At 39.1% G+C, this 142887-nt stretch overlaps 9 protein-coding genes and 2 pseudogenes across 21 annotated transcripts; 8 read left to right on the top strand and 3 right to left on the bottom strand.

Annotated features, from left to right (window-relative positions):
* The first annotated feature begins 19938 nt into the window (after nucleotides 1-19938).
* Nucleotides 19939-23469, top strand: LOC121998644 (disease resistance protein RPS2-like). The gene is made up of 3 exons (XM_042553639.1): nucleotides 19939-22010; nucleotides 22802-22880; nucleotides 23124-23469. The coding sequence occupies exons 1-3, from the start codon at nucleotides 19950-19952 to the stop codon at nucleotides 23264-23266; spliced, it is 2283 nt and encodes a 760-aa protein (XP_042409573.1). The 5' UTR covers nucleotides 19939-19949; the 3' UTR covers nucleotides 23267-23469.
* A 41603-nt stretch (nucleotides 23470-65072) lies between these two features.
* LOC121998643 lies at nucleotides 65073-68733 on the top strand. Of its 2 annotated transcripts, none has more exons than XM_042553638.1 (7): nucleotides 65073-65563; nucleotides 66204-66362; nucleotides 66485-66583; nucleotides 66862-66981; nucleotides 67493-67630; nucleotides 67711-68058; nucleotides 68206-68733. In XM_042553638.1, exons 1-7 carry the CDS (start codon nucleotides 65120-65122, stop codon nucleotides 68494-68496), a joined length of 1599 nt encoding a protein of 532 aa, XP_042409572.1. In that variant the 5' UTR covers nucleotides 65073-65119; the 3' UTR covers nucleotides 68497-68733. The 2 variants fall into 2 exon arrangements, with proteins under 2 accessions (XP_042409572.1, XP_042409571.1); XM_042553637.1 differs by having other exon boundaries at nucleotides 66482-66583.
* A 1172-nt stretch (nucleotides 68734-69905) lies between these two features.
* Nucleotides 69906-73255, top strand: LOC121998642 (putative 4-hydroxy-4-methyl-2-oxoglutarate aldolase 3). 5 transcript variants are annotated; one of them, XR_006116548.1, is made up of 4 exons: nucleotides 69906-70078; nucleotides 71330-71858; nucleotides 72446-72710; nucleotides 72858-73226. XR_006116548.1 is itself a non-coding variant. In XM_042553636.1 (3 exons), the coding sequence occupies exons 2-3, from the start codon at nucleotides 72699-72701 to the stop codon at nucleotides 73146-73148; spliced, it is 303 nt and encodes a 100-aa protein (XP_042409570.1). In that variant the 5' UTR covers nucleotides 72356-72373; nucleotides 72446-72698; the 3' UTR covers nucleotides 73149-73255. The 5 variants fall into 5 exon arrangements, 4 of the variants coding, with proteins under 4 accessions (XP_042409568.1, XP_042409567.1, XP_042409566.1 ...); XM_042553636.1 differs by lacking the exons at nucleotides 69906-70078; nucleotides 71330-71858 and adding an exon at nucleotides 72356-72373 and having other exon boundaries at nucleotides 72858-73255; XM_042553634.1 differs by lacking the exons at nucleotides 72446-72710; nucleotides 72858-73226 and having other exon boundaries at nucleotides 71335-71996.
* Nucleotides 73256-73410: 155 nt separating this feature from the next.
* Nucleotides 73411-77243, top strand: LOC121995473 (annotated as a pseudogene).
* A 1864-nt stretch (nucleotides 77244-79107) lies between these two features.
* Nucleotides 79108-81677, top strand: LOC121995472 (trafficking protein particle complex subunit 6b-like). The gene is made up of 3 exons (XM_042549204.1): nucleotides 79108-79349; nucleotides 81225-81336; nucleotides 81426-81677. The coding sequence occupies exons 1-3, from the start codon at nucleotides 79108-79110 to the stop codon at nucleotides 81675-81677; spliced, it is 606 nt and encodes a 201-aa protein (XP_042405138.1).
* Nucleotides 79165-87413, top strand: LOC121998640 (transcription factor bHLH49-like). Of its 4 annotated transcripts, XM_042553629.1 has the most exons (12): nucleotides 79165-79349; nucleotides 81225-81336; nucleotides 81426-81633; nucleotides 82364-82538; nucleotides 84139-84377; nucleotides 85247-85527; nucleotides 85645-85851; nucleotides 85929-85994; nucleotides 86100-86168; nucleotides 86238-86309; nucleotides 86478-86589; nucleotides 87028-87398. In XM_042553629.1, the coding sequence occupies exons 5-12, from the start codon at nucleotides 84278-84280 to the stop codon at nucleotides 87084-87086; spliced, it is 966 nt and encodes a 321-aa protein (XP_042409563.1). In that variant the 5' UTR covers nucleotides 79165-79349; nucleotides 81225-81336; nucleotides 81426-81633; nucleotides 82364-82538; nucleotides 84139-84277; the 3' UTR covers nucleotides 87087-87398. The 4 variants fall into 4 exon arrangements, with proteins under 4 accessions (XP_042409563.1, XP_042409565.1, XP_042409562.1 ...); XM_042553631.1 differs by lacking the exons at nucleotides 79165-79349; nucleotides 81225-81336; nucleotides 81426-81633 and having other exon boundaries at nucleotides 82127-82538; nucleotides 85250-85527; nucleotides 87028-87413; XM_042553628.1 differs by lacking the exons at nucleotides 79165-79349; nucleotides 81225-81336; nucleotides 81426-81633 and having other exon boundaries at nucleotides 82132-82538.
* A 688-nt stretch (nucleotides 87414-88101) lies between these two features.
* On the top strand, nucleotides 88102-92867 carry LOC121998639 (calcineurin B-like protein 2). Its single transcript, XM_042553627.1, has 9 exons — nucleotides 88102-88335; nucleotides 89355-89510; nucleotides 89904-89986; nucleotides 90300-90356; nucleotides 90711-90819; nucleotides 91111-91185; nucleotides 91377-91435; nucleotides 92054-92166; nucleotides 92587-92867. Exons 2-9 carry the CDS (start codon nucleotides 89387-89389, stop codon nucleotides 92642-92644), a joined length of 678 nt encoding a protein of 225 aa, XP_042409561.1. The 5' UTR covers nucleotides 88102-88335; nucleotides 89355-89386; the 3' UTR covers nucleotides 92645-92867.
* Nucleotides 92868-97752: 4885 nt separating this feature from the next.
* Nucleotides 97753-101403, top strand: LOC121998638 (annotated as a pseudogene).
* A 378-nt stretch (nucleotides 101404-101781) lies between these two features.
* On the bottom strand, nucleotides 101782-113426 carry LOC121998637 (brefeldin A-inhibited guanine nucleotide-exchange protein 1-like). Of its 3 annotated transcripts, XM_042553625.1 has the most exons (12): nucleotides 112110-113426; nucleotides 109931-110248; nucleotides 109436-109766; nucleotides 108906-109328; nucleotides 108541-108833; nucleotides 108181-108454; nucleotides 105984-106489; nucleotides 105546-105867; nucleotides 105025-105370; nucleotides 104289-104944; nucleotides 102008-102630; nucleotides 101782-101920 (listed from the first exon to the last, which is right to left on the bottom strand). In XM_042553625.1, exons 1-11 carry the CDS (start codon nucleotides 113117-113119, stop codon nucleotides 102022-102024), a joined length of 5088 nt encoding a protein of 1695 aa, XP_042409559.1. In that variant the 5' UTR covers nucleotides 113120-113426; the 3' UTR covers nucleotides 101782-101920; nucleotides 102008-102021. The 3 variants fall into 3 exon arrangements, with proteins under 3 accessions (XP_042409559.1, XP_042409558.1, XP_042409560.1); XM_042553624.1 differs by having other exon boundaries at nucleotides 101782-102630; XM_042553626.1 differs by lacking the exon at nucleotides 112110-113426 and having other exon boundaries at nucleotides 101782-102630; nucleotides 109436-109776; nucleotides 109931-110098.
* A 1135-nt stretch (nucleotides 113427-114561) lies between these two features.
* LOC121994552 (transmembrane protein 53-like) lies at nucleotides 114562-117577 on the bottom strand. 2 transcript variants are annotated; one of them, XM_042548548.1, is made up of 6 exons: nucleotides 117364-117577; nucleotides 116887-117047; nucleotides 115925-116694; nucleotides 115733-115838; nucleotides 115089-115300; nucleotides 114562-115003 (listed from the first exon to the last, which is right to left on the bottom strand). In XM_042548548.1, exons 3-6 carry the CDS (start codon nucleotides 116593-116595, stop codon nucleotides 114733-114735), a joined length of 1260 nt encoding a protein of 419 aa, XP_042404482.1. In that variant the 5' UTR covers nucleotides 116596-116694; nucleotides 116887-117047; nucleotides 117364-117577; the 3' UTR covers nucleotides 114562-114732. The 2 variants fall into 2 exon arrangements, with proteins under 2 accessions (XP_042404482.1, XP_042404483.1); XM_042548549.1 differs by having other exon boundaries at nucleotides 115925-117047.
* Nucleotides 117578-119275: 1698 nt separating this feature from the next.
* LOC121998636 lies at nucleotides 119276-120837 on the bottom strand. 2 transcript variants are annotated; one of them, XR_006116546.1, is made up of 3 exons: nucleotides 120759-120837; nucleotides 119731-120644; nucleotides 119276-119558 (listed from the first exon to the last, which is right to left on the bottom strand). XR_006116546.1 is itself a non-coding variant. In XM_042553622.1 (2 exons), exons 1-2 carry the CDS (start codon nucleotides 120775-120777, stop codon nucleotides 119863-119865), a joined length of 801 nt encoding a protein of 266 aa, XP_042409556.1. In that variant the 5' UTR covers nucleotides 120778-120837; the 3' UTR covers nucleotides 119276-119862. The 2 variants fall into 2 exon arrangements, 1 of the variants encoding a protein (XP_042409556.1); XM_042553622.1 differs by having other exon boundaries at nucleotides 119276-120644.
* Nucleotides 120838-142887: the final 22050 nt, after the last annotated feature.

The following is a 142887-nucleotide window of genomic DNA, read 5'->3' as shown; positions in this document are numbered from 1 at the left end:
TGACTTAGAAGGTACTATGTTCACTTCCGTTTCTAGAGTATATCCTCAAAATGAATTTGGTAATTCTGAATAACTCATCATTGATCTAACTATTTCTATAAGAATCCTATTTCTTCGTTCTACTACACCATTTTGTTGGGGTGTACCAGGTGTAGTTAGTTGGGATTAAATCCCGACTTCTGATAAGTGACTCCTAAACTCTCCTAAGAGGTACTCGCCACTACGATCGTACCGTAGTGTCTTGATACTTTTACCTTGACGTTTCTCCACATTAGCCTTGTACTCTTTGAACTTATCAAAGCACTTAGACTTGCGGTGCATCAAATAAATGTACCTGTATCTCGAATAGTCATCTATAAAAGAGACAAAATATTCGAAACCACCTCTTGCCTGGATAGTCATAGGTTCACACAAATCAGAATGAACCAATTCTAACACATATTTGGCTCTATACCCCTTAGACTTAAAATGCCTCTTGGTTATTTTTCCTTCCAAGTAAGACTCGTAGGTTGGAAAGTTTTCCACCACCAATGAACCCAAAAGGTCAATCGCTATTATCCTTTGAATCCTACTTAAGTTAATATGACCTAGCCTTAGATGCCAAAGATATGATTAGTTCATTTTTGAGGGTTGTTTTCTCTTATTAGAGTTAGAAGATGTATTATTAATTACCGTTTGTTGCATCGTGGGAGTTATTGGATTATAAATTGCCAACCAACGTACCAGAACAGATAACTTCCCTATTTATCTTGATAACAACTTTGTTATCAAAATAGACAGAATATCAAGTTCTTTGAATAGTTTAGAAACTGAAATCTAGTTCTTTCTAAACTTGGTACGTAAAGATAATTTCTCAAAATCCATGTTTTATTCCTATCAGATGATAAACATCTCCCACTGCAACAACTGCTATATTTGCAGCAGTGCCCATGTAGATGGTGATTTCTCCTTCATATAGTTGTCGGGTTTCCTGAAACCTCTGCAATGAATTATAGACATGATCAGTGGCTCTCGTATCTACACACCAGGTACAGGTAGATAATACCACTAAATATGTTTCAATAACTAATGAATAAAATACACCTTTACTGTTCTCAGTTCTGAGAGGACAGTCCATCTTAGTGTTCAAGTTTTGTTTCCAATCATTATAATTGGGACTACTAAGTCTATTCTATAGTATAATAGCTAGGATATTGGCAAACATTTGAAATCTTAAGAATCACAAAAATATTTGGTCAAGACCAACACCTTAAAATTCCCGTGAATTTTGTATGCCATATTAGTGTGGACGTATACAAATTTAAACTTTAATAGGAGATTTTATCCTCTAATTTTATTGTCTCGTCAATCTATCTTTATGATAAATAAAATTAATAGTTGGTTTGTCTTTGATCAAATATTTGGTCAAAACTTTGAATTTAAAATAATATTGATTTCTCAAAACAATATCATTTAAATTCACTAACACCTCAAACACCGTGAATTTTGTATGCCACGATAGTGTGGACGTATACAAATTCAAACATTTGTAAGAGGAGGGTTTTACCCATTAATTATCTTGTCAACTTCTCTTTATAACAAATAAAATTACCTCAAACACCGTGAATTTTGTATGCCATGATAGTGTGGACGTATATAAAATCATACATTTGTAAGAGGGGGTTTTAATTTTATTATCTTGTTAACTTTTCTTTATGACAAATTAATAGTTGGTTTTCCTTCGGTCACACAAATAATAGCAGTAACTCTGATGGGGAGGATACAATTAAATGTGCCTAAGTGTATACCATTACTTAATACTTAGTCCATTAAATAAGATTGTGCCCCTTCCGATGGGGAAGATCACACGCTCCTAATTAATTTCCTATAATCATCCAAAATGGAAGTTTGATCTAGTGATCCGCAAACAAACTCATCCGATATGGAGGAAGGCACTCAGAGCCAACGCGCAAGTTTGTTTGCATCACTTACAAACCAGTAATGGAGACCGTGAAATTTATTTAAAAATCCCTCTCCCACTTAGTTATTTAAGGTGAGGAATTTTATCCTAGCAAGCACACATCACACTCATCACAATACATAAAAGAAATAAATATGGAAATTAATTTTCCAATTATTATGGCCTTTTCCATCACTGTCCTTCGTGTGCTACCAGCCCTCAGGTTCATGTCGATGGGTCCACCGAGCTTCCTTTTCCGCTGCGCCTCTAGTCCTCCAATAGCACCACGCCTCGCAAGGATACGATCCGTGACAGAAATAAAATTTTACATATATCGATTATATATTCCACAAGGGAATGCACATCAAGTCTAGATCGAACATAAATATAAAAATCCTAGGGCTAATACAACTCCTACTATATTAGTTAAATACAATCATGCACACACAATAAAATGCCCTTGACATGTCCAAGGGTCCAATCACACACAATAATCATAAGTCATAATAGTTGGAGCCTGCAACCATAGAGTTAGTATATCCTACTATTATCCTGCCTAAATCATGTATGACATGTGCATAATTAAACTGAAAGCCAAACATACAGAGGCAAACCCTAGCTCTGATATCAATTGTTGGTTGATCCTAGGAATATTGTACAGGTTCCCCTGTACAAAATTTTGTACAAGTCCTGAACCTTTCCTAACAACCTATTGTATTCTTTAGAAATTAAATTCAGAATCATAAATGGAACTTAATATTATTGATTCCAAATTTAACTTATCTATTCTTAGAGGTTTAGACTTGGATTGCAAACGATACTTAAATTCAATTAAATATTTATTTCAGAAATTGGCTCCCAGGTCAAACATGGCGAGACACTTAGCCTTCTTGGGTATGAGAACATCTACCACTGCCTCGACAAAATCTCTTAACGAAATTCAATATTTAATTTCCTTATAGTAACCTTAGGTTTAACCAAAAAGAACAATCGAATCACAAGATCGAAAATAAAATAAAAGAAACACAACTTCGAATCACAAATATGAAAATTTAGAATCACTAGCCTCTTGTGTTTGATATTTCAAGATCTAAATAAAAAGTATGAACTAGTTATGATGCGAAAATTAATTACTAGTTATACCTTTTGTTGCTTATAGACCTCACAATCTTCTATCGTATTCCTCTTCTTATCTCGGACGTCGTGTAGGCGATGATCTACCGAGATGAGAATCCACCCAAGCTTCCTTCTTCTCCAAGCAAGTTTCGGCCATCACAAAGTCTCCAAGAGAAGATGAGGTTCAGCCACCACCACCAAGCTCCAAGGGATGCTAAAAACAAAGCCTCCTTTCTCTACTTCTTCTCCAAGCAAAATCTAGCCACCAACAAGCTCCTTGAGAGTTGATGCCGCTGGCCACCAATGAAGAATAAAAGGAGAGGAAGAAGATGAAGGTCGGGCACCACAAGGAAGAGAGGAATAATAGATGATAGGTTATGAGGTGAGACACCTCTACTCTCTCTTTTATATTCATTGGTCTTGACAAATAAGGAAAGTTTTAATAAAAACTTCCTTATCCTCTTTGCCAATGAAAGGAAAATTTAATTATAATTTCCTTTCTTATTTTTATTTGGCCGGCCACCTCAACATCCTCCATACAAGGAAAGTTTTAAACAAAAATTAAAACTTCCTAATTTTTTTCAGAAATCTTTAAAATAAAAATTTCTCTTTAAAAATTCCCTTCATGGTTGGTTATAAAAGGAAACTTTTATAAATTAAAATCTCTCTATTAAAACATGTAGATGATTTACAAAAAGGAAAGTTTTTTCTAAAATTAAAATCTTCTTTTTAACTACAAATAAGGAAGGATATCTTTCTCTTAATCTTTTGTACAAAGCTATAAAAGGAAAGATTTAATTTTAAAACTCTCTTTTAAAATCATGAGGATGGTTTCATAAAAGGAAAGTTTTATCAAAAATTAAAATCTTCTTTTTAACTATAAATAAGGAAAGATATCAAACCTTTCTCTTAATCTTTTGTAGAAAGCTATAAAAGGAAAGATTTAAATTTTAAACTATCTTTTAAAACCATGGCTTCCACATAAGAAAGATTTTAAAAATAAAATTCTTTTAATTTATTGTGGTCGGCCACACCAAGCTTGGGTTTAAGCTAGGGTCGGCCACCCTTGGATCCAACTCACCTTGGTTTAGCCGGCCCTAGCTTGGGCTCTAAGCTAGGCTTGGTCGGCCACCTTAAGATGGGTAAGAAGGTGGGTATAATACTTTATAAATAAGAGGTTACGATAGGGACCGAGAGGAGAAATTGATTTTGATCTCCCGATGAACTTGAGCTTCCCGTGTTCGCCCCGAACACCCAACTCGAGTTCATCAATAATAACTCATACCACTAAAGAGTTATTATTGAATTACCGTACCAATCACATATTATTATATGGGCTCCTTCTTATCATGAGTGTATTAATCTCCCTGTGTTTAAGATGTCGAATGTCCACTAATTAAATGAGTTATTGACAACTCATTTAATTAATATCTAATTTCAAGAGTAGTACCACTCAACCTTATTGTCATGTCGGACTAAGTCCACCTGCAGGGTTTAACATGACAATCCTTATGAGCTCCTCTTGGGGACATTATCAACCTACATTACTAGGACACAATTTCATTCTATAATCAACAACACACCATATAAATAATACAATTTCCCAACTTATCGGGCCTATTGATTTATCGAACTAAATTGCACCCTTTGATAAATCAAAGAAATGAATATTATGTATATGTGCTTGTTATTATATCATGATTAAGAGCACACACTTCCATAATAACAAAGGTCTTGTTCTTTTATTCAGTCAGTATAAAAAGAACTTACTTTAAATGATCCAACTCAATACACTCTGAGTATACTAGTGTAATTTTATAGTCAAGATAAATTAATACCAAATTATACTACGACTATTCCAATGGTTTGTTCCTATCCATCTTAGTCGTGAGCAACTGTTTATAATTTATAAAGAACTGATAACATGATCTTCTGTGTGTGACACCACACACCATGTTATCTATAATATAAATTAATTGAACAACTATACTTAACTTATAAATGTAGATATTTGACCAATATGATTCTAATTTCTAACTAAATGTTTATACACAAAACTAGGCTTTTAGTATACATTCCAACAGAACCGACATAGGATGTTCTACCAGATGAATTTGATAATCATCTGTTCACTTATTTTTGCTAGTGGCTCGACCTCTATCGACTTTGAGAAGTAGTCCACCGCGACGAGTAGGAACCTCCGCTGAACAGTTGCCACGGGAAACGGTCCCACGATGTCCATGCCCCATTGGTCGAACGGGAAAGATACCGTGGATGCTTTCATCTCCTTGGTCAGTCGGTGCGGGATGTTGTGATACCATTGTCAGAACATGCATGTGGCTATTGTCCGAGCGGCATTCTCTTGAAGAGTTGACCAAAAATATTCGGGCATAAGGATCTTTTGAGCCAACGAACGGTCTCCCAGATGGCTTTCGCAAGAGCCAAGATGTACTTCTTGGAGTATATACTTCATGTCCTCTCGGTCCACACATCTTGTTGGACCGCTGGGTCGGCTAGAAGGAAGGGTTGAATAACATGCACAAATAAAACGCAACCCTTCTCGATCTTTCAACAGAACACTTGCATAAATTAAAACTTAAACAGAAAAATAGAAAAGACTAGGCATACCGGGATTTACTTGGTTACAACCGGGGAGGTTGTTAATCCAAGAAAAATGTAGCACTAAATACTCCTTCAGGAGAAGAAGCCTCGTACAATGTTGAAGCGTAAAACAAAGAAGTTAATCTAGAAATTGAGCGTACAAGTGTTGGAAGTGAATTGCTTGTAATCGATCAAAAGCTTCTGGACTAAGACTATATTTATAGCCTTTGTCGGGGTGCCTCGAAGGGGTTCCGGGCGCCCTGGGGGGGATAAAACTTTATCCTCCAACGTTCATATCGCGATTGACATGATCCTGGTCAAAGTACAAGTCCAGGCGCCCGGAAGCATTCCGAGCGCCCCGGACTGGTCCGGGGGCCTCGGATAGTTCTGGGCGCCCCAGTTGGGACCAGTCCGGGGCGCCCCGGATAGTTCTGGGCGCCCCAGTTGGGAAAGTCAACATGGTTGACTTTTTTCTGCCCGGGTCTTCTGCTCCGGCTCCGTTCGCTTCAGACTGAGTCTTCAACTTGCTTTGGTGATCTCTGCCATCCGGAAAAGGGCTCACCCGAACCCAACTTCTGGCCTTCTCGAGCAGGCTTCCGCTCCGGCTTCTCGTCCTTTGAAATCACCGCGTGCTTCCTTCTCGTCCGCCAGCGTACTCATCCGCAGTCTTCGTCCCTCGGTCGTACTTCGTGTCGACCTTCTCGCTAGCTGCGTCTCTTGCTCCTCGAGCAGTCTTCCGCTTCGGCTTCTCGTCCCTCAGAACCACTGCATGCTTCCTTCTCATCCGTTGGTGTACTCTTCCGTAGCGCCTCGTCCCTCTGACACACTGCGTGCTGTCCTTCTCGCTAGCTGCGTCTTCTGCTCGACTATCTGTGCTCCTAAGCTCCTACACACCTAAACACAAAGTTAAAACACACAGGACCTAACTTAACTTGTTGATCACACCAAAACAACCTTGGAGTTCCAACAATCTCCCCCTTTTTGATGTGAGCAACCCAAGTTAAGGTAAGGTAAAAATAGACATAAAAATAAACTAACTAAATTTGTAATTAAGTGCAAAAAAGATAGAAAATTTAAATTTTAGTCTACCTTCCCCTAGACTTATACTTTTCCTTCTCCCCCTTTGATCACATAAAAAAAATGGGGTTCCGAAAAAAATCTAAGGGTTAAAAAAATTTCTAACTTTCTTAACAAAAATTCTAAGTTCAATAAATTCTAAGTTAGAGAATTTGCAATAATTTTCAGCAAAAAATATTCTAAGTTAAACAATTTCTAAGTAAAACTTTAGGTAAGAAAATTTTCTAAGGAAAAACTCTAAGTATAAAAAAAATTTCTAAGTAAAACTTTAAGTAAGAGAATTTTAAAAGAATTCTAACTTAAGAAATTTTGTAACAATATTTTTGAAACATTTTTCTAAGTGAAGATTTAAGCATAAATTTCTAATTTCAGATGAACTTATTTTTCTAAGTAAAAACTCTAAGTATGAAAAATTTTCTAAGAAAAAGAAAATGTTTAAAAGACTTTTTAAAGCATTATTAAATTTCAACCTTAATGCTTTATCAGAAAGTTAATTAAACATTTTATTTCAATATTTTGGCTTCCAAGTCGTGGCGAGGCATTAGGCCTTCTTGGTTATTGGAGCAACAACCACTTCCTTAGACAAAGCCTCATAAAAAAATTTTAATGTCTAATTTTCTCGCTGAAAGCCTTAAATTTAATTAGTTCAAGTTCAAGTCAGACAAGACTTTGGAACCCAATATAGGTTCCAGCCAACTGGATTAACTAAAAATTTCTTAGGGGTATACCTTTTTGAAATATTCCTAATTTGTCCCTGGTGATATCTAAAATACCAATTTAAATTATTATATTTTCTAAAATATGTTTTATTTGAACATGCATGAATTTTTAGACTATCTATTTGCATTTTCAAATTATTATTTTCTAATTTCAATTTCTCAATTTCTAATTCTAATTTTTTAAAATCTTCTACCAGACAAGATTTATCTAGAATTAATTTCAATTCTTTATTTTCTTTTTCTAGCATGTAACAGTCTTTATTTAATAACTTTACAAATTTGAACATTTGGTCAGGTGGTAGGGAGCGTACCTGGCTTTTCTTGTCTCCTACTGATGCTCCCCCTGTTGAGATGCTTTCTTCCGAAGACTCTTCCCCTTCATCAATGCTCTCGATGTTCATTGAGGATGAGCTTGCTTCATCTTCTGGTAGATACTCGACTATTAAGGTTGTTTCGGTAATTTCGTTGATTTCAGATTCTTCCGATGATGACTGGGTGTCCATTGAGGAGTTGGATGCGGTTTCTTTTGGTTCTTCATGGAGCTTTAAGAACTTTTCCCAAAGTTCTTTTGCACTCTAATAGTCACCGATTTTGTCGAGATCTTCAACTGGTAGTACGCTTAAAAGATGAAATTCAGCCTTACCATTTGATGTAAAATCATCACGCTGCTTTTTGGTCTAGAGGCGTTTTTCAATTTATTCTCCATTAGCATTCTTCGGTACTTCATAACCATATTTCATAATTAATAAAATACTAAAATTTGTTTTAATAAATACCTCCATTCGTCATTTCCAAAACGTGAACTCCCCCTCGAATGTTGGTGGGTAGATGTTAGCTCCGGCCATCAATTCAATGCTTCGTTCGACTGTTAGTCCTCCTAAAGCGCCTTGGCTCTGATACCACTTGTTGGATCGCTGGGCCAGCTTGAAGGGGGGTTGAATAGCCTGCAAAAATAAAATACAACCCTTCTCGATCTTTCAACATAACACTTGCATAAATTTAAACTTAAACAGAAAAATAGAAAAGACGAGGCACACCAGGATTTACTTGGTTACAACCGGGGAGGTTGTTAATCCAAGGAAAATGTAGCACTAAATACTCCTTCAGGCAAAGAAGCCTCGTACAACGTTGAAGCACAAAACAGAGAAGCTAATCTAGAAATTGAGCGTACAAGTGTTGGAAGTGAATTGCTTGTAATCGATCAAAAGCTTTTAGACCAAGACTATATTTAGTCTTGGTCAGGGCGCCCCGATGGGGTTCCGGGGGCCCTTGGAGGATAAAACTTTATCCCCCAGCATTCAGATCGTGATTGACACGATCTTGGTCAAAGTTCAGTTCCGGGCGCCTCGGTTGGGAAAGTCAACCCTGTTGACTTTTTCCTGCCCGGGTCTTCTGCTCCGGCTTCGTTCGCCTCAGACTGAGTCTTCAGCTTGCTTGGGTGATCTCTGCCATCCAGAAAAGGGCTCACCCAAACCCAACTCCCAGCCTTCTCGAGCAGGCTTCTGCTCCGACTTCTCGTTCCTCGGAATCGCCACATGCTTCCTTCTCATCCGCCAGCGTACTCATCCGCAGTCTTCGTCCCTCGGTCTCACCTCGTGCCGACCTTCTCGCTAGTTGCATCTCTTGCTCCTCGAGCGGTCTTTCGCTTCGGCTTCTCGTCCCTTGGAACCATCGCACTCTTCCTTCTCGTCCGCCGGTGTACTCTTCCACAGCGCCTCGTCCCTCTGACACACCGCGTGCCGTCCTTCTCGCTAGCTGCGTCTTTCACTTGACTACCTGTGCTCCTAAGCTCCTGCACACTTAAACACAAGGTTAAAAACACACAGAACCTAACTTAACTTGTTGATCACACCAAAATAACCTTGGGGTTCCAACACATCTGAGCAGCGACCTTGAGAAAGATCTCTTATAAAGCTGGTCTTCGATCAGGGTGAGGCGCCCCCACCTCTTCTTTAACAGTCGTGCTGTCTCCGATCGGTCGACGTGCTACCTGATCGGAGAAATTCAATCCGAGGTGATCTCTAGCCACTCGAAAAGGCCACACCCTCCATCCAGTCGATGTGCGCCACCAATGAAACCTGTTCGGTTGGTTGGCTGATCCCGTCCGGTGATAAGGAACTAGCTAATTTAGTCAGTTCATCTGCTATCTAATTGTCTGATCGGGGGATCTTCTGTACAGTGACTTCTTAAAAATTTGCCTTTAGCTTTTCTAAGGCCTCTGCATATAACTTGAGTCGAGGGCTGATAATCTTGAACGTCCCTAATAGTTGCTAGGCAGCCAACTGACAATCCGAGTGGATAAGGACTTTCATAGCCCCAACATGTCGTGCTGCCTGTAAGCCGGCTGTTAAGGCTTCATATTCGGCTTTGTTATTGGTGGCATGATAGTCCAGCAGAACGGAAAGTTACATCCAGTCTTCCCATGGTGAGATGAGCAGAATACCGATCCCTCTACCTTGTCAAGTGGATGAACCATCCACATATATTCTCCAAGTTGCTTCTAGCTCGGCGTTCTGGACTTCTGTGATGAAATCAGCCAAGGCTTGAGCTTTGATCGTCGTTTAGGGTTGATATTGAATATCAAACTCGCTAAGTTCAGTTGTCCATTTGATTAGCTGTCCAGATTCCTCTGGATTTAGGAAGACTCTTCCCAGAGCACTGTTGGTCATCACAATGATTTGATGGGCAAGGAAGGAAGGGTGGAGTCTTCGGGTGGCAAGTACTAAAGCGTAAGCCAACTTTTCAAGACAGGTGTAGCGAAACTCGACATCTTTCAATATGTTGCCTAAAAAATATATAGGTTGTTGCTCAAGGCTGTTCTGCTTAACTAATGCTAAGCCGACCGCATACTCGGTGGATGACAGATAGATCTAGAGTGGCTGCCCGACAGTCGGCTTAGCTAAGATGGGCAAGGAATTTAGATAATCCTTGAGTTCTTCGAATCTCCGGTTACACTCCACATCCCAATGAAATTTTATTGCTCGGCGTAGTATCTTGAAGAATGGCAAACTTTGATCAGATGACTTGGATATGAATCTAGATAATGATGTGATTCGTTCGGACAGTCGTTGAGCCTCCTTCAAACTGTGTAGTGGTGGCATGTCTTGCAGGGCCTTTACCATGCTCAGATTTGCCTTGATTCCCCGTTCGGTGATGATATATCCGAGAAAACGTCCATTCTTAGCCCTGAAAAGACACTTGCTCGAGTTAAGCTTCATCCCATATGTCCTCAAGGTTTGGCACATTTCTTAGATATCTACACATAAAACAGCAGCTCGGACTGACTTTATTAATATGTCATCAATGTATACCTCTAGGTTGCGACTGATCTACTTCTAAAACACCTTATTTATGAGCCTCTGGTAGGTGGCATCCGCGCTCTTCAGTCTGAATGACATGACATTATAGCAGAACGTTCCATCGGCCATAATAAAGCTGACTTTTTCTATCTGGTCGTAGCCTTGATACGTGTCGAGCATGCAGATCAGCTCGCAACCCACCATAGAGTCCACCATCTGGTCTATCCGAGACAGTGGATAGTAATCCTTCGGGCATGCCCTATTCAAGTCGTGGAAGTCAATGCAGACCTGTCATTTGTTCCTCGGCTTGGAGACTAACACCATATTAACAAGTTAGTTCAAAAATTAGACTTCCTGTATATGACCGGCCTTCAACAGTTTCTCTATCTCCACTGTGATGATTAAATTTTGCTCCGCGTTGAAGTCCTTTTTCTTCTGTTTTACCGATTGAGCGTCCAATCGGACATGTAGCTCGTGCTGGGCCACACTCAACGAGATTCTAGAAAGCTCATGGGTTGACCAGGCGAACACATCATGATTCCGCCTAAGGCAGACAGATAGTTTTGCCTTTTTGTCATTTTCTAGATCGGTGACAATGAAGGTGGTCACTTCCGATTGGCTTGAGTGGATCTGGACCTCCTCATTTTCTTCATAAACTAGTGTAGGGGGCTTCTCAATGATGGTGTTCACCTCCAGGCGCGGGTTTTTCCGAGCGGTCCTTGCTTCTGATCTGACCATCTCGATGTAGCATCGTTGAGCAGCCAATTGGTCACCTTTGACTTCTCCCACCTTGTCGTCCACCCAAAATTTAATCTTCTGCCAGTAAGTGGATACTACCACTCAAAACTTGTTGAGCGTCGGTCGACCTAATATAATGTCATAGGCCGACGACGCGTCTACCATAATAAAGTTTGTGGTCCTTGTCCTCTTCAGGGGCTCCTCACTGAGTGAGATGGCCAACTTGGTCTAGCCAATCGACAACACTTCATTGCCCGTGAAACAATAGAGCAGGGTTGTCATCGGTGGAAATTCACTTCGATCGATTTGCAGCTGATCGAACGCCTTCTTGTATATGATATTCACCGAGCTCCCTGTATCAATAAAAGTTCTATGGATTGTATAGTTGGCGATTACCGCTCGGATGATCAGTGCATCATCGTGAGGAATTTTTGCTCCCTCCAAATCGCTAGGGCCGAAACTGATCTCTGGCCCTTCAGCTCTTTCCTTGCTGTAGCCAACAGTGTAGATCTCGAGTCACTGGGCATGCGAATTCCTTGCACGGTTAGAATCTCCATCAGTTGGGCCGCCGGCGATTATCCATATCTCTCCCCAAGCAGTGTTACTCCAGTTCTCTTCCTCCCGAGCCAAATGTCGGTTCTGTTCGGAGGAGACTCGGGCGAGACTTATGCTCCTATGTTGAAGCTGATGATGGTGTGGCTCGGCTATTTTCCTTTCTTCTTCCCTTTGGTCAGCCGATCGACGCCTTTGTCGCCGATCAAGTGATGGGGATCGTTGATGGTATTCCCATGAGGCTGGCCTGCTAGCTGCCAGGTCGTAGCAGTCCCGGGTGTTGTGCATCGCCGACTGGTGGAAGGAGCAGTACATCGATGTCCATACCTTGCCCCTTGTAGCCTTTGGATGAACGACCACTACATGTTGCACTACCTGTGTCCAAGGCTCGTGGGGTAGTGGGGCTCCCATCCAAAGCCTCTTGGGTGGTTGATGATTGCTCGACTGACGCTGCTCGGATGCTCCTGCGGGCTCGGCGATCGTCTCCTTCTTCCTTGCCACCTGAGCTTCTTTCACATGAATGTACTTGTTGGCCTTCTTTTGGAGATGACCAAAGTCCTTCGACGGTCGTTGAATGAGCGATCGGAAGAACTCTCCTTCGATGAACTCTTGGGTGAAGACGTTCACTAATATGTCTGAGGAGACCGCTGGAATGTCCATCGCCACCTAATTGAAGCGCTGAATATAGGCCCTCAGTGCCTCTCGGGGTCCTTGCTTTAGCGAGAATAGATTCACACTCGTCTTCTGGTGGCAGCGACTACTAGCGAAGTGATGTAGAAATGTCGCTCAAAAGTCCTTGAAGCTATAGATCGAGATGGTCGACAATCATTTGAACCACTATTGCACCAATCCATATAGAATGTAAGGAAGACTCGGTATTTCACCCCGTTCGTGTATTGGTGAAGGGTGGTCGCGTTGTCAAATTTGGCCAAGTGGTCATCGGGATCGGTCGTTCCATTGTACTCCCCAATCGTCAATGGGGTGTAATGCTTTGGCAGAGGGTCATTTAGAATCCCCTTCAAAAATTATTGATTGACCCGCTCGGGTAAGTCGTCTTCCCTTGGCGCTTTTCCCTTTCATGCTTTCCGGGCGAGTGCATCATCCGAGGAAGATCTCTGGTCTTTATCTGCTCGGTACTTCTCTTCTGACGGAGCCCAGAATTGTGCTCAATGGAATGGAATTGGCGCATTAGGGGCTTCCCCATGCCGATCGGCTTTTTGTTCTATTCTTGAGCGAGAATTTGTTTCGTTCGGTCCCCTTGCTTAGCTTGGCGGCCCATCACTTAGGCTGCAGGCTCCTATGCTTGGCGATTGACTAACGCCTGTATTGCTATTGCTCCACCATCTTCGCGACTTGGGCCTACACCAGCATGTTAAATTCCTCCTGCGTCAGTGTCACCATCATGAGTCGTCTTGTGTCATCCATCCTCTCATTCGGATGCAGATTATGTTCCCACAGACGGCGCCAAAATGATCCTGTCCAAAGGCGTGAAGATGGACAGCTGGGGAGGTAGCGGATCCGCTGATTGGATGAAGACCTCGCTCCTTTTTGCAAAACAAAACCAAAACTAGGGAAGGGGTCCTAGGCATTGGCCCTCCGACGCTCAAGTCAAAAATAGGAGAAGAAAAAATGTAATAGAGACAAAGAGATTATTCTTGTCTTTTTTCATACCTGACATCCCCGTTTATACCTTTTTTGATGACCCTCCATCTTTCCCTATTTTAATGATATTAATTACCGATAGAAAATATCTTTGTCTTGGCTTCTTCTTATTTAATTATAGATGGAGTGTTTTTTTTGTTTTCTCTTCCCCTTATTAATTATCCGTCTTTTCCTCTTTTATGGTCTTATCGGTTCAGTATATGTATAATGCCAACGTTGTACCTAGAGCTGGATGGGTGGCTTGTTTGGCTCGGGCTCCGAGCCCGCTCAGCTTGCTTTCCTATCTACCGGGTTGACCACACTAGTTTACTCAGAAGGCCGACCGGACAATGATCCTATCGATTGGCCGATAAGCCGCTTCCCGGTCGAGTGCGGTTGAGCCTTGCTTAAGCCCTGGCATTGACCGCCTTGATTTTGACCTACACCATGACAATTGACTCGTGCCAGGTAGACATTTACTTGTGTCAGGTAGACTCCTCCTTATCACCGCATCAAGTTGTGTTGGAAGTTCTACCAACTCTAGCATTATCTTACACTTACTGTCTTTGGCTGGATTGCCTAAATTGAATTACATCTCACGGCAACTACTAAACCTTCCCCTACTTGGAGCGGCTATATGTAAGCTTATGTCAAAACTTAAGAAAGCTACCATTTGGGGCTGAAATTTATCAAAATAAATTAAAAGGTATATCTGGTGAGACATATTGGTGGGTACATATCGAGTGGGAGGATATCAATGACAAGAATGCTCTCTTCCCTTATTTCAAATCTACTAGGGTAAGTAATTTTTATGAACAAAAGCATGCAAATCTTTCTTTTTCCTTATATACTTAGTAAGAAACAACATTTGAGTATTTTGACGTACACATTATATTCTCCCCTCACTCCATGGATATTCGGGAGTCGAGGGATCGAGTCGGATCAACAGCCCATTAACAAGTTAGTTTTTCTTTTATTTCTCTCCCCGACTCTACGGCTGTTTGGAAGTCGAGGGACTGAGTCAGATACTCAGTTGATCGACAGGTTAGTTTTCTATTATACTTTTCCCCGACTCCACGGGTATTTGGAAATCGAGGAACCGAGACAGATCCTCAGTCGGTTGGCAGGACTCCTCGATCAGGTACACTACGGGCTCTGCTCCCTCTTTACTATAACATCTCGATAAGAGAGTAAGAGCATAGTTTTATGATCAAAGACTAGGACCCTAGATCCTTGATCGGACACTAGGGGCACAACTCCCCGATTAGAAACTAGGGGCACAACTCCTCGATTAGAGACTAGGGGCACAACTCCTCGATCAGAGACTAGTGGTACAATTCCCTAATTAGGATCTAGAGGTCTAGTTCTCTAATCACAGATTAGGGGCCTCACTCTCTGATCAAGGATTAGGTACTCAGTTCTCCGATTAGGTGTGCTACGGGCTTTGCTCCCTCATATTACTACGAGTTCTACTTCCATTGATATTAGGGTCCAATCTCCCTCGTTCGGGGTCGAGCTATCGTCATAGGTCTCGAATAGGAGTATCTCCACCGTTCTCGGACCAGAGTATCGCCATCAGTCTCAAACTAAAGTATCTCCACCGGTCTCGAACCAAAGTATCACCACTAGTCTTGAACCGAAGTATCTCCACCAATCTCGAACCAGAGTATCTCCACTGGTCTCGGACCAGAGTATCGTCACTGGCCTCAGACCAAAGTATCTCTATCTACATATCCTCTTCAGTGCTCAACCTCCCTCATTCGGGGTCGAATTATCTCCATTGGTCTTGGACTAGAGTATCACCATTGGTCTCAGACCAAAGTATCTTTACTAGTCTCAGACCAGAGTATCACCACCGGCCTTGGACAAGAGTATCACCACCGGCCTTGGACATGAGTATCTCCACCGGTCTCAGACCAAAGTATCGCCACCGGTCTCGGACCAGAGTATCTCCACCGGTCTTAGACCTGAGAATGAAAGAAATCTCCTTCAACATTTATATATTTTTCTACTCGTACCAGGGTTGCATCATAATCTGTTGGAGGCTTTTTTTGATAGAGAACGAAAGAAATCTCCCTCTTAGAGCCCTTGTACAAAAGTTCTTGTTAATATCTCTAGAACTGTGGATGGAATTTTACGAGCTGCCCTAGTATATCGTTGAACATATTGTTGGAGCAATCTTGCTCAAGACATTACTCATTGTTGATGTTTGGTTAAATAAGTTTAAGTTAGGCGTTAATTGTGATTTAACATAAATGTTGAGTGAGCAGATATTAAGACTTGGCAAGGGAAGTCCAGGAGGTGTGACCTTTTGGCAAAAATGTGACTTAGCATGACAAAGTCAAAGGTAGCCCTTGAAGGCAAGTGCAAGGATGAGGAGTCGTGGAGACGAAAGCATCCTAAGGGCGCAAGACTGATGGAAGGTGCTTGGAGGCCTTGAAGGTAAACGCAAGGATGAGGAGTCGTGGAGACGGAAGCATCCTAAGGGTGCAAGGCTGATGGAAGGTGCTTGGAGGCATGAAGTCTAAGCTGAGAAAGTAATTCAAATATGTAAAGTAATGTAAGTCTCAAAACTATAAAAATACTGTGATCTCAAAAGATATAAGGTATCAGTCGACTAGTACACACACCAGTCGACTGGTACCAAGACACAAAATAAACAGAATGTCGGCAGGCTGTTTGGAATCGGGTACCAGTCGACTGGTACCAGCACCAGTCGACTGGTAGATGATCGTTATGGGCTAGCAACTGAAAATCTCTCAAAATCTTAAGTGTCGTTGAAGTCCATCAGTCAACTGATATCAGGAGAAACTATAAAAGCAGTTCTTAAAGCTGAGAGCCAAAAACAACTGTTCAAAACTGAAAAAGTGATCATCAAGTGATCTTAAAGTCTACAGATTCTAATCCTCTTTCTCCCAATCCTAGATCTCATTTTGTAAAGAGGAAGAGAAAATCGTGTAAGGGTTTCTCCACCTTCGGTTGTGATTCGAGAAGGAGAAGTTTATAGTGGAGCTTCATTATGTGGGTGTGTGCCTTGGATTAGTCACCTCAAGGAGGTGGAGACCAAGGAGTTAACATTGTTTTCTTGTCTTTCCTTTATTTGTATTTGCTTCCGCTAACAAGTTGTAGGTGAAAAATCGAAGAAAGGTTATTCACCCCCCCTCTAGCCAAATGCAAAGGTCCTATCACTTATTGTCTCAGAGTTGCTTGTGATTAAATAAGCTGAGGGGGGGGGGGGGGGGGTTCGGAATGTACCGCTTAGAGTTGGAGAAATGCCGTAAAAATAAGGTAGTGAACTCATCAAAAGAAGAGATAGTTATTGATTTTAATGCACTAAACCATTGTTGTGTCGGTCCAACTAAAGTGGTTAGAAAGACATGACACTTAACTCCTCTAGAGTATTGATAAAGTACTGTTGTATTTTCGAAATGGCATAGGTAATCCTTCGTATATAAAGAATCTTTATATTCCGCAACATGAGATGTAAGAAATGACGTGGTAAATCTTCTCGTAAGATCTCCTTAGAAAAGGGGATCTACAATGCGATAATTCTTTTAGAATAGGAAATACGAATATGATCTTCCTCTAGCAAATTATTATTCGGATGAGGCACCATTGGTGATGGAACAACAGGTGTGTTGATGACTAGCCATTTATCATGTCGATATTTAGAAATAACCCCTCTAGAACTAGGTGAGACAAGAGTAATAATCGGGGGTCTTTCAGTAGGCAGTGTTTCTTTCCCTCTAGATGGGCGAGGGTTATCCTCAGGTCGTTAAATTTCTTATAAAAGTGTCGCCGCCAAACACAAGATTTTCTTAGATAATCTCGAATCCCAACTACCTACATTAAGATTAGGTAGTGAAGGTTGGGAAGACCCAACCAAATATCTCAACAAATCTTCCATTGTCGCTTTCCCAGATCGTGTCATAGTAGCTTTTTGTAAGAGTTTCCCACATACAATGCCAATTTGATGGCTCCTTTTCCCACTCTCTTTGGCTCCTTCTTAGCAAGTTCTTTTTTCTCATATTGCTTCGTGGCTTTGAGACGGTAACACAGATTAGAGTCGAGCCGACTCATTTAGCGCGACCCATTCGATGCTCAAGTTAGTAATTTACTGAGAAAGATGAAAAGCAAAGAAAGAAGAAAAAGAACTTGAAAAAGAAAAAGTGCCTTTGCTACTTGAAGAAAATCATCGTACCTCGAAGTTACTGTCCGAGGTGCTTATATAGTTGTCAGAAAAGAATCTCCATATCACCCGTCCTTACGCCTCTCCACTTCTTCCTGTCTATATTAGTGAGAACGCAGCTTCTAATGCTTCATTATCATGCTTCCAATCCTTGACCACCATATAAAGTGAGGAGGGTTCTAAGGAAACCACCTTTGACGATCATTATCCATTCACCACTCACTAATTGTCATATATTATGAAGAAGAAATTAAGGGAACTATCCTGACATTCATCACTTATTTTACCAATCATCAATCAGCACATAAGATGGAAAGGGATCAAAGAAAACACCTCAGACATTTTCTATTTGGTGATCACCACTTATTGATAATCAATAATTTGATAATGAAGGACTCACTTAATAACATTATTCTGGGCACCTCAATGTCATTGCCTTTATAAGATTATTTTGTGAAATACAAGACTATTTCTCAATGAAACTTCATAAGATTACTATGCAGAACGTAGATTTATTGCTCAACGATTCTTTATAAAATTATTCTGTGAAACGTAGCGTTATTGCTCGATGAAATCCTAAGATTGCTATGTAGAATGCAAAATCATTACTCGATGAAATCCCATAAAATTACTCTACGGAACACAGAGTCATTGCTTGACGAAATCCTCTAAGATTACTCTACGGAACGCAGACTTATTGCCCCCACAAATTTTATAAGATTACTCTACAAGATGCAGAGTTATTGCTAGGCGATTCTTCATAAAATTACTCTATGGGATGTAGAATTATTGCCCCGCAATTTCATAAGATTACTTTACGAGACGCAAAGTTATCACTAAATAGTTCTTCATAAGATTGCTTTGTAATATTCATCCAATCCCTAAAGAAGAAATTTCACTATATTATTTGAAGGAATCTATTATGTCTCTATTCCTATAATAATAATAATAATAATAATAATAATAATAATAATAATAATAATAATAACTGTTGTTGTGAAATTATAATAGACAATAATTTTAATTTTAATGACGTCAGAGTGATTTTTTTCACGTTTAAATAATTTTAATTAAATTTAAAAAATTAATATAAAAGTATTTTATGTATATTTATTTATTAAATCGAATTAATTTATTGATATTTTAGATTAAAAAATATACGAAATATGGTAGGGTGTTTTCAGTTTTTTTTTAAATGCATTTTTAATAATTGTGTCAATAAGAAATACTTTATTATTTTTTAAAAAAATTATTTTAAACAAATAAAATACTGAAAAATAACACATGACAACACACCACAGCTCAGCATGCCGGCCTGTCCGTTGACTTCAAGTCCACAACCTAATACCCTTTCCTAATGCGCTTCTCGATTGCTGAAGTTTCAGTAATATTCCTCTTCCCAATTCCGTCTCCACTGATTGCGATCCAAGCATTCTCTGTTTCGCCTCGATCGCCATGATTCCCTCCGTTGGCATCGGGCAAATCCTAAACAAGATATGGGATGCAGCTTCGATCTTCCTCGCCAGGCCTCGATCTCGTGTCGAAGACTTGGGCAGAGACGCGGAGCGATTGAAGGCCAAACTGGTAGACGTCGACCGGGCTATCGATGAGGCTGAGCGCGACGGGAAAACCGCCACCGCAGAAGCTCGACTGTGGAAGCGCGAGGCCGAGGCGTTTGTATATACGGAGGTCGCCGCCATCCAACAGGACTACGGGGCGATGCGGTGCCTCGGAGGCTGGTCGTGGAATTGCGTCGCCATCAATTGGAGGGTCACCAAGAAGCTGGAGGAGGCGAAGGAGTTGATTAGCCGAGTGGATGTTTCTAGGGTTGCCGCAAGGCTGCCGCCGCCGCCTGCAGTGGAGCTTCCCATTTCAAATAATATCGTCGGGATGCAGTCAGATGTGATCCAGATTGTGAACCAGATTAAGGATGAAAATGTCACGGTTATAGGCATCTACGGCATGGGGGGATAGGAAAGACGACGCTCATCAACAACCATGAAGAGACCTCCAAGCTCAATTTTGAGCATGTCGTCTGGATTGTGGCCTCAAAAGGATGCAAATTGCAAAAACTTCAGATGGATCTGGCTAAGAAGGTAGGACTGAATCTTGAAGATGATGAGAGTGAAGATGATCGTGCTTATAAGCTACACAACTTCTTAAAGGAAAAAAATTGCTTGTTGTTTCTTGATGACATTTGGCAATCCTATGAAGTTGTCATGTTGGGTATGCAACCTCCTAAGCGTGGCATGGAGAAGAAGCGCAAGGTGATAGTTTTCACGACACGCTACGAGCAAGTATGCACTGGAATGAGTGCTAACGTGATAAAAAAAGTGAAAGGTTTGTCATCTGATGAAGCATGGGAACTCTTTTTGAAGTATGCACGTGAAGATGTAATCAACTCAGAGCGACAAATTAATCAACTAGCAAAAGAAATTACTAAAGAGTGTGCTGGTGTGCCCCTTGCTCTCATCACCGTCGGCCGAGCCATGTCCGCAAAGAGGTCAAGAGAAGCTTGGAATGATGCTCTCGTGCAACTGAAGAAATCACAGATGCCAGAAGTCACAGGTATGAAAGAACGAGATCCTATGTTTGGTGCCTTTAAACTTAGCTATGATAGTCTGGAAGATGACAACATAAGAGCCCGCCTATTGTGCTGCTCTTTGTGGCCTGAAGATTTTGAAATCGACAAAGATGAACTAATACAATGTTGGATAGGTCTTGGCCTGATTGATGAGTTTGACTCGATCAATAAAGCATTCGACCGAGGGCACTCTCATATCGAGACTCTTACATTTGCATGTTTGTTAGAGCTCGTTAATAAGAATGGTGCGACAAGGATCAAGATGCATGATGTGATCCGAGACATGGCTCTTTGGATGGCTTCAGATTGTGGATCCAATCAACACAGGTGGATTGTTAAGGCACGTGCTAGATTGAATCAATTGGAACTAGAGAATGAGCAATGGCAAGTGGTAGAGCGAGCATCATTCATGCATAATAATTTGAGTTCTTTGCCAAGGCAGACTCTCACTTTTCCTAAACTTTCCATGCTCATGCTCCAACAGAACCCTAAGCTAGACTTAATTCCTGAGCCATTTTTCAAAGCTTTACCTGTTTTGGCCTTCTTGGATCTCTCAGGTACAAACATCACAGATCTTCCGAGGGAAATCAACATGTTATCTGAGCTCCAATATCTAAACTTGAACTTCACCCCAATCAAAGCATTGCCAGTAGAGTTGAGTAGCCTTGCCAAACTCAAGTACTTGCTTTTGGTAGGAACTAAGCGTCTTGCCAAAGTACCCAAGGGAACAATGTCCAACATAGCTTTGCTCAAATTGTTGGATTTATACGAGAGCAAGTATGCTAACTTGGATGAGCTAGAAGGATTTAAAGGGTGCCGGAAATACATTGGAATTACCTTGCACTCAATGATAGATCTTGAACGGTTGGGCTCTCTACCGCAATTATCTAGATGGAAACTCCAACTACAAAGCATGAGAGACTTGGCTTATCCAAGCCAACTATTCGAGAGCATCATGAGTAGCCACAACACAAGGCAGGGTCTTGAACGACTAGAGATTGTAGATGTCACGACAGGTGGTGAATTAACAGTTGCTCAGAGCAACAAGGATCATGAAGAAGGCCTTGAATGTTTGAGGTATATGACGCTCATAACTATCGATGATTTACAGGAAATCACTTGGAAAGTAGTTGAGCATCAAACGATATTTCCTAATCTTCACGAATTGAACATTTTTGATTGCAAAATGTTGAGAAACATCAACTGGGTTCTTCATCTACCAAACCTTAATGTCTTGAAAGTATCAAATTGTGGTGAGATGGAAGAATTGATAAATTGTGTTGGAAGTTCCGCCAACTCTAGCATCGGCTTACGCTTACTCTCTTTGACTCGATTGCCTTCATTGAATTGCATCGCACGGCAGCCGCTAACCTTCCCCTACTTGGAGCAGCTATATGTAAGCTCATGTCCAGAACTTAGAAAGCTGCCGTTTGGGGCTGAGATTTGTCAAAATAAATTAAAAGGTATATTTTGCCAAAAGGATTGGTGGGAAAATATCCAATGGGAGGATGTCAATGACAAGAATTCACTCTTCCCCTATATCAAGTTTGGTTTCGTAAGTATTTTTTATGAACAAAAGCATGCAAATCTTTCTTTTTTTTCATATATACTTTAGTAAGAAACAACACTTTTTGAAAATTACCATCTCTATGTCTGAAAATGCCTGAGTGAAGGTACTTAAACTTTGTTATAGTGTATTACAAAAGTACATGATTATTAATTTTGTGAACAAAAAGCCATGTAAGGAAATTTTGTAAATAAACAAGGAGACATAATCTATACCTATCCAAATCCATGCAAACATAGTTGATTTTGTTTCGCATTATGATGAAGAAAGTGGTTTAAGCAATCTTAAAGAACAGTTCATTTTCCTCTTTTAAGTTCTCTTTGTTCATATGTTAGCAAATGGAGTATTTGTTCCAAAATAAATAACTAGGGAACCTTTCAGTGTCATGTCTTTTCTTGATTACCTCATGATCAGGGTTCTTAGAATTAGATTGAACCGGCCAGTCTGGTCTGGTTCAACGGAACCAATTAAGCCAAATCCTTTGTGATAGGTGAGTATGTGTAAAATACCCATCAAGTAAAACAGATCATCGAATGGAAGACATGCTTGGCACCTTTATGATACATTTCACATCTTTACTAGTATATTACTCATTTGTTATTAACAACAACTTATCAAGTGCTATCTGATATCCTCATTTCTGAACATTCACAATCGTTTTCTTTGTTAAGATATATATATAGATAGATTGATAGAGAGACCAGATTTGATCCACAATTCTTAATTTCTTTAAATTAATTAGATGTTGATTTTAATTTGTTGTTGCTTCTGTTTTTCAGGACGTAATTGTGTTGAAATTGGGCGTGAAGTTACCTAAAGCTAAATCTAGAATTTTCAAGACTGTTATTGAAGTTCCTGGTAATCATCCATTTCATTCCTGATCTATATTCATTTGTTCCATTCTAAATATAACAATTATATTAACGATTGACTACTGAAATAGGTGGGTATGAATTTGCCTTTGTCCTTGTATCTTCCTTCCCGTGCTGTAAAATTATATTTCAAATTACTAATTAAATTATTTAATTAGTTTATTCTTTTTCATTTGGAGCTAGGATCATGCTTCTATTCCATAATTAGTTGTCGTCGTTATGGTCACAGGAGTAATACAAGTACGGCTGGACTCGAGTACGTGCCATTTGACCGTGGTGGGTGACGGAGTCGACGGGGCGACACTAATGAATAGACTTCAAAGAAATATAGGTCAGGTGGAACTCATCAGCGTTGGCACCACTGGCGGCTGAGGCATTGTGATTTCTTGTTCATGTTTAAATTTAAAATAAATTAATTTGATAGTATTTAATTTATATTTTATAATTTGTATATAATATAATTCAATAATATTAATAGTATATTTTAATTTATAATAAAATTTATTAGTACTAGCACATATATGATATAATTTTAAATTTGAAGTTATTTTATGTAAAACAAAACCTTGAAATATATATATATATATATATATATATATATATATATATATATATATATATATATATATAATTTATTTATTAAGCTGTTTTGCTTTTAATTTTTTATAGAAAAATAGAAAATCTAAATTTAGTTAATTAGAAGAAAAAAAACAGAAACATAAAACTTTAATAAAAAAAAAAGTTCATGTTGTTTTTGTACAAAGCAATACTGTACTATTTTTGATAAAATTTGGTATTTCTCCAACGCGTAATTAATTTGCTAAAATATAATTAATAAGATTAATTGGACATATTGTTTTTAAAGGAGAAAAACAATGTACGACAATACAAAACAAGAGCTAAAGATAAATCAATTGATTTATTAAAAGAGATCTATTTTTCTTAACAATATATCAATAGGAAATTAAACCATGAGAACCTGAATTTTGAGTTAGATAGAAACTTTAAAATATAATATAAAATATATTCACTAATGGAACTGGCAATAATCATCGACTAACAAAACAAAACACCCATCATTATAAAAAGAAAAATGATATGCTCAATAAAAAAAATTTAAGGAAAAATTTAAGAATAGACACATAAAGTTATGGGACCTATAAAAAATAAAATGGTGAGTTATGACTTTATATGTCTATCATGGGACCTATAAAAAATAAAATGATGGGTTATGACTTTATATGTCTATTCTTGAATTTTTTCTTGAATTTTTTTGTTTGAACATATCATTGCTCTTATGAAAAATAAGAATCACAGTGAAGATAATCCGTAAAATAACTAAGTGGACAGTCTGAGTCTGATGTTTAACTATTTCCTGTAACAAGTAAATGCATTTCAAAACCAAAACATCTGCAGCTGACACTAAGCAACCTCAAATTACACAATTGCATTTGCAATCCCTGGCTGTAGGTTCCACTTGGACAAATTTTATCTTGACCGGTCCGGAATTCATCCTTGCGTACTCATGCATAAAAGAGAGTCTCTCCCCATGTATTTGTTCACATCCTTAATGTATGTGAATCAATAGAAACCAACAAAAATACCTTGAAACTTCTAATGTGGGACTAAAGTCTCATTCACAATGGAGCCTCTTTCCTCTTCCATTTCCTCTCCATTCACTTATTCAACACAAGTTTCTTTCTGTTTTTCATTTCTGAACGTCATTTCCGTGTACGAGACTTCTCCACCTCCGACGTTTTATTCGAGAAGGAGATCTTCTTATAGAGTTGATTTTTCTTAGAATAGCAATCCTTTGATTGCCAACTAAGTAAAAATTTGTGGCTCTCTTACTTATTTTTATTCCATTATATTTTGATTATGTAATTGATAAAGCTCGATTGTTGGAGAAAGATGTTTGCTGTTTTATATTGTATAAGATAATTCATCCTCTTCTTACTGGCAATAAAGAACTTACATATGGGTCTCATGGCTCTTGAAGGCACTAGTTATTTGACTTCGAGTAAAGATAGGTTCGTATCAAGGCCTCCTGATCGACTGGCAGTGTCGCCGAAGGGCGTGTATGTAACACCCATGAAATGATAAGCTATACCTATGAGTATTTTTCCTTTAGAATAAAAGAAAAAGAGAAATGAAAATAGAAACCAAAATAAAATAAAAAGGAAGTGAGGTTAATGTTTGAACCTTGAACTTCTCACAAATAATAGAGTTAAATTGGTGTATGGCAACCACTAGGGTAATGAATAATAGATGAATAGAAAAGAATGAAAATTGTAGTTAAAAGTAAGAAGATAGCTAAATAAAGGAATAAGAGAAAATCAAGTAGCTTACCTCCTCTTCCTGTTGGTTAAGGAAAGAAGCAAGCAAAAGCCAAGTTGCTTTCCTTCCTTTCTTTTCCTCTAATTTCGTGGGAATTAAGAGAGGGTAGAGATAGAGGGGTTAAGGGGATGAATGAAGACATATTTCATTTACATGAGAAATAAATAGGATTGAGAGAAGAAAAGAAAGTTGTTAATTCTTCCTCCTTCTTCTTCCTCCTCCTTCTTTCTCCTTCTTCCTTCTCCACCGAGACATAGAGCCCTCTCTCCCTCATTTCTAAAAACCAAGCTAAGGTTTTCTCTCCAAGGAAACTAATTCCTAAGAAGGAGTCTCAAGGTTTACTCCTTACAAGAAAGAGAAAACAAAAGGGAGAACTAGGAAGAGAAGCTCCTTCTTCCTCCTCACAAGGGTACCACTTTCTTTAGGATCAACAAGCGAAAGGAGGTAAGTATCCCCTCACCTGTGGTACAAGTTGTTTATGTTTTCCATAAGATTAGAATGCTTAAAACCTAGGGTCACAAGGTTGAACTTTAGGCCAAGTGTAGATGAAAGAATTAGGAAAGCTTAAGACCTAAACTAACCATGCTCACTATATCCTTATGATATGTATGCTATGATAAGAGATTAGTTTGGTGTTCTTATGCTTGTATGTTGCTTGAAACTTAATTTCATGCTCCTATGGTGTTCGGCCAAGTCATGAATAAAAGGATTAGGGAAGTTCAAGACCTAAATAAGCATGTTCATTATGTCCTTATGATAAGTACCCTAGTATAAGAAGCTAGTTAATGTTCTTATGTTGTATGTTTACTTAAAACCTAGATCTATAATTGTGAACTTTCGGCCAAGTATAGGTGAAGGACCTAGGAAAGCTTAAGACCTAAACTAACCATGTTCACTATGTCCTTATGATATGTATGCTATAATAAGAGATTGGTTTGGTGTCCTTATGCCTGTATGTTGCTTAAAACTTAATGTCATACTCATAAAGTGTTCGGCCAAGACTTGAAATAATGGATTAAGAGAGGTTAAAAATTTAGGTTATCATGCTCATGATTTTCTTTATGAAATGGTATGAAAGATTCTAAGTGTTTGCATGCTTGTATGTGTTGGAACCTAGTGGTATTACACTATAGGGTTTCGGCCATGATGTGAATGAAAGGCCTAGGAGAGCTTGAAACTTAGTCTAACATGTTCATGACTCTCCTTAGGATATGATATAAAGCTAACTTAGGGTTATCATGTTTTGATGTTGCTTGAAATCTAGACACATGGTTCTTTATGGTTCGGCCATGGAGAATTTTAGTGTCTAAGAAAGCTTTAAACTAAATCTAGCATGCTCATGAATCTCCTTATGATATGATATGAATTTAGCTAGATATTTATGCTTGCATGTTGCTTAGAGCTTGGTTTCCTCTTCATGAAGGTTTCGGCCATTACCCAAATTTAGGGTTCAAGGAAGCTAAAATTTTAACCTAGCATGCTCATGAATCTCCTTATGATATGATATGAATTTAGCTAGATATTTATGCTTGCATGTTACTTAGAGCTTGGTTTCCTCTTCATGAAGGTTTCGGCTATTATCCAAATTTAGGGTTCAAGGAAGCTAAAATTTTAACCTAGCATGCTCATGAATCTCCTTATGATATGATATGAATTTAGCTAGATATTTATGCTTGCATGTTGCTTAGAGCTTGGTTTCCTCTTCATGAAGGTTTCGGCCATGAACAAATTTTAGGGTTCAAGGAAGCCAAAAATTTAACCTAGCATACTCATGAATCTCCTTATGATATAATATGAAGTTAGCTTGATATTCATGCTTGTAAGTTATTTGGAATTTATTTTCCTTCTTCATGAACCTTCGGCCATGATAAGGATAAAAACCTAGGAAAGCTTAGAAATTTGATTAACATGCTTATGACCTTCCTTGTGATATGATATGAAGTTAGCATGAGATTCTTATGCTTGTATGTTGTTTAGAGTTTAAGTTCATACTCTTGAACTTTCGTCCATTATGGGTTTAGGATCCTAGATGTGCCTCACATGCTACGTTATGAATTAAGAGATGTTATTTAATGATTCCATGCATGATCATGTCTTTTCTATGATAGGTGATGTGTTCATTTACGTATACCTATGAACCATGCATGATTATGTCTCTTATGATGTGCTATGTGCTCAAGTATACATGCTTATTGATATGACAAATAACATGCTCATTTATGTATGCTTATGATCCATGCATAATAATGTCTCTTAAGATGTGCTATGTGCCAAAATATGCATGCTTTATGATATGATAAGCAAAGGCCTAAGAGTTGCTTCCCTTCTTGTTGGGATTAAGAGCACTCTTTATGACATGATAAGTGAAGGCCCAAGAGTTGCTTCCCTTTGGGGGGTAAGAGCACTCTTCATGATATGATAAGATATGATATGCTATGTTATGACATGAACCATGATATGCTATTTTACTTTGTATGGCTTGTACCAAGGGTGGACTCCATAAGCGCCCCTAGGCCGACGGACTATGAACGAGTCTAGTAAAGGGATGAACTCTTTAGTACGCCCCTAGGCCGACGGTCGTAGTACGGACCTAGATCCCTAGTAGGTTCGGGGCTAGCTACCCTGTCCTAGGGATTGCGCATATTTATGTATGTATGTGGTACAAGCCGGACCCTCATGATGATATTATGTTCAAGTACTATATGATATGTTTTAAGACATCTTGCATATGACATGACACATGTTTTAAAAGACATCTTGCATGATATGATTTATGATATGACTTGCTATGCTCTTATGATTTATATGACATGATGATTTATGATATGATATAGCATGATGTTCTTTATGATTTATGATATGACATGCTATGCTCTTATGATTTATGTGACATGATGATTTATGATATGATATAGCATGATGTTCTTTATGATTTATGATATAACATATTATGCTCTTATGATTTATGTGACATGATGATTTATGATATGATAATAGCATGATGTTATGATTTATGATATGACATGCTATGCTCTTATGATTTATATGACATGATGATTTATGATAGGACATAGCATGATGTTCTTTATGAGATAATATGTTATGATGCTATGTATTCACCATATGATGTTAGATGATCATATTTCCATGATTATATGTTTATATGTTTATGCTTGATATATAGATTTTGTGAGTAGGAAAAGATCTTACTAAGCCTGTGTGTTTATAGCTTACTTTCCTTGTACCACAGATAAAGGCAAAGAATGGATGACCTAAGGGAGCTGCAGGAGAGGCAAGGAGATGTGTGTGGTGGTGGCTCGGCTAAGATAAATAAAAAACCTGCTTATGTTATTTTGTTATGTTGACATGAACTAAGTGTATTATGTTATTGTCCCGCATGACTTCAGGATATTTCTACTGTTTTACTTTCGAAAGAAATTTTAATATGCATGTATGTTTCCGCAATAGTAATGGTTAAGTAAAGTAACCCCGCCCTACTAGCAGGAGGGGCGGGCGTTATAGTGTACTAGAGCGTCTCCAGGCGGCGACAATCCCTCTCTGTTGTCCGGTACCAGTATAGCGACTCGAGGTACTTGTCTTTTGAAGTCAATGTTGACTAAATTTTCTCAAAAACGAGTATGAATTCTGCATAAGACAAAATCCGTCCCCACAGACGACTCCTACGAGTGTTCCACACATAAGAGGTGCCTGAAGGTCACTAATAGATTACGGTATCTAATCGGGGCCTACGATACAAATACTGAATCGTCTAGAATGAATTTTATCACACCTTTTGCTCAACAAGGAGTCTCACTACAAACATAGGTGCGCTTAAGGCGTTTGAGTGCTCGTTGGAGCGATTCTTCTGACCTCATCGATGACTTGCTTGTCGAAGCTAGGAACTCTCGGAGCCACGGTGGTTGGTGACCGTCACAAGCATCAAAAATAAAAGATCTTTGATCCTGTCGGGAATCTAGGAAGACGGGGATGCCGGAATTACATGTCTGGAAGGTTGACCGCATCTCCATGACCCGGATGGTGAGCTGTCCTCTATGTTGACCAAGTCGTCCGAAGTCTTCTGGTCAACAACACCTGCAACCAACGACCGGGTTGCCCCGATTCCTGGTACCTCGATACTCGAGGTGGGTCTCGCGAACATATGAGCAGCCAGATAATAATAGAGAAATAAATGCAAGAATAAGGAGTACGAGAACGTACCTTGGCCCCGGGAGGGCGCCATCGAATGGATGGGTGAGTTGGTCGCGATGCTGATCGAGTCGTCGTGACCCGGAAGGGTGGATGCCTCTGAACCGACCGAAGAGGAACTGGGTCCGGAGGTGACGATGCTGAGCCGAATATGGCCTGAATTTAAAGGTGGCACACAATCGAAATACGACGGCGACACGGCCGGCATATGACCTCGGCTCGCAGGCTGGAATGCGACAACGGCGCGCAGGCCGGATAATACTAATAACTCACAAACGTGATAACGATACGAAACGAAATAGAACGGCTCGATGACCGACATCCAACAATGGTTAGATCTGCGCAGCAAACAGTGGGCACCGGCTGTAGAGTCATCGGAGTCTCCTGTGGGTACTCCAGAGTCGCATGTAAGGCCACAAGAAGTGGTGGCAGCTGCTGGGAGAGACAGCGGCGACGGCTGTACTGCGCTAGACGCGGGAAGAGGCGGCGGTGGGCAGTTGCCATGGCCGCCGGAAGCGGCACTAACCGCTAGAGAGTAAGAGGCGGTGGCCACCGGAGGCTGTGCCAGCCGCTGGGGGTAGAGGCGGTGGCCGCCAGAGGTGGCGTGGGCCACGGGAGGCAGCAGCGGTGGCTGCCCGCCGGCCACTGGAGGCAGCGGCGATGGCCGCAGGAGGCGACACAGAACATTGGAGGTAGCAACGGTGGCTACTGGAGGCGACGCCGACCGCTGGAGGCATCAGCGGTGGCTGCCGGAGGCGACGGCTAAGCTCCTGGGCGACGCCGGCATAGAGAAAGGACTCCTTCCCCGCGTGTGAGCTCGGTGGCGGAGAAAAAACCCGCCCTCCTCTTCCCAATGAACAGTGCATCTTATAAACTCAAAGTCCTAATCTTGCAAATGACCGAACTGCCCTTCTCTTTCTCCCTAATCATTCCTATGCCCCAGCTGCATCCGCATCAATCTTAATTGGTTCTTAGCATGTGAAAGAGTTTGTATAGAATACATAGCGAATTAGCTTATGAAAGGTGAATTTGTTAATTATTGAAGTTTACTATTATGGAATTTAGTATTTTGAGAAAAGATATAATTTTTAACTTTTAAGATAAACGGTATAAAATTTATATCATATTAAAAGTTTAGTATATTAAAATATTAATAATATAAATTTTTTTATAATCTAATATTGAAAAATAACACATGCCAAAAAAAAAATACAGCTGTGGCTCCTCTAATCATTGCACACACAGTGTCGAAGTCCACTGGTCGATCCCCCTTCCTAATTCGCTTCTACATTGCTGCCCAATTACTTCTCCACTTATTGTGATCCAAGCATTCGTTGTTCCGCCTCGATCGCCATGAATCATTGCACACATAGTGTTAAAGATCATGGCTCTGATACCATGTTGAAATACATAAAATGCGGAAACACATAGATATAAGAAAGAACTAGAGAGACAAGGAAAGAAAAGACAATTGTTTCTTTATTATTGATTGATAATTGTCGTAGGCTAACTCATTTATTTATACATATTGTCAAGATAATATATGGAAAATATAATGATAAATATGAAAATATATTATTATAAATATAGAAATAATGAAAAATATGGTTTGGATTACAATTCAAATATGGTAAATCATCAATAATTAAAATCAATCTCTAAATCTTCTAAATTATTATCTTTGTCGTCATTACTCATCAATAACCATGAATAGATCTCCAAGCTCAAGTTTGAGCACGTCGTCTGGATTGTGGCCTCCAAAGAATGTAAATTGCAAAAGCTTCAGATGGACTTGGCTAAGAATGTAGGACTGAATCTAAAAGATGATAAGAGTGAAGATGACTGTTCTTATAAGCTCTGCAACTTCTTAATGGAAAAGCATTGTTTGTTGTTTCTTGATGACATTTGGCAATCCTATGAACTTTTCATGTTGGGGATTGAACAAGTAACTGCCGAGCATGACAAGGAGCAAAAGCGCAACGTGATAGTTTTTACGACACTCAGCGAGCTAGCTAGTATGCACTAGAATGAGTAGGGTTGTAAATGAAACAAGCGTTCGTGAGCAAGCTTGGTGTTCGGCTTGAACAGCTTGTTAAGCTAAACAAACAAGCTTGAATACATATGTGTTCAGTTCGTTAACGTTCGTGAACAATGTTCACGAACCATATTTATTAATAAAATTCTTTTCAATAAGCTAAATAAATAATAAAATAAATAAATAAATAAATTTAAATTATCAATCTTAATAACTAATCAAATAATTAAAAGTTTCAAATAATCAAACAAGCTTGAATTGAGAGCTTGATAACATCTAAACGAACCAAGCTCAAACCAAACTCGAGCCAAGCTCGAACTAAGCTCAAGCCAAGCTTGAATTGAGAGCTTGATAACATCTAAACGAACCAAGCTCAAGCTCATAAAAAATAAACCAAGCCAAGCTTGAACACTCATTTCAAAAGCTTGGTTCATTTTAAGCTCGGCTCAGCTCGGCTCGGTTATCTTATCAAACAAGCTTGAACACCCCAAAGCTCGGCTCGGCTCGGCTCAGCTTGTTTACAACCCTAAGAATGAGTGCTAATGAGAAGAAAAAATTGGCAAACTTGGCATCTGATCCAGCATGGGAACTATTTCTAAAGTATGCAGGTAAAGATGTAATCAACTCAGAGCCAGGAATTAATCAATTAGCAAGAGAAATTGTTAAAGAGTGTGCCGGCGTGCCCCTTGCTCTCTGTTGGTTGTTACTCGGAAAATCTATAGGTTTCACTGTACAAAAATTTTGTACAAAGGTCTGAACCTTTTCCTAGCTACCATGTGTTCTTTTAAATTAAATTTTGGATCGCCTGCGGAACTTAACACGTTTGATCCAAAACTTAATCTATTTGTTCTTTTAGGTTTTGACTTGGATCTCCTGCGGAACTTAACACGTTCGACCCAAGTCTCCTTAAGTTATTAATTCCATTAAATATTAATTTCCATAAAAGGTTCCCAGTACTGACGTGGCGAGGCACATGGCCTTCTTGGATATGGGAGCAACCACCACCGACTAGATAAAACCTTTAATAGAAAGCTAATATTTAATTTCCTAAAATAACTTTAGGTTAACCAAAGAGAACAATCAAATCACAAGGAAAAGAAAGAAACAAAAGAACACAACTTCGAAAAAACATATTCGAAATACTAGAACGTAAGCCTCTTGTATTTGGTATTATTTCCATAAATAACTAGCATGATGCGGAAATAGAAATTACTAGTTATACCTTGTAGAAAAAACCTCTTGATCTTCTACCGTATTCCTCTTCTAACCTCGGACGTTGTGTGGGCAACGATCTTCCAAGATGAGAAACCACCAACCACCTTCTTCTCCTCCAAGCAAGGTTCGGCCACAAAAGAAAAGCTTTACCAAGGAGAAAAACCAAAATACTAACCAAGCTCCAAGAGATGCTAGCTTTCTCTCCTTCTTCTTCTTCTTCTCCGAGTAGTATTCGGCCACCACAAGAACTCCAAGGGAGAGGGAGAGGTTCGGCCACCACAAGAGGAAGAGAGGGAGAGGGTAATGGCCGGCCACAACACCAAGGAAAAAGGGAGAGAAAACAATAGAGGTTGTTCCTTGTGAAGGCACCCTCACCCCTTCTTTTATATTCCTTGGCCTAGGTAAATTAGGAAATTTAATTACAATAAATTTTCCTTAATTTCCTTGACTTGATTTAATTGAGAGAAATAAAATAAAATTTCCCAAATCAATTTCAAGTGGCCGGCCACATCATTGGAAAACAAAAGAGGACAAGTTTTAATCAACAATTAAAACTTCCTAATTTGTTTCCGGAAATTTTAAAAAATAAAATTTCTCTTTAAAATCTCTTCATGGTTAATAAAAGGAAATATCTATAATTTTAATTTTATTAACATGTGAATAATTTTAAAGAGAAAATAAAACATCTCTCCAATCTACAAATAAGGAAAGAGATCTAATCTCTTTCTTTAATCTTTTGTAAATCTTTTACAAGAGAGATATTTAATTCTAATTCTCTTTAAACTATATCTTCCACATTATAATAAAAATTAAAATTAAATTTCTTTTTTAATTTATTTTGGCCGGCCCTACTAGCTTGGGTTCAAGCTTGGTTCCCAAGCTAGCTTGGCCGGCCCCTTATTGGAGGGTATAGAAGGTGGGTATAGGTGGGTATAGAACTCTATAAATAAGAGGCTACGATAGGGACCGAGAGGAGGAATTGGTTTTGGTCTCCCGATAAAATTAAGCATCCCATGTTCGCCCCGAACACACAACTTAATTTTATCAATGATAATTCATTCCACTAGAGAACTATCATTGAACTACGCACCAATCCCAAATTTTGGGCTCCTTCTTATTATGAGTGTGTTAGTCTCCCTGTGTTTAAGATATCGAATGTCCACTAATTAAGTGAGTTACTGACAACTCATTTAATTAATATCTAAGTCCAAGAGTAGTACCACTCAACCTTATCATCATGTCGGACTAAGTCCACCTGCAGGGTTTAACATGATAATCTTTATGAGCTCCTCTTGAGGACATTATCAACCTAGTATCACTAGGACACAGTTTCCTTCTATAATCAACAACACACACTATGAGTGATACCATTTCCCAATTTATCGGGTTTATTGATTCATCGAACTAAATCTCACCCATTGATAAATTAAAGAAATAAATATCAAACATATGTGCTTGTTATTATATTAGGATTAAGAGCACACACTTCCATAATAACTGAGGTCTTTGTTCCTTTATAAAGTCAGTATAAAAGGAACGACCTCAAATGGTCCTACTCAATACACTCTGAGTGTACTAGTGTAATTATATAGTCAAGATAAACTAATACCTAATTATACTACGACCTTCTAATGGTTTGTTCCTTTCCATTCTGGTCGTGAGCTACTGTTTATAATTTATAAGGTACTGATAACATCATCTTCTGTATGTGACACCACATACTATGTTATCTACAATATAAATTAAATGAACAAATGTAGATAATTAGACCAAATGTGATTCTTTATTCATAATGAATGTTTACAAAGCTTAGGCTTTCAGTATACACTCAACAATCTCCACTTATACTAATGACTAAGCTGCCATATCTTCTACCATACATCGATTCCCATTCCTCCACATGCCGATCGAAATTCGTGGGAAGGGCCTTAGTGAAAGGATCCGGGTTATCCGTGATGCAATCTTGGCGATGACAACTTCTCCTCGCTTCACGATATCTCGTATCGGTGGTACTTGCGCTCTATATGTTTACTCGCCTTATGAGCTCGTGGTTCCTTCGAGTTTGCAACTGCATGGCTATTATCACAATAAATTGTGATGATCTTGGGCAAACCAGGAATCACATCTAAGTCCATTAGAAAGTTCTGAGCCATCAGCTTCTTTGGCTGCCTCGAGGCTGCTACATACTCAGCTTCCATGGTTGAGTCCGAAACGCATTTCTTAACACTCCTCCATGAAATGGCTCCACCTCCTAAAGTAAACACATAGCCTGATGTAGACTTACTATTGTCCCTATCTGATTGAAAATCTGAATCCGTGTAACCCACAGGAAGCAAATCATCTGCTTGGTAAACTAGCATATAATCCCTAGTCCTTCTCAGGTACTTTAATATATGCTTTACCGCAGTCCAATGTCCTTGTCCAGGGTTACTCTGATATCTGCTGACCATGCCTACGGCAAAACAGATATCAGGTCTCGTACATAGCATTGCATATATTAGGCTTCCTACAGCCGAAGCATAAGGAACTGCTTTCATGTCCTCTATCTCTTTTGATGTCTTTGGAGACATCTCTTTAGATAGAGCTACTCCATGTCTAAAAGGTAAGAAACCTTTCTTGGAGTCTTGCATGCTAAAACGAGCAAGGATTGTATCTATATATGAAGCTTGAAATAGACACAATATTCTTTTCTTGCGATCCCTTATAACTTTGATCCCAAGAATGTGTGCACATTCTCCTAAGTCCTTCATATCAAATTGTTTGGACAACCATACCCTTACGTCTGATAATACCTTGACATTGTTGCCAATTAACAAAATATCATCTACGTATAGTACAAGAAATACCACCACGTTTCCGTTACACTTCTTATATACACAAGACTCATCCGGACTTTGAATAAATCCATATGACTGGATTACTTCATTAAACCGGATGTTCCAAGACCTTGAAGCTTGCTTCAGTCCATAAATGGACCGATTGAGCTTGCACACTAGATGCTCTTTGCCTTTTTCAATAAATCCTTCTGGTTGCTTCATATGGATGTTCTCTTCAAGACTTCCATTAAGGAAAGCTGTCTTGACATCCATTTGCCAAATCTCATAATCCATATGAGCGGTAATGGATAAGAGTATCCGGATAGACTTAAGCATGGCTCTGGTGAAAAGGTTTCCTAATCGATTCCCTCTTTCAAAGTGTACCCTTTCGCAACAAGCCTAGCTTTGAAGGTTTCTACCTTCCGTCATCCCTCTTTTCCTTTTGTAGATTCACTTGCATCCAGCGGCTTTTACACCATCGGTTCTACAAGCTCCAGACCTTATTAGAGTACATGGACTCTATTTGAATTCATTGCCTTTTGCCAAGATGCTACATCTATATCTTGGAGTGCTTAATCATATGACCGGAGATCGGGTTCATGTTTACCGGGATCAAGTCGAAGACTCTCCCAAAAACATGAATCTTCGTTCCTCACAACCCTCCCACTCTGACGAGGCACTATCGTGGTTGTGTATCGTGTGTGACACGTGTTGGTCTCTTGTGGTACTTCATCTTGTCTTGTTGGTACTGAAGTAGACATGTCCTCTCTAAGTTCTTCTAAAACAACTTTACTCTTGGGCTTGTGATCCATTATATAGTCTTCTTCTAAAAGCTGGGCATTGGTGCTAACAATGACCTTACGGTCTTAGGACTATAAAATAAACCACCTTTCGTTCCTTTGGGATATCCTACAAACACGCGAACTTACATGCGAGATTCTAACTTATCGATCTGGTTTGACACATGTCTTTGGACTACGCAAATCGAATATGTCTTAGGCGGGTTTCACCCATTCCACAATTCTATGGGAGTAGAAGAAGCTGATTTAGAAGGTACTAAGTTCGAGCATATCTTCTGTTTCAGAGCATATCCCCAAAGCAATTTGTAATTCGAATAACTCATCATCGATCTAACCATTTCCATAAGAGTCCTATTCCTTCGTTCTGCTACACCATTCTTGGGGTGTTCCAGGTGCGAACAATTGGGATTGAATCGACCTTCGATAAGTAATTCCTAAACTCTCCTAAGAGGTATTCGCCACCACGATCAGATCGTAGTGTCTTGATACTTTTACCTAATCGTTTCTCCACATCAGCCTTGTATTCTTTGAACTTGTCAAAGCACTCGGACTTCGGCGCATTAGGTAAATGTATCCATATCTTGAATAATCGTCTATGAAAGAGACAAAATATTCAAAACCTCCTCTTGCACGGACAGACATAGGACCACACAAATCGGAGTGAACCAACTCTAACACTTCTTTGGCTCTATACCCCTTGGCCTCTTGGTCATTTTACCTTCTAAGCAAGATTCACAAGTTGGAAAATTTTCCAACTCTAATGAACTCAAAGTCCATCGGCTATAAGCCTCTGAATCCTACTTAAATTAATATGACCAAGTCTTAGATGCCAAAGATATGCTTGGTTCATTTCGAAGGTTCTTTTCTCTTATTAGAATTAGAAGATGAGTTATAAATTTTCATGTTTTGCTTTGTGGAAGAAATTGGATTTAAAATATACAAATTGCCAACTAATGCACGAGCAGATAATCACTTTATTTCTTTTAATAACTACATCGTTACTGAAAGAGCTGAATATCCATCTATAAGCAGTTTAGAAACTGAAATTCTTTCTAAAACTGGGTACATAAAGACAATTTCTTAAAACCAAATTCCTATTTCTACTAAAAGATAAGTAGGCGTCTCCCATTGCAAGTTGCCACCTTAGTAGCATTGCCCATATAGGCAGTAATTTCTCCTTGGATAGTCGTCGAGTTTCACTGGAACCCTGCAAGGTGCAGACATGATCGATGGCTCCGTATCTACACACGGTCTGGTAGATAACACCGCTAAACATGTTTCAACAACTAGAGTATGAGATATACCTTTGTTTTGGTTCCTACGAGGACGGTCCGCCTTCCAATGTCCTTTTGCAGATGAAGCACTTGCCCTTGGCTTCTTCATTCCGACTTTAAATCCGTACTCTGAGATTTATTCACTTTCTTTCTGAACGACTTGTTTCTTCTTCTTCTTTCCTTTCGGTTTAGAAGTAGAACCATTTTGACATAGTGAATTTGAGCATTGTGACGAAATAATCCTTCTGTTGAAGTTACGTCAGTGGTTCCGCTAATGAATAAACCCTCTTATTCATATTATAGTTCGGGAGACCGCTCAAAACTTCTAGGTAGCGTTGGAGGATCATATCGATCTGGGTTTCCCATCAATTTCTCCTCCAAGGATCATATCTCGTTCGGATAAGCCATCATCTTTAGGATATGATCCTTACGGGAGTACCCTCTTGCATGGTGGTCATCATTATCTTTCTCATGGCTTCTTGCCTAGAAGCCCTATCTTGATGACCAAAGAGTTCCTTGAGATTGTTCATAATATCATGAGCTGTTGGTAAATCTTGATGTTGCAATACATTTGACATTGAAGCCAAAATGTAACACCGCGCCATCTCATACGCTTTTACCCATTTCCTATGATATTCAATCTCCTCTTAGGTAGATTCACCGATATGTGCATCGAGACTTTTTTCGGTCGATACATATTTATAGCTTTCGTGATGAGAACAATGTCTAGGTTTCTTTTCCAATCTATGTAGTTTGGTCTAGTAAATCTATTCAGTTGAAGTATGATGGACAGTGGGTTGAAAGACATCCTAAGAATCACAAATAACTTTTGGTCAGAACTCTAAATTTAGAATAATATTGATTCCTCAAACAATACTATTTTAAATTAACCAACACCTTATAACACCGTGAATTTTGTATGCCACGTTAGTGTGGACGTATACAAATTCAACATTTGTAAAAGGAGGGTTTTAACCCATTAATTTTATTATCTTGTCAACCTAACTTTTTGACAAATAAAAATAATAGTTGGTATCATTTGATCACACAAATAATAGCAGTGACTCCGTTGAGGAGGATACTATTAGATGTGTCTAAGTGTATACCATTACTTGACACTAAGTCCATTAATAAGATTATGCCCCTTCCGTTGGGGAAGATCACACGCTCTTAATTAACTTCCTATAGTCATCCAAAAAATAGAAGTCTGTTCTAGTGATCCGCAAACAAGCTCATCCGTTATGGAGGAAGGCACTCAGAGCCAACGCGCAAGCTTGTTTGCATCACTTACAAACCAGTAATGGAGACCATGGGATTTATTTAAAAATCTCTCTCCCACTTAGTTATTTATAAATGAGGAATTTTAACTATGCTAGCCTACTTAAACTTATAAACTAACATGCACACACAGCACAATATAAAAGCAATAAATAGAAAATTTAATTTTCAACTATTATGGTTTTTATCTCTAATTGTCCTCCGTGTGTTGTCATCCTAAGCTGCTGCCATATTTGGCCACCTGTCGCGTCCATCTTGCTCCTAGTTCCGCTGCGCCTCTGGTCCTTAGAAGGTTCCACGCTTTGCAAGATTCGATCCGCGACATAAATAGAATTTTACATTTTGATCCTATATTCCATAAAAGGAATGTACATGTATCTAGATCAAAAATAAAATCCTAATAAAACTAAATACAGCTCCTGCTGTATTTTAATACAATCATGCACACACATATAAATTGCCCTTGACATGTCCAAGGGTCCAATCACACACATAATTAACTAAAAGCCATAATAGTTGGATCCTGCATCCACAAAGTTAGCACATCCTACTATTATCCTGCCTAAATTATGTATGACATGTGCATAATTAAACTAAATACCAAATACACAGAGGCAAAACCCTAGCTCTGATACCAATTGTTGGTTGCTACTCGGAAAACCTAGAGGTTCCACTGTACAAAAATTTTGTACAAAGGTCTGAACCTTTTCCTAGCTACCATGTGTTCTTTTAAATTAAATTTTGGATCGCCTGCGGAACTTAACACGTTTGATCCAAAACTTAATCTATTTGTTCTTTTAGGTTTTGACTTGGATCTCCTGCGGAACTTAACACGTTCGACCCAAGTCTCCTTAAGTTATTAATTCCATTAAATATTAATTTCCATAAAAGGTTCCCAGTACTGACGTGGCGAGGCACATGGCCTTCTTGGATATAGGAGCAACCACCACCGACTAGACAAAACCTTTAATAGAAAGCTAATATTTAATTTCCTAAAATAACTTTAGGTTAACCAAAGAGAACAATCAAATCACAAGGAAAAGAAAGAAACAAAAGAACACAACATCGAAAAACATATTCGAAATACTAGAACGTAAGCCTCTTGTATTTGGTATTATTTCCATAAATAACTAGCATGATGCGGAAATAGAAATTACTAGTTATACCATGTAGAAAAAACCTCTTGATCTTCTACCGTATTCCTCTTCTAACCTCGGACGTTGTGTGGGCAACGATCTTCCAAGATGAGAAACCACCAACCACCTTCTTCTCCTCCAAGCAAGGTTCGGCCACAAAAGAAAAGCTTTACCAAGGAGAAAAACCAAAATACTAACCAAGCTCCAAGAGATGCTAGCTTTCTTTCCTTCTTCTTCTTCTTCTCCGAGTAGTATCCGGCCACCACAAGAACTCCAAGGGAGAGGGAGAGGTTCGGCCACCACAAGAGGAAGAGAGGGAGAGGGTAATGGCCGGCCACAACACCAAGGAAAAAGGGAGAGAAAACAATAGAGGTTGTTCCTTGTGAAGGCACCCTCACCCCTTCTTTTATATTCCTTGGCTTAGGTAAATTAGGAAATTTAATTACAATAAATTTTCCTTAATTTTCTTGACTTGATTTAATTGAGAGAAATAAAATAAAATTTCCCAAATCAATTTCAAGTGGCCGGCCACATCATTGGAAAACAAAAGAGGACAAGTTTTAATCAACAATTAAAACTTCCTAATTTGTTTCCGGAAATTTTAAAAAATAAAATTTCTCTTTAAAATCTCTTCATGGTTAATAAAAGGAAATATCTATAATTTTAATTTTATTAACATGTGAATAATTTTAAAGAGAAAATAAAACATCTCTCCAATCTACAAATAAGGAAAGAGATCTAATCTTTTTCTTTAATCTTTTGTAAATCTTTTACAAGAGAGATATTTAATTCTAATTCTCTTTAAATTATATCTTCCACATTATAATAAAAATTAAAATTAAATTTCTTTTTTAATTTATTTTGGCCCTACTAGCTTGGGTTCAAGCTAGGGCCACCCAATAATATACCTAGGCGGTCCTAGCTTGGTTCCCAAGCTAGCTTGGCCCTCATTGGAGGGTATAGAAGGTGGGTATAGGTGGGTATAGAACTCTATAAATAAGAGGCTACGATAGGGACCGAGAGGAGGAATTGGTTTGGTCTCCCAATAAAATTAAGCATCCCGTGCCCGAACACACAACTAATTTTATCAATGATAAGTCATTCCACTAGAGAACTATCATTGAACTACCGCACCAATCCCAAATTACATTTTGGGCTCCTTCTTATTATGAGTGTGTTAGTCTCCCTGTGTTTAAGATATCGAATGTCCACTAATTAAGTGAGTTCGACAACTCATTTAATTAATATCTAAGTCCAAGAGTAGTACCACTCAACCTTATCATCATGTCGGACTAAGTCCACCTGCAGGGTTTAACATGACAATCTTTATGAGCTCCTCTTGAGGACATTATCAACCTAGTATCACTAGGACACAGTTTCCTTCTATAATCAATAACACACACTATGAGTGATACCATTTCCCAATTTATCGGGTTTATTGATTCATCGAACTAAATCTCACCCATTGATAAATTAAAGAAATAAATATCAAACATATGTGCTTGTTATTATATTAGGATTAAGAGCACACACTTCCATAATAACTGAGGTCTTTGTTCCTTTATAAAGTCAGTATAAAAGGAACGATCTCAAATGGTCCTACTCAATACACTCTGAGTATACTAGTGTAATTATATAGTCAAGATAAACTAATACCTAATTATACTACGACCTTCTAATGGTTTGTTCCTTTCCATTCTGGTCGTGAGCTACTGTTTATAATTTATAAGGTACTGATAACATCATCTTCTGTATGTGACACCACATATTATGTTATCTACAATATAAATTAAATGAACAACTACAAACAAATGTAGATAATTAGACCAAATGTGATTCTTTATTCATAATGAATGTTTACAAAGCTTAGGCTTTCAGTATACACTCCAACACTCTCATCATCGTTGGCAGAGCCATGTCCGCAAAGAAGTCATGGGATTCTTGGAACGATGCTCTCATGCAGTTGAGGCCATCACAATTGCCAGAAGTCACGAGTATGAAAGAACAAGATCCTATGTTTGGCTTTTAAACTTAGTTATGATAGCCTGGAAGATGACAACATGAGAGCTCGCTTGTGCTGCTCTTTGTGGCCTGAAGGTTTCAAAATTCACAAAGTTGAACTAATACAGTGTTGATAGGCCTCGGCCAGATTGATGAGTTTAACTCGATCAATAAAGCATTCCACCGAGGGCACTCCCATATCGAGACTCTTACATTTGCATGCTTTTTAGAGCTTGTTGATAGTGAACACACGGTAGGTATCAAGATGCATGATGTGATCCGAGACATGGATTTACGGATGGTCTCAGACTGTGGATCCAATCAATACAGGTGGATTGTTAAAGCACATGCTGGATTGAATCAGTTGGAACTAGAGAATTAGGAATGACATGTGGTAGAGCGAGCATCATTCATGGATAATGATTTAAGTTCCTTGCCAAAGCAGACTCCCATTTTTCCCAAACTTTCCATGCTCATGCTCCAACGGAACTATATGCTACACTTAATTTCTGGGACATTTTTCAGGCTTTGCTTGTTTTGGCATTCTTGGAGCTTTCGAGGGAAATCAAGATGTTATCTGAGCTCCAACATCTAAACTTGAACTTCACCCCAATCATAACAGTAGCAACAGAGTTGAGTAGCCTTGTCAAACTTGAGTACTTGCTTCTTGTAGGAACTGAGCGTCTTATCAAAGTACCTATGGGAACATTATCCAACTTACCTTTGCTCAAATTGTTGGATTCATATGAGAGCAAGTATGCTAACTTGAATGAGCTAGAGGGATTTCAAGGAAGACGAAAATACATTGGAATTACCCTAGACTCAAAGGCAACCCTTGAACGGTTGGGCTCTCTACCACTATTATCTATATGGAAACTCCAACTACAAGACATGAGAGACTTAGCTTGTCCAAGCCAACTATTTGAGAGAATCATGAGGAACTACAACATAAGGCAGGGTCTTGAACGACTAGAGATTGTAGATGCCATGATAGATGATGAATTAATAGTTACTGGGAATAACAAGGATATTGAAAAAGGCTTTGAATGTTTGAGGTATATGGCGCTCACAACTGTCAACAATTTGCAAGAAATCACTTGGGAAGCAGTCAACCCTCAAACATTGTTTCCTATTCTTCATGAATTGAACATTTCGGGATGCAAAATGTTAGAAACATCACTTGGGCTCTTCAGCTACCAAACCTCAGTATCTTTTCCTCTTTTATGATCTTATCAGTTCACTATGTGTACAATGCTAACGTCATACCTAGAGCCAGACGAGTGTCTTGTTTGGCTCGGGCTCCTGGCCCTCTCAACTTGCTTTCTTGTCGACCGGGTTGACCACACTGGTTTACTGAGAAGGCCGACCGGACAATGATCCCGCAGATCGGCCGATAAGCCGCTTCCCGCTTGGGTACGGCTGAGCCTTGCTTAAGCCCTGGCGTTGACCACCTTGATTTTGATCTACACCGTGACAATTGACTCGTGTCATATAGGCATTTACTCGTGTCAAGTAGACTCCTCCTTATCACTGCATCAAGTGGTGTTAGAAGTTCGGCCAACTCTAGCATTATCTTACACTTATTCTCTTTGGCTAGATTGCCTAAATTGAATTACATCTCACGGCAGCTACTAACCTTCCCTTTCTTGGAGCGGCTATATGTAAGCTTGTGTCAAAACTTAAGAAAGCTACCATTAGGGGTTGATTTGTCAAAATAAATTGAAAGGTATATCTGGTGAGACATATTATATTGGTGGGAACATATTGTTGAGTTTTGTTTTAAATTCAAAGCAATTTTTGTAGTGTTTTTTAATCCCACATTGCTAAGTGGAGAAGCTTGGAAGGGCTTATATATGAAGTCCTTCCATCCTTGCTTAGCAATAATAAGAAGACCTACACGCATGCGCGGGCCAAGCCCAAATCGAGTGGATTTGGGGGGTTCGAGCCGGAAATCCATAAACCGGGCGTCACGTGCGCGATTAACGCGCGCAGGGGGGGGGGGTGCAAATCCCCAGCCCGTGGGCCTTGCGCTCACGGGCGGCCTGGTCTAGGGTATCATTGGACTTTGTAAGTTCAAAAGACAATATTGCTGACCCACTCACTAAAGGACTTGATTCTGAGAAAATCAAGAGATCCAGTAAGGGAATGGGACTGAGGCCTGTCCTGGTTTCATCTATAGCGGCAACCCAACCTATCTGATTGGAGATCCCAAAAAGTAGGTTCAATGTGGTACAAACAAGCTATAAGGGTGAAACGTAAGCATCAAATTAATTGAGATATAATCTCATAGTCTCTTCCCTGGATAGATGCTTGACTACTAGTAAGGATGAGCTTAAGAGCTCTTAATGAGTTCAAGGTCTTAATGACAGGATGCTTGCAGTACATCCTTGGAGAACTCACCTATGTAAGTGTAACTGTGAGGCCGCAGTGTGGGGGGTCTAGGCAACTCTCCTTAGCACTTATGAAACAAGATTCGGTGGCATGGCCGTAATGCACCAACCCAGAAGGATTCAACCGTCGCCAGTGATGAGTTGTTACCAATTGATCTTCACATATAAAAGGTTTAAGATCAAGACTCTGTTCTCTTCAAACCTATGTGAATAAGATTGGTGTACTTAGGTGAAAATTCAAACCGGAAGGTATTTTCACTGAAAGCTCATTGCAACCAAGCCTCAGAACATATCTTTGTTTTTGACTAAAAAATTGCTTTGAATTTGTGGGGGATTGTTGAGTTTTGTTTTAAATTCAAAGTAATTTTTGTAGTATTTTTTAGTCCCACATTACTAAGTGGAGAAGCTTGGAAGGGCTTATATATGAAGTCCTTCCATCCTTACTTAGCAATAATAAGAAGACCTACACGCATGCGCGGGCCAAGCCCAAATCGAGTGGATTTGGGGGGTTCGAGCCAGAAATCCATAAATCGGGCGTCACGTGCGCGATTAACGCGCGCAGGGGGGGGTGCAAATCCCCAGCCCGTGGGCCTTGCGCTCACGGGCGGCCCGGTCTGTTTTTGCTGGTTTGGTTCAGTCTGAACCAAACCAGTTTGGTTTCTGGTTTGGTCTCGTTTCTGGTCCGCGTGAGGAAGCGAAGCAGCGCTCCGCGTCGATACAACGCATCCGCGCGCGCTCCGCGTCGTATGAGGATGCGATACAACTCATCCGCGCGTGAGAAGAGGAAGTGCGTCCCTTCCTCTGCACTGTTTCGAAGTGTATAAATACACTTCCTCCGTTCCTTCTGAAATCACACCGAAGCAAAGCATTTCTTCTGCTTCTTCTTCTCTCCCCTTGTTCCGAGTTCTGAGGCTTGGTTTGCGATTTGAGGTTGAGTCCGAGTGCGGTGCTCGTTTTAGAGTGCACCTACGAGCGACGCGAGCGATTGTCGGATCTTGGGAGGATTTTGCCGGAGAGCCTTTGCACCTTGGGCGGCAATCAATTCTCTAAAGACAGTCGGCACGTCCGACGCTTCAACCGGAGATACACAATTTCTTAACCCTTTGTTGTTATTAAAGTTTATTGCATGCTCGTCGTTTATTAGTGCAATTAAATATTACTGTTTTAGCATAATTAGTTCTATTACAGTTACTACAATTTTAGAGAATTGATTGTAGCATCAATAAACATGATGAACGATAGGGTAACGGGGTCTGATGAGGCTAGTGCCCGACCCGAAAAATTTTACGGGCAAAACTTCAGACGTTGGCAACAACGAATGAAATTTTGGCTTACTACGCTAGGGCTATTCTCCGTTATAGAAACAGACCCTCCTTCACCTAATGAAGAGGAACCTGCCCGTAGTGCTACCTTAGAGAGGTTTAAGCAAAGGGATTATCTCTGCCATGGGAGAATCCTGTCTGCCCTCTCAGACGCACTATTTGATGTATACTGCTCAACCTCTTCAGCTAAAGAGCTGTGGAAATCTTTGGATAAAAAATACAACTCCGAAGATTCTGGTTTAGAAAAGTATACTGTGACAAAATTCCTGAACTTCAAAATGGTTGAAGGTAAATCTGTGGTTGAGCAGACACATGAATTCCAAGTTCAAATTCATGGTCTTGCTGAAGGAGATATACCATTACCTGAAAAATTTCAGGTCTTGTCTATCATCGAAAATTGCCTCCGAGTTGGGAAGATTTTGGCATGACTCTTAAACATCGGAGAGGTAAAATCTCTCTCGAAGATTTGATGATTGCCTTAAATATCGAAGAAGAACATCGGAAGCAACATAAAAATGATGATACAAGAATGCCTATGGATTTTATTCCAAAGGAAAATGTAGTAGTCTCATCTGACAAAAAGAAATTCAAAAATCAGAAAATGAAGAACAAGATGAAACCCAACCCAAAGGTTCAAAAGAAAACTGGAACTAAACCTAAGCCCTGCTAGGCATGTGGACAGGTTGGACATTATGTCAAATTCTGCCCTAAGCGAAAGGACAAGAACCAAAGCAATACGTCCAACACCAAGGCACAAGTAAATGTCGTGACTGCTAATGACGACACCAGCGATAGGTTTGTTACCTTCAAACCTGAACTAAACTTGATCTATCAACCCAATGAATGGTTAGTTGATACAGGTGCTAATGTACACTGTTGTGCTGATCGCTCTGCCTTCCTTACTTATCAGGTAATTGAAGGCACTTCCGTGACCATGGGGAACCATTCTGCAGCCAGGGTGTTTGGGATAGGACAAGTTGACCTGAGGTTCACCTCTGGAAAAGTCCTGTCACTGCATGAGGTGCATCATGTTCCAGCGGTCCGTCGGAATTTGATTAGCGGATCAAAGTTAGTTCGTGCTGGTTATGAGTTGAACTTCAAATGTAATAAAGTTGTAATATTACATTTAGGAACCTTTATTGGAAAAGGTTACCTTAATGAAGGTTTATTTAAACTCAATGTAGAAAATGCTACTTTAAATAAAACTTCTAATATTGGTTGTTCATATAACATTGAGTCTTATGATATGTGGCATGACAGATTAGGACATGTCAATTTTAATACCGTAAAAAGGATGATGAATCTTGACATGATCCCTAAGCATGCTATAAATGATAAGAAAAAATGTGAAATTTGTGTGCAATATAAACAACCCCGTAAACCCTTCAAATCAGTTGATAGAAATTCTGATATTTTAGAATTGATTCATACTGACTGTTGTGAGTTTAACGGTGTAATAACGAGAGACCATAAAAGGTATTTCATTACCTTCATTGATGACCACTCTCGTTATTGTTATGTTTATTTGCTAAAAACCAAGGATGAAGCTTTAGATAAATTTATGATTTTTAAATCTGAAGCTGAGAATCAAACCGATAAAACTATTAAGAGGTTATGGTCTGATAGGGGTGGAGAATTTACCTCGAACCTGTTTCAAAAATTTTGTCAAGATACAGGTATAATCCATGAGGTAACTGCTCCATATAGTCCTCAATCCAACGGTATAGCAGAACGCAAAAATCGAACCCTTGAAGATATGATTAATTTCATGTTAGGTAGTTCTGGGTTACCCAACTTTATGTGGGGGGAGGCTCTATACACTGCATGCCATGTGCTAAATAGAGTCCCAATGAAGTCAAGGGATAAAACCCCATATGAGCTTTGGAAAGGTCGAAGGACAAGTTTGAAATACCTTAAAGTGTGGGGGTGCCTGGCAAAGGTACTAGTACCTGAACACAGAAGGAAAAAACTTAGTCCAAAGACTGTAGATGGTATCTTCTTGGGTTATGCTCAAAATAGTATTGCATATAGGTTCCTGATTATTAAATCAGAAATTCCTGGAATAGATGCAAATACTATTGTAGAACTTCGCGATGCTACATTTTTTGAGGATATATTTCCTATGAAGACGAGAACACCTCAATCTAGTATTCCTACTAGAAATGAGCCTTCTTTTGTAGAGGTCTCATTATCCGTAGTGGGTACACCTTCCTCAAGTCACTCTAGACTAGATGAATCTAGTGAGTGTACAGAACCGAGAAAGAGCAAGAGGCAACGTGTGTCTATGGATTTAGGCCAGGACTTTATCACCTATAATATTGATCCGGTAGTAAGAGCGGGCCCCCCCTGCAAAGTCAACGCCAAGTGGAAGTCACCGGAGCAGCCGCCCATCCGGGGAGAGTGTGGTCCGACCGGACGGACGGCCGTAGACGGCCGGTCTGACCGGACGGACGGCCGTAGACGACCGGTCCGACCGGACTGCCGGCCGGCCGATGGAATCGAATACCCGGGTGGGTCCGGCCGACTCGCACTTATGGTTGGAAGGCACCCTGTCAAATCGGGGTTCCGACGCTCAGTTGAAAAGGTCATGGACCGAGCTGACCTTTTGACCGATCAAAGTCATAAAGCACCCCTGTTTATTAGTCTCCACAAAGCACAAGTAAACCGCTGCGGATGTCCGGTCGGATGTTGAGGGAGCTGTCCGCCCGGACAACAAGTTTGGAGCAAGGGAAAAGGACAGGGGACTTCTTTCTCTGACAACCGGTAGGTTTCACGTGTGTGCCATGCTCCAAATCTTGTGACAGGGGATTCTGCTGTCCCATCAAGGGCATGCTTTGACTGTAGCGATATGGGTCAGGTAAGATTTCTGACAGCCGCATACCTAGGAAGGGACAGAGGACACGTATGCACCTCGGTACACGTGCCCAAACCCTTCACAGCTCTATATAAAGAACCTCAGACTTCGGCGGAGGAAGGATTTTCTACGTATTCTGAGACTTTGGGAGCCACCTTGTTTATCGTAATTTACCTGACTTGAGCGTCGGAGGGTCGCCGCCGGGAACCCTCTTCCCGGCTCGACTTCTGTGCAGGTTAGCCGGAGCATCGCGCCACCAATTGGAGATCTACATCAGCGAGCCGGAGAGCGCCACGTGCCCAGCGTCTGTTGACTTCTGGTTCGGACAGGATCAATTTGGCACCGTCTGTGGGAACGCTCCTGCATCCGAACAAGAACAATGGACGAGGCTGGACGACAACACACGGTGGTGCTTTCAACAAAAGAACTCGACGCTCTGGTCGAGATGAGGGCCGCCAAACTTGTGGAGCAAAAGCAAAAAGCATGAGCGGGCGGAGCAACAAGCAACATCTGCGTCGGGTGGCGGAGCGGAAGCCTCCGACCACCGTCGCATTCCATCGGGCCTTATTCGCACCCACAAGTCGTACCGACTCGAGAGATAGAGGATCTTCTTAGGCGAAATGCCTAGGCGAGGCGGCGAAGGGAAAGCTCCCGGCGGACTCATCTCCGGCGGATCAATCGCCAATTTTCGGAGGCTATTCGAGACCCTCTGCCCAAGCACTACGTGCCTCGGCGATCGGCGAGTACAATGGAACAACAGACCCGGATGATCATCCGGGTAAGTACAACTACGCTCCATCAATATACAGATGGAGTAAAGTGCCGCGTCTTCCTTACAACTCTCTCGGGATCGGCTCAACGGTGGTTTCGGAGGCTGCCGGACGGATCCGTCACTAGCTTCAAGGACTTCCGAACGACCTTCCTCCACCACTTCGCCAGCAGTCGGCGTTATCAGAAGACAAGTGTCAGCTTGTTCGCCATCAAGCAAGAGCCGAGAGAATCGCTTCGAGCTTACATCCAGCGATTCAACCAAGTGGCGATGGATATTCCAACGGCCACATCGGAGACGATGATGAATGCCTTCACGCAAGGCCTTGTGGATGGGGACTTCTTCCGGTCGCTCATCCGAAAGCCGCCCCGAGATTATGATCACATGCTACATCGGGCTAACGAATACATAAACGTGGAAGAAGCGCAAGCCGCCCGGAAAAAGGAAACTCCAACCGAGCGGGCACCTATTCATGCCGAACGGAAACAGCACGCCGCTCAGCAGCCGCCCAGAGGACCGAGGGCCGAAGCAATCCGATCCCCCCACGCCAGATCACACGTACAAGAGGTAGCTGCCGCTCGGCCCAAGCCAAAGAAGAGATGGACCCCTATGTTCTGCTCCTTCCACCGGACGGATACGCACAACACGAGGGATTGTCGAAGTCTTCCCTTCGTGGCTAATCCCGTTCCTAGGAATGCCGAACGACGGTCTCCTCCCAGCGACAGGAGACAAAGGACCCATGAAGCCGACCGGACCCGCACCGAGAGGCGACATCAACAGACGCCCGATCGGCACCGATCTCCAAGGCAGGAGAATCGCCGAGCGTCAAGAGAACGATCCCGGCCGTCCGCTCGGGAAGAGGAAAATAGAAGCAATACTTCCCGAGGCGAGATCAACGTTATTGCTGGTGGGCCGACCGGAGGACACTCCAACCGAGCCAGAAAGGCGGGCGTCCGGCAGCTCCAGATCCACGCAGTCGGTTGCAGCCAAGAGCGGGCAAGTGGACCAGAAATCACTTTCGGGCCCGGGGACTTACAAGGAGTTGAAGTGCCCCACGACGATGCTCTGCTCATTAAAGCGGTAATAGCAAATTACACTATTCACCGCGTATTTGTTGACACAGAGAGCTCGGTCAACATCATATTCAAGAAGGCGTTCGATCAGCTGCAAATTGATCGAGCCGAGCTGCTTCCCATGACGACCCCGCTCTACGGGTTTACGGGCAACGAAGTTCAGCCGGTCGGACAGATCCGGCTGGCTACCTCGCTGGGAGAGGAGCCGCTCAGGAGGACCAGGACAATAAATTTCGTGGTGGTCGACTCTCCCTCGTCCTACAACGTCATTTTGGGACGACCGGCGCTCGGCGAATTCCGAGCGGTCGTCTCAACCTTCCACCAGAAGATGAAGTTCCCCGTCGAAGACAAGGTGGGAGAAGTACGGGGAGATCAGTTAGCAGCTCGGCGATGCTATATAGAGATGATCCGAGCAAAAGCCTGTTCCGCTCGGAAGGCGCCCCAAATCGAGGTACACGCCATAACTGAGAAACCTCCTGTTTTAATTTATGATGAAAAGGAGGAGGTTCAGATCCATCCGACCCGATCGGAGGCCACGACTTTTATCGCCTCTGATCTGGAGGAGGAGGAGAAGGAGGAACTGATCCAATGCCTCCAACGAAATCATGATGTCTTCGTCTGGTCGACACATGAGTTGCCCGGAATTTCGCCGAGCCTAGCACAGCATGAGTTGCATGTCCGACCGGACGCTCGGCCAGTGAAGCAGAGAAAAAGGGATTTCAGTGCCGAGCAGAATGCCATCATCCGGGCGGAAGTAGAGAAACTTCTGGAGGCCGGCCATACCCGAGGTGGCTGGCCAACGTAGTATTGGTCTCCAAGCCGGGCGGCAAGTGGAGAGTCTGCATCGACTTTCGGGACTTAAACAAAGCATGCCCCAAAGATTTTTATCCCCTGCCGGATAGATCAGTTGGTGGACATGCGAATTAATTTGCATGCTTGACGCCTACCAAGGATATCATCAAGTGCCGCGCATGAAGATCAAGAAAAGTAAGCTTAATCGGCGGCACATATTGCTATAATGTGATGCCGTTCGGATTGAAGAACGTCGGGGCCACCTATCAGCGCTTGATGAACAAAGTGTTCAGGGAGCAGATCGGGCGGAATCTGGAAGTCTATGTGGACGACATTCTTATCAAATCCGTCCGAGCGGCCGATCTCTTCAAGGACATGGAAGAAACCTTCTGAACGCTCCGCAAATATGGAGTCAAGCTAAATCCCCAGAAGTGCCTGTTCAGAGCAAAAGGAGGGTGTTTCTTGGGGTACATAGTGACCGAGCGGGGAATCGAAGCAAATCCCACCAAGGTGAAAGCTCTACAAGACATGCCGCCTCCAAGAAATACAAGGGAAGTGCAACGGTTGACCGGTCGGATAACCGCATTGTCCAGATTCATCTCCAAAACTGCCGACCGGAGCCTCCCTTTCTTCAAAATTTTGCGCAAGGCCACTAAATTTCACTGGGATGAGGAATGCGACCGAGCATTCGAAGAATTGAAGACATATCTTAATTCCCTGCCTGTGCTTGCCAAGCCGATCGGGGGTGAGTCACTCTATATTTATCTGTCTTCAACCGAGCATGCTGTAGGCTCGGCACTTGTAAGGTCCGGCGGCGAGGAGCAACCGGTGTATTTTCTGAGCCACATTTTAAAAGATGCTGAATCTCGTTACACCGGGCTCGAGAAGTTGGCTTTTGCTTTGGTTCTAGCCGCTCGGCGCCTTCGACCATATTTTTTGGCTCACACCATCATTGTCCGGACGAACAGTCCACTAGGAAGAGTACTGTTGAATCCAGAAGCGTCCGGACGGCTCATCAAGTGGACGGCAGAACTAAGTGAATTCGACATCCAATATCAGCCCCGCTCGGCGATCAAAGCGCAATCCTTGGCCGATTTTGTGACCGAAGTGCAAAGGCCAGAGCCGGAAGCTATGTGGAGAATATATGTGGATGGGTCTTCCACTCGGCTCGGAAGTGGGATTGGAATATTGTTGTTCTCACCTCAAGAAGAAAAGATGCACCTATCTGTCCGGCTAGATTACAAAGCTACCAACAATGAAGCAGAGTATGAGGCCCTCATAGCCGGATTACAGGCAGCACGGCATGTGGGAGCCGGTCGGGTGACACTTTATTCGGATTCACAGTTGGCCGCTCAGCAACTTTCTGGCACCTTTGAAATCAACAGCGTTCGGCTTAAACTTTACGCTGAGGCATTTGAAAAACTCAAAGCTACTTTCCGAGAGGTGCTTATTCAGAAGATTCCCCGAACAGAGAACCAGGCAGCCGATGAGTTAGCCAAGCTCGCAAGCTCAATAATGTCGGTTGCCATTCAGCAACCAATTGAAAAAGTACTGCTGGTGGCGCACGTCGACCGGATGCAAGGCCTCACGTTTCCAAGCGACTGGAGGACACCCATCATGGAGTTCCTCCGCTCGGGAGCCACGCCGGCCGATCGGGATGAAGCCCAGTTGCTCAGGAGGAGGGCCGGTCGGTTCACACTCATTGGTGATCAGCTCTACAAGAAGGCTTTCTCTCGCCCGCTGTTGAAATGCATGAGCTCGGAGGACTCGGTTTACATCCTCCAAGAGGTACATCAAGGATCATGCGGGGGGCATCCGGGCGGCCGCTCGTTAGCCAAGAAGATCCTCTTGGCCGGGTATTTTTGGCCAACTTTACAAGCAGACGCCGCTCGGACAGTATCTTCATGCCTTTCGTGCCAGAAATATCATAACTTCTCCCACCGACCGGCCGAAGAAATGAAGGCATCAACCGTTTCATGCCCGTTCGATCAATGGGGAATGGATATTGTCGGTCCATTTCCGATGGCGACCGGGCAGAGAAAATTTTTACTAGTGGCGGTCGACTATTTTTCCAAGTGGGTGGAGGCCGAACCGCTGGCAAAGATCACTGAACAGATGGTTAAAAAATTTATTTGGCAACACATCATCTGTCGGTTCGGCATCCCGCGTCGACTTGTGTCCGACAACGGGCGGCAATTCACAGGGAAGTTGCTTGAAGATTGGTGCAAGAGCTATGGGATTGAGCAACACTTCACGTCCGTGGCTTATCCCCAGAGCAACGGTCAGGCCGAAGTGACCAATCGGGAAATCCTTCGCATTCTACGCACTCGGCTCGACCATCTCGGAGGAAGTTGGGCCATCCGAATGGCTCCAAAGGAAGGAACGGGCGTCACGCCTTTCCATTTGGTGTACGGCGGCGAGGCAGTCATTCCGGTGGAAGTCGGGGTTGAGTCCGTCCGGATCCAGAGCTATGATGATGGCAACGCCGAACGGAGGAACATGGAGCTGGATTTGGTCGAAGAGGAGCGAGCCAAAGCGTCCGTTCGGCTGATGGCATACCGTCAACGAATGAAGCAAAACTACAACCGCCGCGTCATTCCCCGATCATTCCAGGTCGGCGACCTGGTCTGGAAGAAAGTCAAGCCGGTTGGCGACGTCGGCAAGCTTGAAGCTCCGTGGGCGGGTCCCTTCAAAATCATTGAAAAGCTCCGCTCGGGCGCGTATTATTTGGAAGATGAGGATGGTCGGCAGCTAGATAGGCCGTGGAGCGCGAACCACCTCCAGCCTTACCGGGCAGGGTGAAAGGTGTGCCAATGTAAATCATCCTGTGTACTTTTTTCGACTGAATACTTGAAATGCAGAAATGAAAAATCAAGAGAATAAATATAAGGCATCACGAGGATTGAAGGCCCCGTACCGTTCGGACGGAGGTAAATTATCCGAGCCAAAATGCTCGACGAAGCAGACCCTGAGTCGTTCGGCCAGGAGTACGTTCTCCAAGCTAGGTGAAAGGTGCGCTAAATATAAATTTAAATACCTTTTTGGTAGCCTATATACTCGTGATGCAGGGAGCAAAAAGATGAAAACGCATTGAGCATTCTCCGCTGAACGGCGTACCATTCGGCAGGGGCATATGGATTATTCGAGCCAAACGCTCGAATAGCGAAGGCCCCCGAGCCGATCGGCCAGGAGGTGTATGCATTTAGATTCGTAAGCAAATGGCCCGTGCCGTTCGGATGGGCATAAAAACTGTTCAAGCACGGGATAAGTTATGAAGGCCAAGGTCGCTTGACCTGGTAAGGAGTTAGCCTTGAAGGCCGTCTAGCCCAGACGTTAAACCGTAGAGCCGCGCCGACCGGCTATAAATATCCGCGCCGACGAGCTCCGTCGTTAAAGATCAAGAGACGAGCCGGCGTCTATAAACCCTCCGAGCGGAAGACCGTCTAGCCCAGACGTTAAACCGTAGAGCCGCGCCGACCGGCTATAAATATCCGCGCCGACGAGCTCCGTCGTTAAAGATCAAGAGACGAGCCGGCGTCTATAAACCCTCCGAGCGGAAGATCGTCTAGCCTAGACGTTAAACCGTAGAGTCGCGCCGACCGGCTATAAATATCCGCGCCGACGAGCTCCGTCGTTAAAGATCAAGAGACGAGCCGCCGTCTATAAACCCTCCGAGCGGAAGACCGTCTAGCCCAGACGTTAAACCGTAGAGCCGCGGCGGCTATAAATATCCGCGCGACGAGCTCCATCGTTAAAGATCAAGAGACGCGCCTATAAACCCTCCGAGCGGAAGACCGTCTAGCCCAGACGTTAAACCGTAGAGCCGCTAAATATTCGCGCCGACGAGCTCGTCGTTAAAGATCAAGAGACCGGCGTCTATAAACCCTCCGGCGGAAGACCGTCTAGCCCAGACGTTAAACCGTAGAGCCGCGACCGGCTATAAATATCCGCGCCGACGAGCTCCGTCGTTAAAGATAAAGAGACGAGCCGAGCGTAAACCCTCCGAGTGGAAGACCGTCTAGCCAGACGTTAAACCGTAGAGCCGCGCCGACCGGCTATAAATATCCGCGCCGACGAGCTCCGTCGTTAAAGATAAAGAGACGAGCCGGCGTCTATAAACCCTCCGAGTGGAAGACCGTCTAGCCCAGACGTTAAACCGTAGAGCCGCGCCGACCGGCTATAAATATCCGCGCCGACGAGCTCCGTCGTTAAAGATCAAGAGACGAGCCGGCGTCTATAAACCCTCCGAGCGGAAGACCGTCTAGCCCAGACGTTAAACCGTAGAGCCGCGCCGACCGGCTATAAATATCCGCGCCGTCGAGCTCCGACGTTAAAGATCGAGAGACGCGTCGGCGTCTATAAATAATCCGAGCGGAATATCGTCGACACTGCAATTATCCGTATTCTCCGCCGATATTGTTAGGCCGACGCTAAGTTCCGCTCAGACTCGAGGTATAAAAGGTTCTGATCGGCTTATAACGAGCGATTCTTGCTAGCAACACAGAAGGATATTCGGCCGAACGGAAGGGCTGGGGAAAACACTTACAAGAGTGCACCTCGAATGCCAAAGGTGTGATAGTAGACGAGCGGGCAGCACAAGTATTAGCAAGGGGACAGTGCAAAAAGATAGAGTACACGAAAGGAAAGCATTTCATTAAAATTAAAACCTTAGGCCGAGTGGCCTAGGTACAAAAAGATTCATGTTCAACCGAGCGGCGAAATTACAAGAATTACTCGATGTAGTCGTAGAGGTCCCTCGGAATGTTGCTCAGGAGCTCCACCTGATCGCCGGCTGGAATATTGGTGGACTCCGGAAGAAGGCCCTTCGACTTCAGATAGGTCATAGTGGTCGTAATGGCCAAGTCGAAAGCTGAGTACATCCGCTCGCAAATTTTCTCCGAGAACACGGGCGATCAGATATGGCTTTGTCGGAGAGCGGCAACTCGGCTCGGCTCGGCATCCTGGTATTCTTTGAAGGTCGCCTGGGAGCTTGTGAGGGCCTCATTCAAATGTTCAATCTTCTCCGCATCGGCCGAGCGGCCTGCCTTCTCCCGGTCGAGCTGCTCCGTCAGCTCCTTTATCTTCAACTCCAGGCCCCGGGCCTCCACATTTTTCTTCTCCAGATCGGAGATGGCTGTGTTCTTCCGAGTGGTGGCCAGAGTTATCTTTGTGTCAAGCGACTTGACTTGTCGCTCGGACTCGGCTAGGGCGTGGGCCTGGTCAGCTGTTTTCTTCTGCTCAGCAGCCAGCAGAGTTTGAGCTTTCTTCAGCTCTTTTTGCAGCTCGGAGTAGGAAGGGCCTTGGGAGCCGCTCGGACCGCCTGCCGCCCGCAGTTGCCTTATCTCCTCGTCCGCCATAGCCAGGCGGCTGGAAACTGCTATCTCTTCCACCCATCTCTGAAGCAAGAAGGCGCAGTTGTTAAAAGCCGAGCGGAAATATTCAGGCAAAACTTCAAAAAACAAAAAAACAACAAACTTACCCCCGTAGCCGCTTGCATGTAGCTGTTGGCTAAGTTCCGGAGGGGGATCATTGCTACGCGCGCCCGAGCGTCGGCCCACATCTCGGCGAGGGGCCCTTTCAAAGTAATGGTGTGCTCGGGCACGGTTGGCCGGTCGGCTTCTGGTAGCAACTCTTCAGTTGAAAGATGAAGAGTAACCCGTATTGTGTAGCCATGACCAGGGATCGCCCGACCGGGATCAGAAGCTGGCGCAGAATGGACTGGAGCGTTGGACTGAACGAGCAGGGGGGAGAGTGTCGACCGGAGTGGCCTCAACCGGGGCAGTCAGCTCGTCGTCAGAAGGCGTCGGTCGGACGAAATGGTCTCGGCACAGGCGCCTTGCCTTTAGTAGTCACGGCCGGTCGGAGGTTGGACATGGAGGTAGCCGAGCGTGATCTCCACCGGCGCCTCTTTTGCGATGGTGTTCCTCCTCCCGACGGACCCTTCCTCGGGGTCGTTGGTTCCTGGAGGGTAGCTCCGGCCACCTGTTGAGAGGCTGGCGGTCGATTCAGCTGAGTGCCGCTCTCTCCTTCGTGAGAACCGAGAATACCCAGCGCCTCCATTTCCTTGGCCGCGGCTGCCTTGGCCTCAGCGGCCTTGAGCTTCATCAAGCCGATGTCAGCTGCATGAAAAGAAGAAGAAATCGTTAGCAATTAAAGCAAATGCCCAAGCAAAATTCTTACCGGTCGGAAGTGGGGTCCGTATAGGACTCAGCCCAAAAATGTACATCACTCCCTCGTGAAGAAGTTTGTTGATGTCAAGCCGCAGACCGGCTAGTACATTTGCGGCGTGAAGATAATCCGGTCGGGTCTTGAATTTCTTCAACTCGGGAGTAGGAGGTAGACTGACCTGCCACTGGGTCGGGAAGTTTGGCTGACTGGGCATGCGGATGTAGAAATAATAGTCCTTCCAATGTTTATTGGAAGTGGGTAGTTTATTGAAGAAGACCAGACCGGGCCGAGCTTGGAACATAAAGGTGCCCGGCTCGGCTTGCTTAGGGTAATAGAAATAAAAGAAGACCTCCGGTCGGAGGGGAATGTTGTGAATCTTAAACAAAACGACAACACCGCAGAGGAGACGGAAGGTATTTGGTACTAAACTTCCGAGCGGCACGCCAAAATAATTACAGACGTCTACTATAAAAGGATGCACGGGGAACCGCAGACTGGTCGCGAAAGACACAGAAACCGCCACGCGGCGGTCTGTGTGGCCGAGCGGCGGGACCAGCTAGGCGAACTTCGTAATCCTCGGGGATTTCGAAATTGTCAGCCAAAATATCAAAATCCCGTTGTTCGAAACGGGACTGCATGGTAGTATACCATGGGCCTAGGGATTGTTCTTCGGGAAGAGAAGAACTGGCCATGATCCGGACAGAAGAAATCAAAAAAGAAGTTTCAAAGACGAAGAAAAGGAGTTGCAAAGACTGGAGCTAGGGGAAGAAATGCGAATTAGATACCGGAAAGGAAGAAGGAAAGATCTAAAACCTTACTGAGGGGAGAGGGATCCAGGAAAGGCGCCGGAGAGCGTCAAAGGGCAGAAACAAGATCGCCGGAGCTCCAAAGCGCAGAGGGCAACAGTAGAGGTAACGGAGGCGAGTGAAGGTGAGAAGGAAACGAAGAATTTATAGGGTGAGGGCCGGACGGCCTCCACCGTCGGATCCAGGTCACGGGAATCAAAGCATGCATCTAGCCATTTATTTCGAAGTGCTTCGATCACATCAAAATATCATGCCACCGCCTCCGTACTCTGATGGCATTGCTCCACGTGGCAGTCAATCATTCGGAGCAGTTAATGAGGGTATGATCAACCTTGATGTCGAAGATTGGCGCAGAACGCGAGGAGATCCGGTGAAGACCATCATTGATTCATTCAAGGATATCTCTACGGCTGACCGGTCGGAGAGTATTAGCATGGAGGAGTCATTCGGCTAGACTCACAGTCCAGTTAGTCGGACTATTCGCCTCCTTCGACTAGACTTGAAGGGGAGGTAAGTGATCCGGTAGTAAGAGCGGGCCCCCCCTGCAAAGTCAACGCCAAGTGGAAGTCACCGGAGCAGCCGCCCATCCGGGGAGAGTGTGGTCCGACCGGACGGACGGCCGTAGACGGCCGGTCCGACCGGACTACCGGCCGGCCGATGGAATCGAATACCCGGGTGGGTCCGGCCGGCTCGCACTTATGGTTGGAAGGTACCCTGTCAAATCGGGGTTCCGACGCTCAGTTGAAAAGGTCATGGACCGAGCTGACCTTTTGACCGATCAAAGTCATAAAGCACCCCTATTTATTAGTCTCCACAAAGCACAAGTAAACCGCTGCGGATGTCCGGTCGGATATTGAGGGAGCTGTCCGCCCGGACGACAAGTTTGGAGCAAGGGAAAAGGACAGGGGACTTCTTTCTCTGACAACCGGTAGGTTTCACGTGTGTGCCATGCTCCAAATCTTGTGACAGGGGATTCTGCTGTCCCATCAAGGGCATGCTTTGACTGTAGCGATATGGGTCAGGTAAGCTTTCTGACAGCCGCATACCTAGGAAGGGACAGAGGACACGTATGCACCTCGGTACACGTGCCCAAACCCTTCACAGCTCTATATAAAGAACCTCAGACTTCGGCGGAGGAAGGATTTTCTACGTATTCTGAGACTTTGGGAGCCACCTTGTTTATCGTAATTTACCTGACTTGAGCGTCGGAGGGTCGCCGCCGGGAACCCCCTTCCCGGCTCGACTTCTGTGTAGGTTAGCCGAAGCATCGCGCCACCAGTTGGAGATCTACATCAGCGAGCCGGAGAGCGCCACGTGCCCAGCGTCTGTTGACTTCTGGTTCGGACAGGATCAAATATAGAAGGTGACCCTGTGACATATAGAGATGCTATGGCTTCTCCTGAAGCTAAGCACTGGAAAGAGGCCATTAAAAGTGAAATGGACTCTATTATCTCTAATGCCACTTGGGAGATGGTAGATTTACCTCCTGGGTGTACCACTATAGGATGTAAATGGGTGTTTAAGAGAAAACTAAAGCCTGATGGGTCAGTAGATAAATTCAAAGCTAGCCCGCCTAGTTGCTAAGGGATTCAAACAAAAAGAAGGGATTGACTATTTTGATACTTATTCTCCTGTTACCAGAATTACTACAATCCGAGTGTTAATTGCATTAGCATCCATATATCATCTTGAGGTCCATCAAATGGATGTCAAAACGGCATTCCTAAATGGAGATCTAGAAGAAGAGATATATATGGATCAGCCTGAGGGATATGTAGTCTCTGGAAATGAGAATAAAGTCTGTAGGTTAGTCAAATCTCTTTATGGTTTGAAGCAAGCCCCAAAGCAGTGGTACGAAAAATTTGATAGAGCTATGCTATCGTTTGACTTTGAAGTAAATGACTCTGATAAATGTGTGTATGCTAAAATGAAAGGTGATGATTGTATTATCCTATGTTTATATGTAGATGATATTCTACTATTTGGAACTAATCTTTCAATTATTAATGAGACTAAGGTCCTCTTAAGTGGTAAGTTTGATATGAAGGATATGGATTGTGCTGATATGATTTTAGGGCTGAAGTTGACTCGATCAACTGATGGAATAGCAATTTCTCAATCACTCTATGTTGAGAGAGTATTAGAGAAATATGGCTATAGCCAAGTTAAATCTGTTGTCACACCATATGACCCTTCAAAAACTCTCCACAAGAATAATAGTGGTGTGGCAGTGTCTCAATTAAGATACTCACAAATAATAGGTAGTTTAATGTATTTAGCTAATTGTTCTAGACCTGATATTTCTTTTGCTATATCGAAATTGAGCAGGTTTACCAGCTGTCCGGACAGAACGCATTGGGATGCATTAGATAGAGTACTCAGATATCTGAAATACACTATATCCTTGGGCTTGTGGTATGGGAGATTCCCTGCAGTCCTGGAGGGATATAGTGATGCCAGTTGGATAGCTGACACTGCTGAGTGTAAAGGCGTTACTGGTTATGTCTTTTTGCTTGGAGGTCTGTTAAACAGACGATTATAACCCGGTCTACATCCGAGGCAGAATTGTGTGCTTTGGATACCACAGTAACTGAAGCTGATTGGCTTAAGGGTCTTCTTTCTGAAATTCCCTTGATGATGAAGCCAATACCTTCTATTTTAGTACACTGTGACAATCAAACAACAATAGCTCAGATTAGAAGCTCCAAGTATAATCAGAAACAGAAGAGACATGTACGAATAAGATTAAAGTCTATTCGTGAGCTAGTGTCTCTTGGAGTGGTGTCATTGGACTTTGTAAGTTCAAAAGACAATATTGCTGACCCACTCACTAAAGGACTTGATTCTGAGAAAATCAAGAGATCCAGTAAGGGAATGGGACTGAGGCCTGTCCTGGTTTCATCTATAGCGGCAACCCAACCTATCTGATTGGAGATCCCAAAAAGTAGGTTCAATGTGGTACAAACAAGCTATAAGGGTGAAACGTAAGCATCAAATTAATTGAGATATAATCTCATAGTCTCTTCCCTGGATAGATGCTTGACTGCTAGTAAGGATGAGCTTAAGAGCTCTTAATGAGTTCAAGGTCTTAATGGCAGGATGCTTGCAGTACATCCTTGGAGAACTCACCTATGTAAGTGTAACTGTGAGGCCGCAGTGTGGGGGGTCTAGGCAACTCTCCTTAGCACTTATGAAACAAGATTCGGTGGCATGGCCGTAATGCACCAACCCAGAAGGATTCAACCGTCGCCAGTGATGAGTTGTTACCAATTGATCTTCACATATAAAAGGTTTAAGATCAAGACTCTGTTCTCTTCAAACCTATGTGAATAAGATTGGTGTACTTAGGTGAAAATTCAAACCGGAAGGTATTTTCACTGAAAGCTCATTGCAACCAAGCCTCAGAACATATCTTTGTTTTTGACTAAAAAATTGCTTTGAATTTGTGGGGGATTGTTGAGTTTTGTTTTAAATTCAAAGTAATTTTTGTAGTATTTTTTAGTCCCACATTACTAAGTGGAGAAGCTTGGAAGGGCTTATATATGAAGTCCTTCCATCCTTAGCAATAATAAGAAGACCTACACGCATGCGCGGGCCAAGCCCAAATCGAGTGGATTTGGAGGGTTCGAGCCGGAAATCCATAAATCGGGCGTCACGTGCGCGATTAACGCGCGCAGGGGGGGGTGCAAATCCCCAGCCCGTGGGCCTTGCGCTCACGGGCGGCCTGGTCTGTTTTTGCTGGTTTGGTTCAGTCTGAACCAAAACAGTTTGATTTCTGGTTTAGTCTCGTTTCTGGTCCGCGTGAGGAAGCGAAGCAGCGCTCCGCGTCGATACAACGCATCCGCGCGCGCTCCGCGTCGTATGAGGATGCGATACAACTCATCCGCGCGTGAGAAGAGGAAGTGCGTCCCTTCCTCTGCACTGTTTCGAAGTGTATAAATACACTTCCTCCGTTCCTTCTGAAATCACACCGAAGCAAAGCATTTCTTCTGCCTTCTGCTTCTTCTTCTCTCCCCTTGTTCCGAGTTCTGAGGCTTGGTTTGCGATTTGAGGTTGAGTCCGAGTGCGGTGCTAATTTTGGAGTGCACCTACGAGCGACGCGAGCGGTTGTCGGATCTTGGGAGGATTTTGCCGGAGAGCCTTTGCACCTTGGGCGGCAATCAATTCTCTAAAGACAGTCGGCACGTCCGACGCTTCGACCGGAGATACACAATTTCTTAACCCTTTGCTGTTATTAAAGTTTATTGCATGCTCGTCGTTTATTAATGTAATTAAATATTACTGTTTTAGCATAATTAGTTCTATTACAGTTACTACACATATCAAGTGGGAGAATATCAATGACAAGAATGCTCTCTTCCATTATTTCAAATCTATTAGGGTAAGTAATTTTTATGAACAAAAGCATGCAAATCTTTCTTTTTCCTTATATACTTAGTAAGAAACAACACTTGTGAAAAATTACCATCTCTATGTATGAAAATGCCTGAGTGAAGGTGCTTAAGCTTTGTTATAGCATGACTAATCTGTATTACAAAAGAGCATGAATATTAATTTGTGAACAACAAGTCATGTAAGGAAATTTTTTAAATAAAAAAGGAAATAGAAGTTATACCAATTCAAATCCAGGCACATACAGTTGATTTTGTTTCACATTATGATGAAGTTGTTTAGCGATGCCCACTATTTATTACTGTCCTCAGGTACCTCATAATCAGTGTTCTTAGAATCAGACTGAACGCGACTAGTCTGGTCTGATTCAATGGAACCAATTAAGCCAAATCATTGGTGAGTATGTCGGTAAAATTCCCAGCAAGTGAAACAGATCATCGAATGGAAGACATCCATGCGAAGTAAGAGATCAGCGTGCAATCATAGCGTTTGGTGGCTGTTGGGCACCTCTATTATATATTTCACACCTTCACAATCATTTCCTTTGTTAAGATATATAGAAAGATTGATAGAGATAGACCATACTTTATCTTTCTTGAAATTAATTCAATACTGATTTTAATTTGATGTTATTTTCGTTTTTTAGCAAAAAATTGTGTTGAGATTTAACATAGAGGATACCAAGAAGTTAGATAAAGTTAGAAAGAAGTTAGAGTTAGATCAAAAGCTCTCGAGATTGTTACAGGATATCCTGGTAGTCCTTCAGTTCATTCCTGATCTATATCCATTTTTCCGTTCTGCATTTACAAATATCAATTTGTCTTTGTCCTTGTATCTTTCTCCTCATGTTTCATTATGCTTGCTGTCGAATTATTTAATTATATAGTCAATTCTCTTTCATTTTGAACTTTGATTAAATTACAAATGTACGTAATTTTATTCCATAATTAGTTGTCACCATTAGTGTCGTAGGGGTTCACTCAGCAACACTGGATGCTGAAGGCCGTCTGACCGTAGTGGGCGAGATGATAGACTCGGACAGATTATTGGGATATAGCAACACTAGGAATAATTGACGACTGATAAACTGTGAATTTTTTTTTTCATATATAGATTTTTAAATTAATAAGTTGAGCATGGGAGTCTTGCACAACCATAAAATTATTACTTTATAATCAATAAATCATGGGTTCAATATTTTACCTTAGCATACAAAAATGACATCCAACCAAACATATTACACCATGTTAAAAATTAATCTCAAAATCCATTAAAACAATTATACTGGACTCAACGTTATACCATTATTTGATAACGTTTGGTATTTTGTTTTTTTTTTTTTGTACGTATTAATGAAACAACATTATAAAATTAATTGAGCTTATCATTATTTTTTTTTTTTTTTTTTTTTTACGTATTTCTTCTTAACTTTAATTATCACATTAGTCAGACTTTTTTTACATCAACCCCGACTCCCAGGATCTCACCTTAATTCTCTCCGTATCATTATTGACCGTGATCCTGTCTGAATCACTGAACCAACGGACGCTGGACACGTGGCGCTTTCCTAGTCGATGGCGTAGGCCTCCGTCTGGTCGCACGAATCTCCGGCGAGCCTACACAGAAGTCGGGCCGGGAAGGGGTTCCCGGCGACGACCCTCCGACGCTCAAGTCAGGCAAGCAAGCAATGAAAAAGTGACTCTCTGAATATTAGAACGCGTACCTCCGGCGAAGGATGAGGGCCTTTATATAGGGCAGCGGAGAAGCGAGTGTACACATACCGAGGTGTATACGTGTCCGCGGCCCATACCCCAGTAAGGACTTGCCAGTGAGCTTACCTGACTCATACTGCTACAGTCCAAGCATGTCCTCGATGGGACAGCGGAACCCCCTGTCATAAGATTTGGAGTATGACCTACATGTGGAACATACCCGCTGTCAGAAAAAGATGTGTCACTTGTCCTTTTGCCCTTACTCCCTGGAGAGCGTCCGGCCGGCCAACTTCTACGACATCCGGCCGGACGTATACGGTGGTTTACTTAGGGAGATTCTCAATCACGTGCTTTGTGGAGACTATTAGCAGTATGCTACCTGATGGCTTTGGCGGAGCGTGCAGTCCGATCGGCCCTACGATCTTGTCCGCTGAGCGTCGGAACCCTGACTTTCGACGAGACGCCTTTAACCATCAACTAGACACCGGCCGGCCGCCCGGCCGGTCGAACCCACCCTCTCCGCACGGCCACCTGCCACTTTGACTTCTACGTGGCATTGACTCCAACGGACGGGGGTCCCTGTTCTTACAACCGGATCAGACCGTAAACACTTTCCCATTATTAATAAAAACGTCCGTTAATATTAATTCCTTAATCATAATCAATTCGAACCGTTACTGGCTCTTTCACCGGTTCGCGTTAATCTCTGATTTGAGCCGGGCGGCCGGACAGCGTGTGAATTAATCGGTGGCATTCATGTGATTCCCGTCGGCCATTAATGAATCAAAAATAAAATAATTATAAAATAAAAAAATTAAGTAGAGTAGCGGAGCGTCCTTCCGATCGACCATGGAGCGTTCCTCCGTCGGCAAGGGAGGCGTCAGCAAGTCCAGCCGCAGTGGGACCCTCCAACGGTCGAGGAGTCTCAGCCGATACTCCGGCCGATTCCCCCCGCCGCCGCAGGATGCTGACCACTTCTCGACGCCACGCGGCAGGTTCGTCAACAAGGTCCGCGGGTCCGGCGTCCCGGAGATCAGCGTCGATGACCTCGCGGAGGAGTTTTTTAGGGCTAGGGCTGAGTCGGATGAGGAAAGCGAGCCTTCCTACGCCAAGAATCGGCGTCGGAGTTCTGTCGCTAGCTACTTGAGAGAGACGGAGTCGTCCCGCCAGCGCGGGAGGTCCGTATCAAGGCCTCCTGATCGACTGGCAGCGCCGCCGAAGGGCGTATCCGAGAGCGTCTCCAGGCGGCGAAGATCCCTCTCTGTTGCTCCGTATCGGTACAGCGACTCGGAGGTACTTGTCTTCTCACTTGATGAAGTTAATGTTCACTAAATTTTATCGAAAAACGTGGCATTCTGTGAAGAAGTCATCATCGATGGTTAGAATGAAGATTTCATAAAAGACGTGACACGAGACTACACATTTTTATCATGAAAAATCTTTGGTTCGAGTGGTTTAGGGGGTGTCAGATGTAGGTTTAACCTGAAAAAAATTGATATTTCTTCATTTATCAGTAGAATGATAGCAGACTGCTAACTGTTCCTGGGTCCTGGCATGATCAGATTGATTCTGCTTAGTCCGCTTCAATATCATGTTTCTTGGTGTTCAGCATCAGCATCTTGCTTTGTATTGGTACAACTAATATTCATCTCACAACTTTGTTCGAAATTGTATACTTGTCAGATTGCATAAAAAAGTGCAGTGGATTGTTGAGAAACTAAGAATACTATTTCTTTCCTTGTGCCATTTCATGAGATGCTTTGAAGTTATCAATAAAAGCTCTGATTTTCTTAACACATTATCCTTCACAAACTAGGAAACTGTGTCGTCAATGATTGCTTTTGCATTGGTTACACTAGATTGTAAGCTGAAATCTTTTGTAGTCTTTAAGTCAAGCAGGATTATAATATTGATCTTCTCTAATTCACTACAGAATGATGTTGAATCTCAAAGTTCTAAAATTAAAAGTGAACCAAAGACTTCTGGCAGCAGTATATTGCAGCAGTCGTCATCACATAGAGTAGCAAAGAAGGATGTTTTTGGCAGGTCTATGAGTCAAATAGATTTTTACCGCTCGCAAGATAGCTACTCGGTAATTTCATACTTTCTATGAACTCTAATCTGTATTCCTATCCTGAAACTACCCTTACGTTTGGCTTACAAGCAATAAAATATTTAATAGATGGTTTTTTTTGGGTCTTTTGTTTGTAGCAGAGCCATTCTTCTTCATTAACTGATGAAGAAGCCCGAGATGTTCATTCAAGAATGTGCGGGGATGAAAAGACAATCCAAACAATTTATGTCCAGGAAAAGGTTTGTCACATTGATAAGATCATCATTTCAGCCTAATCTGAACATCTGTTTCTCGTTCTAATGACTATTCATCTCTAAGAAACTGTAAATTTTGTTGCTCTTGGTAATTTTGGAGCTTTAATAAAGTAGTTTACCTTAATAACCCGATTTGAGAATTCTGATTTAACATTGAATCTTAATGAGAATTCTGATTTAACATTGAATCTTAATATGGTATCTTTCCTTTAATTTGAATGGTTTATTCATTTATTTATTTATCCTTTCCATTCTCTATACAGCTCATGGCCACAAAAGAACCCTTGGGCTATGCTAATGGGAAAAGCATTCAGACAAAAAGCTCAGAAGCTCTGCAAACTATTGTTGAAATCAGAAGAAACTACACAACCAAACTTGAAGAGGCATGTTTAGATTATACCTTGAGATACTAACAGTTTTGTGTATCTTCTGTCATACTTCTTCCAGTTTTTCTTATCCCTATGAACTATACTCTATTAATGGCAGCATAAGTCATTCACCCTGATTTATGTTTTTCTAAAAGCTTTGAGATACAAAGTATGTTCTCGAACTTGAGCTCCTATGCTAAGTACATGTCCTTCGTCAAGATAATTACATTCTTAAGAACTCATATTTCACTCTTGTTCTCTCTCATACACACTTTCACACACAACTGAAAGGAGCCCATGCCATCATTCAGTATGGACATATGATGGATTTACACATCTGCTTTGCACTTAAATTACCCATAAATTTGTTGTAGCTTCTTGCAGTCCTAGAATCCAGTTTTAACTTCAGTGAAACATGTAGCCCGAGGGATATAACCTTTTTACGATTCTTTGGGATGCCCAATCATCTTTGTAACTTTCTGATTTCTGTTAAAACCTTTGTTGAAATGAATATAAATGCTTTCAGTCAGAGAAGCGCAAGCAGGAATTGTTAGCTCAGTTAGAGAAGGAAGAAGAACGTGGTCAGGAGCTTTGCAAAATTGTGAAAGATCTGCTCCCTTCAATAAGGCCTGCTGTTCCAGAAAGGCAATCGAGGTCCAGAAGAGTAAGAATTCTGTCATGTTAAAACTTAAAAGAAAAATGTACCTTACTGGTATTTACTAATTCATTAAATAAATTTCCTAGAGGAGCAACGATAGAACAAGAATGTCTAAGCGACTGACTGAAGAAGCAGAGAAGTACTTTGCAGATTTTCTTAATAATGTTGAAGATACAGATATATCTTCTTTTGATGGAGAAAGGAGTGATACAAGTTCAAGCATACGAGATCCCGGTTTTAGCTACTTCAAAACAGAAACTTATGACAGTTCCTTGAGAACTAGGCCTCCACCTACTGATGCAGACGGCGTTATGCTTCCTTGGTTGCAATGGGAAACTAGCACTGGTCCATTTTCGCCATGCAAAAATAAGCCTGGAGTTCCAATTTCCACAGGAAACCACTCATATGCTGCTGCTGCAATAGTGCCCATACAGGTACTGTGTGGCCTACCTTTGTCTAACAATTTCTTGTATTAGTTGTCTTACCACAGTTGATAAATCTTATGAATAAGATCATCTTATAGCTTTGCGTGAAGAAAAATGCTTTGTAGTTAACAATGATCATCTCTTGATTAATCTCAGGAGGCAGGTGCTGAGATCAGTAATGACAGTAAGATATCAAGCAGTTTGGGTAGTTGGAGCCCCGGAGAAATCAAAGGCTCTTCCACAGCTACCATCAACAGAGGACACAGCAAGTTCAGACTTCTAAATCATTTTTCTGATGGCAGAACATGCCCATCTTTGTTCAACTTGGATGAGTACCTGAACTTGAATCAAGCCGAAGATCTTCTTTTCGAGAGGCTGAGGCAGAGGCAAAGAATAGAGTATGGTGGAATTATACTCTGTGGAGGACAAAGTTATTTCATTGCTTAATCAATCCTCAAATTTTGTTGTTCATCAGAGAACTTGTGCATAATTCAGTAGGCTAAAGTCAGCAATCCTTTTACTTTCTAATGCTGCTTATAAGTTAAACAAATAGCTGACCCACTTTCGTGTACAGTCGCATCCAACTGGTGTAATTGGTGAAAATGAATTCCTTCTCATTCAAATAGAGATGTAATTGGTCTAATTTATCGTCTTATCTTCGTCGAAATCTCTTTTGAGAAGTCAGTTTCAGCATAATTCCTCGGTTGAATGGTTGGAGAAAGTTAGCTATCATAGTGGACAGGCAAAACATTTTTTGGCTCTGAATTCAACAGGATCCTTGAAATTTTGGTGTTCACTTTGAACTTTGCTATCTTTTGCAATTTGTATTTATTTTAACACATCACATAAAGTCATTTTCAGATTATTTGAATAAAATTTATTTCAATAATATAAGCATGTAATTAGCAATATATAGCAAGTTTAGGCTTTCATTTTACTTAATTATTGATCCATTTTAGTTGAAAAATAGGATATTATGCCTAATTATCAAGACACGACAATATTATCATATCTTTTTTATTAACATATAATCACATTCCCTTTAACAACATATACTCACTTTCAAATTATATCTTTTTTTTATTAACATATACTCACATTCACTTTAACCACATATACTCACTTTCATATGAAAGTACTCATTAAATTGTCATATCTATATTTACATTCATTTATTTATTTATTCATCTTTATATTTTTATTTTCAAAATTTATTTTTTTTAATTTTTTTAAATTTTTATATAAAATTCGTTCATTAACAAAACTCAAAGAATTGAACATTATTAATAATAGGTGGATGTTATAACATCCATTTATATTAATTTATAATATTATTTGGAACTCTCAAGGTTTAGCATAGATGGTGGACGTATGACATTTCTGATGTAATGGCCAGAGGTCTATTCTCAAGAACTGATAATTTAAAATTTATCTCTTCATATGTCTATAATCTGTGTATATATATTTACCGGGATGAGTCTATAAATACCATGAGTCTATAAATACTAGACCAGATCCTGATTTAGTATTTGTATTGATGGAATTTGGAAGATAATGACCCTCATCTGTTAATGATCTCCCACCAATCCGTCTGCCTTATAATAGAGGATCTCTCAAGTTGACACTAGAGGACTATTAAGATAATGGATCTATATTTATTTTTTTTAATTCTATTTAGGTGCTATAATATTCATAATTAATACCAATATGAATATGATCAACGAATAGATAATTTATAACATTTAAAAATAAAATAATAGTTAAAATATTACAAACTACAATAATAATTTATAAAAGATTTCAGAAAATAGATTTATTTTCACCAAAGAAATATGATGGCATCCGGTCAAAGCATATATCTGTAAGCCATTTCCGGAGCTATTTGTTTGTATCGTCCACCTCGTCGACAAATTGGATAAGGCCCTGTCAAGATTTTGCCGGGCGTTGCATCTCCGACGAATCGGAGGCGATCTCAATCCAGTAGCAGCTTTGCTTGGCTTTCCCTCGCGCCTTCTCGTACTCTTGCTAGGTATGCGATCCATCGCATCTGGAATCCATCTGTTCCATCTCTATCTTTGTGAGAAATGATGTGTTTTGATGATGCTTGGTTGTTCCAGTTCGGAATTTAGGGCATTTTTTTGTCTTTTGATTTTGACGGATTGAAATCTCGGTGCCTGAGTGGCGAATCATTGATGAGGGGTCTGAATTGTTCGAAAAGTCGGTTTTTGATTCCAGGAAAATCGCTGTTTGGATTATCAATTAGCACGTCTTCACTAGGATATCTCAAAATCGTATTCTCCTTGCAAGCCCAACGATTTCTGGGTAACTAGAATGGTGATGAAGCTTCCGTTTCCTCAATAAAAGGACACCATGACTGAGATTCTAGCATAAGATATCTTGCTTTATTTTTTTCCTACCTTCGTTTTAAGTTGAGGCTAATATTTGGTTATGAGAGAGATTTGATACCCATGTTAACAATTTGTTAATAAACTAGTTATAGTTTAGTGTTGCAAATGGAGGCATTCTTAATGCATACGATGCCTTTTCTTCTACTCTCAGCTCTTTCTTGTGTAGGACAGGAGTTGAGGTCGAGTTAATAACAATTGGCTCTATAAGTTAACACATTGTGAGTTTATATTGCACTGACAAGTGACAATAGTACTATTTGAGCGAGAAATTAGTATGATATATGACATATATCAAAAAGACAAAAGAGATATTACAATATGACTAACTATCTAGAGAAACTGTTGTTGATACATGACATATATCAAAAAGACAAAAGAGCTGCTGCAATATGATTAATTATCTAGAGAACCCGTTGATGGATAAGACAAAACCAAAGGTCTCATTATTTAGCATTTTGTATTTCTTTTATTAAGTGATTAAATGCCCATGACTAGTGTTTGACAGCCTCTGTAATAGAATGAAGAGAAAATGTAAAGTAGTTTAGTTCCTTCTCCCTGGGTAGAGAATTAACTGAAAAAAAAATCATCTGAGATTTCATATAGAAGCAAAACATTTAGTGCATTTATGCAAATTGGTTCTTTCTTTTGATAAATTTTTCTAGTAGCCTTCTGATCATCTTTAAATCATCATGGAGGTTAAATGTTGGTTAGATAAAGCCTATGCTTTTTGAGGTTCTTCATCCATTTTTACTTCATGTGATCGTTTGCCAGATTTCAGTTTTTATGTATTATTCCTTTGATATTGAAAATTTAATTTTCTCACAATTTGCCTACCACCGAGTTGGCTTACTGGTTTAATAGTGTGTTCACAGTGTAGATGTGTTCAACCGCTGAACTTTGTGATGCAAATCCATCCCTCCTCGCAAAGGGGGATATCCGAGTTCTTCAACCGATATTCCAGATGTACGGTCAATGCCACGCATTCTCTGGACCTATAGTCACACTCAAGGTGTTCGAGGACAATGTGCTGGTGAGGGAGTTTCTCGAGTCACCAGGGGACGGCCGAGTATTGGTGGTGGATGGTGGAGGGAGCATGAGATGTGCCTTAGTCGGAGGCAACTTGGGACAATTAGCACAGAACATGGGTTGGGCAGGCATTCTTGTGAATGGTTGCATAAGGGACATCTACGAAATCAATGGTTGCGATATCGGAGTCAGAGCTTTGGGACCTCATCCTCTAAAATCAAACAAGAGAGGCCTAGGTGAAAAGAACGTCACTGTTAACATCGCCGGCACCATAATTCATGACGGAGAATGGCTATATGCCGATAGTGATGGAATTCTAATTTCAAACACAGAGTTGTCTCTTTGACCTTCTCAAGAAGGTTCAACAATTCGATGGTACGTTTCTGAAAATAAATCAAATAATCCGCAAGTCAGAATTGTAATACTCACTGATTTCTGTATGGCCTCTCACATAGGCAGTTGAAACCGAAAGAAACTTATTTTCTCTTATGTTTTTTTTTCATCTTTTCATTTAGTCCAATTTCAAAGAAATTTTCTTTCAATTAATCGTTTTTTTGTCTTCCTTTTTATAAAAAATGAAAATTGAAAACAATTTGTTATGAATATTGAGTATATTGTTGGAGACTCCATGATTTCATTACTCAAAAAAATCATTTAAAATTTCTGATCATGTCATTTGCCTATGAAATTATTAAAAATGATGTCAAAGAACATTACAAAAAAGGAGATGAAATATTTTGGGCGAATTATATTTTACCCTATGAGGTTTGGCTAAAGTATGAAATAATCCTTGTAGTTTCAAAAGTCAAACAAAAAAGAAAGTTCCTTGACTGGTCGACGATAATAGTCAACCGACAAAGAAAAAAAAAAAACAATCGAGGTCCAGAAGAGTAAGAATTCTGTCATGTTAAAAGACAAATGTACCTTGCTGGTATTTACTATTCATTAAATAAATTTCTTAGAGGAGCAACGATAGAACAAGAATGTCTAAGCGACTGACTGAAGAAGCAGAGAAGTACTTTGCATAAGAGATCCCGGTTTGAGCTACTTCAAAACAGAAACTTATGAAGAACTAGGCCTCTACCTACTGATGCAGACGGCGCTTTGCTTCCTTGGCTGCCATGGGAAACTAGCAGTGGTCCATTTTCGTCGTGCAAAAATAAACCTGGAGTTCCAATTTCCACAGGAAACAACTCATATGCTGATGCTGCAATAATGCCGATACAGGTACTGTGTGGCCTACCTTTGTCTAACAATTTCTTGTATTAGCTGTCTTACCGCAGTTGATAAATCTTATGAATAAGATCATCTTATAGCTTCGCGAGAGGAAAAATGCTTTGTAGTTAACAGTGATCATCTCTTAATTAATCTCAGGAGGCAGGTGCTGAGATCAGTAATGACAATAAGATATCAAGCAGTATGGGCAGTCGGAGCCACGGAGAAATCAAAGGCTCTTCCACAGATACCATCAGCAGAGGACACAGCAAGTTCAGACTTCTAAATCATTATTCTGATGGTAGAACATGCCCATCTTCGTTCAACATGGATGAGTACCTGAACTTGAATCAAGCCGAAGATCTTCTTTTCGAGAGGCTGAGGCAGAGGCAAAGAATAGAGTATGGTGGAATCATACTCTGCAGAGGACAAAGTTATTTCATTGCTTAATCTATCCTCAAATTTTGTTGTTGAGAACTTGTGCATAATTCAGTAGGCTAAAGTTAGCATTCCATTTACTTTCTAATGCCGCTTATAAGTTAAACAAATAACTGACCCACTTTCGTATACAATCACAACTAACTTGTGTAATTGGTGAACATAATTCCTTCTTCTCGAGCAACTTGAGATGTAATTGGTCTAATTTATTGTCTTATCTTTGTCGAAATCTCTTTTGAGAAGTCAGTTTCAGCATAATTCCTTGGTTGAATGGATGGAGAAAGTTAGCCATCATAGTGGACAGGTAAACCATTTTTTTGTCTTTTGATTTTGACGGATTGAAACCTCGGTGCCTGAGTGGCGAATCATTGATGAGGGTCTGAATTGTTCGAAAAGTCTGGTTTTTTATTCCAGTAAAGTCGCTGTTTGGATTATCAATTAGCACGTCTTCACTAGGATATCTCAAAATCGTATTCTCCTTACAAGCCCAACGATTTCTAAGTAACTAGAATGGTTCGCTGTACACAATTCATTGACGAAGCTTCCGTTTACTCAATAAAAGGACACTATGACTGAGATTCTAGCATAAGATATCTTGCTTTATTTTTTTCCTACCTTCGTTTTAAGTTGAGCCTAATATTTGGTTATGAGAGAGATTGATATCCATCTTAACAATTTCTTAATAAACTAGTTATAGTTTAGTGCTGCAAATGGAGGCATTCTTAATGCATACGATGCCTTTTCTTCTACTCTCAGTTCTTTCTAGTTTAGGAAGGGAGTTGAGGTAGAGTTAATAACAATTGGTTCAATAAGCTAACACATTGTGTGTTTATATTAGAGCTGGTTAGGTATATACTAAAATTTTGGTATACCGATTTTCGGTATAGTATACATTGTATATCATTTACACTCAAATTCCTGTATCAATGCGGTATACCGAATACCAAACTATTGAATTGCTAGTACTGAAACTATTCAGTATGATATAACACTGTACTAAAATTTTTAGTATATCATATTATCTATATAATTTGGTATATTTTGATACGGTACGAGTGATATATCAAAATTTTCAATTATTTTCTCCTCCCTAATTTATATTGCACTGACTAATGACAATTGTACTATTTGAGTAACATATATAAAAAAGACAAAAGAGCTACTACAATATGATTAACTATCTAAACAAGTTGTTGTTGTTACATGATATATATCAAAAAGACAAAAAGAGGTACTGCGATATGATTAACTATTTAGAGAAACTGTTGATTAATAAGACAAAACCAAAGGTTCACATCTTACATTTTTTTTTATTAAGTGATTAATTGCCCATGACCTCTGTAATCGAATGACGAGAAAATGTTGAGTAGTTTAGTTCCTTCTCCTAAGTAGAGAATTAACTGAAAAATCATTTGAGATTCCATATAGAATCAAAACATTAATGCATTTAGGCAATTGTTTCTTTCTTTTGATAAAATTTTCTAATAGTCTTTTGATCATCCTAGAACCATCATGGAGGATAAATGTCGGTTATAAAGTCTATGCTGGAGATTTTTTTAGGATCTTCATTCATTTTTGCTTTTGTTATTTTAAGCTCTCATATTAAATTGGAGATCCTTCCATCACAAATATGCTACTTCAGCATATTTCATCCTTATCTATATTTTTTGATAATTCAGCATATTTTTATGTTGATTGAAGTTTCTTTAGATTTTCTCTACACTTATCTGTCACACTCTAATCAATTCTAACTCTTCTAATTATAGAATCCATTGATTATTTATATATTCACACTCTCATTCGTTTTTCTCTCATTTCATCATCTATTATAACTACACATAATTTCTCTAATGAACCTAGTCATAAAAGGCTATTATAGCACACTTTAGATTATAAGAAGATAGGTGAACCTATCCTTTGAAAGCAACAACGAAAGTTGAAAAGATTTCAAAGACTTGTCCATAATACTCTCATCGGTATATCAGGAAATTGAAAGCAACTAGAAAAACAACCAACTAACAAAAATTCTGAAACTTCTGTTGTCGTAATTAGATATGTCTCAAAAGATGTCACAACTTGTTCTTTTGCACTAGCTGAGCAAATTAAATTGTATGTCTGGGATCTTATGAGTTCGCCTGAAGCAGCAAATCTGTTAAAGATAATTTAGTCCTAATGTACTGCCAAGTGTTTAGTGCATACCAATAACTGATTATCTGTTTTATCATGGATGCTTGTGGACTAAAACGTAGACTTCTATGATCTATAAAATATCTAGAGCTATCCACATTTCACTACTCATTGGATTTTAAACTTTTGGATTTATTTTATACATTCATGTGATGTAGTTGTTGATCCCCGGGTAGCTTCTGGAGTATGCAAACTGATCGTCGAGGCTAGTGTTCGACACTATCTCCGTAAACGATATTACTCTGCTACGGTGCTTAACGGATTGTTGCAATTCGTTCCCAAGATACAACGACGACGAACGTCTCGGAATCGTAGCACTCCGACTTCCGAGACCAGCGAACCTTTTAGTAGACTTCTTGGACTCTTGAATGCACAAGATGAGATGAATGCTTGAGGAAGAGAAGAGAGAATTGAGTGAATTTTCCATCATCTGGAGGGTTCTATTTATACTGAAAGAAGAGGTTGATTGTCCTTTGGGTGAGTGGATGTGTTCCTTGGGCTGGATCGATCTAGATCATCCATTCTGAAGGGTTGTAACCCTTCACCAAGCCCACTTCAATCTCATCCATCAGATCTGAGGAGTTGTGACCCTCAGATCCCGCCTATTGTCATCGGCCATCGGATCTGGATCTATTGATTCGATGCTTCAGATCAAGTCTCATCCCAAGCCGTCAGATCGTTACTCTTTGCGATCCAACGCTCTAGATCGCATCACAAGCAATCCATCATACTTATTTGATCAACGTTGATCAACGGTAGCCATCCATTCCCTAAGTCAACTGTCCAGTCATCTCCCTTTGCCCACGAGGATGATGTATATATGCACACGCTCATTCGTTTGGCTCTCATGTCACCATCAATTAGAGCTACACATAATGTCTCTAATGAACCTAGTCATAAAAGGCTATTATAGCACACTTTAGCTTATAAGAAGCTAGGTGAACCTATCCTTTGAAAGCAACAACAAAAGTTGAAAAGATTTTGTGTTAACTCCATTAACACATCTTCATTAATAAGTAGAGAATACACATCGAGAATTTCCGATGTGGGACTATTCTCCCATGCACTTTATTAATGAATAATAAATGTTATTTTGGGCTGACTTTAAACGTTAATTTCTCATTCACCCTTAATCGGTTTTGAGCAAATTAATAGTCTAAATCTATCTACGCGAATCGTAGATTTCAATTTTGAAGTCAATTACGACTTTCAACAATTGATGGCTTCCTTCCTCTAAATCGTTTTGGTTCATTTAAGGCCCCAATATCCAACAGTAGTTTGCTAGATTTCAGTTTTTATGTATTATTCCTTTGATATTGAAAATTTAATTTTCTCATAATTTGCCTACCATCGAGTTGACTTACTGGTTTAATAGTGTGTTCACAGTGTAGATGTGTTCAACTGCTGAACTTTGTGATGCAAATCCATCCTTCCTCGCAAAGGGGGATATTCGAGTTCTTTAATCGATATTCCATATGTACGATCAATGCCACGCATTCTCCGAACCTATAGTCACACTTAAGGTGTTCGAGGATGTTGGTGAGGGAGTTTCTCGAGTCACCGGGGGACGGCCGAGTATTGGTGGTGGATGGTGGAGGGAGCATGAGATGTGCCTTAGTCGGAGGCAACTTGGGACAATTAGCGCAGAACATGGGTTGGGCAGGCATTGTTGTGAATGGTTGCATAAGGGACATCTACGAAATCAATGGTTGTGATATCGGAGTCAGAGCTTTGGGGCCTCATCCTCTAAAATCAAACAAGAGAGGCCTGGGCGAAAAGCATGTCACTGTTAACATTGTCGGCACCATAATCCACGACGGAGAATGACTATATGCCGATAGTGATGGAATTCTAATTTCAAACAGAGTTATCTCTTTGATCTTCTCAAGAAAGTTAAGCAATTCGATGATACATTTCTGAAAATAAATCAAATAATCTCTAAGTCTGAATTATAATGCTAATTGATTTTTGTATGGCCTCTCATATAGGCAGTTGAAATCGAAAAAAAATAGTTTTCTTATATGTTTTTTTCCATCTTTTCTTTTAGCTGTTTAGTTCAATTTCAAAGAAATTTTCTTTAAATTAATCATTTTTTTATTTCCTTTTTATAAAAAAATGAAAATTGAAAACAATTTGTTATAACTATTGAGTATACTGTTGGAGACTACATGATTTCATTACTGAAAAAAATCATTTAAAATTTTTGATCATGTCATTTGCCTATGAAATTGTTAAAAATGATTTCAAAAAATATTAAAAAAACAGTGATGAATAATATTTGGGGTGAATTACATTTTACCCCCAGGTTTGGTTAAAGTATGAAACAACTCTTGTAGTTTCAAAAGTAACAAAAAAATCCTTGACTACTTAGCGTTAGTAGTCAACTGACAAAGATAAGAAAAAGACATATATACCCTTGCGTTTCAGTAGGCAAAAAAGTAAAAAATTAATTGAAGTAGTTGAAAATTAACTAAAGTAAAAAAAATTAATACAACTTGAGGGAGTCATTCCACTAATCGACTATGTAAACTCTAAACCCACAAAGCCAGAATATCTTTGATTACAAATTCCTTATCGAAATGTATCTATTGCAAAAATCCGTTCTCCTCACCTTATTCTCTAAACCACAACCAGTCATGCTCCTCGTCTTATGCTCCAAACCAGACTCCTCTTTCTTACGTTATGTTTCTTTCACTAATATACATGAAAATATTAAGAAGGATGGGTCAAAGGGTAGTATTGTCCCAGACCCAAATTCAAAGCGTAGTAAGGGTATTATTGTCCAAGAAGAAGGAATTTATCATGACGTTAGCATTTTATTGAGCATTTCCAGCGACAAAGGGTTACAATGTCATAATGTTGCCGGTCAAATCATGAGGATTGTTTCGTACTTTAGACAAACCTCAAGGAGTAAAATGTAATACGTCCTAATATTTGAGAAATAACTAGAGATGTATGTGTGCGGCCCAAATTGTGTTGGGCCATGGGCCTCAACACACTTTTCAGAGGAGGAGAGACGAAGAGGGAGAAGGGAAACATGTACATGAAACAGATGTGAAGGAGGTAGCAGAGAGTTGCATCGACGGGTTGGTGTCAGGGCCGTCTCAAGGTTCCTTGAGGCCCTAGGTAAAAAATTTAAAAATAAAGTTCTTTAATATATTTTAAAATTTTTCTTAACATTTTTCATTTAGATTTGGGACCGAAAATAATAAGTTTAAAAATATATATTTTTTTAAATTAGTTTTTAAAAAGAATTAAATATTATTTTTTAAAAAAAAACTAATTTTTGATATAAAATTTAGTTTTATGGTGAGTATTTTGATAATAATTTTATTAAATTATTTAATCAGAATGTAAATAAGATTTTATTAATTTTAATTTTTAAAATTTTATTTTTGCTAAAGCATTTTACTTTGTATTTTATGAATAAAAAAATCTCTAATTCATATTATTATCAAGGAAGGAAAAGAAAGAGCGATAAGGAAATATTATCAGTAAGGGAAGAGAAATATTAAGAAGAAAGGAATTCATCAGATTTTATTAGAATAGTATTTCTAATTGTAAAATAAGATGGGAATCAGAGTAATAATAAAAAAAAAAGAAAAAAATATGTCAACTTAAAAATGAATTATATTTAAGGCAGAATAGAATAGTGTAAGATATAAATAGATAGTGGAATTGATAATAATTAATTGATAAGGTGTTATTAATGAATTAGTAAGACATTTATAATTAATTAATAATAATACTGTCAATTTAATTTTTTAATGATTTCAATTAATCAATGGGACCTAGGCATAGGCTGGCCTATGACGTGAGCCGGGTCTGGTTGGTGTCGGCGTACGGCCGGAGGTTCTACGCCACTAAACCGGACTTCGCCGCACGCCGGATCGAGGCGATCGGCTTCCAGGTCGGGCGCCAGCTCATCGAGAGGTTTCCCTTGAATCTTTCTATTGTTTGGGCTGATCGTGTGAGGTTTAGTGGGCAGGAGCCGTCGTTTCTGGTCGATAACTGCGAATGCCGAAGGTATAGAAATTCCATCAAGAAGATAATGGGATAAACATGGTCACTGATATTGCTATTGAACTGTGATTTCTTCTCTTATTTGTAGAATAACACTGTTATGCTCCTTCAAGAGCTGTCAAAGGAATAGAACTTAAATACTTTTACTTAGGCCAACCTTATAACTCTTATCGTGATTAACAAAGTGAATGAAAACGTAAACAATTTGATAACTGCCAGTGTGGATCAGTACATGGAGAACCTCTCCGATAAACTTTGTTTACATGGTTAACCATGGGAGTTGGGTTCGTATGTTTGGGTTTGATCATGTTGCCAAATTACTTGCATCTATTTTGGTTAATTGCTGCTTGAAGTGAACCATTTACCAAATGGATGTACTCCAAACAAACATGTCTGGTGCCTCATATGCAAATTGTTATTAGCACAACATGATTTGAAATCTTGTACCGTGCTGAATAACACAGTTGGCTCAAATAATTTATCTAGTGTTTTTGTGTCAATCACATGGATGATTATTGTGACATATTAACATTCAACATCTTTGACATGTTACAAATGCATCAAGATGAATTGAAATGACATTTATTATTATTTTTAGCTTGTGTCTCTACACTACAATATCAAAATTATACATTCCAAACGGGGCACGGAGTTTGAACTTACACATAGAGTTGTCATCTCTTCTTATTTTTCATTTCCTTTTTACTTCCCCTCCTATACATTAAAACATTGTGGTACCAAAATAGTATTGTTCCGATCAAAATTTAAAACTTTGATACTACTTGAGATTTTGAGCCTTGATTAGCAAAAAACTAATTTGGCGAGTATGATCTTTGGTTGGATCACGGTGGCAACAAAGATTGCTAGGTTGGTTGTCAAAAAGAAAAATCAAGAAGTAGATCTTTGTTTAATGGAGAGTAAAGTTATCATCCGACTTAGATTTATAACATATTAACATTCTATCACTTGGCACCAAACCAAATAGTCATGAGATAATCAGTTTAAAACCTCAAGAGGATCTCACACTTCTGGACTGGAGGATAATCCCCTTATTGTGCTTCATTGCCTAGATCCAGCCAAGCCTTAGTATTTAGGTAATTAATTAATTATTATTATTATTATTATTTTGTATCTTCAAGGTGGATCCGGGCAAATGTTTTGGTAAATCATATTCCAATTTGCATTTGGTATATCTAGAAGCCACCTCAGTTGCCATCCTGTGATAGAGAAGTTACATTGGGAAGAGCAATCTGTATAGAGTAGTTCTACACTGTAAACCCACATCAAGTGATGCACTCCTTTATCACGTCGCAGATTTCCAAGGCAGCTGCTCCTTGGAGTGCAGTTGTATCTGCATGCTAAAATTTTTAGCTGGATGATTCTTATGAAGTAGACTACTAATCAGATCTGAGCTTCTACTGGTGAATATTGCAAACAACTCATTTTATATTATATTTAGCCAGATAAAGGAAATAAGTGAAAATTTTCTTTAAATAAAACTCACCCACACCAATCGGGACCACAACTATTGCAATTTTCTTGATTCTCAAATCTCAATCCCTCAAATTCCTGAGAAAAAAGAACAATTTACAAACTGTAGGTTCTTATGCTCATTTTTTTATGCATGGTGTAGTACCATTACTTGGGTCAGAATTTTGCTTCAGAGAGCATTTCTCATATGCTAGATAAGATATACCAGACATCAAAGGTTGCAGAAAAGAATTGATTGTGGAACTTATATATCTAAATTCTTTTGCTAAAAGATTCCATAATTTTATGCCCCTCAAAACATAAGTATGCCATTGTTTTTGAGATCATAAAAGTAAAATTATTTTACAATTGCTGGATTAATTTTACTTCTCACTTGTATCTGAGCAGATATACAATTGAACATCCTCGATTTAGTGATCATCTAGAAGCTATCAAGTATGCAAAGATTTGGTTAGAGCTGTTCAAGAAGCAGATTGATAACTTGAAGACCAATCACAGGGTAATATGCTTAAGAAGAATTACAATAACATTTGAGAAGTTTTTTTTTATATATATAAAAGAGTACAAACTACTTTCACTATGTTTCAGGGCACCTTTGTTCTGCGAGACAACAAGTTCTGTTGGTTTACTCTTGTATCTATTGATCCTTCATCGGAAGATGATGAAGCATCTCAGGGCTCTTCATCTGAAGCTGCAAACATGCTTCTACATTTCCCATGTGGAATTATAAGGGGAGCCTTGTCAAATGTGGGAATTTCTTGTGCTGTTTCTGCTGATGCATCAAATCTCCCTTCATGTATGCCAAGCATAATTGTGAATGCACTGAAGTTTTTCATCTAAAATTGCATTCTCACATGAAATTGGAAATGTTCCTCATGCAAATAAACATAAAGCAATTCATTTAGACATAAAGTTCATCCAACCAGTTCTGGTTTAAATTTCAATCTCATTCATTTCTACCAGATTTATAATGTTATTTTGTCTATTTCTGCCTTTAAATTTCTAACACATCTGGCCTATTTCCATGTTATTTGAGCTTATAAAAGCTCTCCATCTGATCGTTATATTAATTCATTCAATCAATAGTACAAAAGTTTCTACTAGATATTTCTCTTTTATCCTGTAACATTGCATAAAAGTCTAGAGAACTCATCAAAGGACATTGGATGTTACCATGCCGTTTTGATTCTCAAGGAGTTGCTTGTTGCATTTTTTATATGAAAGAAATTCAAGTTCAGAAAAGCTCCCTTATTATCTATTTCTTGCAACTACATTGCTACTGTCTGAGAACATATTTGCTTATTTTCTTAATAAATTTTATCTGAAACTGCTGAGGTGATCACATTTCTGAGCATCTCTAATCGCAGAAACTGTCTTCAACATATCTGGGCAAGGCTATTTATGTTTAATTCATGGACAAATACGGTTGCATATTCACTATATTTTTTAAGACTGATAAAAAGCAAGGGCCTTTTAATTCTGTATAAACTAAAAACTAAGTGCTGTGATCATATCTATGGAAGCAGGTTCATTGGAGGTTATCATGAAGGCTTTTGGATCATAACATCCATTTTCTTTCAGAATGATTGGTGAAGCTTGCGAGTTTTTAGATGGGCAAGCATCACGAGATCGAAAGAAAGGGTAAGCTTCCCAATCAATTTCAGATAAGCCAGATGAGCATTTTTCCTCTTCGAAACAAAGGTATATATATTTTATTTTGTTTGTTTGGTTTTTATAACACAAGATGCTGACTTCCTTTAGGCACAGAATAATATGCATCTACATTTGTGTCTTAGAACGCATTAGATCAATTCTGCACATGCAAATTCTTTCTGAGATAGAAACAGGTGGTGCAATAATTGAGGCATTATGATTGCAATTGATGCCATCAGTCCTATTTCATCTCTTAACATTCTCATGTCAGCCATCAAAAGCTTTAGAAGAAATCAGTGTTAGTGAAACATGCACATGTTTTTACCCTAAAAAAAACTATAGAGATAGATGGAAGGACCACCTAAATGACAGGGAGACAGTCTCCATCAATGAAAATAATGATGACAATATAGTTATTTATTTGGATGAATAAACAAGATGGAGGAGATTGATCATGAAGGAATTGGTTTATCACAAACTTTGGTTCACTTTCAAGGAATCATCATTGTATGCATGCTCCACTCAACAAACCTACCGCTAGGGGTGTCAAAAATGAACCCGATCCGATGACCCAACCCGAGTCGACCCGAAAAAAATCAGATTTAAAAAAAAAAAAACTCAACCCGACCTAACCCGATCCGATCCACCCGAATTGACACCCCTACTTACCGTAGAGACACCAAGTGAACCTCGCATCATTTGCTCTTTAATTTTCATTCCCTAGCGAAAGTTGTTTTGTGGCTAGCATTTATTCACTGCCCTAATTGTATGCATGACCTCTTTGGATCGACATATGTGATTGATTCAATAGTGTACAATTCAAAAATGCCAAGGTGTGAAAAATGTGATCAAATATTAGCTTACTTTCCTTCTAATGTTTCAAAAAGACTACTTTTATGCTCCCCCAAATGTGATAAGAGTAACAATAAGAGAATCAAGTTTAAATTTCGAATCAGTCGAGTACATATGATTAATTTTACAATATAATAAGTAGGGAATTATTCAAGAAAATATTATTATAAATTACTTTGTGGTAAAATTTTAAACATGTATATATAATGTGAAAGTTTGATACATTTAGAATTGGAATTTTTTAATTTTTAAAATATCATGAAATTGCAAATTAGAGACAGAAAGGAGGCTTGTGTTTAAAAAAGTCATTAATAGAGTGAGATTTGTTTTTTTTTTTTAATTATTTTTGGGAGTGAGATTTGGTAAAAATAATTGTTGGGTATCTAAGGATGATGAATTTAATTCTATGAAAATTTCTCAATCTACTATAAGATTAAATTGAAGTGCTTATAGTATTAATCGAGGCGGTTGCCGGAGGCCGTCGACAATGGACTGGGATAATGTGTGAGGGATAGAGTAATTCGGGAGCAGGGGATTTGAACTCCTTATAATAGAGAGTTTATCAATTTGACGTTAGCGTTTTTAGGTTGACTGTCTATTAATAAAAATTTATTTGTTAAAATTGAAATTTGATTCTAATATATTTGGGAAATGAAAAGGTGCCAGATTTGATAATTTCCAATTATAAAGGGTGTGCATTGGTAAAGCGCTTTATTATTTTTTTTATCGCATGTTTTTTTTTTCAGATAAAATGAAATAAAATGGATTTAGTTATGCTTCGTCCCGTATAAAACAGGCGGTGGTGGAACGATCGATGCTTCGATGCCACGGTGTTTCGCTCGCTCGCCATTTCATCTGAATCTCCTCTCCGCATTTCTAAGCCTGCGAGCGCAAGGGGAGGTCGGTAAGACGGTAACGATCTTCCACATTCTTCAATGGCGGCGCAGGGATTGGGCGTAGAAGGATTCTCAGGGGCTCGTCTTCCTCCTGTTTCCCCTCGTTCGACTGTTTCTCCGGTCGCAGATATGGAAATAGGTACCAGCTTTGTAATCATCTCTAGTTGTCCTGAAAACGATTTATCCAGTTTAGGTCATGAAGTGTTCTTCTCTGTCCATTTTCTACTCCTTGTGGATGGCGACTAGAATCAGGATGTACCTAGTTTTGTGCATTCTGAGAATTTACTGGATCGGTTACTGAAGTCCATTTGGCTAACTAAGCTCTCGATTTGAGGCATTTCCTTCATGTTCTGTCATGTTAAGTGACTTGGAATTTGATAGTTTGCTATCCCTCCTCTAACTATATTGGAAAATTGATTCATACTTGGGTAGCCACTCTCATTTGGATCACTTTCTCTCTTCGATATCTGATTTGATTTTGTTCTTTGTCGACTAAGTCTAGATTTTGAACTAACAGATCAGTTATACATAATGTCTGTGTTCTTTCTGTAGAAAAAATTCCAAACTTTTATCAACTTATCAGTCTTCTGACTGAGTAGGATTACTAAGAGATGGATACAACTGAGAATGATCATTTCAGTTTGGAGGAGACTTCTTGTCGCTTGAACCACCAGATTTCTGGTGTTCCTGCAGGTTGGTCATTTAGAGGACTAACAGTTAGCTAGAGAATCAAACTATTACATTGTTATAGGACAAAAATTCTATTGAATTTATTTCCACGCCCTTCAATTCCAGTGATTGATTCCTTCTTTCCCATGTCTAACATTGAGAATTACTTCTCAAGCACCACAAATTATCTCAACTCTACAACTATAGTAGCACCAATTATAGTTTGTCTAGTGTCCTCCAGAGAGTTTCTGTTGACAATTGTCTCAAAAGTTGTTGCTCCATATCTCTCTCTGTTCTCTGCTGATTCAGACATCTGATGAAGTATTATTTTTTCTTCAGCAGGCGGAGGCATTTTTGATGCCTTTGGACCATGCCATCCTGTGGCTCTTCAAACCAACATATCGAAGGAATTTACAAGAACTAGGTTTCAGAAACTCACAATGAATATGAATAAATCCAAAGATATTGCGTCTTATCTCCAACAAGAACTGACAAGGAGTGATCATTCTAAAACCGTCTTCTATGAATGTAACCAAGAACCAAGCACCAATTTAACTGATGCTTCAAGGGATTCATGTCCAGTTGATCTTGGTGCAAAGAAATGGAAAAGGAGTCATCAGGTAAGTTTGAATATTTTGCTTGAGATTTTGTCCCCCTTCTTCCTGAAGTCCTTGTGTAGTTCTATTCTACAATGCATGTGTCTCTGACTTTGAAGTATTTTTTCCATTTAAAATAAGGAAATGGGTAGCCAAGTAAAACAAAGACCGCAATCTTCATCAACAAACACAAGTGACAATTTTGAACCTAAACAAAATGTTGAGCCAAGCAACTTGGTGACGGATTGTATGCTTGTAAAAGATTGCTCAAAGATCCCAAAGGAGGATCACTTTTTTGTTAGAGTTCGTCATGGACAAATAACTAATAGCCATAGCATAGCAGAAAGAGTAAGTTTTCCATAACTCATGCAGTCAGTGTTATAGTGGATGTTTGATACTAAATTAGTTGGGTTTTGTTATTGCAGTTAAGAAGAGATAGAATTAGTGAAAGAATGAAATTTCTTCAAGCCCTTGTACCTGGCTGCAGTAATGTATGTTTAAAAAAAATACAGTTTGGTGTTAACACTGACATGCCTTGCATATTAAATAAATTCCTCGAACTGTAAAATAAATAAATTCCTCGAACTGTAAAATAGGTCACAGGGAAAACACACGTGCTAGATGAGATCATAAACTATGTTCAGTCACTTCAACAGCAAATTGAGGTACTTATTCTCAAACTATCGTTTTTCTTAAAACGCTGAGGGTTATGATTTTGTGTGTGTTTTGTGTAGTTTCTGTCAATGAAACTTGCAGCTGTCTGCACTCAAAACGACTTTAGTACGGAAGGGCTTCCATCTAGTAATGTAATGCACATTTCTCCCAAGTACTTACTCAAAAATCAATTAACAAATATTTTGGGGTGATAGCCCAAAATCACATTAATTTCTCAAAATTAGTCAAATTTGAATCTTCATGTTACCATTAGTGTAATCATCATACCTATAATTGGTGTTTGTCTATGCATGTGACAGCAGCTTCATTTTTGGGATGGAACTTCATCATCCACTGGATTGGCACAGCAGATGGTTCATCCTCATATTTACACCTCCAAAGGATTTGATTCCAATTGGGATCTGTACCATGGTAATCCTTTGCGTGTATCTGTTTCTTCATTGATTAAAAATTGATTTGGATAAATATCTTGATTGATGAATTCTCATTTTTCCTCCATGGATGGACACTAGGAACTGTAGGATTCCCTTGGCATATACTAATCTAAAATTTGCCTTCGTATCATATTTATGTAAATCTAAATATGATAGTTTAACATACATAGGGCAGTAGTTCTTGCTTAAATTGGAGCACCTAATGACAGGATGAAACTAGGTCTAGTATTTACATGTCACTCTAGAAGTGTGCATTCCTTCGGAGATTATCCCATTGTTCATACAGTTTTTCAAAGTTTAAAATGCTACACTTTGAATCCCTCTCTTTGTGATGGCAAGCCGCATCTCACGGTACCTTAATGAATTATTACAAACCAGTAAGCTCCAACTATTTTCATTTTTTATGATATTGCAGATGCACAACTAGTAGAACGACGAGCTGAAGATTATTCTGAAAATTACAAGTGGTACTAAAGCTCAAGAAAGTGCCAAGTTTGAAGATTATTCTGAAAATTACAAGTGGTACTAAAGCTCAAGAAAGTGCCAAGTTTGAAATGATTGATTATGAAGAATAACTACTTTGCTCATTTGGAGCTAACACCCTGCATTTGGCTGTGGCTTGTTTAGCCTGATAATAGCTTTTGATTTTTGTGAATTGATGTAAAATTTATTCTAATAGTTTCTAAAGTTCGTGAAGGGGAGTCTTGGCGTAACGGTAAAGTTATTTTGTAATCAAAAGGTCATGGGTTTAAATCTTGAAAACAATCTCTTGTAAAAAATAATGTAAGGTTACATATAATGGATCCTTTTCATATAGCGGGAGCTTCGTGCAGAACCTGTCTGAACTTTGAAGATTCCTATAGCAACAACAAAGCAGTTTGCCATGCTGATTATACTCTACTATGTAACGGTCCATTATCGGTTATCCTAAGCTATTATTTTACTAACAAATAGTTCATCTTTGGAATGAAGTTTTGTTGTTATCCCAAAAAGCTCTCTTTATGTTTAGTAGTTAAGTCTAGAGGTTTTCAGCATAATGAAATTTTCAATATTGACCATAAATAAAATGAAGCAGATACTTCTTTATGTAACTGCAGTTTAGTAGTTAAGTCTAGAGGTTTTCAGCATAATGAAATTTTCAATATTGACCATAAATAAAATGAAGCAGATACTTCTTTATGTAACTGCATTAAAATAGAGTTATCCTGAGCTTAAAATAATAAGTAGAAGTTCATTAATAATAAACTTGTGGCGCTTCAATGATTTCAGCTACTACTCAATCTATAATTTATTATGTTGTTATTATAATTTATGTTATTATTATTATTATTAATTGCCACAATACCACATAATATATAAGAATTTATTTTAAAATGGCATTTAAGAATTTTTATCGTTCTTAAAATAAACTATTTTCAAGTTCAAAATTTTCCACCAAACAAATCGTGTTAATTATAAATAAAGGTGAAAATAAAAAAATAATAATAAGTGTAATTGTTATATCGGGAACGAGGGCATCATCTCTTGGAGCGAATCGCTCCGCGACGTTTGGACCAAAAGTTTGATCTCAAATCTCCGCTTCTCCTTTATCGTGTAATTCCCTTTTTTTTCTTAATTGGTTTCCGCGATCATCGGAAAGATCTTCTGCAGCCCTGGACGATCTCCAATTCTGATGAATTGGAGTTGAGCAAGAGGAGAGGTCATAGCGGCGGCTTTGTGTCTGGTAAATTTTCGTCGGTTACTTTTGGTTTTCCTCCCTCCGACTTTAGATCTTGAAAAAAGATGTTTTTTTGTGGGTTTGTTCCGCTAGGATTCAAGTAGCGTGGTGTATTTGTCTCTGTGGCGTCGCAAAATGATGGAAAACAGATTGTGTTAGTGCTGTTTAGTTAATTGAATTCTGAACATGGATTTATCGTGATGGAATTCATATGGAAAAAAAAAGTAAGAAATAGTATGTTTTGATTGAGATCATAGTGTTGAAGTACGTCTATGTGGTCAAACTTTCACATTAATCTTTTCTTTGGAAGGCTTGTGTATCAAAAACCAGTCTTTGATGCTATGGTGTTCATGTTGGGAGTATTTATTGGATTATGATATGAAGTCCAAGTTTTCTGGAGGAAAAATTTAATACTATGCATTATGATGACAAGTGTTTTTCATTCCTTAGTTTACCTCCATAGATCAGTATTTCTTGAACCCTTATGCATGCTGAATGAGTTATAATTTCTTTCAGTTCGATCTTGGTTCTGTGTATCTGTAGTACCTGCTTGCTTGGCTAGACAACAAGTTTTAAATTCTAGCTATTTAACTTTCTACATTGGTTTTTCCTCCATTGAGTCTATTTATTGCAACCTGGCTTTTCAAGTAAAGAGAAGTGAATTTTTTTTTGGAAGTTTCTTAAGCTTTCTTCTACTCTTCCTGTAGTAACCTTAACCATCAAATTTAAGTGATTTTCTCATCCTTTGTTCTAGTGAAATACTAGTTTCTTATAATTTCTTATTCTCATTGTTCTGGTAATCCACACATTCATTTGAATATCCTTAGCTGCATAGCTTGTTGCCTTCTTTGTTTCCTAACAACCAGAAAGTCTGATCTTTAGTGCATTGTCAGCAACCAAGGAACAAAATTTTAACTTACACACACCATTTTGGTAGATATAATATTAGTAACTAAGTTCTAACAATGTCTTGTTTCTTTGAATCAGCGCAAAAATACAATTCACTTTGCCCAAACTGAATACAGGTTATGGAGTGTTGTTATGAGTGGCAAAAATCATGGTGTTTTGTGTAGACTGGTTGAAGCATTTGATCACTGTCCTCGGGAAGTGCTGTGATCTTGACTTGTACAAGCCACAAAGAGGCCTTGAGGAACTCGAACAGTTATCCAGAGAAACTGTGTGTATGTCAACTAATGTTTTTTGAGTTTCTTATGTTTATTTAACTTGGAATGTTTTCATTCTACCTTCTCTAATAGAATTATGTGATGCTTGTCTATCTCTGTCTTCATATACACTTATTTATATGTACATCATCAGCAAAAAACTGTGGGCCCAGTAGCCCACTACTAGGGGTCAACCATGTGAATCTTCTTATTTGTGTGTCTATATACACAGGCACACATGCACAGAACACATCAAACACAATAACAAGTCACTAATCATATATCTCAACTATTAGGGGTGGGGGACAAACATTTCATATGTTTTTCTATGTTCTCTTTTCTCAAGGGATAGGGGCTCAAGCTGACTTTAAATTAGATTTCTGCCTAAAGTTCTGTTTGTTGACTTTGCAGTTAGTGTAAGTGAATTAGAAGCATTATATGAGCTATTTAAAAGGATCAGTACTGCTGTTGTTGATGACGGGTTGATCCACAAGGTAGGCAATTTATTCATTCTCACTCAATTAAATGGTAGCATTTGACATTTATTCTCTTAAGGTCTATGAATCTTGCATGATCTTTTGAACATTCATGTCAGATGTATAGACTTCTCAAGGACAACTGTGAGAACATTGTTAGTTGATCATTTCATTATCTTTTTATAAGATGGAAAAGCCATCATATTCCTTTTAAAAAGCCTTCTTTTCATATTTTAGCTTTGTTAAGTGTCATTATGTCTCCAATTTCAGTTATTGATATTGAATATTTCCATTCGAGTTTCTTTAATAGCCACAGCTTTTTTCTTTACAGGAAGAATTCCAGTTGGCATTATTTAAGACTAAAAAGGAGAGCTTGTTTGCTGATCGGGTATTTTGGTTTATTTCTTTTTATGATTTTGTTAATCACATCACTTCTTGGTTCAATATACTTTGTTGAAATTGATTAGCTAACCATTTATCCCAAAAGTTTGAGCTCTTAAAAAAGAGACCAGTTTTATATTTATTTATTGAACCACCGCACTTGTCCATGTGAAACTATTGAGCATTGGGATCCACTATAAAAAGGTTTTTTATTTTTGCCTATCAATAACGTGAAGTAGAAATGCCCTTGAATAGTATAATTATGAGATGTGTTCTTAATGCCATTGTTTGCTTACTTGCTGGTAATTTGATAATAAACATCTTAAATTATGGTCTTTGAATATTTTAAATGAATTTCCAGGTGTTTGATATATTTGACACAAAGCACAATGGAGTTCTGGGGTTTGAAGAGTTTGCACGTGCAATGTCAGTCTTCCATCCGAGTGCTCCTATTGATGACAAAATTGACTGTAAGAAAGATTGATCTGTCTTGCTTCTTTGCATTGTCCTTTTGAGTGTCTAGTGAGTTTTGAATATTAGTTACATGTAGATTAGGATTAGTCAATTTCTTGCATTTCGTTTTCTCAGCAATACTGCTAATTGGCATTCTACTTCTTGTACTCTTGCTAAGATAGTTTAGATATTTTAGCTGATATCTACTAATTAGGACTGAACTAGTTCTCTTTCTTTTTTTGTATTGTTCCAATGTCATACTTATATTGTTAGTTTAAACATATCTTTCATACCATTTCATGTTGCAGTTTCCTTCAAGCTATATGATCTCAAGCAGCAAGGTTTTATTGAACGACAAGAGGTACAGATATTCATCTTGTATAGTTGTAATTTCACCAGCTGCTTTTGTCCAGGAATGTACAAAATTTGACCAGGGAAAACTGGAACTAAACCAATTCATGCATGACTGAAATTTTGTAGCTTTGTCCTGTCAAAATTTAATATTATCCTTCTGTCAATTGTTTACCATATTCTGATACGTAAAAGGTAGACTAGGATCATTGCTTTCAAATAGTCAAAACACTTTTAACTTATTCCAAGAGACTTGATGTCATTGAAAGCATCATTGACAAGGTTGACATCCTATGGCTTGATCAATATTTTTGAGTTCCCTGCCACCTCTAGATTTGTGTTACTTATGTTTCACTTTGTCTGCTTTCATCGTCAATAATTGCATCTAAATCTGAGATTTTATGCTGGTGGCTAACTTTCAGTTGAAATTCTGAGATTGGGAAAGATGAAATAAGATTCAATTAAAAATGGAAATTTTTGTTAGTCGATAAAGATAGGGATAACACTAAGCTATCCAGAAATACATGCACAAAAATTAGGTTTTATTAGAGTTCTTGTAGGACTGAAAAATGAGATGTTTCTGTTGAAGTATATTACCATCTGAAAATATGCACACCTTCAGTTAAGTTTAGATCATGTGTTCCTTCTGTCTATTAACTCTAACATATTAGCCTTTTTTTTCTTGGATGAAAGATGAATAATTTTGTTCATAATCTACAATCAATTTTGGATTTAACAAATTTTCCTTTACTTTTCGTTCTTTGTTGTAACGATGTATCAATTTTATTTTCCAGTTAGACTGATTGACTTGAGGTATCTTGCCCAGTACTTTTGTCTCCTTTTAATTGATATGTTTCTCAATTTTAATCGATGTCTTACTTCTCCTTTGCTCCTCTTCAGACTTTTGAGGAAGCAGATACCAAGAATGATGGGAAAATCGACAAAGAGGAATGGCGCAATCTTGTCTTGCACCATCCATCCCTTTTGAAGAATATGACACTGCAATACCTCAAGTAATTGTACCATCCTCATCTTTGTCACATATATAGATCTGGCTGATCAGCATAATTCAAAGATTGTAGATCTAACCTGATTCTTGATCTCATGGCCAACCTAACCTAAAGAAACTTCATAATCGGAAACCACTTGATTACGTTAAGCCCAAAGATGAGATTTTTATCCTTCTTTCTCTTAGAAAAAGAAAACCACCACTAAAGCATGTTTGTTCGCCGACCGACCGAGTTGGCTTATTTTGTAGATGACAACAATAAGAACTGTGAGCGCCATTTAACCAAAATGTATTCTTCGTTTGAACTCTAATATGTAAACATAAAGCTGTTGTCTAGCTTCCATCATTCTTGTTTTGCATTGTTATCAACTCTAGTATTGTTTCACAATTCTCAATTTATATTATCATTGTATCTTGTGAGCAGGGACATCACTACAACATTCCCAAGTTTCATTTTTCATTCTCAAGTTGATGATACATAGGACGACTACTCTCGCTTCCGCATTGATGAAAATAAGATCAAGATCAAGATGGGACTGCTGTTTCAAGAGTCTGGAAGAGATGTCATTTCCTTGTCATGTTTTTCTTCTTTTTTCCTCCTATTATTTATGCTTCCTGTTTTGTATCTGTTTAATTTGCTGGAATATGAATCATTCCTTGTGTTAATTGGATTCATCTGTTGGTGAATATTCATGTTTTTTTGTCTCCTGATTTGTGAACGATCCATACTGACACCTGCACCATCATCTTATATAGTTTGTCGTTTCATTCTTTCTATTTATTATATAGGGGTACATAAAGCTCCTGCAAATATAGGTCCTGAAAAACAAAAGGTCGATCATATGGATTTATCCTATGTAGCCTTGTCAGATTATTTTTGTGACTCTAGCTTGTGATCTCAAGTTCACATAGTAATTTTTCTATTAGTCACGTTGAAGCTTTTTGTTGTATGGATTTTTTAAGAATCAAATCTGATCAAAATTAAGTTATGTTAATATTTTTTTTTATACTGAAAATAATTGCAAGCCTTATTAATAATTTTAATTTTTTATCTTTTTTAAATTACATGTACAACTTAATTTCTACTATCTGTATTGTTTTTTTTTTCGCTGTCTCAATTTTTATCGATTTTTCATTTTTCTTTCCTTCCTTCTCCCTTCTTATTTTTTGCCATAGCTTTCTTCTTTTTATCTTTTTATATTACAACGTATTAATTCATTTAGTTTGGTTCTTCTGTATATTAATATAGTCATATCAATTTATCTATATCTCTTCAATTTTTTGAAAAAAATCATAACAATTTCTATTCATCTCTATATCACATATATTATTTCATCGGTTCTTTTGATGATATAAATATTCTCGTTATATGATTAATAACATAATTTTTATTTTATTTTTGAATTAAATTTTTTATAGAATAACTCGTACTAGCATTATTGAATAATGTTATTTGATTATTTTATAGTAAATATTTATTTTATATAATTTAAGTATATTTATATTTTTTTATTATACACATGAGGTAAAAAAAATTACAGAATGCCATGGATTAATTTTTTTTATATTAATTTTTAATATATAATTTTCCTAATTAAATATAATTCTAGCGTAAATTGTTATAGAAAAAGAACTGAAAGAAAAGGTCCTAGTATTGTCCAAATTCAATTATTAAAGTATAGTAAATCAAAAGCATTAAATTCAAAATCATTAGAATTGTGGTTAGAAGGGTGCAATATGCCATAATTTAACAGGCTAAAAACATTAATTAAGAAAGAGTCTAGTAGCTAACTATAACTTTAACTTCAATAATTAATAAATATAACTAAAATTTTAAAAGTTGCAGTGTCTTAATTTTGACAATCTTTCAAGTAAAAAAGAGTAATTTTTTTTTATTGAACTTCATTTTCTTAATAAAAATGAAGTTGAATATTCAATTCAGTTTTGAGGAGGGATAGATAATCGACTCAAAATCAAACTGATGGAACTGATTTAATTAAAATCAATTTTTTTTTTTAAATTCATGATCAACATTTTAATAAAATCATAGAATTAGTTACCAAATTAAATGAACTTTTTAACAATTCTATATTTTTATTTAATTTTAAGTTTCTATTCTTAATTCAAAATTAAGGATTTAGAATTTCTCAGATTCAAAGTTGACTTATTAGATTTATTTAGTTTAATTTAATTAGAAATTTTAAAATTGAAAACAAACGGAATTTAATGATATTTTAAAAAAAAATGAATTCATAAAATAATTGAATTAAATTTTTAAATTCGATCGGTTCGATTAATTCGATTTAATCAAATTTTTATTCGCCATTAATTATAATGTCTAAAATCATTTATTTAATTAAGAAGATTTATTAGATTAAATTATAATTTAATTAGAATTTAAATTTATTTAATTAAGAAAATTTATTAGATTAATTATAACTTGACTTAGTATTGATATAAATCATGGATGTAAATCTTTATTATATGTATAAAATTTATAAGATTTAGTATATATATAAAAATTTATATAACATATGAATATAAATTTTTATATAAAAAAATTATATAACTTAGTATAATAAAAATTTATATGACTTAGTTGATAACATGTATATGTTTTCTTATAAATTTGTTATGTGGTAATTTTTAATAGGACTTATCTAATATTTCTTATAGAAAGAGAAAAAAGAGACAAGTAAATTTATATGACTTAGTTGACCTATTATGTATTTTTCTTAGTACACTAGATTATAGGCGCAATATCTCGACTCATAAATTTTAATTTTTTTACAAGTAATAAAACGAATGAGACAATGACTAGTGAATCAATTCAGGACAATGACAGTATAACCCGAAGACCTTCCAATTTAATTTTTTTATTAGCTAAATATTTTCTTTTGTAAAGTAAATTCTGAGATTATATGATCAGTACCAAATGTTTAGTAGTTATTTGTTTTAAGAAATACTTAAGTAATTTATATATATCAAGAGAGAGATGTTTCTAATTCCATATTTTTCCATATACTTCACAAAACTTACCGATTTAGTTGAGGGAGTAGATATCTGCATAATGCTTGGCTTGAATGAGGAAAAACAAAAAGAGAAAGATTGGAGAGGCTCAGACCCAACCTTGAGCAGACGAGGCATCAAGACACACATGTATATGCTTAAGCTTGGCTGAGGGACCTAAAAAAATAGTTTATGATGCCGAAAATCTCATGTATCTCTGGCCATGAGATTGCTGAGAGTTTTGAGAGACTTACTGATAGACAAATAGAAATTTAAAATGATAGTGAAGTAACAAAGAGATTAGTGTTGTCCATGGCTGCAAGATCATTAAATAAGATTTCACCCCAACCACTTCTTTGGAGGTTAAGGCCTACAATGTAGGGGCGGAGATTGGGATTACTGACATTGGTGGGATTGGCTAGAGCACTCTATCTCATAAAATTTTTCGTGACGAGTAAGTCAAGAATGATTTTTCCAACATGTAAATACATGCGCCTAGGATTACATGGAATAGAGCTACTCATGCAAATGCTGAAGAAAGTAAAAGGGAGGGATGATGGAGCTCAAAGCATACAATAACTTGGATCCAAACTTGTCGGTGCTCTGGTCAACCAATTTTTCCTTGTGCTTGATTATGTTGGAGTGTAAATGCGTGTGGAGGAGTTTGGCATAATCTTAGTCACTAGTAGACATGAAAAGGTGATGAAAGACATGAATTGCAATCAGTTTAAAATCAGGTGGAACTGATTTAATTAAAATTGAACAAATCAAATTTTTTTATACCGATAAATTTTTTAATAAAAACTGAATAAATATAATTGATAAAATATTGATTAATTCAATTTTAACGGAATTAGAAAATTTTTAAAATCAAAACTAAACTAAAATAATTGATATTTAAAAAAATTCAAAATAACCGAACTAAATTGAACTTTTAAATTCGATTAGTTCGGTGGATTAATTCTGTTTAACTAAATTTTTATTCACTCCTAATCTTAGACTTTTTCATCATTGGATATCACATAAAACTAGCAGATTTTGTAAGGGAGAGATCCTCAAAGTGCTTTGCCTGGAAGAGATCAAAAGGTTCAAAAGGAGATTGGAAAGACTCTGTCCTTACCTTCAAGATTCTGAGTAGAAGAGACATCAAGATGCTCACGTGTATGTTTGGCTGAGGGACCTGAAAGAAATAGTCTATACATCATCGATCTATGCATCCTTCTAGGTGTGACAAGTTACTGAGCTTTCAACCATCCTCCTCTTCTTGGCCTGCGGTAAGCTCTCCCTTCACTTTGCTTCTTGATTTGTTGGTACCAAATCCAGCCATGAGAATGCTGAGAGTTTTGACTTTATAATAAATTGAAAGAAATTAAAGATGATGGCAAATAACAAAGATATTAGTGCCCTTGACGGTGCGTTGTTTAGTCTGAGCAATTTATTCACAATAGAACTGACCGAAGCGATTTAATTGGAATAGAATAAATAAAAAAAATCAAAATGGTTGAAGTTTTTAATAAAAATTAATAAAATATTAATTAATTCAATCTAAGTTAATAAAATATTAATTAATTCAATTTTCAATGAAATTAATCGTTGAAAAGATCAATGCAAAATAAATCTGATTTTATCCTATTATACGAATTAGTTAGAATAGAAAAAAAATGAAATATGTTCAAGAAACATAACATGACGAAAGACATATAATTTTTTAACTAATAGGATCAAAATAACGATATTCTTTTTGACTAACATCATAATCCAGAAAGACACAAAGAGCATACGGAGAGATTAACTTATTACGCTTTACTAGACGAAGAACAAAACAAGTACGACCAAAAAATATATAAATAGGAATAAATAGAAACATACTACATTAGGTTTGATAAATAATATTATCAAAAATGAGTAAATATGAAAATTCATTGAAAGTGTTTCAATAATTATATATTTTATCCTATTTTGACTTTTTTATTCATTTAATTTACAATTAAATATTAAAATCTAACTTATTCAGTTTATTATTTATTCAGTTTAACCTAATTAAAATTTTTTAAATCCAACAAATTAACTTAAACAGTCTATATTTAAAAAAAATAAATTGCTTAAATAATTAAATCTAACTTTTAAATTCACTCCTCATACTTGGTTAACACTTAGTATTGAAGTTTTTAATTTTGCTGTTGTTTTTCATTAAAAAAGTTCAAAAAAATGATAAAATTTAGTTTTAATGCTACATTTGATACAGAATATAGCATTGTGCTTATTCTTCATGTACATCTTGCCACATGTTCCGGATGAGTCTCATGATTAACATGTGAGGTGTTATCAGAATGAGATCTAGAGTTTGAATCTCGATAAAATTGAGATAAATATTTTACATATGTGTTAGTCACTATTTTAAAAATTAATAATCATCTATAATTTATTTCATCTATATTAATTTTAAGATGGATTGACAAGAGTGTTAAGACGACAATGTAGATCTTGCCACGTGATAAAACAACGCTGTGATCGCATTTGTCACGTGATAAAATAACGCTGCTAAAAAAAGAACAAGGGGTATTTTTGTCCATTCGTAGACATTGAGATCACAACTACCTAAGTCGCAGTCACAGTGACGTCTTCTTTCTTCTTCCCATCGTTTCTCGCCGGCCATAATTCTCTCCTTTCATCTTCCTCTTCCTCTTCCTCTTCCTCTCTTCCCCTTCCGTCGGAAGATCCACAACTCGAAAAAGGATGGAGTTCGTCGCCTGAAGAGGAGCTCTCTTTTGCTACGGTTAATTGCCTTCTCTCGACAAGTTGATGGTGAGGAAGATTTCAATTTGGCGTTTTATGCTTATAAAAATGCGATCTTTGAGCTCCTGTCAATCCACTCCCACCAATCCGAGCTTCAAAATACCACCTTGCGGAGGCGAATTGTGAAAAAGCTCCAACTTTTCTTCATCGCCGAAAGATGTACAAGTCCTTTTTATCTCCAGGTATTTGCTATACAATTTTTTGTTGTTTCGAGCATTTGCATCTTGATCTCGTTCCAAAACGCGAACTTGCTTTGGATTTCGAAGGTGTTCGCTACCAATTTCTGGAGGACAGTGGAGACGGGCGTTCGCGACGCCTCCGAAGAGGTCCTACTGGATAACCACCGTCGCGGATCCTAACCCTAGACCAACCGCTGCCGCCTCAATTCCGGAAGCTACCTTCCCTGTTAAATTCGAGGACCTGTACGGATTCACGGTGGAGGGGAACATCGACGACGTCAATGTGCTGACTGCTGAACGAGGTGAGGGAGAGGGTGTGGCGGCAGGGTAGGGTCTGGTGGGAGCTGGAGGCGAACAAGGGGGTGAACTGGTTCCTGCAGCAGCCTCAGGCACGCGACAAATTGATCATGTGAACTGATAATGACGACGCAACGGAAGATCGCCCCTGCCACGCGACAAATTGATCATGTGAGTTCTTGAACCTCATTGATCGATAAAAAGATCATAAAAATTGTATCTTTTTCCCCTTCGTTTGGATTGACATACGATCTGATGGCAATCACCCCTGTTCATATCCTTAATGAAGAATTTGTTCGTTCCTTAGAATAACCAAAGAGGAAGAAGAAATTGAACTGTTCTTGTATTCCAATTAGACGGAGAAAGACATCATTGTGGAACAATGTATGCTTTCTTAGTTTGTAGTTTTGCTAATTCGATCGATTCTTGAGAATTTATGCAGGATCTCCCGTGGGCATTTCAATCTCATCCATGGTTGAACAGCCCTGAAGGTCAGGCATCTCTGCAGAGATTCAGATGTTGGCTATTGCCAGGTAAGTGGAATTTAGGGGGTGTTTGGTTCTTTCCTAGGAATAGGAATCGGAATGAGAATCATTGTATTGTGGAATGGGAATGAGTATGAGCATGGATATCACTCTTAAAAGCGATGTTTGGTTAGTTACATATTTTCTATCGGAATAAATCAAAATTTTCTTTTTTACCCTTAAAGAAAAATAAGAGAAAAAATTAAATGTGAGAGAAAGATGAATGTGAGAAAAAAATATGATGAAAGAGAATGATGAGAGAGAAAGTGTGATGAGAAAGAATGAAGAGAGAGAAAGTGTGATGTGAAAGAATGTGATGAGAGAAAATGAGAAAAAAGAGTATGATAGGAGAGAGCATGATGAGAGAAGATGAGAGAGAAAATATGATGGGAGAGGATGAAGAGAGAAAATGTAATGAGAAAAAATGAGGAGAGAGAGTGTGATGAGAGAGATTGAGGAGAGAGAAAGTATGGTGAGAGATAAAGTATGATAAGAGAGAAAGTGTGATGAAAAAGAGAGAACATTGAGTGTGATGGGAGAGATTGAGGAGAGAGAAAGTATGATGAGAGAGAAAGTGTTTTGAAGAAAAAAAGAGGGAGTGTGATAAGAGAGATTGAGGAGAGAGAAAGTGTGATGAGAGTGAAAGTGTAATGAGAAAAAAAGAGAAAAGGGAATATGATGGGAGAGATTGAGGAGAGAGAAAGTATGATGAGAGAGAAAGAATGAAGAGAGTGCGATGAAAGAGATTGAGGAGAGAGAAAGTATGATGAGAGAGAAAGTGTAATGAGAAAAAAGAAAAGAGAGTGTGATAGGAGAGAGAAAGTGTGTAATAAAATGATGAGAGAGAAAATATGATGAGAGAGAACAAAGAGAGAGAAGTGATATGAAAGAAAAAATAAATAAATATATTTTTATATTTGATATTAAGGGAGAAAATTTTAGTTTTAGGTCAAGGGTATTTTTGGAATAAGAGAATATTTTGATTGATGAAAATAGGGTAATGGCTCATTGAAGGGGAGATACATGGGAATGAGTTATTACCCAATTTTAAGGATTCATTCCCTTATTTGTATTCCTATTCTTATAATCCAAATATTAACAATGACAATCAATGATTCTCATTCTCATTCCCCACTCCTATTCCCCTAAACCAAACGCTCCCTTCGTTTATGGTGGTTTGGATGAATCTCTCCACAATATCTGAAATTTTGTGCAGGGTCTAAATTATGTAGCTGCTCTGCTGCTGCTAGTATTGAAAACCGAAGAAGATGCATTTTGGATGCTCACCGTCCTACTGGAAAATGTTTTAGTTAGTGACTGCTACACTGTTAACCTTTCGGGATGTCATGTCGAGCAAAGGGTTTTCAGAGATCTTCTTGTGAAAAAATGCCCAAGTCTGTATCTACTACTTTTCACCTCCTATCCTATTGTTGCTTATTTAAGTGCAACAAAATTCACAATCAGTTCATGTTGTTTGAACTACAGGATAGCTGCTCATTTGGAAGCTGTAGGGTTTGATGTCACTATTGTGGCCACAGAATGGTTCCTATGTCTCTTCGCGAAGAGCTTGCCGTCCGAGGTAAAAGAGATTCCAAGGAAACATTCAAATTCTTTGTTCAGACATGGGACTGAAAAGAGTTTTGGTAAAACCCGTCTTCTTATCAACTCTGCCAAAAGACTAATTTCAGAAGTATTTCAGTCGACTTTGCGGGTCTGGGATGTGTTGTTCAATGAGGGAGCCAAGGTCCTTTTTCGCATCGCCTTGGCCGTCTTTAAGATACACTTTAAGTATCGATTACTACAGATGTTTCCGACAAAAGAGTAACAGAAAAGAATTGCTTGAAACCATTTGATGTTATTGCGGATGAACGAAGACGTAATATTGAATGCTCGACAAATGGGAGAGGTTATTCATATTCTACAAAGAACCATCCATCACATGTATGACCCTGATGGGTTGCTGAGGGTAAGAATGACTTACTCTACATAACTTGTTTAAGTTTGAAGTTCGACAGAGATACAACTCTACATACAATTTCGGTTAGAATTAAACTGAGAATGCAGTCATCAATCTACCAAACTTGCATCTTTTTTACCTGTTCTTTTTGTTGACAGGTAACTTTCGACAAAATTGGTTCCATGACTAGTAACAGCATCACGAAGGAAAGGAAGAAACAAGAACCAGCCGTCATGGCTGAGCTCAACCAGAGACTACAGCGACTCAATAGTTTGGAGACGAATAGTTATCACCCTTGGGCAGCTCATGTTCATGAATGCCGATGTGGTTGGTCGATGCCTACTACTTCAAAGATGGTACAAGGTTTCATCCCTATGTGCAAAGACCAAAGGAACCGAAATGTCAATAGATTGTCACTTGTAAGCAAAAACTGTAAAAAAAAAAACATTCCATTGTGAATCAAAGGAACAACTTCTCAATTTTGTTGCTGTTCTGTCACAAATGAATAGAAGTCACAAATTGTGCTTTTAGCTAATTTGAAAAAATATATACATATTTGATCTACTCAACAAAATATAAAATTTAACAATAGATCAGTTTACCTACTCATGCTCCTAATATATAAACAAATGCTTTGCATGAAAATCATGCCACAATTGAAAGTCAAGTGCTAAAAAAACTGATGAACACTACTGGACAAAATAACTTCCAATAAAATCAACATTGGGATGCACTTGGTAACTCTTCATTGTGGCAGTGATTTGGTAAAGTGCCTACTAAAACATATTTCAGTAAAACAATACTAGTAATTAAAAGCACAAGAACACTACCACTTGCTACTTTGAAGACAACCACTCTCAGTCTGTAAACTTTTTTTATTGGCAAAACATTTGCGACAACTGCAACAGCAAAATTGTGGCCAAAATTTGTCTTTTCACTTCACAGATACAACTTCGCAGGCAAAAGCCCTTGTGATGCTTTGGTAGCTTCAGACCACTGTGGGCCATAAATAATGACTATATAACAGTGAAGGAGAGAAAAATGAGAAGGAAAAAAAAAAACCTATATCAAACAATGACATACATATAGTGTAAAAATCACAAGGTCATTATGTGTGGTCCTATAGAGGAATGAAAGATGTCAAAGAGGGCATTCTTCACTTTGCTGGAGCTGTGTTCGCAACTTATAAGGTTAACTAATGATGGGAATATGATTCGGAGGTTCCTTCTGAGAGAATCTTTCTCCAAGCTACCTAAGACTTGCAAGGACAAAACAACCAACGAAGTCCGGGCATCCAATTCCTCTTTCTTATTGGCATTCAAAGGAACTATCCAGTGTAGCTTTGGTCTAATATCTGAATCTTCATCTGTCAGTTTTCCTGCACAATTTAAGTATATCTGGAACATGTTCTGACAGGTCATCACTACTTGTGATTCTATTTTCAGCTCATTGGACAGAAATCGATCTTCAATGAGTAAAGTTTGCAAGACTTTAAGCAAATTCTGATGAGACTCGTTCTCGAAATGAACAACTGGTGGACCAGGAATTTCCAACAGGGAGCATGCTTTCTGAAACTTCAGCTGCATAGCAGTTTGGCCACGCACTTCACTTGAATGGGACGCAATGGTTGTAAGTATTTCCAATAGGATGCTAACATGAGCTGCAGAGAGGCACTTTCGGTTAACCTCATAAACCTTTGTTACAACCTATCAACAGAAAAATAAATAAATAAGTGAACTAATATCTGTCATCAGTGGTGAAACTGAAACATAAAGCATGAGAAAAGAAATTTGACTAATACATACACAAATCAAGCTTAGTAAATGCAAGTATTTATTTGAATAGAGGTTTTTACTAATTACTTATGGGAGTAATGCATTCTTAAACATCCCCCAGATTAAGACCCAAAATATGGAGTTACCTTTAGACTATAGAAGATGCATGATTTTTTTTACTGCACTTACAAGCAAGTTAGAACTCTCCAGCTATCACAGGATGGGAAAATGCACTTGTTAGACCAATAAACGAAAAGCTAAACTTTATCTAAAAAGCTAAACCTTGATTGCTGATATTTTGTAATATATTATCTGATGTATCATCATCCTATAGTTGTAGGATCGTAGACGGTAGACCTCAACATGCACTAGTTGAGGTACTCTTCTTGCCACACCAATTGTTTGACAGATATTAGGATCATCTCAGGCATAACCTCATTCTTACCATTAGTTGTAGTATGATTTTTTTCTTGTCACTGGTTGAGTGCACGTTTGATTGGATTATCTTTATATTTGCTGAGTTGCTATACCAGTGTACTTAAGTTTCTCTTGATATATACCTTGTCATTCCATGTATAATGTAGAGTAGTTCTATCAGCTCATGAGATGATTTGGATAGACTAACTGGGATTAAAATTGTGAGAATAAACATGAAAAAATAAATAAAGTAAATAACCATTTACACTGGAAGCAGCCAGATGATTTGTGAACATAGTAAACAGATTGAACTTATTTGGCACTCCATTAGAATTGTTGTAATGTCCATGAAGATTAACACAATATACACAAATTTTAATGCATAAATATTCATACATTCATACCTTTGCCTAGCCATTTTACATGCAGAGACAAGAAGTTTAAAAATTTGTTCTTTAACTTTAGGGGGGGTGTTGAAATGAATGGCCCAGTCCCATCTTGCTTTTGAGAGTAGATATTGTCCTACCTTATATCTATATAGTGCATTTTCATTGCTAGGATTAATAACACATCTCTTTGTAATTAACTATATAAAAATGTTGTATTCATATATTTACTTTAACCTAGAAAATCTTATGTTTCAACATTGATGTAAATGTAGGTTCACATTAACAAAACTGTCAAGACATATTTTCCTATAGATTGCGAAATATGATTTAATAATTTCTGATAAACTATGGACATATTTTTCATAATTGAAAATCCACAATTAATTTTAAAGAATAAATCAAATACAATGTGTCAAGTATATAAAGCAGCATATCCTGTACTCTACTGCTGCAAAAATCTTGAGTTCAAGTGAAGTATTATTTATATATCTAGTTGATGCAACATGAAACTGTGACCTGACCTTTCATTTTTCAGTTTTAGCATCTTTCATTTGGCAGGTTCTCAAGTTTTAATTTGAGTGATACAGGATTTAGATTCTTTATTTTCATACTTCTTGAAGTGAAACTATGTGCCATATGTTTTTAGTTATTTCATTTTAGAATGTAGTGAAGGTATCTGCCACATTTTTTTTTATTTGCAGTATATTCACTTGATAAAAAAAAATTCAAGGAAAAGGAAAAGTCAACAAGCATATTGTCGTAAGAAGGAAAAAAAAACTTTACCTGTACAATCTGGAGTTGAAGGCTTATGTAGTTCTTCATTCTTACAATTACATAAGGTGTTGTTTCCATCCTAGCCTTCTCTTCATCATCTTCAATGGTTTCGTTGTCCGAGGATTTTTCCATATCAGAGTTTCTAATGGGAATTTCAATGTCTTGCATGATTTTTGTAATGCTAGAAAAAATAGGCAGTGTTGAAACAGTTGAATTTTTCAAGGTTATCAAAGTATCTTTCCATTCTTCTTCTGATAGCTTTCTTCCTAGGTGACCAGTCAAATGCAGTAAAGCAGCCATCCCTGTGTTAGCATATTGCTTGTAGGGACTGATCAAATAACTTGTAACAATAGCCACAACATTCCCAAGCTGTGAACGGATTACATCAAAATATCTGACAAATAGATCAATCAAGCATTTTGCTGCCAATGTATCAGTTTCAGATTTCCATGAATTATCTTGAAGATACTGAGAGTCATGCAGCAGAACTTCATGAACAGTTATTTCCTGTGTGTTGTTAAACATGTGGTAAATTACAGATTTAATGATATTGTTCCAGAAGGTGGGAGGGAATAGATGACCATGGTCCTTCAGAATGTCAAAAAGCACTTCCATAGCACCTTTTCTGATAGTTGGCCGAGTATCAGACGTCAACATGGACAAACCTGAACATGTTTAATGTAACTTAGAAAAAACTACATCCTAATTGTAAAGAAAGCATGAAAAGGGATCACAGAAAGTGTACCATCGAGTAGAGGAAGCCAAAAGAAAGTTTGGTCATCTTTCTCGGACAAATTTTCATCAAAAGCATCTCCATTTCCTAAATGACCTTCAGTGCTCTTGTCATAGCAGACAAAGCCTCCTTCTGCAAGTTTAACAGCACAGTATCGGATAAATGCAATAGCATTGAGGCTTACATCGTTGTTGAATCTGCTATTTGTGAATGCAATCAGGCACTTAACACAGTCTGTGAATATCATGGTCTCTGTCTCAGTTATGTAAGAGAAACAATCTCTTACTATTTTCTCCATTGTCTCAAAAGCTAACAGTACAATACTCTTACGTTCATCAGTAGCAGCGACAGTGAAAACCTAGAATATGACAGAATCTTTAATATCAGATGTACTTCAGTATGTTTGCAAAATCCTAATCCAATATTTCACCATGATGACAGTTATCACTTTAAGTGCTCCTTGAGAGACATGTGTGGAAAAATAAAACAAATTAAAAGGTAGAAAAAAGATAATAAGAAAAATCCAAGCATACCATGAAGACACTTTTCCATCCAGACTTTACATGATTAACACGACCCATAACCATCTGTGAAATACATCGAACAATTAGCTCACGAATTTCAGAAGAACTACTATTCTGCATAACAACCAGGAAAGGTCTCAAGAATTCATTCTGGAAATTATAATTAGCAAGCTCCTCTCGCTCCAAAAATTTCATAGCCAATTGCCTCAATGAATCCATTACAAAGATTGCAACTGAAAGATTTTCTGACAACCCGACTGAAACAAAATATTCAGAAAGAACATGCCAGATACAGGACCAAACCAACCGAATACGATTCATATTGTAATGCCTGTATGAGTAAAAAAATGTAGTAAGGTCAGATTTGAAAGTTCAGTTATCTAGTTGAAGAAAGCAAGATATGTCCAGAAAAAATTTCTTAGACCCACTTTAAGTAAAATCTCTTACGCTATTTCAACTATTTTAGTGAGGCAGAAAACACGAGGCTCTGTTGGAGATTGCAACTCTGTCATAGAAACCTTGCACAAAGCCTGCACAAAAGCTACAATCGCTTCACCATTCAATCTTTGGCTATGAGTAAATATGTGGTTTAGCTCAAAACTACCAATCTGGTCCAACAGATTTAAATTGGAAATGAAGCTTTTAATCTGATCTGGAGTAACCAAAGCTGAAGCCTTAATTCCTACAGATGCACTGTCATAAGTACCCCCTCGAACAGCAGCCATTACAGCTGGATTTTGAAGAGCATTTCCTTTCTTCTTCACAGATACTGCCTGTGTTTTCTGTGATTTGTTGTCTTCTGCTTCTGTCAGCAGCGCTGTAAATAATGAAGCATCAGGTGGTGCACCCTCTCCAAGCAGATGTAAATGCTCAGCCCGTGAAAGACATGTAATTATATGCTCCCAGGACTCTTGCAGATAATTGCCATCTTCAATGGCTATTGATATTATAGCCTATTGACAGAAAAATAGCTTCTAAACTACTATTGTTAGTATAATCAAGACTTAAACTGATATTACCATAGCACACAGAGGATGGATTACAGGAAGATTCAAAACATATAACCATACTGATTCAGATCTAAAGCTGAGTTATGGTTCTGCTATTACCTACAAAGTGCAGTCAAAACACTATCGTTCTTGTGCTAAATAATGTTAAGGCATCAAGGAAATCAAGGTTTTAAAAAGTGCACGCAAGTGACATACAGTTCAACCACTGCATAATGCATATAAGGTAGCTCTCCATATACGTGGGTGATATTAAGTTGATATATTTTTACCAAAATAACATCAATTATAATGACAATAAAGGTAAAACATCATGTGTCCAAAATATATAGCATATATGACTATGCATCTACAAGAGAATATGCTTACAATCTAAAGTGCTCAATATAAACAAAATTACATGTATCACTTAATGATTAAATTAATCATCCTAAACAATCCACAATGTTGGTCCTTTTGCTTATGAATCTAATCAAATACATATAACACAAAATGTTAACAAGTGGGGTTTAATTCCATATAAAAGAAATTTTTCATGTTGACCTAAGCAACAGAAAGAAAATGCTTCTTGTTTGTCTATTCAGCAAAATGATTCAATCAAATCAATATTCTTTGTTATGATTTGGGCTTTAATAAACTAGAACTGGTTTTGCTAGCATAGTCCTTCTGCAGCATCAGTAGATGCAATGTGAAACATCCTTGCATAAGCCTATGGGGCTGCATAAGCGACTAACATAGAGGGTTTTTTAAAACAATGACAAATACAGCCAAAATATGGAAAATTGGAATATATATGTATAGAGAGAAATGTTATGCTGCACACATTACGCCACACAACTTACGCTGCACATCACGTGAGCACTTTGGTGTGCGCACGCGCACGCACACCAAAGGTAGAAGAATGAATCCACATCAAATGTTCCCTAACTAGAATATTACCATCAGACAGCTATATCCTTCAAAACTGACATGATGTTTATGAGGTTAGATTATCAACTTTATTCAAAGAAAATGTCAAACTGAGGCATGTTAAGAAAATATTAACATAACATAAGATACAAATAGTACTTAAGAACTTTGATCTGTCTTTCAGCTAAATCATTGTGTTCCATCTTCATGTGAAGCCTTATCTATTCAAGTTTCAAAGTAGTTGACAAACATCAACCCATAGAAAGCACATTTGATGAATGATTTGGCAAGTATAGTTTAGCAACAAATGACAAGGACATGTACATATCTATTAGAAAGATCAAGCCCAGGCCTATAGGTAATTCAATATAGCTGCATCGCTAGATGTTGTAGATGTATCAGTGCATTCAAAGATCAGCTTCTCCACTTACAATTTTCAACTCAATTGCTAAAAGAGAATCCAGGAAGTTTTTGGTTTTCTAAACTGTATCACTGTATAAAGCACTAACAAGCCATTAACCTTCTGGTTACTCTGATATTAAACATCAGTAGTTGAGATATGAGTCAAATTAGACAGAATCATAGAGGACGAAATAAAGGGAATCCACAGAAACACCACTATATATACAACATGCTACCATCTCTCACTATAACATATGAGTTCTGCCAAACTTCTAAAAGAAAAAGAGATTTAGCTCCATATATTAAGATATAGCTAAAGTGTTCACCTTAACAGCGTCAACATTTTTCTGTTTCATGTCTGCAGCACAGTGAAGGTATGTAAACTTGGCTACAGATGTAACAAAAGCATCTCTCTGTGTCTGCATATGCATCACTGAGGTGACATGCACAGCATATCGGAAGCCCTGCAAACCTTGTGTTGTGGCAGATTTGTCATCACTTTGGTCAAGTGTCACACTGAAAGCAGCCATCATGGGAGCCCAGCAAACTTCCATCATAAATCTTAAAATTGCTACATCCGTGACAGCATAAAACATAGACCTAATCACCAATAAAATAAAGATAATATGAAAACATAAGAATGCATGCATGTATGTAATTCCTAAATATTTGAATATCTTTCTCACTCTGATTTCCCACTCTTTTCTTTAAATTGCTCTTGGATGTGTCTAATGAGCAAATCATTTGCACCTAATGCCTTCTCTTCTGCTTGCTGCCAATGGACCAAGTCAAAAATGTTGTCAAATCCCAAAAGCTTATTGATGCTGCTTTGTTGTTTATTTGGCGTAGCAGGAAAATCAGCACTAATTTTTATTTCATTTTTCACAATTTGGTCATACAGGGAGCCCAAGTAGTCCTCCGATAAATCTTTGCCATCATCTATACCTCGATTGTTGCGAATAAACTCAGCTTTTGACATCTGCAAAGATAATGAGATTAAACATTTTAGTCAGCTGCATTTACCTTATACCAAAGGCCATTAATAGCACACCTTATCTTTGACCATGTTATTGTGTGCATCGGTGTTCAACATAATCACAGAATAAGCAAGAACATATGCAGTATCCGCACTGGCAAAAGAACTTGGGTTACATTTACAGTAACGTTCTGCAAACTTTTCCATTATGCGGTCAATTTTCTGAGCTTCTCCAGGCAATCTGAAGCCTCTTAAGAAGAACCTAATGGCTTCACCAAAATTCATACCCTCAAAATTCATGGTATCAACATAAGCATGCATTACTCGCAAACAAAACTCATCCCTATCACCCAAATAGTCTCCAATCATAGTTGCACTTAATCCTGAAGCATTTTTCAGAAAGGAAGCTACTTCTTCTGAAGATGCACCTATTTTTTTGGTTTTGATTAGAAACTCAATACCTTTCAAAGGTTTTTTATTGAACAGTGAAACACCTTTCTGCAAAGATAAATAAAAGTTATTAATGTCATTCATAGTTCACTAGTCAAGGGCTAAAAAAATTAAAAATGGAATGTATCCTTATATAAAAATAAGAAATACTTCACCTGAAACTCCAATTTATAGGCCCTACGCTGTTCCAGTGTAGCAGTATCATATAGCTCATGATTTGCATCTGAATTCAGATCATAGTCAAGCACACCTGCTTCTTCACCAATCAAAGCAGCAAGGATCTCTGCAGAAGGTTGATTGTCAAGACTCTGAGGAGCAAAATCACCAATTCTTAGCTGCTGGTCCATCCATATACTCATTGACTTTATGACCCCAGTTAGGCACTTTACTGACTCATTTCGCAATGTGGTATCCTGTGCTGCGGATAGTGATGACACTGATCCAACAGGAACACCTAGAGCTGTCTTTAGAAGCCCATTAACAAACCTGCAATAATCTGATGGAATTAAAAGTGAATTATGAGAAGAAAAAAAGCAACACCATTATGTCACTCACAAGTCCATCCACTTATGTTGCTAGGTAAAGAAAGAGATTTAGGATCACTTGTTAAAACAACTCTTTTTAACTGATGCATTAGATTTATGATCTACCTTTCAAATATATTTGGTGCATTCACATCGCAGTCGTAATTCACAAAAATATCTATAATAATTTGTGGGTCCCGGCAGATCTTTTCCAAAAAGTTGACAACAATCATTTTCTGCAAAAAGCTAGGCTGGAGAATATTTTCAAGTATTCGCAGGACAAGCATAGGAAAGAAAATTCCAAGTTCCTCTTTCAGCGCAGGTCTAAATTTTGACATTAAGGCCAAAAAAATAGTACAAAGAAGCTGGTAAACACTCATTGCTGATAGTGCACTGTTCTTCAACAAAGATAAGCAAAGGTATTGTTTGATTGCTCCAAGAAACCTGCATAAAACAAGAATGAAGAGCTTTAAATAGTGAATATTTCAGCCTGTCTTGCCTATATAATCAATGAAACATGGGCAATAACAAATTATTTGGGAGAAACAAGATCCTCATAAACATTGTTTTAGAAAAATTTCCACAAAGGATGCTTACGCTGCTGCAGATGCTTATGCAGAGAAGGACAGCATTACATTTTCTATAACCACTTGAGAATTATGTTGGTTGTCTATAAATCAAGCGTTAGTTTGTTAAAGTCAAAGTTATGTCCAAGTTAAATTGATTAGACTTGTAGTAAGAATATTAAAAGTAGGCAACCAACAGAAAATAAGAAATACACAACTTATAAAAAAAATTCTAAATGGGTAAAAGACCACGTGTAGGACAGAAGAATTCATTATATCAAAATTGGTACAAGAGGAAAGTTGCAGCTTACATCACATATCTACAAAATCCTAATTATATAACCACAAATCCTCTACTACCACCACAGTTCCCAAAAAAAATTACACCACATACATTGCACTGCAAGCTTTTCATGCCAGGACAAACAGAATTTGGATCATAAACTATAATAAGATCAAACTAAATTTGCCAGGTTAACAAATAAGAAGTATAGTTCATCTATTTCATAGATTAATATGTAAATTTTTGTTTACATGGATTGAGCTGGTTGGTTAACATGCATTATTATATGTTATGTGCTCTGTATTATATATACTGCTAGATTGAATTCATATAAAAAAGAAGTTATATAGAATAAATAATTACCTAGGACGATTGATTTTCATAGTTAAATTATGAGTAAAATTTGTTTATATTGATTGCTTGCTTTGATTAATTGGTTAAATTATAGATTGAAATTAGGGAATGCGATGTCATTATCATAATGAGCTGAGTGATGATTATGTTTTCTAAGGAATCTTATTATACATATGCAGTTTGAAGCTCTTTTAATAAACACAAAATGTCTTGCTTATTGTTGAAAGTTAGAAACCTAAATGTTATTTATATGTTGTTATGGTAGGTGTAAACGTGTAATGTATGAGTTAATAATAATTCAAATTGCATTTCTACAAGTCTGTATATTATATTTTTCAAATAATTATTGTCTATAGATCTGCATAGTACACACACATATCGCATATGTACTATGTGGTTATTTGACCAGTGCTCCCTCACTCGCATATGCATTCTAAATTCTTGGTGACATGAAAAATAAGGATGATAGTTCTTGTTGAAGGAAGAAGGAGAAAAGTGAAGAGAAAGAAAAAGTAGATGCAAGGACGTACAAATATCAGGAGTCCAAGAAAAAATGTGACTTCCCTTACTCCATACGGACCAAAAGGATATAAACATTCATGATGAGCACTCACATCAATTATCACTACTTATGTTACCTTTATCATTTATGAATATCATGCAAACATTGAAACTCTTGACTTCACATAAATTATAACGAAAATCAAAGACATGCACCAGCAAATTCTTGGAGCACTTGTTGGTTCTTATATGACCAGTAAAAAATAGTATTGGTTCTAGCTCACCCTATGTAGTTCATTGCTCTCAGTTATTTCAGTGGATTCCAAACATGGATATGAGAATATAAAAATTGTTTAGTGTGAAACATAACGCAGTTAGCTTAGAAGTTTTGAAGCCACTTTTAATATTACCGTCTCTTACCATTTTTAATATTTGGTTATGGTCAAGTAAATCTGGCCCATATCAGAATGTCGTGTAGTTGAATAAACAGCCAATAAAGCAGGCTTAAGCTTTGATATACGGCATGTAGCACTTTAGCATCAACTTGAGTATCAGAAGCGGAAGCACAAAGTTGAGTCAAAGAAGGGATGAGAACACTTGCCTCTCATTTGACCGCCAAAAAGGCCCGGCAGTTTCTATTGCTATCTTCAGAAGCTCCAACGCCAGTACCTTTCCCCTCAACAAGAGAGGGTCCTCAGGGTTATCTGGTGTTGCGAACTTCATAGAGAGCTTGCACAAGTTCTTGAACAGAAACAAGCCATTCTCTCTGATCGTGCTCAATCCGCCACCATTTATAGCCTCCTCCCCGTTAGCTGATTCTAGCTGCCTGGAACCCTCCTCCTTGAACGACTTTGAAGGCAGAGGGTCTGCGTCACTTCCTCCCATTGCCTCATTGATAAAATTTTGTGCAGCCTGTACCAGAGTCGAATCACTCAAGTTCCTGTCTGAAAGATCAATCATGTCAACAATGGAGACGATACGAATTTTGACATCCATGGCATCGGCCTCCACCCTAGTATAGTTAATGACTACGATCTGTGCCAGGACCAACTTGGCACACAACTGATTGAAGCCGCTGTGGCTGCCAAGGTACACATTGTAGCAGCTCCTCACAATCTGGGTCAAACATTCGTCTCGGATCAGCACGAAGTGCGAGCGGACAGAAGCAATAAGGACCCTGAGCATGGCGAGCTCGATGGCCACGTCGCCGGTCCCTCCGCAACGGCATATGGAAGCGAGGAGGCGGGACGTGGCCGAGCGTGGCGTCGCGTCATCGGCGTCGGCCTCAAGGTGGATGTCGCCGCGGAAGAGGCCGTGGGAGAAAAGCTTCTGAGCGCACTCAAAAGCAGGCTCGGCGACCTTGAAACGAGCGGAGTCGACGGCGAGGACGATGGGGTTGAGCACAAAGTTGGCCTCGTCGGGAGGGATGCCGAGGAGCGGAGAAGGGTCCGGGGAGTCAGATAGGGAGTCAAGGCGATCGAGGGCGGACTTGCAGGCGGCGACGAGGTCCGAGTGCTTGCGCCAGGAGGCGTTCCGGATGATCTTGTCGAGGGCGGGACCGAGGACGCGGCCGGCGCGGGAGCTGCCGCCGAGCGGTTGGAAGGACGCCATGCCGCACCGATCAGACGAGAGGAAACATCGAGATGAAGAAGAAAGAGGGGAGATTAGCAGATCGGATCGGGAAGGGAGAGAGGAGGCGACGAGCACGGCGATCCCACGGGGAGGAAATGTGGGAAGGAGAATGATTCTCAGTAACAGGGAAAGGAATATTCCTGCTCTTCTTCGTCTTCCTCTTCGCCCATATTCATCGCGTCTCCTCCTCCTCCTCTTGTTGGATGCGATTGATGGAGGAGAAGAAAGAGTGGGGGGCGAACGGGAGTCGCAGGGAACATCTTTGTCACGTGCGACACATGCTCACAGATCCAGATGGATCGATCGATCGATCAGGCTCGCGAATAATTTGAAATCAGCGTCGTTTTTCAAAAATGCTCTGATATTTTTTAATATTTCAAAAATGCGCGTTAAATGTTGTAATAAAATTTAAGGATTTTTAAAAATGGAAACGTAAATTCATATAAGAATTCATAGATCGGCATTTTATTGAATGGGAAGTTTCGGTATTGTTTATTTCACGTAACCTAATTTTTATAATTTTAAAAATAAATATCACATCTCTATTATACCTATTCTTTCATTTCACTTCATGTTTAAATGTCTGCTTTACGCATTTAAAAATTTATTCTTCTCAATTTAGTATATACAATTTAAATTTAAGATGATGGAGGTAGAAAATTTTAAATTATTTTAAATTAAAATTTATGTATCTGTGACATCATAGATGAATTTGACCATGTAAATTGAGAGCCATCAATTTTTAAACTTACAATGGCATAATGAAATTTATCATTAATTTATTATATATTCACTTAATAAACACCATCGATAGATTTTTGGAACTCTTCTAGTTTTAAAATTATAAAACTTTTGAATTTTCGAGTAGCAGAGGTGATGGGCAACGATGTGAGTGTGCTCGGGGAGATGTTGTCTGTTCTCCAACTACTCGATGGAGAAGAGGGGTAGCAACAGTGGAATAGACATATGACGGTGTAATTGTGCTCAAGGAAGTGACATTGATGGCGAGGAGATACTCGCGACTCTCTGATCGTAAAATCCTCTGTCCCCTTTCTCACTGTCGTCGCAGTCCACCGTCGGTGGCTTCCGATCACTGGCCCGATCAGCATTATACCTTGGAGGAAGGTGAACCTATGGGGCTCGTCGTCGACGCGATCTACGTCGGAATCCGGTCGGATCTGAGCAGGAGCTCAAATCGACGGCTGACGCTAATCGTGCCGACGACGATCCCCTTAGATTTACCTTCTCCCAAGATATAGTGTTGATCGGGCCGATGGCCGGAGGCCTCCGGCAATAGGCTAGGGCGATGAGTGGGACACCGGAATAGGGAATTTTGAAAAGAGAGGATCCGATCTCATATAAAATGTGGAAACTTATTGAATTATAATAATTTTATTGAAATAATAAATTTCACACGAACCACTCTACGTAACATCAGATATAAAACTATACACTGCATCTAAAACAAATGACTGAAAATATGTATAAGAAATTTGACAAAAAATAGAGAAAATAATAAAATGTCCTTTTCAGTATATATCCCTTGCTTGAAGGACATCAATGTAGGAAGAAAATCATCCAAAAAGAATTTCTTAGGAGGACCCTTTGCAACAGGTGAGAACACAGTCATCCAGAAAGTTAGCAAGTTGAGAATTGTAAAGGGCTGGATTGTTTCTGAAGTGATCGACATGAGGCGATGTCAAGAAATCGCATGCCCTGACCTCTAGGCCAGCTCTCCTTTGTCTTTCTACGAAGGACTCGACCGACTTTGCAGGAATAACTTGGTCGGCCGAGCTGTATATGTACAATTGGGGGCACTTTGGTTGCTCTGAAGTTAGTATATCCAAGACATCACACAGTCTCCTGCAACAATTTCCAATTTCAGTTATTAACTGTTGTGGGGGTTCAGTTAGTAAGTGTTGTGGATGAATCTGAGTGAGATTCCTACCTGTTGATGGTAGATGAGTTCAACACGACTTTGAAGAACTTCTCCAAGACGAGTAATAAGGCACTCTCGATGACAGTCGGTTCGGGACTGGTAGTAAGATTACTACCAGACTCTATGATGTTTAACCCTGACACAGTTGGTCTTGTATTGCTCCTCCTTGTTGCTATACTTTGCTTTTTGAGAAGAGCAGCAGAAAAACCTGATGCCCAAACCTGCACACAGCATATGAAAGTTGACTTGAATTTAGCTATCATATTCTGTGATCAAGTAATCTCGAAACTGCAACAATAACAGCTTCATAACATTTCAGAAAAGATCAAAAATATCCTTTAAATAGGGAAAGAATTATGAATATATAGATTAACAAGAACATCTTTGCTTTGTTTTTCCCTCTTCTGCTTTTGGCTCCCTATACCACTGTTTCTTCTCCTCTGTGTTCATATGTTTCTAGCTCTCAATTATTTTCTTTTCTTTCAATAAATAAGCAAACCATTAGTTATTGTTCTTATCAAAAAAGCAGAAGAAGAAGAAGAAGAAGAGGAAAAAGATTCAGGTAAGTTGATAATCTGATCTGATACACTTTCTCTCATTCAAAGATTTGGGTTTAAACCTAATGTGCAGTTCAATCAAAATGATTTCTTTACCTGAGCATCAGGTGCTGCAACAGGAGCAGAGTCCACAATGCAACCTTTGATATTCCCAATTACAGAAGAATCCTGCTCCCTAAACTTCTCAAGTAAGACTCCATATCTGTCGAGAAATGGAAGTGTTAACTCAAATTCCCCAAGAACACAAGAGGGGAAAAGGGTAAAAGATAGGTAAGAAAGAAAACTCACGTCAACCATCCTGTGTTACTAAAAGTGTGGAAAACCAACTTCTTTCCCTTCTCTTCTGAGACCCAATCCACCAAATGCTCGGCCAATGCTTCAACATCCCTTTCAACCTTCCCACCGACCTTGTAGTTGATAACATCAGCCATGGGGAATGTAAAAGTCACAACATGGAACCCTCTGGAGGTGTACCAATCTGCATATCTCCTTAGATGCTTCTGCCTCGCTCCTAGCCACCCGAGCAATACCACAACGGTCTGAGACTTGGCAATGGAGCACTGGTCCATGCAGCTGATCCCATAAGCATTGGGGTGAGGCAAATGCCACCGATACAACACATCAGATTGCGAAGATGCAATGGCTGGCGGGGATTCAACGTGCTTCTGAAGGCTACTCAGCTTGGCATACTGATAAGGAGCAAAGAGGGCAGCAGGGAAGGGAATGGGGAAAGGGGAAGATGCAAAGGTTGATTCAGACACATTAGACGAGGGCTTGTACTTGTTCGAAGCCAAGAATGAGCTTGGGAAAGGAGCGGCAGCAGCAGAAGCAACAGAGTAAAGCTGATTGGATTGGAACGGGGAGGATACATGCTCAGTGAGGGCGGACGAGACAGCTGTGACGGCGACTACGGCTACGGCGGAGAGGGGCCGGCAAAGAAGACCGGAGAAGGAAGCCATTGGAACTGATCAATGAAGGATTGCTCAACTTCTGGGCGTTGAAAGTATCAAAAAAAGAAGGTCTTTGAAGGATGAGGACGCAGCCAACGACTCAGCTACCTGTTGGAATTGAATTAAACACGATGAACATGGACAGGAAGCGAAGTCAAACTGGAGAAAAATACAAAGAGAATAATTAATGTTTGGACATTTGATTCATGGAGGTTGAAAAGATTGAACAGGGCGTTGTTGCCATGTAAAAAAATAATAGGGTTTTTAATCCAAGAAAAAGAAAGCAAATGTGATTCTTACTGAGAACTAGGGGCTTTAGAGGAAAGAAGAAGAGACGAAACGAGAAAGGGCTGGCTGTCAAAATTCTTTGACAGCCAAGCCCTAAATTTTGTCGACGACAACTCAAAAATCAAGTTGGCTTCTCGTTCTTCTCCTTTCTGGATTCCTCAGCTCGATTCGACCTGCAAAGAAACCATCTCAAATTAACAACGACGGCAATAACAAAAGAAAAGCCCTAGAAACGAAGCATCGGAGATTCTGAAGACGATTAACGTGTAATGAAGCTTCGATCGACGAAGGAGAAATGTCAGATTGCTACAAATTTAAAAATCATTGCATTACCAAAAAAAAAAAACTGAATCCTTCAAAGGAAAGAAACGATCAAAACAAGACGCAGAAAATCGCATTGCGCACCGAAATCACATGTTCCTTAAATATCCGAAACTTTTGAAGAATGATTGAAGAAAAAAAATCGAACTTTTGATGAGAGAAAAGAACCTTGCTTTGAGTCGATGGAACAGAAGCGACAAGAGGCGTATGAACAGGAAGTGGTGGCTCGATTTGCGGAAGAAGGCGAGATGAGAGGCGCAAAGCGACGAGAAAGAGAGGTCGTTGCGTCTCCGCGAATGTGGGTTCGCTGAAGGAATCTCGAATCCTTCTCCTTTGCCCAATACCTTCACCACCTCCTCGATCTCCACCCTACAAAACCAACGCGTCGTCTGTTCTGTTTTTTCGCTTTATTTATTTCCTTTAACAATTAGTCGATCTTAGTCGATTTTAGATCTCCCGCATGCCTTTTTTTCAAAAAAAAAAATCTCGGAAAAGGAAAACGAACAAACATTTTATCAAGCGCCCCCATCAAAATTGATATTTACTGAAATTGAGGTTTTAAAATTACCTCATTATAAATTAGGCAAAAGTCAAAAGCATGTTTTTTAATCAGGGAAGGGTGTCCTTTTTTATTTTTATTTTTTTCAAAGTAAGCTCCACCTCATCAACAGCTCAGGTACAATTTCAAAGTAAGCTCCACCTCATAATTTTTTTACCGAAAATTATGTTTTTAATCTTATAACTTACATTTTTTTTTTAATTTTAATCCTGAGTCAATTTATATTTTTAATCCTATAACTTGTAATATTTTACAATTTCAATTATTTTTCCTCTAAAATTAAAATTTTTAAACGAAAAATAATAACTTGTAAATTAAATTTAAGAATTTTGATTTTTTACGACCCATGTGTTTTTTATATTCCAACCACAAATTAAACATTTTCCGTTGAAAAATTTCAATTTTGGAGAAAAAAGAACTGAAATTGAAAAATATTACAAACTACATGACTAAGAACATAAATTAATTCATAACAGGATTAAAATTGAAAAAGATACAAGTTACAGGATTAAAAATGTAATTGTCTCTATTATTTTTATTATTATCTCTTATTTAAATTTTAAAAATATTTTAATTATATTTTTATAGTTATTACAATATAAATTCAATTATATTCACTTATTATTCACATGATAACCATTATAAAATTATAACAGTTATAATTATTATAACAGTTATGAAATCATAAAGATTCTATATATTCATCTAATATATATATTATATTATAGCAATTAAAATTTTGTAACTATTAAATATGTGTATTAATTCTAATTTCATAGCGGCTAAAATGCATCCCTTGTTTAAGATTTAGACCAAAAAAAAAAATATAGGCTAAGATAATAATAAAAATAATATACTGAGAGTAATTGAATAATAGTATATGAGTGAGTTGCTTACACGAAGGATTTTTTATTTTTGCACTTCAAATTTTAGGATGAACACAGACAAATGGTGAAAAAAAAATACTGGTAAATTTTGCTGGCTAGAATCTGAACAGTAGAAAATAAATTGGCATTTTAGCTAACAATAAAACTAGTATTTTTATAAATAATTATGAAATGGATTATGATGATCTAGGAGGATATCTCACAAGGACATTATCAACAGTCAAACAGATGGTCGATGCTGAAATGAGCTCTGCTGCATGTCAAATATTTGATGGGGCATTTTCAAAAAACATATAAAAAAACATCCTTGGTGTGGCCGATAGAACAAACTGTGTCGCCCGCTTAAACTTATTAATCACTCAATAACAATCTCAGGACCAATTTGGAGGATCTTGTCAGAGACTCATTCAATACAAGTATAATACAGTAGAAATACCACCAACAGAATACAATGCTGGTTGGTATTCATCTTCAAAATTAACACCTTGGGTGTGATTCACAGTTCTAGCAAACTGCACGGCACTCAGCTGCTTACTGCAGAGCACATGATGAGTACAAGAAGCAAGAAAAGCATGTCTGACAAAAAAAACAACTCCAGTAGCCCAGCCATTACCAATCATATCGTTTGGTGCCATTTTCTATCGACTTTTCTACTTGAAGCACAATGCAAATTATGCTACAGCATGCACAGAATTGATCAAACAAGAAAGCTCATGGCATTAACACAGCAGACAGACTACATGCACAGTATAGGACTATCAGAACACAAAGACTTCATCAATAAGCAGGCCTATATCAAACACTAAGCTAACAGGAAAACCAAAAGGAAAAAAAAACATTCTTCTACCAGATCATGTCATTTGGCAGTTGAATCAGCTACATCAAACCAAGAACAAGTCCAACATTCCAGGAAGAACCTGTAGAACCAAAAGGAGGAAGACCCATAAAACTATCATGTGCTTGGTAATCGAAGAACGAGGACAGACAGGAGACAGAGAAGATTAATTGTCAGCGAGCGATGTTGATTCTGTCTGCTTAAAGTAGCAAAATCTCTAGCGGCGGGCAAAGGTAAAGGAGCACAGTGATTACCTGAGAAGTTGGACCTTTTGTCTCCTTCCGCCATTAGAAGGTTTCTTTGAGAGGGTTTTGAAGAGCAATGAAGAAGATAAAGATAAAGTTTGTGTTTTAAATTATTTATTCGTCGATCGATCTCCTAGGCCGTCACCGGCCATTAAGAAGCCGGATCTGCTCGCGGTTCTTTTTGATGAAATCATCGATTCGCCGGTTGAATTCGTCGGTGGCTGACGGCGAGGGAGCCGCCGCTGGTTGCTTTGCTTCTTCGTGGCGTGGCGTCGCTGGAGAGCGAGGCGTCTTCCCCGTGATCGCCTCGTTCGCTATCGCCGCCGCCTCGTAACCCTCTTCCACCTTTTTGACGCTGCTCTTGGACTCCTCTTCGACGCCCCTTTTGTTGATGACCGCCGATGAAACTACGCGCACCGCATCGGACTCCGTTGTGAGGCAAGACACATCCGATGGAGATCTTTCAGTGGGATCCGACGCGGCAACAGCCGCCGCCGATGATGGAATCGTCCCGAGGGGCGAGATGTCCGGTGAGGGTTTCACAGAAATCCCAGCGACGGGAGGAGATCCCAAAAATGTAGACTTTTTAGGGTTCCCGAAGTCCACTATCCTCGACTCCGCCGCCCAATGCTCTCGTGGTTGCTGCTTCTTGTCGGAGAGCTTCCAGATGACAAAGATGATGAGATGGACGGCGACGAAGAGATAAGGCGGGGCGAGCCAGGAACGGAGTGCGGCCCGGTAGCCAGGGAAAGCAACGGCCAGAGCCTCGGCGGCGGCGGGAACAGCCACTCTAGTAGCGGCGCCGACGCAGAGGATGCAGAGGAATAAAAATCCCAACTTTGATGCCCCAATCAGGGTCTCGCGTCCCCTGGTCCGGGAACTCGATCCCGGATTCGCCATTTCCGGCGAAAAACTAACCTTCACTAGAAACAACGAAACCGACGAACCCAAAGTATCAAGATCCAGAAAAAGAAACCAACAATTCTATACCAAATCTAAGGCATCGCCGTTGGTGCAATAAATCGGAAACTAAGTACCGCTTTTGGAAATTCTCATGCTCAAAGCGAGAGAGAGAGAGCGAGAGACAGTGGAGAGAAAGCGGTCGCTTGAATTCGAAGCAGCGTTCGTTTATTTATCGCGAAGTGGAGTAGAGAGGCTTTTAAAGGAAATTTTAAAGGGTGAAATGATTGAAAATTTAAAACCTATGGATGGTATTTACATAACTGTAACACTTTAAAGGGCGTTCTGAGGATAAAGTTAATTATGAGCGGTGAGATGAAATTTAAATGTTAATAAATGGGATAAATTTATGGTGAAGTAAATGATGAGAATCTTTAAGTTAAAGTTAGTAATTAGGCTATTAAATTTAAGCCTAAAGTCTTCCAAAATAAATAATTGAGCTGTGACAAGGAAAGAATTAGATGCTAAATTTGTAAAAAAGAAATTTTATTTGGACTAAAGTGACTAAATAAATAAAAATTGAAAAGACAGATTCGAAATGCAGTTACGCCCTCACTTTACGGAGAGGAATTTAGTGTCTTCTCCAAGACACACCCCGGCAAAGAGTTGCCGTTTTTTATGTGAGACCAAACAGCGTGTTCAACGGAAATAGGATATAAACCTGTTTCGTGTCTCGGCATGCTCACGAATCAGAATCCGATTGTTGTGGCACCCGTAAGAACTTCCACGTGTTTTTATTAAATTTTAAAATAAATTTATTTATTAACCTTAATTATAGTTTTAATTATAAATAGTATATTTATATGAATTTATAATATTATAAATGCATCATTTATTAACAGACATTGCACGGGCATACATTTTCTCGTATCTTATTATTTGTACTACTGGTGAGTGCTCACTCATAATTTATTTTTTCATATTAATCTAGGAATAAATTGACATGACATACTTTTTACCACATGAGTTAAAGGGAACATTTTCTTTTTTGTTTAGGGAAAAAATACCTAATTTCTTATTCATTATCTTTGAAATTTAAAGTTATATAAAATAATCTATAAGATAATTATACTTCTCAAGGAAGCTATTACACTAAAATAACTATATGAAACACTATGTGAAAATCAGCAATAGACTTCGGATATTATCCGAAGTAATAGGTAGTTAATTATTGAAGTAGACGCACGTGAAGTAAAAGGGTAAATTTTTTACTTCACCTCACGTTACCGAAGTCTATCATCGGTTCAAAACCGGTTCAAAATCGAACCGTTTTCGAAGTAAAAAAACTTTATTACTTCATCAAAACCAATAAATTACCGAAGTAATTGATGATATATTACTTCATAGGTTATGTTGTTTGACGAAGTAAAATATATATACGACTTCACATTTTTTTAATTTTGGTGTTGTAAATATTTAATTTTACTTCCATATAATTTAACTTAGTCGAAGTATATATTATTGTATTACTTTATCGTAGTATAGAAGTAATAGAGCATATTTTACTACAACAAATAAATTCAAATGTAGCGAAGTAATTTATACGAACTACTTCCCAAATTTGATCAGTAGTAAAGTAAATAATTTCTTTAACTACGCCACTATTTAAATGTATTGTAGTCTTTTGTGTTGTATTACTCTATCATTTATTTATACCGTCGAAGTAATTGACAATATTTTACTACAATACAATTTTAATTGACAAAAAAAAATATGATAATATGTTACTCCAACACAATATTTTACACAATCAAAATTGAACAATTATATCATAAATATGTATCAAATACAATCCAAAAGTATATTCATAAAAGACATGTTTAACCATAACCCAAAAGTTTTTGTATCCATAAATCTCTAAATATAATCCAAAATTTATATCACAACCTACACTTAAGCACCTATATAGAAGTAAACGAATTCGCTTCATTCACTTCTGACTTCATCATACTGAGATTGATTGTAATACTGTTTGTTTTTTGATGTTGCAAACTGAAACATAAACAAAAGTTTGAGAGTCAATGTAAAATGATTTAATATTTCATAAAGAAGATATTTTATAAAGAAGAAATTCACCTTCATCTCCAATTGGGGATATTCATCCAAGACTATCTCTTTCATGTACCGCATTACACAATATCCACATTCAACACCACCTTTTTATTTTAGATTATCCTAATCAAATTGAAAATGTCATCAATAAGTCATAATCCGAATAATAAGAATTATTAATTGATGTCTAAATACATAGTCACAATACATACCGTCAATTATTTAAAACCAAGTCCTTTTGAAATACCCCTTGATGCATTGTATAACTTGACCACACTACATTGTAAAAAATAGAAAGTTATTTTATCAGCCTCTAATGAATTTAATGTATATATTCACAATCAACATAATCTACTATCTACTTGGTCACAATAGTTTGTCAAGCATGATCTCGGTTCCTATTACTCAAAGAGTCTAATAAATATATCATATTCTTATTTTCATTAATTATAGTCAAGATCCAATGGTACCTGCACAAATGAAAATATAACATTGACTAGTATGTAGTAGAAATTGATAAATAATTAAAATCTTATCCAGTGTTGCATGGAATGAAGCAGATACTATCTCTGTTTGATGCTCTCAACTACTCAGCAATATGTTGTGATAATATACTGCCTTCTTCGCCCACACCACATGTTAGTATGTGACCAGGATCCACAAATGAAACATACTCAACTCTATTTTCTTTCTTCAAGTATTTGTAAAGATAACTACAAGATAATTGCAAGGTAATGATAAAATAATGACAAATCTAAATATACTCCATGTAAATCAAACCAAAAGCATGTGAACAAATATTGCAAACAAAGCATAGCATTTGAACAAATATTGTATTTAAGACAAACATACCCCATGTAAACCAAAATTTGCCTAGCACCTATCTCTTCAAGTATTTAAGGTGTTGTAAACAACCTCCTCGATACCATTTTATTGTTTAACAGAAAACCTATCCATCAAGATTCTGCCCAAGAAGCACCATGTGATATAGTGAACAGTTTTAGGTAAATTATATCATCAATCTAGAACTAGATACCATGATGAATGTAAATGCAGGAGAGACTGCATATGTGCCTTGATGATACCAATCTAGAAAAGATTGCACCTCAGTGTAACTAAAATGACAAGAAACTAGTAGCTAAACCTCTGGAGTTGAACCATTAGACCACGCGTTTAGGCAGATCCTCTTGTTTCATAGACTAATTTTTATCATATGATTTTCACATAATGACTAACATGAGCAATATGTTTACAGCATCAGTTTGACTTCTATGACAAATATGATTAAGGTGAATTTAGCTGGCATGTTTTCCTAGATTTGAATAGAGTGTATACCTATAAGTTATTAGCTTTGTCCTGTTAGTAAAGGCGTTATCAAATCATTTCCCATAGTAACCAAATTCAAGTATTTGGGCAAACAATGCATGGATTTCCATAAACAAGCAGGCCGCATGCACCTCAATTACAACACAGGCCGCATGCACCTCAATTACAACACAGATAATGGAAAATAACTAGTTAACGAAGATTACCAATTTTCTCCTATTTCTTTGCCAATGCTCTAATTGTTCCTGTTGTGTACCTTTCGGTATGGAAGGCCATTCATTATTATGTGAAGACCTAGTGATGTCTCTTTCACTAGAAATATCCTTTTCTTGCAAATCTAGAAAATTACTACAATGCAATGGTTTGCATAATTCAAAATCTGACAGCTTTAGGTGCCCATATCTATCAAGCAATAGATTGTCAGGCTTGAGATCCCTGGTAAGAGAATTTTACAGCTTTTAACTGTTATGACAAATTAGGTCAGCAAAACATTTTTTTGAGTTATTCCACAAACCTATGAATGTAATCATGTTTATGGATAGATTCGATCAAAATCTAAAGATATTAAAGTAAATAAATAAAAGTTAAAAAATACTACATGCAACTCAAAATGTAAAATGCATGGAACTTCAATTTGTCTATCAAGAAAATTAGAAATGCTGTATCAAGAAAATTAGTAAGATTAAACAATTGATTTTCTGATAAATTTATAGAGGTGTCAAGGTTGAGTTAATCTGCAATTCAAATAAGCGATGAAGAATATGTCCTCCTCTTGTTATGTTGGCTAGGACTCAAGTTGCATCAGCGAAGAATTGGGTACATCGGCTGAGTTTTCCTAAATCAACCTTATTTGACAAAATTACATTTATTTCAAATTTTCCTCTAAATTTGATCAAGTTTCAATTAATTCCATCTATTTCACAGTACAAGTTAACTCATTTCCAAGTGATTTCTTGAAATCCTATTTTTTGAAATTCTGCCAAAAATCTTTATGTATCTATTTCTCTGGAAAAATCACTTCACCCTTTACCAATAGCAATCTAAGCCGAATTACTATATTGATATTGGTTGATGACAATCATGGTGGTAATACAAGAATAGAAATGTGTAAATGACAATATATACAAGAATTGAAACATGATCTACAAATAATCATGTACCGAAACATACCTAATCCTTACCAATTTACAGCCACTGCTGGAACAAAGTGAGCTGCTGGAAACCAACTGAGCTGGCTGGAAAGACAAGGTGATCTGCTGGACAAAGAATACCACAGAGCACCACTTCACCTCCAACCATGATTGTTGATCCACAGCAGGGATTGTTGCTGCCAGCAACAAGATGAATTGCTGGATCAAAGAAACCACAGAATAAACCTGGATTCCTCCCTACTGATCGGATCAAGAACAGGTCAAGCTATAAAATCACTGATCAGAACAAGAATAGAGATCAAGATTGGATATCCCAAATCCGAACAACCACCTAAATGATAACCTAACCTTGTCTCAGATGTGCCAATTTGTTGACAGGGATGTGGTGGCCGGAATCAAGCAAATACTCCACCAAAACAACACCTCACCTCACTGCCCTAATCCAGCTGCTGTCCACCAACTGGATACCTCTGGTGAACAAGGGAAAGGAAGAATCGATTACACGATCATCTCAATATCCCACACAGAACACGAAACCTTACCTCGATCGGTTGCCTCCAGGAGGTGTCGCCCAATCCGATCCAACTTGAGGAGACACGGATTGGAATCAATCGCACCCACTGCAAGATCTCAACTAGGGCACCGCGTGTACCTCAGGCGCTGCTAACCCGACCTCATGTGAAGAGCGATGGTCGGCCATCGACTGAGAGGTTAGGGCTCGAGAAATGATCGGCAACAGTGAGGAGAGGAAAGAACACCAGCCGGATCTGAGATTAATAGGCGTCGATGCCAGCGGAGAAGGATCGCCGGAGCTGGAGCTTGCTCCCGTCGCCGTCGCTTGCCCGCGAGAGAGAACAGAGAGAGATCGGGAAGAAGAGAGGATTTGGCGTCGGGGAAGAATGGAAGAAGGGTTCGGGTCGGGTGGATCGGCGTTTTGTTGGGGAAAAGAAAAAGGAAAAAGGAATTTATAATTAGAAACATTTCCTTATTTAAACGAGTATCCCAAATAGTCTTTATTTGTGACCGTCGATTGATCCCCTAAAAATCCTCCGTACGAATTCCGAAAATTTCTCAAAAAATTTCTAAAAATTTCGGAAAAAATCTATAAGGCTATTTCTCAAATAACCCTATTATTTAAATTTTCGAGATCTCACACCCTTCTCAAAATTAAGAGAGGATGGCGATCTCAAAATTAAGGATAATATGGGATGCTAACTATAGGGAAGGAGATGCCCTAGGGTATGAGATGCCAGAAACCATAGGTAGAAAACCAACCTGGTTGACGAGTTGATGGCGCTGCAGGATCAAATTGGTTAGAGACGGTGATCTCAAACTCGAAATGCTAGAAAGTAGTTGTCTCTTCTTCCCGTGGCCAGGAAACCTCAAAAATAAAGACACGATGCTGCAGGGAAAGGAAAGAAGGGGGTGGGAGAGGGAAGATGCACGCGATCGAAGGGAAAGGTCGAGGCGGTGAAGAAATCACTTGTCGCCTCTTCTTCCTATGACAAAGGCGATGATGAGTGCTCGGTGGAGTTGGGGCGGTGAAGACAGAGTTATGCGGGAGAAATAATCCTAAGTTAATAGGGTTTTATTAAATGAATAGTTTAAAAACAATAAATTTATTAATTTATTAATAAATAGAAAAATATTTTAATAGGTTCAGACTTATTACTTCGGTATGTAAATATATGAATTTTATTTTAAGATTTATTACTTCATCAAATATATAATATGAAGTAAAATATCAATAAAAATTAGTAGTGAACTCACTATTTTTAATCTATGAAGTCTAAAATAAAATTGACTTCATTAAATTTATTATCGAAGTTTATTATCATATATTACTTCGTATTTATAAATTGCCGAAGTAATTTATGGCGAAGTCCATACTCGATTTTCACATAGTGAAACTTCCTATTTAACTATAACAATTACAAAACTTTTATCTCAATAATGATAATAAATACTCATTTCTCTCAAGTGTTCCGAACATAATTACTTAACATAATTAGGACATCCACATTGATGTTAATGTGTAAGATAATTATAACATTCAAATGATGTTACAACTAATATAAGTGAGTGATATAATATGAACACATTAATTGTTGATAGAGTCAACACTAATAATCAAACTAAGGTTTTGATAATGATAAAAGATTAAAGTTAGATTGATATATTCTAATATTTGGACCAAATATGCAGACTGAATGACTTCTAAAGGACTAATTACCATACTAATATTCAGTTGGGTCAGGAGAATCAGATAACTAGTATGAAGCTCAGATAGGTCAGAGAGGATCTGATATATGATAGGAAGTCCAGTTAGGTCAACAAAACCTGACAATTTGTTGAAGTCCAAATAGAGAATCTTGTAGGAAAACGTGGTGGGTCAAATGTCGAGTCGAGTGATTCTACAAATGAGAAGCTAGGTCAACAAATAGAGAAAAGAGATTTGTAAGCTCCGATAGGCCAACTAGAGAGAGTGAATAGCCTGCAAAATGAAGTTCTTCTCTTGCTTCTAAATTTAGAAAGGAACACACATTAATTATAATAAGTAAAATAAATGCATAAAAGAAATAAGAAGCACACGAATTTACTTGGTTACAACCAAAGAGATTGTTAATCTAAAATAGTTGAAAAACTCCACTAGAAGATCTCCTTTGACGGAGGCGGAATAGCCTCTTAGAAGCGTTGAAAGTATAGAACAGAAAGAATTCGAGTACAAAATGTGTATTTTTTTTTAATTTCGAGAATCAGAGCTCTATTTATAGCTCATTGGCTGAAACTAGTCGTTTGCTGACTTGGCACATTCTGAGCGCCTAGATATGGTCGTTTCGATCCACTCTGCAACGGCTCTTCATCAGTAAAATTATCGCTTTTCGGACATCTGGACACTGTTCGGGCATTTGGAATCGGCTGTCATGGACTCTAGTCCTGATTATCTTCGCAATAGGTCACTGATGTGGCCGGGACATCCTAAGTGCCTGGACCTGGTCCTAGCTTCTAGAGTCCAGTCACCTGGACACTGTCAACTCAGGTTGACTTGTTCAACTGTTCGATGATTTTCTAGCCGTCCAAAGTTGAGCTCACTTGAACCCAGCTCTGACCTTCTCCTCAAGTAGTCTTCCTCCCAAACTTCTCTTCCCTGGGAAGCATCATGTGCATCCTTCTCGTCTGTGCGGTGTACTTTTCCACAGTTACTCATCCCTTGGATACACCGAGCCCTTCGACTCGCTTCCCATATTATCCTGCTCACTCGTTGCATCTTTCACTTGACTTCTTGTGCTCCTAAGTGTTAGGACTAGTGGCGACCGACTAGAGGAGTGTCAATTGCCCTGCAAAATAAAATGAACCTTTCTCAGACGTTATAGCTTAATTAAACACTTGCATAAAAATTAAGTACTAATTACAAAAAGGAAGAGGCATGAAGAGTTTTACTTAGTTACAACCAGGGAGGTTATTAATCCAAGGAAGTTGAAAAGTACACTAAATTCTCCTTCAAGCGGAGAAGTCTCTTTATAGTAATTAAAACACTCAAAAAGCAAAGCTAGACAGAAGTTGTTTACAAGTGTTCTATTTTAGCTTCTAGGACCAGGACTATATTTATAGTCCTGGTTGAGGTACTTGGAAGGATTCCAGGCGCCTGGAGAGAGATAAAACTTTATCTCCATCGTAACGGATCACATTTGACGCGATCCGGATAAAAATCTAGGTCCGGGCGCCATGAAGGGTTTCGGGCGCCCGGAGTCCAGTGAGTCTAGTCGCCCATACCAAGAAAGTCAATATCATGTTCACTTTCAATCCCAGTCTTTTGCTCTAGATCTGCTTACCTTGGTCCGGGTCTTTTGCTCCGGCTTCGCTCGCTTGGGTGATCTCGGCCATTCGAAATAGGGCTCACCCAAACCCAACTTCCGACCTTCTCGAGTAATCTTGCACTCCGGCTTCTCGTCCCTCGGAAACATCGTGTGCCTCCTTCTCATCCGCCCGCATACTCTTCCGCAACACCTCATCCCTCAGACGCACAGAGCACGTCGGCTCTCTCTCTTGTCGTCCTTCTCTCTAGCTGCGTCTTTCGCTCGATTTCATATGCTCCTAAGTTCCTGCACACTTAGATACAGGGTTAAAACTAACAGGACCTAACCTGACTTTGTTGATCACATCAAAACTACCTTAGAGTGCTAGCAATCTCCCCCTTTTTGATATGAGCAATTCAAGTTAAATTAGGGTAAAATAACTTTAAAGAAAGATAATTCCAAGGTAAAAAAATATAAAAAATACCTCTCCCTAAACTTAATCTTCACTTTTCCCATTTAATTACATAAAAATTGGGTACTTCAAAATAATTTTGGAAAATCTTAAACAAGAGTCTAAGGAAAAAAAATATGAAAGTTTAAATTTAACAAAAAAAAAAACTTTGAGTAAAAAAACTTTAATCTTTAACAAAATGAAAGTTGGTTAAAAAAAAATTGAAAAATTTTCTAACTTTTAATATTTAAAAGAAATAAATTCTAAATAATTTCAAAAAAAATTTGCCAAACGTTTAAAGCATTATAATTTAATGCTTAACAGTTAGTCAATTAAATATTTATTTCAATAATTGACTTTCAGGCTATGGTGAGATACTATGCATTCTTGAATATTGGAACAACAACCACTTTCTAGATAAAATCTCTTAAAGAAATTAAATATTTAATTTTCTCTCTGAAAGCCTTAAGTCCAATTTTAATTTATGCAAGATTTTGAAACCCAAAATAGGTTCCTTCCAACTAGGTTAATCATAAATTTCTTAGGAATATATTTTGTTGATAATTTTTTGATTTGACCCCTATAATATCTAAGATACTAACTTAGTTCATTATAATTTCAAGGTTGTTGAACATTTGAGCATGTATGATGTTTCAAATTTTCTATTTCTTTATTCAATTTTTCATTTTCTAATTTCAACTTATCGAAATCTTCTAATCGACAAGAATTGACTAATGTTGATTTTAACATTTTATTTTATTTTTCTAACATACAATAATTCTTTGACAATAATTTAACAAACTTAAATAACTTGTCAGGGAGAAGAGATCATACATGACTTACCTTATCGACCCCGCAATCTGAAGCTCCCCCTGAAGTGCAGCTTTCTTCCAATGTCACTCCCCCTTTATCGATGCTCTCGATGCTCATTTCGGACGAGCTTACTTTGTCTTCATCTTCTTAGTGACTTGCTACTTGTGCAAGTCCGGCGATTGCTTCGATCTCTTATTCGGACGACGTTTCGTCCCACGTTGCTTTTAGGTTCTTGTAGTTGTTCATTTGCGTTGGCTTCTTGTTCTTGCTCTTGTCCTTGTTCTTTAATTTAGGGCAGTTATCTTTTACATACCATTCTTCATTGCAGTGGTAGCATCTTATTCTTCTTTTCCTTCTACTCTGCACTTGATTAAATTGCCTATATTTAAATAATTTTTTAAATTTACTTACTATTAAGGTTGTTTTGTCATCGTCTAGTGATGCCTCAGAATCTGGTTTATCCATTTTTTGCTTTTAAAGCAATGTTTTGCCTTGATTCTCGTTTTAGACTTGCACATCTTAACTCATGAATTTCAAAGGTTGAAAAAAGCTCTTCTAAAGTGCTTACCTCTAAATCCTTAGAGATGAAGTACACATCTACTAAGGTCAACCATTCGGAAGTCCTAGGAAATGCGTTAAGAACGTACCTTAACAAATCTCAGTTGATTGCCTTTTCTCTGAGATTCGTGAGTCCGATGATGAGCTCCTTGATTCTTGAGTGGAGGTGTGCGACGGTTTCACCTTCTTCTAGTCGGAGGTTGCTGATACAGTTCCGAAGCAGGTCTCGTCTCGCTAGTTTTGCCTCCGAGGTCCTTTCATGTAGTTCTAGGAATTTCTCCCAGAGCTCCTTGGTTGACTCGTAGGCTCCAATACGGTTGACTTCTTGAGATAATAAAACGCTAAGCAGATGAACTCTGCTTTGCCATTTGCCACGAAGTCGGCTTGCTCCTTCTTCGTCCACTGATATTCCTCTTTGTCTTTCGGGGTTATAAAACCATATTTCATAATTATTAATAGTTCAAAGTCTATCTTAAAAAATACCTCCATCTTTTTCTTCCAGCTCGAGAATTCCCCCTCGAATTTCAATGGGTAGATGCTCGGTTCGGCCATCTTGTGTGCTTCGTTCGACGGTTAGTTCTCCTGAAGCGAATTCGGCTCTGATACTATTTGTTAGGACCGTGGCGGCCAACTAGAGGGGTGTTAATGACCCTGCAAAATAAAATGAACCTTCCTTGTGTTGGTGCAACCTTAGGTCAAGGTTGACCTGACTCGAGTTGACCTGACTCGAGTTGTATTTTGATGTTTGACGAGAATAGAAAAGCTCTATTCTGATGTTTGACGAGAGTAGAAAAGTTATATTCTGATGTTTGACAGAATACAAACTTGGGAGATTGTGGGTGTAATCTTTGGTCAAGGTTGACCTGGTTGACCCGAGGTGAGTCGACCTGATTCGGAAAGTCCTGGTGAGTGAAGCCAGGCAAGGGAAAGTCCTAGGAGTGAAGCCAGGCAGTTGGAAAGTCCTGGTGAGTGAAGCCAGGCAGTTGGAAAGTCCTTGGTGAGTGAAGCCAGGCAGTTGGAAAGTCCTAGTGAGTGAAGCCAGGCAGTTGGAAAGTCCTGGTGAGTGAAGCCAGGCAAGGGAAATCCAGATAGGTCAAGGTTGACCAGACATCTGGTGAAAAGTCCAAGTATGGAGACTTGGCACGGGAAAAGTCCAAGTATGGAGACTTGGCACGGAAAAGTCCAAGCAGGGAGCTTGGCACGGGAAAAGTCCAAGTATGGAGACTTGGCACGGGAGAAGTCCAAGTATGGAAGCTTGGCATGGGAAGTCGGAGAGGGCTCGGCAGCTCGTTCTCCGGACTAGGTCAGAGAGGGCTCGGGAGCTCGTTCTGGATCGGATGTGGAAGTCGGAGAGGGCTCGGTAGCTCGTTCTCCTGACTAGGTCGAGAGAGGCCTTGAGTCGCTCTCTCGGACCGGACGGTCGAGAGGGCCTCGGTAGCTCGTTCTCCGGACTAGGGAGAGGGCTCGGTAGCCTGCTCGGACCGGACGTGGAAGTTGGAGAGGCCTGTGAGCTCGGCCTCCGACTAGGTCGAGGGGCTCGGAGCTCGTTCTCAAGACCAGGAAGGCCTTAGGATTTAGGGATGAGAAGCTCTAAATCCTAGCCTGATCGGTCGCCAGACCGATCCAGGATACTCAGTTTATCTGATCGGTCCGTGACCGATCGAACCAAACAATGGGTTCGTCAGGTTATCTCGATCGCCACGCACGATCGAAAAATGATCGAAAACGCATCGTTGCTCGATCGTCCACACCGATCGCTTTTAAAGCCTCACGAGAGATGTGGTCGGCAGGTCCGGGGACCGATCAGCCTAGGGCCCATCGGTCCACGGATCGATCAGATCGGCAACCCTTTCATCACCGATCGGACTAGGCCGATGAGTTCGGTCCACGCATCGATCAGATATCTGGACCGATCACCCTGATCGGTCAGTTCAGCCGTTGAGACACAACGGCTAGATTTCTCTCTGTGTCTTCTTTGTCTTCTTCGCAGGTGCAGATATAAATCACTTCGAGCTGCTACAGTGCTGCTGCTCCTTCCTCACTACTGCAATTTGAGCTTTGCTAAGCTCCCTATTCTTGAAGCTTCGTGTGAGCTTCCATCTACTGGGTAATCAGCTGCTGTTGACATTGTGAAGTTGCTGCTTCATCGAACTCCAGTCGACGAGAAGGCAAGCAAAGTGTTTTTATATTTATATTGTTCTTGTTTTCTTTCTCTTTTGGTTGTACTCCATTCTTGCTGTTGCAAGAGAGATTGTGGCGAGGTTTCTCCATCCAGAAGGAGTTCACATTAGCCGGTTATCCGGGGTCTCATCCACCGACGGATTGATAGGCTTCGTCCACCTTACGGACACGCCGAGGAGTAGGAGTATCATCTCCGAACCTCGTTACATCGCTGCGTCTAAGGTTTGATCTTCTCGTTCTCGTTTCTATTATTTTATTTCCGCTGCGCTAACCTAATTCGTAGGAAGAAACGAAAAATTGGGGTCGGCTATTCACACCCCCCCTCTCTAGCCGCTATCCGAAGGTCCTAACAAGTGGTATCAGAGCAAGGTTGCTCTTCGTCGGATTAACACCCGGGGGAGCACAAGCTAGAGAATGGATCGACTCGGAGAAGACATCACGATTCCACCCTTCTACGAGTGCTGTGACTTTGCGTATTGGAAGGTAAGAATGAAGTATTTTCTTATGACTAACCTAGCAAATTGGAATTGTGTACAAGTAGGTTTTATTCCTCCGGTGGATAGAAAGGGAGAACTTCTCAAGGAAAAGAAGTGCACGAAAGAACAAATCCACCAATCCACAATCAACGACGAGGTAACGAAAATCCTTGAATTTTCATTACCTAGTGATATCTTGTGTAAGATAGGTAGATACAACAATGCCAAGGAGTTGTGGAACAACTTGGCTAAGTTCCATGAGGAGAGCTCCAATTCAAGTCATGAAGAGGAGTCAAGTGAGCCAAGTAGCTCACATCATGGAGGTAAGGAATTAGAAGTTGAGGGCTACTCAACATCTATGGAAGAAGAGAAGGAGAGTTCTTCTTCAAGATTGGTGCAAGAAGAAGCATCTACCTCCGGAAGGGATGAAGAAGAGAGATTGCATCCATCCTCAACCCTAGGTAACTCAAGCGATTTAATTTCAAGTAAATTACATATAATGTGCTTTGAGTGTAGGGAATATGGGCATTACAAGAGTAAATGTCCAAAGAGGATTAGGAAGACTCCACCGGCACCAAAGGTCAAGGAAGCCGGAGTCCCGAAACGCAAGGGCAAGGAGCACGTGGTGTGCTTCCAATGCAAGCGAAGGGGACATTATAGAAGTCAATGTCCGAGGGGGAGGCAACCTCACAAGGACAAGAGACCAAGCACATCTATAGGGGGAGCTAAGGCAAACCCTAAGGTATCCTCTAAAGTACATTCTTGCAATTCTAGTAGGATGCATGCTAGTAGCCTTATTGCTATTGTCAATAATAATAAGCATGATAACGATAGTAACTGATACACGTGCTTAGGTGCCAAACATGTTAACCTAGATAAGGACAATACTAGGAAAACCAACCCTAGAATTAACTCATCTAAGGTTAAGGAAAACCTAGGTAGGAATCCCAAAACAACTAGACATATGCTTAGGTATACCTCAAAGAAAAATGACAAATTAAAACTTGAGGTATTAGAAAAGGAAAATCAAGTCTTGAGGTCAAGACTTGACACCTTAGAAAAGACCCTTAAGAATTTGGAGAAGTCAACTCTAGGGTCTAAGGGTCAAAAGCAAAAGCCCAAGGACATGAGAGGTTGAGTCACAAACCTAAGTCTCAAGTGGTCAAGCCCACTTATTATAATGTTCCATTCGATTATGGAACAAGACCTAGGGCTAGGAAGACCATCACCAAGGTCACAAGGGGAGTCACCCCTAGAGTTGATCTTCATGAGTCCCAAATGTCCAAGGCTTTAAAGCCTAAGAGGGTCATTAGGAGGGTTGCTAGGGAAGTCATCCCTAGTGAATATTTAGTGAACCCAATGAGGTCAAATAGGTATTGGGTTCCTAAGAGCATGATTCCATCACGCTAGATGGATTAGAGTGTGTCAACCTTAATTGAATAGATAGTTAATCTATTCATGACAAAAGGTGGCACTTTAGGAATTTTCAAGGTGTAATCAAGCCTTGAAAATGAAATTAAAAGTTATTCCTAAGGTGATTAGGATGTGCCAATCATATTTGAGGAATTCTCTAGGGTCAATCTAATTGGCACATAGTGATCTAAAAATCTTTAGTATATGATTTTAGGTCTATTACACTTAGGAATATGGAATTTATGGCAAAATGATCAAAATTATCAAAAATGGCAACTAAGGCTAGAATTAGGTATTTTCTATACTGTTATATATTATTTGCCATGTATTGTTTGCCATATAGCATGTCATGACATCATATTTAATTTATTATAATTTGAAATGTCATGATAATACTTAGGTTAGCTATATGTCATGTTTTATTTAAGTTTCATACTTTATAACATGACATCATGACATTGGCACATGTTTTCACTTATGATATTATTGTATGTCATGTCATCATCTCTTGCATTAATGATCAATTAAATTGATTTAAGGATTAAAAACTCAATTTGATATGGAGATCAAATTGTTGTTTAGAAAATGCATGAGAACTTAGATTAAGATGACCTAAACCATATCTCACATCAAAATTGACTTGGATGTGTTTGATACACCTTAGATGTGTGTGAGATATTAGGATCATGAGTTAGGATTGTTGATACAGTCTGACCTGGCTGTTGTTTTGATGTTGACACTGATTTAAGTTTGTATCAGATGTTAATTAAACTCGGTTTGATTAATGATCAAGGTTGATCAAGTGGAAGGGAAAAGTCCAAGTTGGAAACTTGGCACGCGAAGTTGGAGAGAGCTCATTCTCCGGACTAGGTCAGAGAGGGCTCGGTAGCTCGTTCTCTGGACCTGACGAAGTCGGAGAGGGCTCGGTAGCTCGTTCTCCGGATTAGGTCGGAGAGGGCTCGGTAGCTCGTTCTCTGAGGGCCGAGAGGGCTCGGTAGCTCGTTCTCCGGACCGGACGAAGTCGGAGAGGGCTCGGTAGCTTGTTCTCCGGACTAGGTCGAGAGGGCTCTGTAGCTCGCTCTTGACCGCAGTAAGCCCGAGAGGGCTCGGCACTCTCTCGGACCAGACGAAGTCGGAGAGGGCTCGGCAGCTCGTTCTCCGGACTAGGTCAGAGAGGGCTTGGGAGCTCGTTCTCAGACCAATCCTAGTATCACATAGGCGTTGGATCGGTCAACAGACCGATCCAGTGATACTTTGGATGACTGATCGGTCCACAAACCGATCTAGTGAAACTCAATTTTCTGATCGGTCTGGTGACCGATCAGGAAACACTCAGTAGCACACTGAGTGTAATCTGATCGGTCTGTAGACCGATCAGGAAACACTCAGTAGCACACTGAGTGCAATCTGATCGGTCTTGGAGACCGATCAGGAGATGCTATTGCGAAAGAAGAAAGGCAGGGATCGGTCGTGGAGACCGATCCAGCTGCGGCCTGATCGGTCTCCACGACCGATCAAATAAGCAGTGGACCGATCAGGATATGTCCTGATCGGTCCATGGATCGGTCTGGTGACCGATCCACACACGATCCATATTGTTCGCTGTCTCTGCGATTCCTCCACTGCATTTGATCTGCTTGATTCATGTGATATAACCTCTGTGCTGTTAGCTTTTGAGTTTGCAGGATCACAGGTATCATTCCAAGCTTAATTTCAAATTAAGTCCATAAGAGGAATACGACAAATGGCCTTTCTGCTGTGATTCACGGCGCATGGTGCATTTGAAGCATCAACGGCTACTGGTGTGATCTGGCTGCGATCTGCTTGACTCCTGGTGATTGGTTCGAGCTCAGAAGACACCAGTGAAGACTGTGATTTCATTGGTGTGAGTTCAGGGAACCAGGTAAGGAGGAAGAGGGATTGGCTGGAGCGATGATTCGGTGCAGCTTGACCACGATCTGTGACAGCGGAGAACAGGGGCTTAAGAAGCAGTAAAAAGCGAGAGGAAAGAAAAACAACAAAAAAAAGGGCAAGAAAGAAAGCAAGAAAGTTCTGTTGATCGTTGAGGTGTGCTAAGTTCTTGAGCTCTCGGGTGTGATACTGCGATCGGGGAGTTCCCTGTTTTCACTGATTCTCGCGTGGTTGTAAGCTTTAGTCCATTCTTCTTTGCCACCGAGCTCTGTAAGTCTTGTGCTTTAACATATATATTTCTTGAGACTTTGTGGAGAGGTTACTCCACCGAGAAGGAGGATCTTGAGCCAGAATTTTTTTGGGGTGCGATCTACCGAAGATCGAGGGGTCGTCCACCTTACGGACACGCCGAGGAGTAGGGGCAAGTTATCCCCGAACCTCGTAAATCCTTGTGTTAGTGTGCTTGTTTCCTCCTTGTTTTAATTTCCTAATTCCGCTGTGCTGACAAGGTTCTTTGTAGAAATCTTTGTTTAAGTTTTTAAGAGGCTATTCACCCCCCCCCTAGCCATCTAAGATCCTAACAAATGGTATCAGAGCCTGGTGCTCTTCATCTGGACTAACATCCAAAGGAGCAAGAAGATGGTCATGAAGGAAGGATTCAGCACAAACAGACCACCCTTCTTCGATGGAGCAGATTTCCAGTACTGGAAGAGCCGCATGGAGTATTACCTCAAGACTGATATCTCCATGTGGTTCTCGGTCAAGGAAGGATTCACACCACCGAAGGACGAAGAAGGTAAGGAACTCGATTCATCAAGGTGGTCTACTGAACAAACTCGTAAAGGGCAAGCCGATGCCAAGGCGGTAGTCACCTTACAATGTGGGATTGCCAAGGACCAACTCGTCAAGGTAGGTCCATTCTCGAGTGCAAAAGATTTATGGAACAAGCTTATCGAGCTCCAAGAAGGAACTCGAGATTCTCGGATAGCCAAGAGGGACCTATTCTTGAATCAACTACAAAATCTCACCATGAAAGAAAATGAAACAGTAAGTGAACTACATGAGAGGTTCAAGGAAATCATCAATGGTCTACATTCCGTAGATGAACGCGTGGAGAATCGCGATCTAGTAAGGTACGCTTTTAAATCCTTTCCAAGGAATGCCTTGTGGTCATCTATGGTAGATGCCTACAAGGTTTCCAAGGATCTTTCCATTGTAAAGTTAGATGAATTCTTTTGTGAAATGGAACTTCATGAACTTGCTAACAAAGGTCAAAAGGAGAAAGGTATAGCTTTGGTTGCATGAGAAAAGAGCAAGGATGGGAGAAGAAAGAAAGGAAAGAAGAAGGAGAAAGAGATTCTTTCATCTTCATCCTCCTCCGAGTCCGATGATGAAGGTGGATCATCATCAAGAGAGATGGCAAATTTTGTGAGGAGGATCATGAGAAGAAGCAGGAGATACAAAGGTAAGACTGTAGATCAAAATATTGATAAGTCTAACGTTACTTGCTATGAGTGTAGCAAGAAAGGTCACTACCAGAGTGAGTGTCCAAAACTCAAAAAGGAGGAACGAGCCAAAAAGAAGGAGGAAAGAGCCAAGAAGAAGAAAGCTCTCAAGGCCACTTGGGATGAATCTTCCTCAAGCTCATCGGAGGAGGAAGAGAAGAAGGAGAAGAGTACTCGGCAATTGGCACTCATGGCAAGGGAGGAGTCCGAGTCCGAGAGTGATGACTCAAGCACTTCAACCGCGGCTTCATCATCTTCGGATGATGAAGAGGTAACCTCTTCTCACTTAGAAAAATGCTATAAGACTATTACACACTTGTCTACCTTGCTTAAAAAATCAAAAACAGAAAATAAATCATTAAAAGAAGAAGTAGAAAACTTGGGGCTCTTAGGGAAGATGAGGCTGATGACCTACATCTAGAGCTCCTTGAAGATGAAAACAAAGCCTTGAAGAGTGAAGTTGAGAAACTCAAGAAAATGCTTGAGAAATTCTCAACTAGCTCTAAGACCCTAGACATGATTCTAAATGCCCAAAGGGCGGTCTACAACAAGGCTGGATTAGGATACCAACCTAAGGAGTCTAGCTTTATTTCTTTAGTGTCAAGAACCCAATTTCATAGATCGCATGTTTCTAGGGTTCATGAGACTAGGAAGAAGGTAACAAAGGCATGAGTGCCTAAGTCTTTCATTGTAGATGCATTAGGTCCCAAGATTTGGGTACCTAAAACATCTATCTTTCGTGTCTTGTAGGCATTGGTAAAGGGGGAGCGTCTATCAACTTGGTTTGTTGATAGTGGATGCTCCAAGCACATGACCGGGGACAAGTCACTATTCTCTACCATTCAAAACAAAAATAGAGGTAATGTATCATTTGGTAATAATGGTAGCCTTAAGGTTATAGGGGTTGGAGACATTCATATATCCGAATATCTCCAAATCAAGAATGTCCTTCTAGTCAAGGGGATGACTTTTAATCTCCTAAGTGTCAGTCAATTGTGTGATACGGGTTACACAATTGAGTTTCATTCGAGTCAATGTCTAGTCAAAAACATTGACACACTTGACACGGTACTAGTAGGCACAAGGCTAGATAACATTTATCAAGTTTCTTTTAAAAGTGCTACTAATGCTCTTGCTAAGTGTTTCATGTCAAAAGAAGAAGAATCGTGGCTTTGGCATAGGAGGTTGGCTCATGTAAACATGAAGAATATCCGGAAGCTGTCAACAAAGGGTTAGTGCGAGGCTTACCAAGCATCAAGTACCAAAAGACCAAATTGTGTGATGCATGTCAGAAGGGTAAGCAAACTAAAGCACCTCATAAAGGTAAAAGCGCTGTAAGTACAACCACTGCCTTAGACCTATTACATATGGATTTGTTTGATTGTAGTAGTGTTATTTCATTAAATGAAAGTAGATACTGTTTTGTGATTATTGATGACTTTACTAGGTATACATGGACCTTCTTTTTGAAAACTAAGGATCAAACCATAGATATTTTTATTTCCTTTTGTAGAAGAACTGAAAATGAAAAATCAACAACAATTAAAACCATTAGAAGTGATCATGGTGGGGAATTTCAAAATCATAGGTTTTTAGAATTTTGTCAAGAAAAGGGATATAGGCATGAGTTCTCTACTCCAAGGACCCCACAGCAAAATGGAGTTGTGGAGAGAAAGAACCGAGTCTTACAAAAGGCTGCACGAAGTATGCTCAATGAGTACTCACTACCGAGTTACTTATGGGCTGAAGCTGTAAATACAGCTTGCTATGTGCAAAATCGAATCCTGATACATAGGTTTTTAGGAAAGACTCCCCATGAACTTTGGTTTGGAAAATCCCCTACAATTAAACATCTTAGGGTGTTTGGTTGTAAGGTGTTTATTTTGAACACCAAGGACCATCTTGGAAAATTTTCGGCCAAAGCTGATGAAGGGATACTGGTCGGGTACTTGCTCACCAGCAAAGCCTATCGAGTCTACAACAATAGGACTAAATTGATTGAAGAGTCCTCTGATGTAGCTTTTGAAGAAATCCCTAACTTAAATGATCAATCAAGGGATGTAGGAGAAATTCAATTTGAACTTAGAAGGCTAAGTTTGAATGATCAAAACATAGAAAGAGTCGAAGTTGACTCTGATGATGATGAACAAAGGCAACAAAGAACTCAATCTGATCTTTTGCCTGATATTGAGTCCTTGCCTGTGCCTAGTGAGACCATTCATGAGGCACCACCAACACCAAGACAATCTAAGATAGCCACTAGTCATCCCCAAGACCAAATTGTGGGAGACATCCAACAAGGGGTTAGGACTAGGTCATACTTTAGAAATGAGTCTAATGAAGTCGCATTGATTTCAGAAATTGAACCAAAATTAGTTGATGAGGTATTGCACGATCCTGATTGGATCATAGCTATGCAAGATGAGTTAGGTCAATTTGAAAGGAGCCAAGTGTGGGACTTAGTTCCTAGACCTAAGAAGACCACCATTATTGGAACTAAATGGGTCTTCAAAAATAAGTTAAATCAAAAGGGAGAAGTTGTAAGAAACAAGGCAAGACTTGTAGCCAAGGGCTATAGTCAAGTCGAAGGTCTCGATTATGATGAGACTTATGCTCCCGTGGCCCGATTAGAGTCCATTCGTTTGATGCTAGCTTTTGCTGCACATAAAGGTTTCAAGCTCTATCAAATAGATGTTAAATCTGCCTTCTTAAATGACTTTATTAAAGAAGAAGTCTATGTTGAATAATCACCGGGGTTTGTGAATACCGAAGCTCCAAACCACGTGTACAAGCACAAGAAAGCACTTTATGGGCTTAAACAAGCACCTCGAGCTTGGTACGAAAGGTTGTCAACATATTTACTAGAAAAGGGTTTTGTAAGAGGCCAAATAGACCCAACACTATTTCTGCGTAGAGATGGTGAAAATATTTTTGTAGCCCAAGTGTATGTCGATGACATAATTTGTGGCTCAAATAACAAGGGCTATTTGAATGAATTTATTTCTCACATGGAAAGTGAGTTTGAGATGAGTCTAGTAGGAGAATTGACATTCTTCCTTGGACTTGAAATCAAACAAACTTGAGATGGAATTTATGTCCATCAAACGAAATACACTCAAGAGATGCTCAAAAAATTCAATATGAGTGACTCTAAGGAAGTATCCACTCCAATGGCGACAAACACTCATCTTGACAACGATGAGAGTGGAAAACCAGTTGATCTAATGCAATATAAAAGCATGATCGGTAGTCTTCTATATCTCACAGCTAGTCGATCGGACATACTTTTTGCTGTGGGCATGTGCGCTAGATATCAAGTTTGTGCCAAGGAATCTCATTTAACTGCAGTTAAGAGAATTCTAAGATATCTCAAGGGCACAATTAGAGTAGGACTGTGGTACCCTCGTACGGAGTCTTTTGATTTGATAGGCTATACCGATTCCGATTATACTGGATGCAAATTGGATCGGAAAAGCACTAGTGGGGGTTGCCAATTTCTAGGATCATCATTGGTTAGTTGGTCAAGTCGGAAGCAACATTGTGTTGCTCTCTCCACGACCGAGGCTGAATACATTGCCATGGGAGAGAGTGTATCACAATTGTTGTGGATGATTCACACTCTAGAATATTATGGACTTTCATATAAAGGAGTGCAAGTGTTGTGTGACAACATTAGCACCATAAACCTAACGGAAAATCCAGTCCATCATTCAAGGACCAAACACATTGAAGTGCGCCATCACTTCATTAGAGATCACGTAGCTAGGGGAGACATTGCACTCACATATGTTGAGTCAAAGTCAAACCTAGCCGATATTTTCACCAAACCCCTTCCGGAAAATGAATTTAGTCATTTAAGGAGGGAATTGGGAATGCGTTTGGCTCAATAAGTCATTTTGACCACATCATGATCAATAAGGACCATTAAAAAGACAAGAGAAATTGGGAAATTAATTTGGGCAACTTGGGAACATCTCACACAAACTATAAGGTTTAACAAAATATTTTTGTTTGCTAGAAATGGGGTGAGATGCTAGGATCAACCAAATTATTCAAAATGTATCATGCGTCCCTTGAATAATTAGGTTGAAGAGACATAAATTGAGTATGGGGAAGGCCATTACATAATTCATGTGTATTTGGCTCCTAGATCTTACTCATATATTCCAACCAAGGAATCTTGGTTGGACCTGTGTCTAGAAATCATCTAACTTTGTTGATGTGTTGATTGATACCCTTGACTGATATCTTCCTGATTTTGACTGAAAATAGGACAAGTTGGTGAAGAAACCTTGACATATTTTGACAAACTTGTAACTACTCATAGCAAGATGTATTTTGAACCGATAGCCTGAGTCAGATTTATTACCTTGGTTCACTATAGATCATAGTTTCAGCAAACAAACAAAACAAACTTCTCTGGTTTTGAAACCTTGAGATTCAACACATTTGTTATGAAGTGTCTGAAACTTTCGAGCCCTAAATAATTACAAATCATTAGAGCTCATCATTAGGAAATATTCATTGGTATCACTGAATATAATCTGTGGGCTCTTCAGATCCTAGGTTCTG

The sequence above is a fragment of the Zingiber officinale genome, chromosome 6A (assembly GCF_018446385.1).
Source record: "Zingiber officinale cultivar Zhangliang chromosome 6A, Zo_v1.1, whole genome shotgun sequence".
NCBI classification, from domain to species: domain Eukaryota; kingdom Viridiplantae; phylum Streptophyta; class Magnoliopsida; order Zingiberales; family Zingiberaceae; genus Zingiber; species Zingiber officinale.
Note: the sequence above shows the minus strand (reverse complement) of the source record. Positions and strands in the feature narration are given on the sequence as shown.

What these genes read in the sequence shown, in the direction of transcription:
- LOC121994552 (XM_042548549.1), bottom strand. Translation starts at nt 116,595, where the DNA reads ATGGCTTCCTTCTCCGGTCTTCTTTGCCGGCCCCTCTCCGCCGTAGCC. An exon ending in AGTAACACAGGATGGTTGAC is followed by an intron (nt 115,839 to 115,924) that starts GTGAGTTTTCTT and finishes ATTTCTCGACAG; the next exon opens with ATATGGAGTCTTACTTGAGA. An exon ending in TTGCAGCACCTGATGCTCAG is followed by an intron (nt 115,301 to 115,732) that starts GTAAAGAAATCA and finishes TGCTGTGTGCAG; the next exon opens with GTTTGGGCATCAGGTTTTTC.
- LOC121998640 (XM_042553629.1), top strand. Translation starts at nt 84,278, where the DNA reads ATGGCGGCGCAGGGATTGGGCGTAGAAGGATTCTCAGGGGCTCGTCTT. An exon ending in GCCATAGCATAGCAGAAAGA is followed by an intron (nt 85,852 to 85,928) that starts GTAAGTTTTCCA and finishes TTGTTATTGCAG; the next exon opens with TTAAGAAGAGATAGAATTAG. An exon ending in TTGTACCTGGCTGCAGTAAT is followed by an intron (nt 85,995 to 86,099) that starts GTATGTTTAAAA and finishes ACTGTAAAATAG; the next exon opens with GTCACAGGGAAAACACACGT.
- LOC121995472 (XM_042549204.1), top strand. Translation starts at nt 79,108, where the DNA reads ATGGGACCTAGGCATAGGCTGGCCTATGACGTGAGCCGGGTCTGGTTG. An exon ending in GATAACTGCGAATGCCGAAG is followed by an intron (nt 79,350 to 81,224) that starts GTATAGAAATTC and finishes GTATCTGAGCAG; the next exon opens with ATATACAATTGAACATCCTC. An exon ending in ACTTGAAGACCAATCACAGG is followed by an intron (nt 81,337 to 81,425) that starts GTAATATGCTTA and finishes ACTATGTTTCAG; the next exon opens with GGCACCTTTGTTCTGCGAGA.
- LOC121998637 (XM_042553624.1), bottom strand. Translation starts at nt 113,119, where the DNA reads ATGGCGTCCTTCCAACCGCTCGGCGGCAGCTCCCGCGCCGGCCGCGTC. An exon ending in GCACCAAATATATTTGAAAG is followed by an intron (nt 109,767 to 109,930) that starts GTAGATCATAAA and finishes AGATTATTGCAG; the next exon opens with GTTTGTTAATGGGCTTCTAA. An exon ending in ACTAAAATAGTTGAAATAGC is followed by an intron (nt 105,868 to 105,983) that starts GTAAGAGATTTT and finishes TTACTCATACAG; the next exon opens with GCATTACAATATGAATCGTA.
- LOC121998644 (XM_042553639.1), top strand. Translation starts at nt 19,950, where the DNA reads ATGGATCTGGCTAAGAAGGTAGGACTGAATCTTGAAGATGATGAGAGT. An exon ending in CCTATATCAAGTTTGGTTTC is followed by an intron (nt 22,011 to 22,801) that starts GTAAGTATTTTT and finishes TCTGTTTTTCAG; the next exon opens with GACGTAATTGTGTTGAAATT. An exon ending in GACTGTTATTGAAGTTCCTG is followed by an intron (nt 22,881 to 23,123) that starts GTAATCATCCAT and finishes TTATGGTCACAG; the next exon opens with GAGTAATACAAGTACGGCTG.
- LOC121998642 (XM_042553634.1), top strand. Translation starts at nt 71,335, where the DNA reads ATGTGTTCAACCGCTGAACTTTGTGATGCAAATCCATCCCTCCTCGCA.
- LOC121998639 (XM_042553627.1), top strand. Translation starts at nt 89,387, where the DNA reads ATGGTGTTTTGTGTAGACTGGTTGAAGCATTTGATCACTGTCCTCGGG. An exon ending in GTTATCCAGAGAAACTGTGT is followed by an intron (nt 89,511 to 89,903) that starts GTATGTCAACTA and finishes TTGACTTTGCAG; the next exon opens with TTAGTGTAAGTGAATTAGAA. An exon ending in ATGACGGGTTGATCCACAAG is followed by an intron (nt 89,987 to 90,299) that starts GTAGGCAATTTA and finishes TTTTCTTTACAG; the next exon opens with GAAGAATTCCAGTTGGCATT.
- LOC121998643 (XM_042553637.1), top strand. Translation starts at nt 65,120, where the DNA reads ATGGAGCGTTCCTCCGTCGGCAAGGGAGGCGTCAGCAAGTCCAGCCGC. An exon ending in GCTCGCAAGATAGCTACTCG is followed by an intron (nt 66,363 to 66,481) that starts GTAATTTCATAC and finishes TTTTGTTTGTAG; the next exon opens with CAGAGCCATTCTTCTTCATT. An exon ending in CTGCAATAGTGCCCATACAG is followed by an intron (nt 68,059 to 68,205) that starts GTACTGTGTGGC and finishes GATTAATCTCAG; the next exon opens with GAGGCAGGTGCTGAGATCAG.